This window comes from Girardinichthys multiradiatus, chromosome 21, assembly GCF_021462225.1.
Source record: "Girardinichthys multiradiatus isolate DD_20200921_A chromosome 21, DD_fGirMul_XY1, whole genome shotgun sequence".
Classification (NCBI taxonomy): Eukaryota; Metazoa; Chordata; class Actinopteri; order Cyprinodontiformes; family Goodeidae; genus Girardinichthys; species Girardinichthys multiradiatus.
Window position 1 is genome coordinate 31,158,106 of NC_061813.1, and position 144,179 is coordinate 31,302,284.

A 144,179-nucleotide genomic window follows, 5' to 3' on the forward strand; every position below is an offset into this window, starting at 1 on the left:
GTTTGCCAGAATCGCTTCGGGGCCAACCGGTAGTCCTTCTCCATGGCCTCACCGAACTCCTCCCAGGTCCGAGTTTTTGCCTCTGCCACCGCCCGGGCCGCGGCACGCTTGGCCCCACGGTACCCGTCAGCCGCCTCAGGAGTCCCACAAGCCAACCACAGCCGATAGGACTCCTTCTTCAGCTTGACAGCGTCCCTTACGGCCGGTGTCCATCGCCGGGTTCGGGGATTGCCGCCGTGACAGGCACCGCAGACCTTACAGCAGCAGCTACGGGTGGCAGCATCGACAATAGATGCGGAGAACATGGTCCACTCGAACTCTATGTCTCCAACATCCCTCGGAATCTGGTCAAAGCTCTCCCGGAGGTGAAAGTTGAATACATCCCTGGCCAAGGGGTCCGCCAGATGTTCCCAGCAGACCCTCACTATGCGCTTTGGCCTGCCAAGTCTGTCCGGCTTTCTCCTCCCCAAAGGATCCAACTCACCACCAGGTGGTGATCAGTGGACAGCTCAGCCCCTCTCTTCACCCGAGTGTCCAAAACATGCGGCCGAAGGTCTGATGATACGACAACAAAGTTGATCATCGACCTCCTGCCTAGGGTATCCTGGTGCCAAGTGCACTGATGGACACCCTTATGTTTGAACATAGTGTTCATTATGGAAAATCCGTGACTAGCACAGAAGTCCAATAACAAAACACCGCTCGGATTCAGATCGGGGAGGCCATTCCTCCCGATCACACCTCTCCAGGTGTCACTGTCATTTCCCACGTGGGTGTTGAAGTCCCCCAGCAGAATAATGGAGTCCCCGGGAGGGGCACTATCCAGCACCCCGACAGGAACGCCAAGAAGGCCGGGTACTCCACACTACCACTCGGCCCGTAGGCTGAAATGATAGCCAGAGACCTCTCCCCAACCCAAAGGTGCAGGGATGCGACCCTCTCATCCACTGGGGTAAACCCCAACACTAGACGGCTGAGCTGGGGGGCGACAAGCAAACCCACCCCAGTCCGCCGCCTCTCCCCATGGGCCACTCCAGAGTAGAAGAGAGTCCAGCCCCTCTTGAGGAGATGGGTTCCAGAGCCCACGCTGTGCGTGGAGGTGAGCCCGACTATTTCTAGTCGATATCTCTCGACCTCCCGCACAAGCTCAGGCTCCTTCCCCCCCAGCGAGGTGACATTCCACGTCCCTAGAGCCTTCCTAAGCATCCGGGGATCGGGCCGCCGAGGTCTCCACCTTCGTCCGCCACCCAATTCTCTTTGCACCGGTCCCTCACGGTTCCCCCTGCAGGTGGTGGGCCCACTGGGGGATGGTCTTGCGTCTCTCGTTCGGGCTTGGCCCGGCCGGGTCCCGCGAGGAGCAACCCGGCCACCATGCGCTCTCCGACGAGTCCCAACCCCAGGCCTGGCTCCAGGGTGGGACCCCGGCTTCGCCGTACCGGGTGACGTCACGTGCCTCGATTTTGTAGTCGTCACGAGGGGTAAAAAAAGGTAAAAAACGAGTTTGGAACTCTTTTTCGATAAAAATTTGACTTTGACTAATAAATGTACTTTTAAAGTCAAAATTATTAAAAAAAAAACAATTAATACTACATTGAAAGTTTAGGCCCTATAATTACACAATGTTGGATTTTATTTATTTAAAGTGGCAAGAATTAGCTTCCATATGTGTTGGTGTTATTTAAATCAATTTTACAAGGGCGTTATCTTTGTATCTGAAGTCCGTTAGTTTTTTCTCCTAAGTCATGCCACGTTTGACAATACTGATGGGCTGAACAAACCCTCCTTCTTCTCCCGCTGCTCTCTCTCTCTCTCTGTTGCAGCTGTTCGACGCGCTCAGAGGGTAGACGGAAAACTTCCCGAAGTTGCCTTCTCCTTGTTGAATTTCAGCAGTGGCCCCCATCCCTCCCCTCCCACTACCACGGTCTGCAGTCGACCCCCGCAGCAGCAGCCTCGGCATGAAGGACTTTAACGCCTGAAAGGGCGTGATGGCATCGGCCGTGTTTGAAGGGACGTCCCTGGTCAACATGTTTGTCCGGGACTGCTGGGTTAACGGGATCCGGAGGCTCATCATCAGCCAGCGCGGGGAGGAGGAGGAGTTCTTCGAGATCAGGACCGAGTGGTCCGACAGGAACGTCCTCTACTTGCACCGGAGTTATTCCGACCTGGGGCGACTTTTCAAGAGACTGCTGGAGTCCTTTCCTGAGGACAGAAAGGACCTGTCTAAATCTCCGCTGATAGAAGGTTGGTATGATGGGAGAACCAGCATGAGACACACAGGAAATGATGACAGATCGGGTTTTATTAGAGCTGAATATTTAGGCAGAGGCATAGCAGGTTATACAAAGAGGAGCGCCTTTTACAAAAAAATTTGAACTTTTACAAATATTATCTATCTATCTATCTATCTATCTATCTATCTATCTATCTATCTATCTATCTATCTATCTATCTATCTATCTATCTATCTATCTATCTATCTATCTATCTATCTATCTATCTATCTATCTATCTATCTATCTATCTATCTATCTATCCAAGGTTACCCCAATTTTAAAAAGTATGGTTTTATATATATTTAATTGAAAATGTAATTTTAAAAGTATCTATACCCTTCTCAGTAATCAATAGAAAAATCCCTAAAGGTAGGTGAGAGGGAATTCTACAGCAAACAATCCATTCTTAAAATTGCCGACCGTTTTTTCGCATGTTTCCAGTGGTTTTTTGACAATTTTTCTTTGGTGGTGAGCTCCAAGTCTTTGAAGTTGGAATGCCTCCTTGCCATCACCCTAATCTTTAGCTACTTTCACAGATTCTGTAGGTCGGGGCACTTCGGAACATTAATATTCAGTGAGAAGAAGAATGTTGGTTAAATATTGCTATAACATTAATCTGCCAGGGGTGTGCATAATTATGAGCTTAACTGCGTCTATATATCATACAAAAATAAAGCAAGATTAATTAAATTCCAATTTCATACATTTTAATCCTTACATTTTCCTGTATGTCATGAAAAATCATCTACTTATGCCATATAAACCCCTTTTAGAATAGACTAAAATAAAAACAACTTTCAGATACAGCAATAAAGTTTTATTAACTTTTACTGATTTCCAGTTGACACTAGACTTTATACAGGGATATAGATTATAGCCTTTTTGCCTACTTTTAGTTGTAACTTTTACTGTCATCCCAATAAGTAGTTAAAAATATTGTGATTAAAAGTTCAAGTATGCATAGACAGTCCCAATATTAAATGTAAATTGTTTGGTTGAGCTTGGTGGCTTTTTAAAAGAAGAAAAAACAACTCTAAATCAACATTAAAAGGCGATTCCGAAGTCTAGTAGTTGCACTATTTTCATAATAATGAAGTGTTCTCTTTGTACATGGAAGCTAGATTTTCCAAGATCCCAGAAACACAAGAGTCGGAATTCTGACTAGGAAAGTCAAAGCTCACCGGGCAACCTTTTGTACTCAATATGGCTGCCAAACATTTAAAATGTCAGGAAAGTGCTGAAGCAGTGGCACACACAGTGTTGCAAAATATGCAGCCTAAGTTTCTTTAGTGCTTTAACTCATAAAATGATAAGAAATACAATATTATTGGCTTGTGTTGATAATAACAGTTATCCACCACAAGACTGATTAGATCCTGCTTTTTTCTGAGTTGAAAATAAATTTGCAAGGTTCAAGTTTCTTATTCATTAATTATGTAAAATAGACCCACTAGTGAAGTGAGCTAAGAAGAAATTGTCATCTAACTGGACAGTATAATCCTCTGGATATTCATGTTTCTACCTCAGATTGTACAACAGCTGTTGTTTTGAATTTTTTCAGCATTTTCTTTTCCTTTAGAACCCAGAACAGCTGTGAAAATCATTTCAAAACAGGGTTTTTTCAGCATTAACACAGTCCTGCCTACATTGACTTGCAAAAATAATTCACACCTCTTAAAGTTTGTCACATTTTATTTGGTCACAGCCTCAAACTTTAATGCGTTTAATGGGATTTTAATGTGGTGGACCAATGCAAGGTAGAGCATAATTGTGTAGTGGATGAAAAAGTGGTTGAGAGGCCAATGGGAACTCTGGAAGAACTGCAGAGATCTACAGCTCATGTGGATGAATCAGTCAAGAGGACAACTATTAGTTGTTCACTCAACATATCTGCATTTTATAGAGATACAAGACATAAGAAGTCCCATTTAAAGTTTGCTACAAGCCATATAGGGGACAAGTCAAACATGTGGATGAAGATTCTCTTGTGAGGTTGAGACCAACATTAAACTTTTTGCCCTACAAACACAATGCTCTGTGGGGTTGAACACTAACACTGCACATCTCCACGAACACACATCATGCTGCGGGTATGCATTTCTTTAACAGGCAGTTGGTTGGAAGATGGATGGATCCAAATACAGGACCATCCTGGAAGAAAACCTTCTAACGGTTGCAAAAGACTTGAGATTGGGGCAGGACAACTTCCAGCAACAACAACCCTAAACATATGGCCAGCTACAATAGAATAGTTTAGATCAAAGCATATTCATATGTTTTGATGGCCTAATCAAAGTCCAGACTGATAATCCAATTGTGACTTTCCAGCTAGATTGAAAAACTATACATTCTCAGATGCTCTCCACCAAATATGACTGTGTTTTAGCGGTATTTCAAAGAACAATGGGCAGAAAATCTCTGTACAGACATACCTTATAAGAGTTGCTGTGGCAACTGGAGCGTATGGTGGTTCTAGAAAGTATTGACTCAGGGGGTCTGAATTCACAAACTCATTATGCTTTTTTAGATATAACATAAAGCATTTTAAAACCCATGTATCATTTTCCTTCCTCTTCACAATTATACACTACTTTGTGTTGGTCTATCAGATAAAGCCCTAATAAAATACAATTATGTTTGTGGTTGTGATGTGACAAAAGGTAGAAAGGAGCATGAATACTTTTTTAAGGCCCTGCATCTAGATTCCGTTGGGAATATTATAGAAACACAAAAGCATGATAATATATTTATTAGCCAGCATAGTCATTAAGGTTTTGGGGTTACTCTGAACTGGTCACATTTACATCTGCCTGTTTGAACAAGTTAATGAACAAATTAATGATTAACAAGATCTACTCTTTGTAGCAGCCCTATTGCACAGTGAACTACATGGAGCAGATGGCAAGTTTCTGTAATATTTGACCATATTCAAAGCCTGATGTGTTAAGTTGTGACTGTGCTGATGTTTTTTTAGATGATGCTGAATTACATAAAAGAAAAGTCAGAGCAGCTTATAACAACAGCAAACTGGTTGAATTAAAATGTGCATTTATGCAATCTAGTTCGATCAAGTTAATCCCTGTTTTCAAAGTCATAAGAAAACACCTAAACCTATTGCATTTAAGCATCACTTAGAATAGGTAAAAACTATGATATCCTAAACTGGACAAGTACTGAGGAGCAATTTGCTACCCAATTTCCAGCTTCCTTTGGGGCTGATCCTGATTTTGACTGATTTCAAATTTCTTTTCTAGGCACAAAAATGCCCAAAAATGAAAAAAATGCTGCAAGGTCTTTAATAAGACTAGTACATTGAGGCACGTGACGTCGCCCGGTACGGCGGAGCCGGGGTCCCACCCTGGAGCCAGGCCTGGGGTCGGGACTCGACGGAGAGCGCCTGGTGGCCGGGTTGCTCCTCGCAGGACCCGAATGAGAGACGCGAGGCCATCCCCCAGTGGGCCCACCACCTGCAGGGGGAACCGTGAGGGACTGGTGCAAAGAGGATTGGGTGGCGGACGAAGGTGGAGACTTCAGCGGCCAGATCCCCAGATGCTTAGGCTGCCTTTAGGGACGTGGAATGTCACCTCACTGGGGGGGAAGGAGCAGGAGCTTGTGCAGGAGGTCGAGAGATATCGACTAGAAATAGTCGGGCTCACCTCCACGCACAGCGTGGGCTCTGGAACCCATCTCCTCGAGAGGGGCTGCACTCTCTTCTACTCTGGAGTGGCCCACGGGGAGAGGCGGCGGGCCGGGGTGGGTTTGCTTGTTGCCCCGCAGCTCAGCCGTCACGTGTGGATGAGAGGGTCGCATCCCTGCGCCTTCGGGTTGGGGACAGGTCTCTGACTGTCATTTCGGCCTACGGGCCGAGTGTTAGTGCGGAGTACCCGGCCTTCTTGGTGTCCCTGTTGGGGGTGCTGGATAGTGCCCCTCCCAGGGACTCCATTATTCTGCTGGGGGACTTCAACGCCCACGTGGGAAACAACAGTGACACCTGGAGAGGCGTGATCGGGAGGAATGGCCTTCCCAATCTCAATCAGAGTGGTGCTTTGTTATTGGACTTCTGTGCTAGTCACGGATTATCCATAATGAACATCATGTTCAAACATAAGGGTGTCCATCAGTGCACTTGGCACCAGGACACCCTAGGCAGGATGTCGATGATCGACTTTGTTGTTGTATCATCAGACCTTCGGCCGCAGGTTTTGGACACTCGGGTGAAGAGAGGAGCTGAGCTGTCCACTGATCACCACCTGGTGGTGAGTTGGATCCGCTGGAGGAGGAGAAAGCCGGACAGACTTGGTAGGCCCAAGCGCATAGTGAGGGTCTGCTGGGAACGTCTGGCGGAGCCCTCGGCCAGGGATGTATTCATGTCCCACCTCCGGGAGAGCTTCGACCAGATCCCGGGGGATGTGGGAGACATAGAGTCCGAGTGGACCATGTTCTCCGCATCTATTGTCGATGCTGCTGCCCGTAGCTGTGGCCGTAAGGTCTGCGGAGCCTGTCGCGGTGGCAATCCCAGGACCCGGTGGTGGACACCGGCAGTATGGGATGCTGTCAAGCTGAAGAAGGAGTCCTATCGGCTGTGGCTGGCTTGTGGGACTCCTGAGGCGGCTGACGGGTACCGTGAGGCCAAGCGTGCCGCAGCCCGGGCTGCGGCAGAATCAAAAACTTGGGCCTGGGAGGAGTTCAGTGAGGCCATGGAGAAGGACTACCGGTTGGCCTCCAAGCGATTCAGGCAAACCGTCCGGCGCCTCAAGAGGGAGAAGCAGTGCTTCGCCAACAATATTTATAGTGGGGGTGGGAGGCTGCTGACCTCGACTGAGGACATTATCGGGCGGTGGAAGGTGTACTTCGAGGATATCCTTAATCCTGCCATCACGCATTCCCTGGTGGAAACAGAGGCTGGGGACACGGGGTTGGACTATTTCAGCACCCGGGCTGAAGTCACCGAGGTGGTTAAAATGCTCCGCGGTTGCAGGGCTTCGGGGGTGGATGAGATCCACCCTGAGTACCTCAAGTCTTTGGATGTTGTGGGGCTGTCATGGTTGACACGCCTCTTCAACATTGCGTGGCGGACGGGGACAGTGCCTTTGGATTGGAAACTGGGGTGGTGGTCCCCCTACATAAGAACGTCTGGGTGTCTCTGCTGAGTCTGCTGCCCCCGCAACCCGGTCCCGGATAAGCGGAAAACGAGTACGAGTCTTTAATAGGGCTAGTAGTTCAGAATACGACAGAAACTGGAGGAATTACAAGTTCATCTCTCTTTATGCATCAAAGTGTCTGTCTCCAACCTTTAACTAACTAATTTTTACTAAATTCAAACATTTCATCACAGGACAGGCTGTTGACTGCTGTGTTTATAGAAACAATATGGTTCTTAGTTTTGATTCATTAATTTGGATTTTGACTTGATGATGACAGATTAGAGATTAGAGATCAAATATAAACACAGTTCGATTTCGCTCTAAGGCGTGCAGAAAAGTTTTTCTTTTTCAGAATGCAAGAAAAATTGTCATACCCCACCCCCAAAAAACCCCCAACAAATTAATATTTTGTACTAAAAATGCCACCAAGGATCAGTTTAAAGGGAAAAAAGAAACAGATTGCTTTTGGAAGAAAACGAAAACATCAGGATTGTCAAACGGAAGTTGAACTTCTAGAAATAAGTTTGATCAAACCCGAAAGATATGGCACGTGTTGCTGTTTATACAGGAAAAATAACTTGCCATGAGCAAATCTGGTTAATAAAATATAGAACATGAAACATAGGATCTGTTTAATAGTTTTTATGCTTTAAAAACTTCAACTTTAAACTTCATCTTTATATGCAGATTATTTGTATGTACCATAAAGCAGGATTGGAAGTCGTCCATTTAACGACATCTGTATGCTGGACCTTTAGCCCTAAATGTGTTCAGCTTTGAGCTGTTGTATGTATCCATTTGCCACAGATTTGTCAGAGCTTCCGATTTATTTTTTGTTTGGGTTTACTCTGCACTTCCCTTTTGTCTCTATACCCACTGAGACGATGCAAGTATTTCGGAAACATCCCTTTAGTGGTGGCTGGAAAGCTCAGCTTCCTGCCCGGGCCCTGAAAGAGCTGACAGAGAGTTGTTGACAGCTTGTAGCCTTCCCTCTGCCTCATATTGTGTGATGTATTTTGGGAAGAGGCATTCTGGATCACATGACTGACATTTTGCGTTTTTTCCTATCTGTCACACACTTTATCCAGATCAAAGTTGGAAAGTTAATGGCAGGTTCCAATGTAGTCTAGGAAAGTCTGGAAAGGCATTAAATTTGATTTCAATTTTCCAGGACTGGTAAAGTATGGAACATGAAAACTGAGGATTCAGAATGTCTAAATGTTCTTATCTTCTTTCCTCCCTCCGTCATGTCCTTCATTTCTTCCTTGTGCCCCCGCCTCTTTCTCACCTTTCCTTTTTATTGCTTCTGTCATATCAGCTTTGTGTTCTACATCCCTTCTCTCTGGCATTCTTTGTTTGGTTTTGTCCTACTTCGCACCTCCCTTCCTATTCTTCCTTCTTTATTTCCTACCTCGTGTCCCTCCTTTCTTTTCCATTGTCCTTCTGCCAATCATTCCATGTTTTCTTACTTCTTTTTTCATTGTGACCTTCCTTACTCCCTTCCCTGTGCCCTACCTCTCTTCCATTCCTTTGTTCTTCCTTTTTTTTCCTTGTGTCCTTTGTCCCTTATTTGCTTCCCTGTGTCCTACCTCCCTTCCTTCCTCATGTTTTTCCTTCTTTTTTCCTTATAGCCTGTCTTTCTTCTTTCCTATTTCTTGTTTTTCCAGACTCCATATTTAAAGTTTGTCCACTTTAAAAATAACACATTGAACTTTAGTTTGAAATGACTGTAAAGGACTGAGAAGTCGGGAAAAGTCTGTTTTTTTTTTTTCCTGAAATGTGTGTAGGAACATTGGATATTGAGGATGCCTGCGGCAGAAGTTAAGTTCAGTCAATCAGGCCGGTTTCATCAAGTCATCAGTGTTCCATACAACACCGATTTAATTGCATTCTTTCACATTCAATATTTTATTTGCATCCCATCAGCCTTGTTTAGATTGACAGATCTTTCCAATCGACTTTCACGCTGCAGTCATGTTTTCTTGTTACTGAGCAGCACCCAGGCAACAAAGAAGGCGTGTAGGGCTTTTCAGACTGATGTCATGATGAGAAAGAGAGTCAGTGAGTGACTGAGAGGGGAGGGCGACTGGCCATATTTAGCACAGCTGGCCTGCCTTCATTTAGCTTACATGTGACCTCATTGTGAGAAGACCTTATGCTTAAAGTCCACGTGAAATGGATATCATTAAAAATACAGACTCAGACTGCTTTTCAGAATGTTTCATTGATCAAAGACTGTAACTAAAATAGTTTAGGACTGATCGACAGTAACATTCTTGCTGGTTTTGAACAATTTAGTAAACTATTGAGTTACTCTATATGGCTTTGACCACCTACTGTTCTCCAAAGAGACTGTGGCCCTGCCCACTCCAAATATCCACTATAAAGAGTGATGTTTTACTGACAAACCAATCTGCTCTTATTTTGTTCTGTTTATATAAAGTCACCTGGAAATATATTGGACTGTCTTATGAAACATTACAAATTATGAAGGTTAACCCCTTTCTTTTCTTTAATTAGAACAATCTATAATTATTCATAATCAGATTCAATGATGAATGTCAAAATTCTAAGAGTGAAGCTGACTTTATCCTATAAAATGTTTTTAAAATACCTTAAATGTGCAAAGTACTCTTCTTTGACCTTTGGGCCCCTTAGTACCAACTGAGCAATGTTTGAACACCCCAGCCTTTTGCTGCTGACCATATCAATCCCTTCATGACGATCTTCTGAGATCTTTTCAGACTGGTTTTCTGAACAGGACAATGAAGCTTTTTCCCAAAAATGCCCATCATAACCCACAAAGATGAGCCCCTGTCTCAGCTACTTCTGGTTGTTCATATCACAAATCACATTGTGGGAGCTTTCAAAAACCATGTTGGCATCGCGGAACCAAAGCAGGTCTATGGTAGAGCCCAGCAGGGTTAATATAGTGCGTCACACATTAAAAGAACTCCTAAAAGGTTAAACAAATGTTTGGCTCGAAGTGACTGTTTTGTGTGTCGAACATGCACCACACAGAGGTGGGCTCTGTGTGTTTTTGCCTAAAAACTCCTTGATCAGCTAGCTTCACTGGCCTGTAATCACGTTTTGCGAAATGAGTTTGAGTTCACTGCTTGGGATATAGTTGGAACAGGAGATTCCCATCATGGAAGTGCAGCTTACAAATCTTCAGCAAGTGTGATGCAAGTGTGTCAATATGGACCAAAATCTCTGAGGAAATTTTCAGACACCATGATGAATCTGTCATGAATAATTTACATCATGAAGAATACAGGTGTACCTAATAAAGTGGCCTGTGAGTGTGTATAGCAACAGACATTGTTTGGGCTTTAATAGCTGCCTGTCAAATTCTCTCCACGGATAAATATGTTTTCTGACAATGGTGGTATCAGTTTTGTCTCGTTGTGTGATGACGGCGATATTGAGAAATAACATGCTGACCAAACTGCTGCGTCTTAGCGGTTGAGTGATTATGTGTTAAACTGCTGACATATGCTGACATATCATCTGATCCTCACAGATGATAGTTGTGGCTCTTGCAACATTTTCTGACTATTTAAAACTCTGTGCTCAAAGAAGACATGCACACTTCTGCGCGTAAATTGTCATTGTCATAACTGTTATGTGTATAATAATAGTAATAATGTTGCATATTTACTGTTGAAATTCTAAGAAACAAAACAGTCTCTTGATTCTATTAGAAAACAAAGATGCCCAAACGTTTCTTGCAGCTAAAAGGGAACAGCTCTAAACTCTTCTTATTTGACAGCTTTTAGGCCGACAAATCTAACTGAATAATCTTGGAGAGTGTTGCATTATGAGTTATAACATCAGGAGGAAGTCCACACAGGAAATAGACATTTAAACAGGAAGTTGAAGGAAATGGTCCCAGGCATTTAGTTGGAGAAACAAGATAGATTTGTTCTAGCCTTTTTTTCTGAAGACAACAAGGAAAATTAAGAATATATGGAACACAAGTCATATTTGATTTCCTCTCCTTGCAGGAGAGTTACTGCACACTGATGTGTTTTTCCCTAAATGTGTTTAGTGGTGTTGTTCCACCTTCATGGTGCTTTAGCTTTATTTTGTTCATATGTTGTTATAATGTTTCTGTGTTCTCCACCTTTGATGCCTGGACAAATCTGGCCCATCAGCTAGGGTGTGTGACACACTTTGACTAAATATTGATGCATAGTTTAACATCCACAGGGCCCTCTTCTAAATATGCGTATGGTTAGCAAACTAATAGCTTAATAAGAGTGATAGATGGCACTCCTTCAGTTTCCTCACAATGACTGTCCATGATTTTTGTTACCTTAGAACCGAAAAAGTGCTGGAGCTTTCTTTCAGGCAGCTGATCAGCCGAACAGAAGTTGGGGAATGGATGATACTGTACTACCCCTTCTATAGAGCCATATAACTGGGGAAATTGCAGACTTTTCAGCACTATCTACAACATCGGTTTGCAGTTGGATCCAAGTGAAGGCAACATGGAGACAGAGGGGTGAATTGAAACAATAAGCACTTACAAACGGAACAAGGAACTCGAATGGAGAACAGGGCAGAACATGGACCGGGTGGCAGAGGAACAGATCATTGGCATGGATCAGTGTGACGGAAGAAACCAGCAAGGAACAACGACTAGACAGCCTAAATACAGGAAGGGAGTGAGGAGAAGGCATGGCAAGCAGGTGAGAACAATCAGGTGGAAATAAGGAACAGCTGAGACCAATGAAGAAAGGAGCTGAGGGAGAACAATTAACACAGAAGGAATGGAAGGATATAACAAAGAAATTTAAATGAACAAGGTTGATGAACTAAGTTGGCAAACACTAAGAGAATATGAACAACAGCTAAACCAAGAGAAACAGACAAGAAACTCAAACGCCTAACACCTAAGGATCATGATAATATGCCGGAAAATTTTTGCGGTTTGCTCGAAGCTTTTAAAAACGTATGCATTGCTACTGTTAACCATTCCATGTTTAATTCAGATAAACAAATTTTGAAGATTCCCTGTCAAGAAAAAGCTCTAGAAAGTAAGATTCGCTAAGTCTTTTGGGGATTTAACCACCCAATCATTCCTCACACCACTGAGAAATATACAATCCCTTTAAAAAGATGAGGCTGTGGTCCACATAGCAACAGTTCTTCTATGCAACAGTGCCTGTTGTTTATGAGACATCGCCTCGTCAGTATGACCGCAGTATTTGTTCTTCATACTTCTCACGGCATCCCTTTCTTTGTCAGCATGGCAGTAAATGACGCCTTCCTGACTGCCTGCTCGGAGGTGCAGCAGCCTCATATCACCAAACAAGATGATATTTAACCACCCACCACCTTCTAAATATGTATTTCTTCTGTTGTTCAGGACGAAAATGATCACAGACTTTGGTATGCAACATCTATTATTACTTATCTCTGTTATTATGTGCTGTTAAACAAATGCCAGTGGCTTCACAGTAATTGTACAGCAACAGTTTATACTGTCTTGTGTTCCTGCTGCATGGACAGGTACCACACATCATTGTTATGGAAAAGGTTACTACAATAAAAGCTCTGTCGCTGTTTTTTTGCATCTAGATTGACCTTTCTTTAAAAAAATCTAACTTCTCAGACTTTTATGCCTTGACTTTATGGTTAGATAACACTCAGTTGCAGTAAAGGTCACTGCAACAGCCCCGATTAATTGTCATAGCACAGAAATAGTTACGCTTGGCGTAACTTGTTTCTTTGTACATTAAAGGTTTCTGTAGATTGCATTACTGAGAGGTGGATGGATCAGTGTAAAAACTGACTCCACAATGAACTTGGTTTAGATTCTGATCTTATACAATATACTGAGAGTCTGCAGCCATGCTTCTGAATTTGTGAATCTCATATAAAACACACTTCTAAAGAAAAACATGTGCTGCAACGGTCTTATCAATCTAGTGTTTCTACCATAATAGTAGGTATCATTAAAGCTCATGGTCATAGTTCACCATTTTCATGCATTGAACTAACAAAATTCCAAATTATTTTTCAGTGTTTTTGGCCTTGATTTTGCAGAGCTGTTTATTTATATTATTTACATACAGAATCTAATTTTCACATAAATTTCCCAAGATGACAAGAAAAACAAATCCTGCTATCAAGAGACAAGAATCATTAGACATATTTGTTACCCCTGTGTCCGTGTTCAGGACCAGTTAAGCCTTGTTTGCCGTTCTACAGAGCTTTTATTGGCAGCTAGCTCTTGACAGGGAGTGATTTTTCATTTTTGTACATCTCAAGATCTGCACAGTTCCTACTACATTAGCTTAAAAATCATTCACGTGTTCAGCCCTTTTCACAAAACACCTGTGGGACGAAGACACCTTCTTGGCCATCACTGTGTGTTTTTGTGTTGCGCCCGCGAGGTCCAGTATCAGCTGACTTGTAAAAGGCGAAACCGAAACTGTGACTGTTACAGACTCTAGAGTCCTTGTGGTCAGTTGGTTGGGGGATTTAAGGTGTAAATACAGAGATCCCACATCTGTTTTTTCTAGATTAGATTGACAAACGTTTTTCTTTATACCTTGGGTATTCCGTGAGACTGGTAACTGGTCCATGCGGTTACCATGCTGGGGCTCAGGTGGCTTAGGTGGCAGGGGTTCGTCCTGTAACTGGTTGGTTGCCAGTATGAACCTCAGCTCCATCCATCTCAATCGTTGTGCACTTGAGCCCTTGGGCAGTTCACCTTCCATGCCTGCTGATGGAAGGTGCCGATTGTATGGCAGCCTCACTTCTGTCAGTCTGCCCCTGGGCAGTTGTGGCTACAATGTAGCTCACCACTGTCAGTGTGTAAATGGGTGGATGACTGATTGTAGTGTAAAGCGCTTTGGAGTACTTTGACTTGATAAAACGCTGTACAAGGACAGGCCACTTACCATGCAAATCTGGGGTCTATACAGGTGTTGTGATTATGAATCTGAGATTATTTAATATTAATATTTTATCAAATAACATTTCGGTCTGTTAAGGGTTGTCCTGTGAATACCAGCCCAGTAAGGCGATGGTATTAGGACAAAATAGAAAGGTGTGAGATGAGCTCTGACATCATTGAACAGCATAAACTCTGCACACACATAGAATGAATTCACACAATTTCTTAAAATACAAGAATTTATTAGCAAAAATAAGTCAACTCAAAGTCAAACATATTTCAATCAACAAACTCTTTACTATGCTAAAACAATCCAACTAAACTACCAAGCAGAATTAAAGAATAACGAAGACTAATGGGCTATGTACAATATAAACAAGTCGATTAAAGATGATTGAAAACCATGCCGGAAAGAGTGATGCAACATTACCATGCAATATTTATGTTTGAGAACCAAGGATTATCTTGAAGAATCTGGAAGTGAAGTTAAGTTAGTCTTGGAACCAACTTAGGCAATAATCATCAACGTTTAGACAACCATTCACAATGCAAGATTGGATAAAATATTATTTTAATAAAATAATGTTTTAAAGAATGATCCGCTGAATAAAACCAACCTTCTGGATGACCATTTCTCAATGGTGTCTAATTAGCTGCCTTTATTTATTAAGATAATATTTAAAGAAATATTAAGCAAATGGTAAAATATTTAAGGAAATATTTTGTAAAAGAGCAAAATCTTTCTGGAGAAATGGGGCTTAATGGTGTTTACTTAGTCATCAAATCTAGTAAAATAATGTTTAGGGACTATTATTTACTAGCTTGAAAACTAACGACCTTTCTGGGTAAATATTCTTTAGCAGGCAAGTATGTTTCCTTACCTGTTAGCAGTTGAAGCTAACAAAGAAGCTGATAGGTTAGCACCAGCATCAAACACACACCTTTAAAAATAACGTCAATAAAAGGGTTAAAATGCATAAGCGTGGACGGTGCGTTATGGCCGATCTTCTGTGTTTAAAATCACCCTTTAAATAAAGTTTGTCTTAACTTTAAAAACACACAAAACACAGAACACAAACACAAACAGATAGCCTGCTAGCACCAAGATAGCTGAGGTCAACACAAACAAAACCAAACTTCATAAAATGAAAAATGTTTAGTTCATTTCAATCTAACTCCTTCTCTCTGCCCAAAACCTAACCTCATGAACCGTGCTTAGGAGTTGTCTGGGCGACGACGAAGTTTGAAGAAAGCTCTGTGAACAAAGGGTTAGCTTCCGGAGCAGTGGCAGTGGCCCGTTCTGTCCGCTGACCACACTGCACATTACCACAGGATGAGGCTCCTGTTGTCGTCCTTTCAGACCGCGGAAAACCACTCCACCCTTTGTAGAGACAGTGTCTCTATTGGGGACTTCTCTGGAACACAGTTTGCTTCTGCAGGCCTCAGAGAGAAAGTCAAGCAATGCTTATACCTTATTTTCCCCTTTTTATGAATGAATACTGGATTCTTTCAACAGTAATTAATCAGTACTTAACTTGTGCATATGATCGCATGATCTTATGACATCCTTGGATCCAGTTTGAAGAGTTTATGTCTTTTTGTCCCCCCCCAGTTGCTGGAAGTCGGTTAAATGCAATTTATGTTGAAAGTTCCAGAAAAGTTTGTACCGGAGTTTTAAAGTTGTCTCCATGGCTGTGGGTCCCAACACAGGTTAGAGGGCCATTCTGCTATGTAGTGATGCTTCCTGATGTTTCTCTTAATAATCAAAGTTCAACTAAATTGAATTTGAGGATTTTAACTGAACTTTCAGTGAGATTTGTTTGTGTTAATAATTAACCCTAAAAAAATATTTTTATCTCCTCATCGGTATATTCCTTTTTATTGCAGGTCTGGTAAAAATCAAAGATGCACATGACATCGAGGAGAAGTTGAATGAGGTGGAAAGACTTCTAAAGAATGCCATCAACATGCCGTGCAAGGTCAGTAATTTAATCAAACCTGCATTAAGGAATTCATATACTGGTAATTTAACAAATAAAAATAAAAACACTAAATGTTTATTCATAGGCACCTAACTATGCCCCATAAAGCATAGGGAGCAGGGTCATAAAGATACCCAAGCTTAATAATTACAACTAGCCCCTTTACCCAAATTCCATTAAGCAAATAAATAAAACACAGATGTAAATAGAGGATTATTATTGTTTTTTTTAGGTTAATATACTAACATACTTATACATCTCTGGAAGGGTCCTTGAAAACTACAAATTTAATCCTTGTGCTGTTGTTTAGCTCCGTTAGATAAGGTATCCATTAAAGCGAGATCATTTTTGCCAGTCTTATACTATTGCAAGTTTAAAGCTAATTTTAACTTAGAAATAGTATAATGGGAGGCTGGAACATGGGCCCGTTTCTCTAGATTTCCTCATGACTGTACAGTATGTGACTCATAAATGTTCTTTACAATTACCAGACTTTTAATAAAGCTAGTTTACTAAGTCACAGTAAACCAACTGAAATTTGGGACCACAATTTAGCAATTAATCCAAATACTGAATTTTTAATTGTGGGTAAAAAAAGTAAAATGATAATAGAAATGAATAGATATGAATAAAAACTTTAATGACTCTGGTTAAATAGGAAGTAATAAGATATTGCTAGTCAAAAAATGGCAGAGCAAAGTATTTACTGCTCAATTTTCAAAAATAGTTCTAGTTGCTCCACTGTCAGTACCAGTTTGCACCAAATCTTTCCTTCCTGCAGCAAAATAAACTATAATGCCCAATAAATTGTAGCTATATTTCGCTGATAGTTCATGTGAAATGTTGAAGTGAAAAGCTACACCTCTTAAAATGGCTTCAGATCAAAATCAGTAAAGAAAATCTTTTAAAAGTGGCGTTTCGAGAGGTAGAATTTAAAAACAAAATCAGTTAGAACCCCTTAGGAGGATTTAACAAGGAATTCAATATTTTAACTAAAAAAGGCCACTAGTATTCATCATCAGTATTCATCAACATTTAAACTCTGGGCTTGACAAAATATTGGTAAAACATAACTAGAAAAAACAAAGAAAAAAAAAAAAAACATCACAAGCTAGTGAATTGTGGCAAGGCAACCACTGACTCATAACCTTTTCTTGCAGTTGATCATGCTTGTATTTATCTAGCAAGTCATGTTAGAGGACATACTAGAACCTCTTGTCTGTGATCTTTTAATTTTATATCCATACAACTGAAGTCCCAGACGCCATGTCTAACAATCCCCCTGCAGTTTTCCAGGTCAGAGGTGATGTTGACCTTCTTTGAGCGTTCTCCGCTGGACCAGGTGTTAAGGAATGACAAAATCCACAGAATCCAGCCGTGCTTTCAGAGTCCAATCAACATATCAGGTACATGTGGAACAAACTGATCCCCCCAGGCCTTGATAAGTTCATATATGACGCAAGACTGCACTCTGTACCTTTCAGAAATCATGCGGTCAAATGGATTCTGTCTGGCCAACACAGAAACTATTGTGTTTGATGATAGTATACCAGAAGAAAAAGAAAGACCTTCATCCACAGACTCTGTAGAACACATGTGAGTATTGAGCAATAAGTTACTCAGTTTTGAATTGCATAAAAAACCCTTAGATCTTATCTGCATTCTTGTAAATAGATACAGTATTTTAACAAAGATTGTATCTATTTGCAATCAAGTTTTTTTTTTACCAATCTGCCTATTTTTCCACATATTCTGCTATTTCAATGTTTGCTTCTGAGTTGTTGAGTAAAGAGGTCTTTTAATGTGACCGTCCACCCCCTTCGTACATGACAGGAAGTTTGTCTGTACACCTCTTCCTTCCTTCTTTGTGTAGGAAGCAAAAGAGGAACACATTCCTTTTGGTACTTCCCACAAAGCAGCCTTTTTAAAAATAAGAACTGGGTTAAAATGTCTGAATTTATTGCGGACAGTCAAAGTTACACCTATTTGTTCAAATATATACATACATATGCACCCCCACTCATATAAGGTTAAATGTCATTTGCAAGTTACACCTTGCCCATGCTTTTTGTAGCCAACAAGCTTCTGGGATATAACTGGTGGTCGGTTTAAATTAATTAGACTCTGCTTTTCGGCTGTAGTCCACAAGTTTTCAGTGTTGAATGTAATACAAGATCTTATATTCCTTTATTCATCCATTCCAAAGTCAGTTTTGGTGTATGTTTACTATTCAGGTTCAGGTGTCAACATTCAGATCAACTTTATGCCTTTAAACTCAACTCAAATGCCAACATAGAGGAGCCAGCGCCTTCTGAAGAAAGGTTTTATCCTCAAACGAGACAAAAATTAATAAACCATCCATCTGATTCTGGTTTGGTGGACCAGGGAAATATCTAAAACATGCAGGACCTTCGCTGTTGAGTACCAGAGTTTAGAGCCCTTACACTATTGGTCACAAAGACAAGACGTAGGTTTGGATTGGTTAGGTTTTCAACCCGAAAAAGACTGTATCAGCTGTCATCCATGGTGGTGGCAGCATCATGCTGTGGGGCCCTTTTACTGCCACTGATATTGGTGCATTGTACAAAGTGGATGGAATAATGAAGAAGGACCATTCAAATTATTTAACTTCACCTCAAATCAAAAGAATGAATTCTAACAGGCAAATCCCGAACACACATCAAAACTGGTTTCCAAACAGACAAAGCAGGCTGACATTAAGCTCACAAAAAGTTCTTAAAAACTCTGTCAAAAACCAGAATTATTCCAGAAGATTGTTGGCAGCATGTTATTACCCTGCAAATTACCTGGGGTGTATAAATCTATTTGAGCTTACAGGTCCTTCTCAAAATATTAGCATATTGTGATAAAGTTCATTATTTTCCATAATGTAATGATGAAAATTTAACATTCATATATTTTAGATTCATTGCACACTAACTGAAATATTTCAGGTCTTTTATTGTCTTAATACGGATGATTTTGGCATACAGCTCATGAAAACCCAAAATTCCTATCTCACAAAATTAGCATATCATTAAAAGGGTCTCTAAACGAGCTATGAACCTAATCATCTGAATCAACGAGTTAACTCTAAACACCTGCAAAAGATTCCTGAGGCCTTTAAAACTCCCAGCCTGGTTCATCACTCAAAACCCCAATCATGGGTAAGACTGCCGACCTGACTGCTGTCCAGAAGGCCACTATTGACACCCTCAAGCAAGAGTGTAAGACACAGAAAGAAATTTCTGAACGAATAGGCTGTTCCCAGAGTGCTGTATCAAGGCACCTCAGTGGGAAGTCTGTGGGAAGGAAAAAGTGTGGCAGAAAACGCTGCACAACGAGAAGAGGTGACCGGACCCTGAGGAAGATTGTGGAGAAGGGCCGATTCCAGACCTTGGGGGACCTGCGGAAGCAGTGGACTGAGTCTGGAGTAGAAACATCCAGAGCCACCGTGCACAGGCGTGTGCAGGAAATGGGCTACAGGTGCCGCATTCCCCAGGTCAAGCCACTTTTGAACCAGAAACAGTGGCAGAAGCGCCTGACCTGGGCTACAGAGAAGCAGCACTGGACTGTTGCTCAGTGGTCCAAAGTACTTTTTTCGGATGAAAGCAAATTCTGCATGTCATTCAGAAATCAAGGTGCCAGAGTCTGGAGGAAGACTGGGGAGAAGGAAATGCCAAAATGCCAGAAGTCCAGTGTCAAGTACCCACAGTCAGTGATGGTCTGGGGTGCCGTGTCAGCTGCTGGTGTTGGTCCACTGTGTTTTATCAAGGGCAGGGTCAATGCAGCTAGCTATCAGGAGATTTTGGAGCACTTCATGCTTCCATCTGCTGAAAAGCTTTATGGAGATGAAGATTTCATTTTTCAACATGACCTGGCACCTGCTCACAGTGCCAAAACCACTGGTAAATGGTTTACTGACCATGGTATCACTGTGCTCAATTGGCCTGCCAACTCTCCTGACCTGAACCCCATAGAGAATTTGTGGGATATTGTGAAGAGAACGTTGAGAGACTCAAGACCCAACACTCTGGATGAGCTAAAGGCCGCTATCGAAGCATCCTGGGCCTCCATAAGACCTCAGCAGTGCCACAGGCTGATTGCCTCCATGCCACGCCGCATTGAAGCAGTCATTTCTGCCAAAGGATTCCCGACCAAGTATTGAGTGCATAACTGTACATGATTATTTGAAGGTTGACGTTTTTTGTATTAAAAACACTTTTCTTTTATTGGTCGGATTAAATATGCTAATTTTGTGAGATAGGAATTTTGGGTTTTCATGAGCTGTATGCCAAAATCATCCGTATTAAGACAATAAAAGACCTGAAATATTTCAGTTAGTGTGCAATGAATCTAAAATATATGAATGTTAAATTTTCATCATGACATTCTGGAAAATAATGAACTTTATCACAATATGCTAATATTTTGAGAAGGACCTGTATATCTAGAATTTTGAACTTCCGTGGATAAAGAAAATTCAAAATAAATCGTAATGTGTGCACCTAGTTTTTGTTCTTCTAAATAATTTGTCAAGTTGTCAATTTAATCTAGAAAAAACAACTGCTCGGAAAACTATTAAAATCCCACCATAAATATGACATTCATGCTAATGTTGAATCTAAACTCTTGACCGGACCTGTTTTTTTTTTTTTTATCCCCAAGGTATGAAGACGGAACAGAATCTCTGCCTATGGAAGCAGACATTTGCGATGAGGAGACGGAAGCATATGTCACCAACCTCTCCTACTACCATCTGGTCCCATTTGAAACGGACATCCTGGAATGATTGCTAGTGGATGGATATTTCTCCCGCAGCTGAACCGCACAGTGTAACGCTGCACATAGCTGCTCCTGTTCAGTGCTGCTGGTTCTGCTTCTGATGGCAGTAGCTTTCGGAGTTGGTGACCCACCCCTTCATACCCTTCATGGGACATCACCAGTGTGCCTCATTTGGAGTCTTAACTCCTGCATCATAAGTGTTAAGGATGTGATGGTTTCGTAGCTTGGACATGGCGCTAGACTGAGACACTTTCTAAATATGCTGCTCAACCACTTTAATGCGACTAAAATACAGTATATAAGCACTTGTAGTTTGGAGTCTGACAGAGACCATCAGGATGGGGAACCACACATTAGTTCAAGTTTCAGTGCAGCTGTAATTAATTGGACCATTCAGTGTTAAGTAATTGAACAGCAATCCTTTTAACTGACTTGGCTGTTTTATTTCTTCTGGGGTGCACTTTTAAACCACTGACCTGCTTCACTAAGATATTCGTGATGCATCCCTGAAGTTTATTGTCTTCTTCATTGAACTGCTCTTGAAAGTGCAACCCCCGTCCCCCACTGACTTAGAGAAAAGCAGTCATGATTGTGCTTTTTTCACCTGTTTTCATTGTAAAATCTGTGATTGCACAAAAGCTTCTCTTGTCTAACCCAAACTAAATTTGTGCTGATCCACTAAACCTTGTGAAAGAAAATATCCACTTCTGAAACAAACCTTTGCCCTAAAGTAGGGATGTCACGATCACAATTTTTGGCCCTTATACTGACCCGAGTTAAGATTAGGCATTTGCTGGTACCATGTTCCAGTCTGATACTACATTACATTAAAATCAGTGCCATCATTATTACAGTCTACGTTAGTATTGTGACTGTGTCCGACTTAACTCTCATGCACCAATGATCTTCAGGATTGTGCAGTTTTCAGTTTTCCAAAACTGCAACAAATATTGTATCCCCGTTAGTTTCTGCAAGTCAGCCTTAGCCCCTAGTACAGTCCACCCAATTACAGACCCATTCAATAGATTAGAATATTATTTAACAAATTCATTTATTTCAGTAACTCAATTTATTAAATTAAAACATATTATATAGATTAATGGTTTTCTGCTTACAGCTAATGAAAACATAATGTTTAAGATCAGAATATGACATCAGACCAATAATAAAAATATTTTTAATACAGAAGTATGGGCTTAATGAAAAGTATTTTTAATACCTGCGAAAAGGTTATTATTTTCAAAAGGTACAGAAGGTAAAATTTTACTCTTGGCTTTTAAATGTTTACATGGTCTGGCACCTCCTTATCTTCCTGAGCTCCTGCATGCAGTGCTTATCATCCTGATAGAGCTCTAAGATCTGGAGATCTAATGCTTTTAGTGGTTCCAAGGACTTCCAAGGAAGTCTTTTCAGCCGCATCTTCTAAACTCTGGAATGCTCTTCCTCTTTGTGTGAGGTCTGCCAGAACTCTTAATGAATTTAAATCTCCGTCAAAAACTCATCCTTTTAATACTGGCTTTTAACTCAAAAGAACATGATCAGTAGGCCTGCCGTTGCACTGTCTTTTGCCTTTTATTGTTTATTTTATTGTGTTGTATTTTGTTTACTGCTTTTATTGTTATGATTTTAACTCGTATTTTTTATTCTGCTGTGTAGCACTTTGGTTACCTTATGGTATGTGAAGATCTCTATAAATAAAGTTTTTTGATTTATGTGACAAACGAGCCTCATCGGAAAGCAAATTCTTATTTACTGAATATGACTGTAGAGCTCTGTTTAATAAACTCGTGGTGATCTGCGCTCAGTTTAAGTTCATCAGGTAAAAGACAACATTGTTAAGTCCAAAGTCCTCCAAAACTTTTAACGTCATTTGAACACATTTGCACACGACACAGATAGGCTATAACACAGCCATATACATGAAAATAGGATTAAAAAATCTAAATATGTGCGGTGCGACGTCCAGGCTGACTTAGCATCAAACAGTATAACAACAGCAGGTAATAGGAGTTGAGTTTAGTCAAAGAATTTGATACAGAACATTTAAAGCAGTTTTAATTGATACTCTTATCCTCTACTCGGGATCTGATCGAGACATCCCTACTACAAAGCTTTAACACCACTCCTTTGAACAATTTGGGGTTGTTAAAAGGGTCTTTTTTACATTTCTTATACAAAGAAAACACAAGTCTAAAGGATCATTTTCTTTCTAAAGTCAGAACATGTTGCTGCCTTGAATTTTTACTTTTGTCTTAGTGATAAAATCTAAGTATGTTGTTGTGTTTGTCTGATGTAACAAATAATCTAATGAATGTGAGCCCTAACCATGAAAGCTAAACCACCTCTTTGCTGTTGTTGCTGTAATGGAGCGATAATACAGGGCAATGAAAGCTTTGTTTTCCGGCCCTGCTGAAGTCATTTTTGTCCCGCCCTGTGACATGCCATGAGTGGGCTCAGTCAGCTTTATTTGAGTGTGGGAGTCTACAGCTTGGTGTGGGATGGCTAAACAATACTTTTCTTTATCTGAAGAAGACAAATCACTGTGGTTGTCTGACTGTTGTATGGAAAAAGGAAAATTCCTTATTGGTCCTGCCACTATAAAGAAGACACTTACAGTTCTGAAAGCTTGGAGCTCAAAGGAGCATTGTATTTAGGTTGTTTTAGATGTTTTCATTGCTATGTAAGCTAGTAGTTTGTGCCCAGGTTTCTGCTCCTGCAAATACAGAGGCATTCAAGCCTCACAGACTTGGCACATGAGCCGGGAGCATGAGTCTTGATCTCTATTCACCCCCGTGAGAAAGTAAAGCTTTTTTAAGGGTGCCACTCAACAACAGCTTCATGCTCAATAAGTCATAAAGGTATTTATTCCCTTGGTTTCTTAGTTGTAGCAGCACATTTACCGGCTTTTTTGTTTTGCAAAGGCTGTTTGAAACCATTTCGAGACCAAAAAGGTTTATTTTTAAAACTTTTTTAATAGCAAGTCTTTGTAATTTAGGATGCTTTTGCAAGCTCCATGCATGAAGTTGTGACTGTAGTTGTACTAAACAAGTGCAATGCAGCAAAGGAAATGAGGAACAAAATGCTGGTACTTCAGTTTCTGCAGACTTTTGACACATATCAATATGCCTAATGTGCCAGTGTGGGGTTTAGGAGTGATAAAAGCAAGATGATATAAAATATAGCAAGAATACCTAGAATACTGCTTTATAATGTAATGTTCAGCCACTTTCTGTGAAGCAAACAGTTCTCTGTTATGTTAGTTTTTTTTTTGTTTTTATTATGTCTAATGTGAGGAGATAAATTGCCGTGTAAATATGTTTAAATGGAGGTAACCCCAAATATGAAGTTGTTTGATAATCTTGAAACTGTTCAGTATTAGACACAGATTATCACTCGGAGATTGTCTCAGACAAATAAATATGTTTTCAATAAAACAGGTGTTGATTGTGTGTGTTGTGTACATGAGTATGATGGAATAATAATGGATATAGGGTCAATTTGTACCTATAAAGAATCTAGAAAACCACCTTTAAATAATTTCTCCAATCAAGCGCACTTGTAATATTATTTGGTTATCAGTTTACTGGAGCTGTTTGTTATGAATATGGACACAAATCATAAAGGACATACAGTAATCTCATAAATTATTACATTCCGGGGTTGGGTAGAGTTGCAAAAAAGTAAGAGTAGCACTACTTCAATATATTTTTACCCAAGTAGATTCAAAAAGTAGTCATCCAAACAATTACGGTTCATACAATTTGAAGACATTTTGCAAACAGACAGACCGATGGACAGACAAACCAATGCAGACAAAAATATAACCTCCTTGGTTGAAGTAAAAATAAATAATAAATAAATAAAATAACAAAAAACATTTTTAGTTAAAACCCACTTGGTCATCATTCAGAAAAGTAACTACAGGTGGGCAGAGTGGCCAGAAATTATACTCAAATAAGAGAACTTCATAATAAGTAACTCAAGTAAAAATAAAAACTATACTGCAGTAAATCTACTAAAAAATAAATATTTTTCAATAAGCTACTCAAGTAAATGAAGTAAATGTAACGTCTTACAACCCGCCTCTGATCTTGAAGGGACACCTTGTGGTCAATATCTGTAGTGACTTTCACTACTATTTGTGATTTTTCAAAAATATTTTAAGGAGAGCTTGCATTAAATAACTACGGTGACTAAATCGAGCCACAGTGACATTCATGTTTACCATTGTTTGTATCAGTATACATATGAAAAAGGTAAAAAATAAACATGTAGGTAATAAAAATAAATAATGATTGCTGTTTTCACAATATAGCTACCATTTCCTATCTTAATATTTGATCATATTTAAGAAAATTAACCAAAGTTGGAAAGTAAAAAGATCCATAAACACGATAAAAGACATGCAAAAAATACAATTAAATAGAGCTTAAATAAATAAATAAATATGGGACTAATGATATCCCTGCTAATCCAAAATGAAATTTAAACTGATTAAAAATGAAATGTTTGCCACTACCACTACAAACTACAAACAGATCAAAATACCATATCGAACATTATAGATGAAGAAACAAACAAATTAGTAAATAAAAAATAAGAAACAAACAAACAAACAAAAAAATAGACATCATCCTGCATGGATGATAGCAAAATTCTTAATAACGTTACAATTTTCATATTATTATATTAAGTTGACTATTATGGTGAGATAGTTTAAAATTATATAAACAAGGAAAATGAAAACACTGTAGGACTCAAGCACAAAAAAATATTATTATAAAAAAAAATAGATAAACAAATTGGTCACAGTACTCAATATAGTATTACTATTACCATTTTGTTTTTTATTAATGAATTATAGGGTGTCTTAATTGAGTTAACCAACTTCAAACTGGATTAAAATAATATTTCAAAAGTGATAAAAAAACAAACAAACAAACAAACAAACAAACAAACAAACAAACAAACAAACAAACAAACAAACAAACAGACAAACAGACAAACAAACAGACAAATAAAGTGTTAAACTAGTGACAGTGTCCATTTTACTCTTCCGGTTTTGAATTTGCAATAGAAATCAGTCACTGTTAGACAATAAAAAAGCAAAACAAAAAACAAGACAACACAAAAAGGTAAAAAATAAAATTAAGTCTCAGAGTAACAGAAAAGCTGAATTAAATCAAGTCAAAATAATACATCACAAATGATAAACAAACAAACAAAAATACATAAATACACATGGTACCAACATTTATAACGCTGATAATGTTGTAGTAGTAGTATTATTTATACTGTCAATGTTTTTATATTGATATATGAAAAAAATTATAAATATGTAGAAATCTGAACTTAAATATTTTTACTGTTTATTTTTGTGGACTTATCTAGTAAGGCAAGCAGAGACTTAAATAACTAAAAACGCCATGTAATGTCATTAAACATCAGAAAAAAAATGCATAAATGTATTTAAAATTAAATCTGTAGGTTGCACAGATTTTGAATTTCCTTTTGCAGTGAATACTATGATACACAGATAACATTTCCTGTGTTATTCTAATGTTTTATTTAGTGTGAGCTGTAGTAGTTTTTCAACTCCAAAGAGTGATAAAATAATAATCTTTCTAAACGGCTGCGTAAATCTGCGCATGCGTGGAGAGCAAAACGTTAGCAGCAGCATTTCCTGCTTGCTCTTTCCACTAGAAGCAATGGCAGAAGTGAAAGCTTCCGTGATATGTGGAGGTACGTTCACTCTCCCTCGGCGCCACCAACACTTTAACACAAACGTTTGCATGGCCGTGGTTTAAAACCTCGTCTGTTATACAGCGGCTGTTGTATAAACTGTGGCCCAGACTCAGGCACAGTTAGCCGGGAGGGGGGCGACAGTAGCTTTAGCCGGTGATGCTTCAGTCATCAGGGGTTCAGTGCTGGAGGTAAAAGCTGGAGGTTTTCTGCTTCACGCTGGTTTAAACATGCCTGTTTTGTTTCTGTGTCTTATTGTTGCAGTCCTGGCTGCTTTCTTGAGCTCAGCGGTGCTTGCTTTTGTTGAAGATCTTGATGAAACGTAAGTGATGCTTTTCTGATTGCAGTTTCCTGCCATAATGTCTCTTTGAAACTTGAGCATGTAATAACGCAGCTTCCTGTATTTACAAACATATATTTTATGGATGCATAGTGGCATCAGTGATCGCTTCTGCTCTGTTTCAATGTTAAGGTGCTAAACCTGAGAATGTGATACTTGTTAATGTCATTCACAGCTTTTGTGGGCATTTTGGAGTGTTTGTGGAACAAAACAAGACATTTCAAGATTTTTGCTGAATCCTGAAATCACACATAAACGTTTTTCTCTCCATATTTTTCTTGTCAATCAAGAAAACAGAAACAATATTTCATCTCCACGTTTGATTTAAGATTTAATTCCTGTATTCTTTGGTGTAGACATGGGCCAGTTTCTGGTATCACGATTTACCAAAGTTTTAAAAATGGTACGATTGCAAAAATATTCGTTAATACCGCTCCTGACGCTTCTGAAAGAAGGCCACTACACGATTCTGTTGCTTAAGAAAGACAAATTTGACTGGGAATATTTCAGCTTAAAAAAAAAGACTCAAAAAGTAAAATATGAAAACTAAAGACACCCCCTTCACTCATATTAAGGTAGCAATACAGAGCGGAGGAAAATTGTCTGCACTGTAAGCCTATTTTACTTGTAAAATGCCAAAATTAGCATGTGTTTAATTCGTTATTGATGCTCATCTATTCTGTCAGATTAAAATAATAAAAAAACAAACAAACAAACATTAGAATTGTAACCGTCCTCCATTTCTGCTACCTGTATGACCCCTTCTTTTTTCCAATGGTTATAATCAGTCTGACAGAGGGAGGTATCCCAATCATTGTGGTTTTTAGTATAACAATGACCATGAGTGGGACCCTTTGTGGGGTGCCTTGAGACGACATTGTTGTAAATAAGCGCCGTTTAACTAAATAATCTGAACTGAAACTATCTGTGTAGTTATGCTGCTATAGGCTTAGGCTGCTGGAGGACATAACGACCACTTTCCCCTTCTTCGCTACATTCTCACACTACTCTCCAATTTTGCATTGTTTGCTGTTATTTCAGCTTTTAACCTTGTTCTCTCTTTTCTCTTCCTAGAAGCTACACCTGGCCTGACTCTGTGTCTACCTGTGACACCTTTCTGGAGAAGGGAATGTTCCAAGCTTCTGCTGGCAACAACTTAATGCTCACCCTCTACCGATGATCCACATAGCCCTGTCTTTTAGTGTTTAACTCTTTCTCTCTCCTAGACATAGCTACTGACTGAGCTTTTACTGTGACTAACTCTATGTGCTCTCTTTCAGACTCTAACCTTGAAAACTGGCTCACAGTTTATCTGTTCTTTCTTTCTAGGTGAAACGACTAAAGGAGCTACATCCATTAACATTTACTTTTCCTTCCCATAGAAAGTACTCCTGGATCAGTGCTTCTGTGTTCTTTTTGTGTCTCTGCTCTGAAACCCCCAGTCGGTCGTGGCAGATGGCCGCTCACACTGAGCCTGGTTCTGGTTCTGCTGGAGGTTTCTTCCTGTTAAAAGGGAGTTTTTCCTCTCCACTGTCGCTACATGCATGCTCAGTATGAGGGATTGCTGCAAAGTCAACGCCAACTGTCTCTACATGCTCATCCAGGAGGAGTGAATGCTGCAAGTCACTGACTCGATGCAATCTGCTGGGTTTCCTTAGACAGAAAAACCTTTTATCCAATATGAATAAAAAGCTAACTCCGACTGCACTGTTCAATTGTTAGGATTAATAGGAATGTATGAACCTGACTGTTGTGAAGTGCCTTGAGACAACATGTGTTGTGAGTTGGCGCTATATAAATAAAACTGAATTGAATTGAATTAATAATTCATGTTATGTTGTTTTAGCAGCAGTAAGATAAATTGTAGCTTTCAAGATTTAAATAAAGACCAGTAGATCACAATTATAAATGTTTTTTAAATGCTTGTCTCAACACAATGGAACTGTTAGTGTTTGCTAGTGACTTTCAAGGAAAATCCTTTTAATGTCTTTCAATATCTTCTAAATGAGGGCAACTGTAACAGAATTGTTGTCTGTTTCTTCTTTGGTAGGTTTAAAGATACCAGGGAAAATGACGTCTGGCTGGTTGATGTGAGTCTGATATTTCACACACATACAAACACAAAGTGATTCTTGAAGTCCATTGAACTATGGTTTACTTTGGATCCTGCGCGCCGCTGCCCGGATCATCGCTTGCGGAAGTGGCAGTCGCTGGGGAGGGCGTGTGTGGACCGTCCTCTGTGTTGGTGATTAGCTGATAAGAAGTCAAGCATGCGAAGAAAAGCCCGGGGGATTGAAGAGGTTTAACGCAGTAGTGTTTGAGTTTGGGCCAGATAAGTGACAATGTTGCTTTACCAGCTAGTTGGGGCACCAGGAATGACTTCTTATGTTAGCGTTGTTGGAATGTAAAGGTTTGCATAATTTGTTACAACGTGGCAAATATAAAAACCAATACGTTTGACCAGATAACCTCAGAATAATGGAGGAATTTTATATTTTTAAGAATGTATCCATCAGTTTTGAGTCCAGTTTCTAGAGATTTGCCAGTTTCAAATTTTGTGCCTAATTCCCAAGCTCCTGTTTTCGTAAAGCTTTGAGTTTGCAATACCAATTTTAAGCCAATCATCATTTATCTTTAAGAAGTCTAATATAAGGTAATATAGGAGCAGCATTCAAAATATTGATTGTTTATGTTAGGAGCAGAGGTGATGTCAGGCCACTGTATAAGAGAGAGGAGGAGTCACTGTAAAACAAACTAAAACAGTTAAATTGTGGATGTTTTAAACTAGCTTTAACATGTAGCATTTTAAATCATTAGAATTGTTAGTGTGGCTAAAAAGGACTTTAAAGGATAAACAATAGCAAATTTGCATCTGGCTTTCAAATTTTCTGTGGAAAATCTTGCTCTGTCTTGCTGTTTTGCAGCCTGGATTAACAGCAGACTTTTTAAATGGCTTCTTTACATCTCTGTGCTAACACAGAGTCTCTGTCCCTAATTGACAGATTCCACACTATAGATTGTCTTTGTCATCAGAACCTGACACTCATTTGTGTCCGAACATGATTCTTTACAAGAAACTGTTTGGCAGAAGCTTTGAGGACAACATCTTGAGTTGGAGAGGGATCGATATTTGTCACATATGTCAGAGGTCATTTTATTTTGCCTGCAACAAATACGTCCTTAACTGATTGATTGAGTTAATGAGAAATTCTAGCATACACAAACATGAATGAGCTACTTTTCCGCTCTTAAAATAATCTCTCCTTTAAGTTTCTGTTTTTTTCTTTTCCTCAGGAAGAGCGTGTGTCATTTGTGCTTTGTCAGAAAGTTTTCTTGTTACTTAACCAAAACACTGATAAATGGAAAGGCTTTTTTTCTCTGCTGTTTTCTACAAGACTATTATAGTGGGACTGCCATAAAGTTAGCAGCAAATAATACAATGCTGTGAGAACATATGTGCCCCCTTACAGTTTTCTTCTGATTTTGCCACACTCAAATGTTTCAGATCATCAAACTAAAAAAAGCTATTCAAACCAACCTGGTTCTCTGTCAAAAACGGTCCCCAACACACACACACACACACTTATTATACCATGAATTAACCATGTTTACTTCGAAAGCTGAGTTAAAGAATCAATAAATCACTTAAACAACACCTGTCTGATATTTCAACACATCATTAACCAGTCTAAAGAAATTCAGGAACAAATGAGAAAGTTTCTGGAAATTCTTACAAACTTCAACAAAGCACAATGACAGGCATTACCCACGGTATTAGAAAACAAGGAACAGTGGTCAACCTTTCCAGGAGTGGGTGGCCTACCAAAATGGCTCCAAGAGGGCATCTAGGACTTATCCAGGAGGCCACAACAGTAGCCAAAACAATGTCTAGCCCTGCAGGCCTTACTTGCTTCATTTAAGGTCATTGTGCATGATTTAACACTAAGATAGAGACTGGACAAAAATGTCATCTGTGAGGCAGTTTAAAGGTGAAAACCACTGCTGAGAAAAAAAACCCCCACAAAGGGCCGTCCCACATTTTCCAAAAATATCTTGATGATCCACAAGAATTTTCTGTGAAGACAAAAATGGAAGTTTTTGGAAGGTGTGTGTCACAATTCATCTGTGTGAAACCAACACAGCATTTCAGAAAAATAACACCATACCTTTGGTCAAACATGGTCGAGGGAGTGTGATGGTCTGGGGCTGCTTTGGAGGACTTGCTGTAATCTATGAAACCATGAATTCTGCTCTCTACTAGAAAATCCTCAAGGAAAATGTCCGACCATCAAATCGTGACCTTAAGCTCAATCTCATCGGGGAAGCATACCAGCAAGGCCACATCTAAATGGCTCAACAAAAAAAAGAAACAAGTTTTTGGAGTGGTCTAGTCAAAGGTCGTACTTAAATCCGATAGAGATGGCAGATGGCATGACCTTAAACTGGCTATTCATGCTCAACAACTCTCCAATATTGCTGAATAAAAATAATTCTGCATAAAGGAGACGGTCAGATATCATCTACAGCAATGTAGCAAAACAGTTGCTGCTGCTAAAGGTTGATGCAACCATTTGTTTAGGCTTAAGTGGCATTGGAGGGCCAGGTTGGTTTGGCTAACATTTCTCTCTCAAATGAGATCCTTATTTGAAAACAGATTTGTTTTGTCTTTACTTGTATCATTGTATAATATTAAAATGTGTTTGATCTGAAACATTTACTCTAAGGGTGATTTAAAAAAAAAAAGCCAAAACAGAAGAAGTCTGAAAGCATCATGTTTCGGGTTTCTGGAATCACACCAAGAATCTCAATTGCAAAGACCTTATGCTATGTCTAAACTGCAACAATTTTGCCCGTATGACTTCAGTAACACTTGACTCAATAAATGGTCCAGTAGTGCCACAAAATACTTACACACACTGGGTGTTTTTCAATCATTAAAAAGGGTGTTTTAGAATTTTCTGTTGTATCTACAAGTTGCAGCGTGAAGAGTTTTCTTTTTTCCTAAAGGTAACTCTTCCCTCTGTGATCTCTTTTAGTTCTACGCTCCGTGGTGCGGTTATTGTAAAAAGCTGGAGCCGGTGTGGTACGAAGTGGGAGCAGAGCTGAAGAGCTCGGGGTCGCCGGTGCGTGTTGGGAAGATGGATGCAACTGCTTACTCAGGTGAGTAAATTATGAGCCAATTTAATATGTTCCCTCAGAGCTTTTGTGTGTGTCCAGGTGATTTGTTTTTTTTCATGAGCTTCGACATACTTCTGCCTTTTTACAAACCTTTATTGTTCAAAGAACCCTTTAGTTCTTCAGATAAATATTCCAGATTTAACAGCAAGACTGCATTAGACGGCTACCTGATGATCTAAAAAGACAGCAGTGTAAATATTGTTTTTGATCTGATGTGGGGATTATTTTTGTGAATTGCAGGAATGGCATCAGAATTTGGTGTTCGAGGTTACCCCACGATAAAGCTGTAAGTGTTTAACTTTTGTTTTCTATGGCTAAGGAGGCTGGTTTGGTGGATTTAAGGACTTGATTTTCTAGAAAATACTTACATGGCTACTAGGGATGGGCGAAAATACCATTTGAAAAAGTACTATCATTTATTTATTTTGTTTTGTAAAACTTTGCACGCCTCACTCATACAGTGCTGATTAAAAGATGTTGCCACAGTGGCCCTGAAGGGCAAATCCCATCAACAAATCACTAAACACCACTACAAATAAAACACAATAACAGCTTACAAAACTTCAAAGTAACTTCAGAATAATAAGCTGATATTTGCTGGTTAATTTGTTGCTTCTTTGTGGCTCTCTGTGTTTTTTGGGACCTAAAGTATTTACAGCCAAAATTGTCTGTCCTATAAGCACTGAAAACATGTAGTTGGCTACTTTCAGCCAGCTGACTGGCCGTACGCAGCAACAGGTGGGGAAGAGGCAACACTGAACTACTCTGTGCTTTGTACAAGCAGAGAAAACTCCAATCACTCGGGTACTTTCTCTGGCATCTCATTAAAATGGCTTTAACTCATGGTAAGAATCGTAACCGGTCAATTTTACTTTCCTCGGCTCTGTCTGATTGGCAGCTCAAATACCAAAACTCTCATTTCATTATTGGCAATTGAAAGTCTTTACATGTTGAACATGATGTAGCTATAATAATTTTCTCCTCCTTTTTGTTCCTTAGCCTTGATTTGTTTAGTCAATCCTGTGTTGCCTTTGTTTGTGTCTCGTCTCCCGAGGTGCCACCTGTGGGGATGCCCGAAGATAACTAACTGTATTCAGGAGGGAACAAGATGTTGTTGTGTTTTCCTAAAGGCATAACTATCTGACGGTCTCTGTTCACACGTTTTGAACTTCAATTTGATTAGGTTTGGCTCAGTCAGATGCTGTCAGTCATATATTTCTATGGGGAGAAACTGTGTAAAATGTTTCCCAATAAACTGAATATTTAGTGCTCGGTTATAATTTCCAGCATTATTTACAGATCTGTTCCAAAGTCCTTTATTTTCTTCAACATAATCAGGCCGATTCCCTGTTGGCACCATTTTCTCTGATACCGTCTATTGTAAAGAATGATTTCTTGAATGAAAAGTGACATTTTTCCCCGTTAAATCTCTGGCTTTATGTAGACACCAGCTGCGTAAAGGCAGAACGCATGTTGACATGAGAATAAATGAGCAGGGTCTCCTCTTCGTGTTTGAATCTGGACCATTTATCAGCAAGCCTGCCATAATGGGCTTCCCATTTGGTTCCATCAGGTTCATTTGGGAAACTCCCACAGGATCATGGGGGGCTCATGACATTAAACCTAGCGAGTGATGAAACGGCCATAGAAGAGCACGAGATGCCTACCTTTTAATGAGAGAAAGAGATGTGATTTAGAGGTTGTTTGCCCCTGAGCTCATTATGCCCTGTGGGGTGATGAAACCTTGGTGATCCTTAATGCGTTCTGCTTCTTGGAGAAATGTGACATGACCTCGTTCTTTTAGGAGAACTTAATTAGGAAAGGTTATTTGGTTTTATTTTCTTTGGTGGTGCAACAATTTAGACTAAGCTGACTTTTGTAATACATTTTTTTTCTGATTGTAAACATTTCATCTAAATACAGGGGTTGGCCAATGAAACTGAAACACCTGGTTTTAGACCACAATAATTTATTAGTATGATGTAGGGCCTCCTTTTGCGGCCAATACAGCGTCAATTCGTCTTGGGAATGACATATACAAGTCCTGCACAGTGGTCAGAGGGATTTTAAGCCATTCTTCTTGCAGGATAGTGGCCAGGTCACTACGTGATACTGGTGGAGGAAAACGTTTCCTGACTCGCTCATCCAAAACACCCCAAAGTGGCTCAATAATATTTAGATCTGGTGACTGTGCAGGCCATGGGAGATGTTCAACTTCACTTTCATGTTCATCAAACCAATCTTTCACCAGTCTTGCTGTGTGTATTGGTGCATTGTCATCCTGATACACGGCACCGCCTTCAGGATACAATGTTTGAACCATTGGATGCACATGGTCCTCAAGAATGGTTCGGTAGTCCTTGGCAGTGACGCGCCCATCTAGCACAAGTATTGGGCCAGGGGAATGCCATGATATGGCAGCCCAAACCATCACTGATCCACCCCCATGCTTCACTCTGGGCATGCAACAGTCTGGGTGGTACGCTTCTTTGGGGCTTCTCCACACCGTACCTCTCCCGGATGTGGGGAAAACAGTAAAGGTGGACTCATCAGAGAACAATACTTTTGAACTCTGGTATGTCACCCATAATGTTGTGTGCATTTCAATATTTTGAGCAAAACTGTGCTCTTACCCTGCTAATTGAACCTACACACTCTGCTCTTACTGGTGCAATGTGCAATCAATGAAGACTGGCTACCAGGCTGGTCCAATTTAGCCATGAAACTTCCCACACTAAAATGACAGGTGTTTCAGTTTCATTGTCCAACCCCTGTATGTTGATGCTGTTGGACCACCTGTAGTGTTAAAGCTAGTGTTTACCTTCATTTCTTATTGATTAGAGCCTTGTGATATGAGCAATAACAAAATCACAAAATGTTTCCCGTATTGAATTTTATTATTGATCTAAAATCAACAATCCAGTTCCTAACATGGCATCTTTTCAGTAGGAACTGGAAAAATAAGTTATAATATACATGTATTAATAACTAATGATCCTAAACTAAAAACACTGTTTTCTTCAGATTACAATTAAACGAGTAAAAGTATTATCTTCCTCAATTAAAATCTATTTGCAGTACTTTTTAAGAGTGCAAGTATGTGTGTATGAAGTGTAACATGATGTGAATAATGTTTACACTATTAGTTGTAATTAGTTGCCTTCTCCATCTTAAATAATTAATAATAATTAACCTGATAGACTACATGTATTTTCTGTCCTTTTGACTAAAAGCTTACCTTTTATCATTGTTATTGTGATTTTCTGTTCCTCTGTAAAATATTGTGATCATGTTATTGCCCAACAATCCTTATTACTTGGAGAACTTTCCCAACAAAATTCAGAGTCTACAGTGTTTCCAGGACTAGACCAGTTCTAGTGCCAGAGATTAAAACAGGCAAGAATCTGTCTGGCTTTCTAAAGCCAATTATGACACAAGGGCCACAGCTACACTGCTCCAGGTACATTTTATTTTATTAATATTATTTCCTCTGTTTTAAACAAAAATGGCATCTAGTCGGCAGGATTCCGATCAGAACTGCTGTAGTCCCTATGCTGTGCCAGCAGATGGCCACACCAGTGTTAGCTGAATTGAAACCACATTAACATTTGTTGCCATCCTCTTGAAACATCCAGGCCACACGTATACGCTTGGGCTGAAACTTAACTGGATTGATTGTGATTAATCACTTATTGAAATACAGGTCCTTCTCAAAATATTAGCATATTGTGATAAAGTTCATTATTTTCCATAATGTAATGATGAAAATTTCACATTCATATATTTTAGATTCATTGCACACTAACTGAAATATTTCAGGTCTTTTATTGTCTTAATATGGATGATTGTGGCATACAGCTCATGAAAACCCAAAATTCCTATCTCACAAAATTAGCATATCATTAAAAGGGTCTCTAAACGAGCTATGAACCTAATCATCTGAATCAACGAGTTAAGTCTAAACACCTGCAAAAGATTCCTGAGGCCTTTAAAACTCCCAGCCTGGTTCATCACTCAAAACCCCAATCATGGGTAAGACTGCCGACCTGACTGCTGTCCAGAAGGCCACTATTGACACCCTCAAGCAAGAGGGTAAGACACAGAAAGAAATTTCTGAACGAATAGACTGTTCCCAGAGTGCTGTATCAAGGCACCTCAGTGGGAAGTCTGTGGGAAGGAAAAAGTGTGGCAGAAAACGCTGCACAACGAGAAGAGGTGACCGGACCCTGAGGAAGATTGTGGAGAAGGGCCGATTCCAGACCTTGGGGGACCTGTGGAAGCAGTGGACTGAGTCTGGAGTAGAAACATCCAGAGCCACCGTGCACAGGCGTGTGCAGGAAATGGGCTACAGGTGCCGCATTCCCCAGGTCAAGCCACTTTTGAACCAGAAACAGCGGCAGAAGTGCCTGACCTGGGCTACAGAGAAGCAGCACTGGACTGTTGCTCAGTGGTCCAAAGTACTTTTTTCGGATGAAAGCAAATTCTGCATGTCATTCGGAAATCAAGGTGCCAGAGTCTGGAGGAAGACTGGGGAGGAGGAAATGCCAAAATGCCAGAAGTCCAGTGTCAAGTACCCACAGTCAGTGATGGTCTGGGGTGCCGTGTCAGCTGCTTGTGTTGGTCCACTGTGTTTTATCAAGGGCAGGGTCAATGCAGCTAGCTATCAGGAGATTTTGGAGCATTTCATGCTTCCATCTGCTGAAAAGCTTTATGGAGATGAAGATTTCATTTTTCAGCACGACCTGGCACCTGCTCACAGTGCCAAAACCACTGGTAAATGGTTTACTGACCATGGTATCACTGTGCTCAATTGGCCCGCCAACTCTCCTGACCTGAACCCCATAGAGAATCTGTGGGATATTGTAAAGAGAACGTTGAGAGACTCAAGACCCAACAATCTGGATGAGCTAAAGGCCGCTATCGAAGCATCCTGGGCCTCCATAAGACCTCAGCAGTGCCACAGGCTGATTGCCTCCATGCCACGCCGCATTGAAGCAGTCATTTCTGCCAAAGGATTCCCGACCAAGTATTGAGTGCATAATTGTACATGATTATTTGAAGGTTGACGTTTTTTGTATTAAAAACACTTTTCTTTTTTTGGTCGGATGAAATATGCTAATTTTGTGAGATAGGAATTTTGGGTTTTCATGAGCTGTATGCCAAAATCATCCGTATTAGGACAATAAAAGACCTGAAATATTTCAGTTAGTGTGCAATGAATCTAAAATATATGAATGTTAAATTTTCATCATTACATTATGGAAAATAATGAACTTTATCACAATATGCTAATATTTTGAGAAGGACCTGTAATTCTCAACTGGAGTATACAGAATATGCTATTTGCTGAATGAACAATCCACTCAGAGCAGCAGTTAGTCCAAAATTGTGCAAAAGATATATACATTTTGCATTTAAGATGAGAAGCCTTCATTGTCTGTAAATATGCTCTATCCAGAACTCCTCAAGTGGCATAGCTTTAGCTTCACCTGGTTTAAATTCTGTAAAACAAAATCTCCTATTGAGCACCTTTTGCTATCCGATGATTAATTGAATAATTGAAAAACTTCTGGCAAGGTAAAACCATTTTATTGCTGCAGTGCTTCTGCAGAGTAAATTTAAAGAACTAATACAAAACACAGATTTTTTGTTAGTGAAAAAAGTCCCAAAAAGAACATGCCTTTTAGAATTGGCTCGCTGTATATTTAAAAGTTACATTCTGAAATGAGCTTATTGATTTAAATTAAATTGTTTTTGCTCTAATATGTAGCTACAGAATCTGGTTGTACAGCAGGACTCCATGGAACTGCTGTGCCCTCTGCCCATGAGTCATAGCATTGATGTTAACTGGGTGTGAAGAGGTGGGGTGTGCTTTTCTGGCACATATTTAAGCCCCAAATACCAGCTGAGCTTTACTGAAATGCCGCGGCATGTCAGAGTACCGATGCGGTCTCTGTGCATGCCCTAATGGCTGCTACCAGCAGGAGACGTTGGCATCATCGCGCCAACATGTTAATGAGTTCATCGGGTTCCAGTTGCTTCTCGGTGCCTCACTGAACCTTTGGGATCCGTCTGAAAGCGAGAGTCTGCAACATTAACGGGCAGCTGACGAATCTGCAGCAAGAGTTATACGAATGTGGGAGGAATGTGTCAGGTTTTTTCCTCTTTGTTGAATCTCGCACAGAAAGTATTAGGGCTGCTTCATAAGCACACTTTGTAAGACTGTAAGTGTTGATTTAAAGCCTGAAATGCCATCTAAATGCATTGTTTTAAGTCTTAATTCAAAGGGCAACATTGAATATATCTATTGATGTGCAGAACAACATCTTATTTGCAAATTATCAGTTCATAACCAAATCAAATCAGTTAACTGTCATTTCATTGCATACATAACACCAGACAGCATTATTTGTTTATCACAGCAACAAGACAGTACAAAGTGCTTTACATGATGAAAAACATAAGAAAGGAAAAGACATAAAAAAGTACATTACAGTGGCTTAATGCAGGAAGTTAAAGAAAGGTTGTACTACAGACTGAGACTAATGATGTTTCAGTTAATCGTTTTAGTAGAACAGGCAAAGGCAATTCTAAAAAAATGGATTTCAATCTTGATTTAAAGGAACTTAGCTGTTTTTGCAGTTTCCAAGATTTTTGTTCCAGATTAGTGGAGCAAAAGAACTGAATGCTGCTTCTTCATGTTTGGTTCTGATTCTGGGGATGCATTGTAGACTTGAACCAGAGGACCTGAGTGGTCCGGGTTAGTATTGTCAGTACAATGACCCGTTCAATAAATGAGAATATCAGTTCATTTATGTCAGTAACTCAATTCATTGAGTGAAACACATTATATAGACTAATTACACACAAAATGATGACATTTTAGAATATCACATCAGATCCATAAAAAACATTTTAATACAGAAATGTAGGGTTAATGAACAGTATGTTCAATACCTACTTAAAGGGTGTTCTGAAACTTGAGCCTCATCAGAACACATTTCCTAATTTATTGAAAATGACTAAGGGTGTATTCACACCAGGAAAGTCCTTTGGTCCGCTTGTTTGGTCCGGACCAAAAGCGAACTTTATTTTTTTGATTTGGTGCGGTTTGTTTTCACATTGTACTTTTTGCAAGTGAACTATTACTTGTAAACAAAGCCACGCGGGTGACGATCATTGTTCCCATTGGACAGAAATGAGCACAGACCCGGAAATGTAGGAAAACATCTGTAGACGTGCTGCATGCAGCACCTCTGTTCTGCATATTTATGCCATTATTACAGCTTCAATATTATTGTGAGGGTGAAGAGCAGCTCATTCAACACAGACTTTGAGACGTTCCATTTGTAATGTTGGAACCCCGTCGGAGAATGCGTGCTGAACGCCGACGTTCTCTACGTGCCTTGTCCCACAACAAGCCGGTAGCGTTGCTAAGCAACACACAGCTTATCAGGTATGATTACCTTACAACACACACCTTTGCTAGCGGCTACGGTGGCTTTTTATGTCCAAAGAGACGTACGCTTTTTGTAGTTGGTTCGGATCGGGGCCAGTTTGTATTCAGACCATAAGCGAACTGTATTCAGAGTCCGTTTCGAAGCGGACCGAGACCACCTCAAAAAGTGGGTCTCGGTCCGGTTGTTTGGTCCGGACCAGAGTTCGCTTGAGTGTATTCACACCTGCACAAAAGGTCCGGACCAAGGGGGGAAACAAACTCTGGTCCCTTTAAAGCGGACCAAAAGTGGCAAGTGTGAATACACCCTAAGTTACGTGTTTAAAATGAACCCACAGGAAGATGAAAAAGCTATTTCAAGGCATTTTCAATCATTTTCTACCTTGTGCCCTTTCTTTTACCCATCCTTTTTTATCTTCCTTTGTTTTTTCCCACTTTTCTTTTTGTTTCCCTGTGTCCTTCAATCTTCCCTTACTTCCTTGTGTCTTACCTTCATTCCTTCTTTTTTGTCCTTTTTTCTTTGATTCCTTGTGTCATTTCTTCCATCCCTCTTTGTATCCTTCAATGCTTCTTTCCATCCAGTTTCTATTTTTTTGCTGGTAGCAAGTGTAAATACTTCCTGCAGTTGAAATATCTGCTGTAGAAATGAAAGTTATAGTCAATGTTTGTATTTTAATATTTTATACGATCATAAATCACTGAGATGTCTGGGAAGATGACTCTGGGCATGAAAATGTGTGTGAAATCTGATGTTAATGTGGTTTAGATTACAGCTGAAACCACTTTATCAGGATCAACGTGTGAAAGTATGACTTTGAATACGTTTCCATTACTTTTTAACAGTGAATGGCTTTTAATTTCCTTTTTGTTTTTCTCTGTTGTCCAGGTTAAAGGGCGACCTTGCCTACAGCTACAAGGGACCCAGAACAAAAGACGATATTGTGGAGTTTGCCAACAGGGTGGCGGGGTGAGTCCCGGATCGAAACAATATGACACGAAGCTAAGAACTTAGTGAAACTTCCCTTTTATTTTCAAAGGGCCGCATGCTGCGCCAATGAAAGCCGTCCAGACCTGCTTATCAACACAGAACACACTTGTTTCACAGCTCAGTGGATTTCTGCCTCTGATGCTCCACTTTAAACCACTGCATAAAGCGGGCCGGCCAGATTTTCTCCTCCTTCAGGGGAAATCAGGCTCAATCCATGACAGAGGGGATGATCAAAAGCTTGGCCCCTACTTGAGTGGGAAGCAGTTTTTTTGATTTAGAAAACCTCCACTAGATGGTGCCATCAGTATAGAAATCAACAAATCTACTTCTAAGTGCAGATTTTCTCTGTCTCCATTTGATTTAAACACCCATCAAAATGAATTATTCTCTATTGGTTTAATTTCTTCAGACCAGCCGTTCGGGCTCTTCCCAGCAAGCACATGTTTGAACACATGTTGAAGCGACACGATGTTCTTTTTGTGTACGTCGGCGCGGAGTCTCCTCTTAAAGTAAGCACCACCCATGAAATGAGACCTTGTTTTTGTTCCCAGCTCTCTCAGAACAGACACGGTGCTGAAAATGTGTGCAGAAATTGAACAAATAAAAATCACATGCAGGCTGTACCTTTTATAACAGTTAAAAACTATGAAAAGCTGTGAGTTGAACCTTCAAAAAGCTCATTTCTTTTTTTAATGTTTGCAGGAGAAGTACAATGATGCAGCGTCTGAACTTATTGTCTATACTTACTTCTTCTCGGCTTCAGAGGAAGCTTTGCCTGAGGTAAACCTTTAAAAGTCCATCATTTGTTTTTCCTTTTTCCACAGTAATTTATGTTACTGCATTCTTAGTAAACCTATGCCCATTAGAAAGCTGTGAAATATATGAGTTCTTTCCAGAAGTATTCATACCTCTTATACATTTTCTTATGTTGCCACATTACAACCACAGGCTGTTTTATTAGGTTTTTATGTGATCAATCAACCATAAGTAGTGCAAAATTGTAAAAAAGAAAATGATTAATGGCTTTTTTTGTTTGTTTTGGTGGCACTAGTGGCCTTTATTTTTGTTATTTTCTAAAGTAGGCAGAGAGGAAGTGGGGTGGAGAGAGGGGGAACACATGCAGCAGAGGTCTCTGGATTCGGGACTCGAGCCCGGGACAGCTGCGTCAACGTATATGAGTCGCGCTTTCTACCGCTATGCCACTTGACCTTTGGTGCCCTTTTGAACATTTTTTACTAGGAGTATGTTTTACTTCAGCAGGGAGGAGGAACGGGTCTTAGTTCTGAAAGAAACCCAGTCAGAAGCTGCAAAAGACTAGAGACTGGGCTGAACTCTCATGTCCAGTCAAAGTCCAGACCTAAATCATAGTGAGAATCTTTGGCACTTGAAAGGTGGTGTTTCTAAGTATTGGCTCAGGTGCGCTGAATAAAAGTACACGTCACACTTTTAACTGTCTATCATAATACTCTACTTTCTTTTGGCTTAAAACATAAAATCCTAATTAAATACATTAACGTTTGTGGTTGTCACCTGACAAAATGTGAAAAAGTTTCAGGGGTATGAATACTTTTTCAAGAATTTATATCAACTGCACCTTTTCACATAACCAAGCCTCAGATATTCTGAACTATTCCTTGAAACATACTGTCAAAAGGCAGGGTCCATTGCAAAATTTAACACAATGAGAGATGATGTAAGTCTTACACATTATTCTATGCTTTTAGTTTAAAAGCATAATCTATGATATATATATATATATATATATATATATTTTACAGTTTCCTATTTTCAGCTGCAGAAAGCTGTTATAACCTCTTTTTGTTACCGGCTATGAGGGTGGAAAAACTTGCAGTAAAATCAGCTTCAGTAGTTCTTTTCAGATAAAACTGAACTAATCCTGGCCTGTATATGTGTTCAACAGTCACTGTCTTTACCAGAGCTGCCTGCCGTTGTGGTCTTCAAGGATGGATCCCATTTTACTTATGATGGTGGGTATCTTGTTACTCTGCTCTTTGTGTAACACCTTCCCCCATGTCCTTTGCTTTTCTTTCCCGCTGTTCTATCATTTCCCTCACCGCACCGACTTATGGTGTGGCCAACTCATCATAAACCAGTCCGGGCTCTGCCCTCTATTATAGCCGCGTGGTTAGGCCCGGGATGTTGCGGTGGTTTGTCTCTGGGCGGACGTGCAGAGCAGGCCTCGGTGCTCAGCCTGTTCTGAGTGGGCGTTGGAGACCACAGTTTCAGAAAAAGAAACCAGCACAGCGTTTGTTCGGTGTCTAGAGTTAAACAAAGATGAGAACTGAACTGTCACTGAAGCAATGGCCGAGTCTGAGCTGAATGGTCTGATTTCCCTCAGACAGGCTTCTTATGTAGTCTGGAAGTTTCTTGGAAAGTGTGGATTTTGATCCCATGTGTGGATATGTTTGAAAAGAGAGAGTGGAAAAATATGTGTATGCACAGACTTTATATTCCATCCATCTTCCATCTAGTTAAACTGGTTACAAGTAATCAGTAGTTATATTCAACATTAAGTGCTTTAACTTGTATTCTAATGCTTAATTAAACAAACAGAAAAAAAACACAAAAGTGGGTGGTTAAAGTTTGTAAGAAACTCGTAGGCATCTGTTGTTCATCTGAAGACTGCCTTATTAAAAGATTCCTAAACACCTTACTGTGATCCAGGTCTAGTCTCGTACCAGACTGGGTCTCTTGACCTGCAGTTCTCGCCGTCCCGTTTCTCAGCACAGCCTACGGGGAATCTCAGCACACAGCTGTTGTTCGACCTGCCGGTCGTTCTGTGTTTGAAGGAAGCAGCGGCTGGCTCGTGTGGCCCAGATCATTGGATGGTTTCTCACTTTGGATTTCTCCCAAGCAGGAATGGAGAAGAAGATATAAACAAACTCTCTTAAAAAAGTCAGGGTAATTGTGAGCATGTTGAGACTTGGAGGAAAAGCAAAAAAAACTTTTTTTTTTTGTAAATTCGGGAAGTTTACAAAAATTAGACTATAGAAAGGAGATGTAGAATAAAAAAGTCATAAAAACGTCCTCCTTGATTCTGTGTTTCTCTGTTGGACTCTTTCTTTCTCTGAGTCAGCATTGAAGCCATGTTGCTGGAAGGATCAGCCAACCAGGGATGGAAATTATGAGCTTGTGGCAGGTTGCATTACTCAGAGAGAGGAAATATGTTAACAAGCCGTCTGCGTTGATATAAACAATCGCCTCCTACAGCTGCTTCTCCCAATCAGGCTTTCAGACATGTAGTCATTTTAAGAAATTACATGCTTACATCTAACACATGCAAAATCAGTATTTAATGTGAGAACCCATCATAAATAACACATTTCCAACTTAGTAAAATGAAATCATTCAGATAAATACTTTGACATTTAAAACATTCAAACACTTCCATTCTGTGAACATATTAACTGAGCATGGTCATGAATGTATGTTTACACAGTTCCACTTGATCAAGCCAAATAATTTCCATGAATTACATTTCAGAGTATTCAGACATGTTGAATATCCCCGATTTGAGGTCGGAGCTCCCGACGTTCTTCCGAGCAGAATAGATCACTCTTAACACACCACACACATTATCTCATAAGATTATCGTAAGAACCATAACGATAATTGGGGGGTGTTGGAAGGGGAGGATCGGGGCAAAAATCAGCATAAAAATCTTGCCGTGTGAATCAGGCATAAGGATGCACAGCTCCACTGCTTTTTATGGATTTTTTGTTAAAATGTTGGAAGATTTAAAAAAAATGGCATTTTCAATGCATTTCAATGGGACATTTTTTTGTCCTTAGGAACAAATGTGTTGGCTGGTGTAGCTAAGCTAAAAGGGATACATATATACTGTATAATGCTGCCAAATGTGAGCTATTCAACAAACCCAAACTGGCTTGAAAATAAAGAAACAAATGGTACAAAATGTCGGTAGGATCTCTTCAGATTTAAGCTTCTCATCGCAGCAGTGTGAGTTTACCATGTTGCTTCATGATGCGCTGAACATCGACACCACATTCAGCCTGAGCTGGGAGTCGGAAGCGAAAGTGAAGAGCGTCGAGGCACAGCGCCAAAACGAAGGGCCCCCAGTAGTGGCTGCTGGGAAGGTTGGGTACACGACGCACAACCCGTAGAACAAAATCCATCCTCATCGACGTCTTGAAGCTCACGCCCATCTGCTCCACCTGAACGCTACGGAAGGCGGGCTTCGTGCTCCAGAACCGTAGCAGCAGAGGTTCGCCGCAGTAGACGTTGACGACAAAAACTCCACACTCAACAGAGTCCTCCAGGACCCTGATGCAGAGGATGTGAGTCTCTGGCATCGCCATGGATACGGTGGATTAAACCTGTCAAAGATGGCGCAGAAACTCCTCCACAACTCAAGTCCTTGCTGTTATTTCCTTTTCCTTAGATCCTCAATATCTTTTTCTGTCTGCTTTACGTTATTTCTCAGACTTGTCTACCTTAAATTCCTCTTACCTGATGCTGTATAAGAGAACACATGATCCTAAATCACCTGATGTGGTTTTGTGCTTCCCTCACTTTGCATGACGTTCTGTCAGAAAGCTTTTTATCAAATGTTATTTGGCTGGGTGTCCGTAACACATTTGCATGGCCGTCCAGTTTTTTTTCAGGCCGCAACATTTTCAGGGGATGGATGTTATACGGCTAAAGTTTTCACACCCCTGGGACTTTCACATTTTTGCCATCTTCCAGTCACAGAATCAGCTTTATTCACTAATTTTGTTGCACACAAACAAGGCATTTGACTTGCTTGTTCTCAGTGAAGAATTTTATTTCCAGAAATACACTCACCGGCCGCTTTATTAGGTACACCTGTCCAACTGCTCATTAATGCAAATTTCTAATCAGCCAATCACATGGCAGCAACTCAATGCATTTAGACATGTAGACATGGTCAAGTTGATCTGCTGCAGTTCAAACCGAGTATCAGAATGGGGAAGAAAGGTGATTTAAGTGACTTTGAACGTGGCATGGTTGTTGGTGCCAGACGGGCTGGTCTGAGTTTCAGAAACTGCTGATTTACTGGGATTTTCACGCACAACCATCACTACGGTTTACACAGAATGGTGCGAAAAAGAGAAAATATCCAGTGAGCGGCGGTTCTGTGGGCGCAAATGCCTTGTTGATGCCAGAGTTCAGAGGAGAATGGCCAGACTGGTTCGAGCTGATAGAAAGGCAACAGTAACTTAAATAACCACTCATTACAACCAGATATGCAGAAGAGCATCTCTGAACGCACAACACGTTGAACCTTGAGGCGGATGGGCTACAGCAGCAGAAGACCACCTCGGGTGCCACTCCTGTCAGCTAAGAACGAGGAAACTGAGGCTACAATTCACACAGGCTCACCAAAATTGGACAATAAAAGATTGGAAAAACGTTGCCTGGTCTGATAAGTCTCGATTTCTGCTGCGACATTCGGATGGTAGGGTCAGAATTTGGCATCAACAACATGAAAACATGGATCCATCCTGCCTTGTATGAACAGTTCAGGCTGGTGGTGGTGGTGTAATGGTGTGGGGGATATTTTCTTGGCACACTTTGGGCCTCTTAGTACCAATTAAGCATCCTGTCAACGCCACAGCCTACCTGAGTATTGTTGCTGACCATGTCCATCCCTTTATGACCACAGTGTACTCATCTTCTGATGGTTCCTTCCAGCAGAATAACGCGTCATGTCATAAAGCACAAATCATCTCAGACTGGTTTCTTGAACATGACAATAAGTTCACTGGACTCAAATGGCCTCCACAGTCACCAGATCTCAACCCCATAGAGCACCTTTGGGATGTGGTGGAACGGGAGATTCACATCATGGATGTGCAGCCGACAAATCTGCAGCATCTGTGTGATGCTATCATGTCAATATGGACCAAACTCTCTGAGGAATGTTTCCAGTATCTTGTTGAATCTATGCCACGAAGGATTAAGGCAGTTCTAAAGGCAAAAGAGGGTCCAACCCGGTACTAGCAAGGTGTACCTAATACAGTGGCCGGTGAGTGTATAAGAGGAATATAAAAATCTTTTTGTAAATATGTATATATGTAGTGTCTTTACAAAACAGAAAGATATGACGGAATTAGTGCAAATGTGCATGTAATCGTGTTCGTCAGTGTGACAACCTGGGGAAAGAAACTCTCTGTGGTGGCTCGTTTTTGTAAAAGCGCTCTGTAGCGTCGACCTGAAGGTTGAGAAAATAACAATTCTTTCACAAGGAAAATTCTATTCAGCCCTCTTTATTCATTGACCCCTAAATAAAATGCACTTACTCCAGTTGCCTTCAGAAGTCAGCTACTTAGGAAGAAAAAATATCAACATCTTTGAAGATCTCATGGAGCACTGTCATCTGAAACGGCAGAGTATGGCAAACCTGATAAAACTGAGAGGCTGGACAAGGACAGCATTGATCAGAGAAGCAATCAAGATGCTTACTGTAACTCTGGATGAGCTGCAGAGATCCATAGCTCAGGTCGTAGGATCTGTCAAACGGAACAGCTTTCCAGTTCAAAACTATGAAAATAAAATATTTTTACAGCAGATGTTAGACATATTGTATCCTTAGGTGGGAGGAAGCCAGAGTACCTGTTGAGAACCCACGTATGCATGGGGAGAACATGCATACCCCATGCAACATGCAGCTTTTCACCAGTCTTGCCTTTATGGTAGGCTTGCAAGAAGAAAGCTGTTGTTTAAAGAAAGCCATAAGAAGATTACTTTCCTTAACCACCCCTGACATTTGACTTTTAGCTTAATCAGAATCAGCTTTTTTGCCAAGTTCATACATACAAACAAGGAATTTGACTCCGGTACACTTTGCTCTTTGGTTTTGTTTTTGTATTACAGAATATACATATTTACAATGTACAATATACACATATATAATCCTATACTATAACCCTATACTACTGAACTTCAGCAGTTTTACAAAGAATGGACAAAGATTTGTTGGTCTATAAGACAGACCTGGGTTGGACCTTAATAAACGACACAAGATGAAAAGAGGGATACGAAGCCTTTTGCAAGGTGCTATACTGCATGGCTTTCATGTTCATTTTTTTATGACCTGCATTGTTTTGTATGTGCTGGCTTTAGAGGCTGGCTCTTCCCAGAATATGCAAACAGTGTCCCGGCATTGATATTTTCTTAGTTTGTCAGTTAGTTCAGATTCAAAATGCTTATTAGGTATTCACTGCTGCACCCTCGCTGATCTTACTGTGCAGGGCTGTGTTGTTTTAAAGAAGAGTTCCCACTGAGCAGAGACACACTTTCCAAAAACCAGCCCTCACTTTGTGTAACGTGATATTTGACACAGTATTGTTTTAGCTTTGATTGCCCATGCAGCGCATTTCCCAAAACAGCAGCGTCCCGCTTTTGAAGAACGCCATTAAAATATAGTCCGGCACAGAGCCTCATGCATATTTAACAAGTAAAATCCTCAGTGCTGTGCTGGTCTAAGCTGTTACTGTACTTCAGGCTCTCAGTGGTGTGGATCCTCATGTGTGTGTGGATGAAGACACTGACCGACATGGTCTTTTTGTAGGAAGGCAGAAGACTTTTTTGTCCCTTCTTCTTTCCCCAACATGACATATATTCCCAGGTTTCCTACAAAGTCTGGATCAGTTTGGAAAATTATTTCAGTGCTTTCCAGGTTAGAATTAGTGTTCTAAAAGAAATAAGTATGGAAGAAATGTTTGTATTTCCTTTATTTCCTATATTTCCTATTCCATTGTCTAAATGTTTTGTCCATCTTTCTTATTCTGTGTTTTTTCTATCCCTCCTCCCTTCCCTTCGTAAGTCCCTCTCACAGCAAGTCTTTCATTCCTTCCTTTGTTCCTCTCTTGTGTTCTACCTCCTGTTCTTCTTTTACTACCTCATGTCTGTCCTTCCTTCTTTCCTTCCTTGTGTATTTACTTCATTTGCTTTTTCCTTCAATTTGCCTGTCTGCCCTAGTTTCTCCAGCTTCTATATGTGAAGCCTGCCAATTGTAAAAATATCTACAATACATTTATAATACACATTAAGGACTGAAAACTCTGGAAAAAGTCTGGAATTTTTACATTGAAATTGTGTTTTCAGTCCTTATTATTTACCCATTTTACTACTCCCACCTCCATCTGAGGTTTTCTGTTAATCTGCATCATTGGTTAATGGTTTGACTGTGTTGCACCTTTTAGGCAAATGTTCATAAATGCCCCTGCTATGAGGCAGAACTTGTTTGCATCTGTTGATTGGGTTCATTCAAAGTCGAGGCTGAATAACAAGTCATAAAAGCTCCTAAATAAGTGATAACAAAATGACGCTCTTTAGATAAACCACAAATAGGGAGTGTTTACCTCTCTGATAATTTGAATAGAGCCAACATGCTGAAGTATAAGCTAAACACAGGTGACATTCTTACCTTTGCTTCAGTTTCTGTAGTTCAAATTTAGTTAGGATAGGATTTTGGATTGCAAGGTACCTTTGCAAGGTAATACAAAGAACAGACAGCAGCAAGTGGTCACAGAGGATGTGAACTGAACAGACATTGTTTCATCCTCCAATGTCTGTGAGCAGAATCTGTTGCAGATAATATGCAGAGGTTGGAACAACACAACTTGCCTTCTGTTTAATGCGCCCTGGAGGACATCAACAGAGACATGCTGCAGGTTGCAAACCCCTCATTTTGTTCTGGGGGGGGGATGCTCTAAAAGCATATGCTTTATAGAGTTGAAATATTATTCAAAGATTGTCAATTATTCATTCTTTAATATGAAGAAAAAAGGTAACATAATGATTTCATAACAGAAAAGTTACTCACAAAGTTTTAACACAGTACAATACTGTGAATTCCACACGGTTGATCCCAGTATACAAACACTATTCACAACAGGAGCGAGTCAAAAGTGATACATTCTATAAAGATGAGACAGGACTTGATGTTTCAGAAAATCACCTACATTTCCTCACGTTGTTACTCATGTCACTCATTTTTAAAAACTACAGCATACATGACAAAATGGAAAACAGTGTGACATCAGCTTTAGGTTCAGTGGATTTATGTAACATTTGTTTAGAAAAGAAAGTACACCCCCTTAAACTCTTTTTTTGGGAGGGGTACCCAACAATTTTTCCATTTTGACTTCATGTTTGCTTAAGATATAATCTCAGAGTGTAGTCAGTTGGATGTGGGTTTCTACACTGGTTAAGAGCAGATAATTTAATCAAACCTATAACTAACAGAGCGTGTTACAATTTATTATGACTGTAGGATGAAAGAACCTTTCTTAGGAAGTTATGACAGTTTATGACATCTATGGCACTAACTTGAAACCCCATGGTGATCCCATTAATAGTGAGTGTCACGTTTTAGTCTCAAAGAGTCTCAAGAGTTCGATTCTTGAGTATCTGATCTCCTGCTCTCGTTGTAATGTGTCTTCATGCTTTGTGGATGCTTGTCAGATCTTTTTTAGTTTTCCTCTGTAAAGTAAGAAATTAGGATATGCACTTTTTTCGTTTTACAACCTTCTTACACTTTATGTTCAACTGTCTTTCTTTTTATCCTCATTAACCTTCTGTCTCTGTTTAAGTTCTCTTTGATGAAGCTACCTTCCCTCCTCTGCTGTTCTCCCCTGTCATTCTGTTTCCTTCTATTTGCATAGACTTCCAGGTTTTTTTCTGCTGTTAACCTTCATCCTTGAAATGTGTCAGAGCTCCCTCCTACCTTGGCTCCAAACTCTGACACCAGATCACCCCCTCTCCACCCACTGTCAGTTTTTATTCCCATTCCTGCCCCTCATCTCTCCATGTTGTCTCCCCACTGTGTGAACTCTTGGCTGACGGGCTCCTGCAGGGCAGCATGATATTTCTAAGGCTCCCACCCCGAGAAGAGAGCGCCTCTAATTTGATTCAAGGTGAAGCAAGTTGAGTCGGTGTACAATAGCTTCATCAGACGGTACAACCTCAAAACGAAAGCCCAACCACACACCTTTCTTCCCAATTCACTCTCGCTCTGTTGCTTCTGGGGAAATGTTGGGCAGCTGCACGCTGTCTATAAAGCCAAAGCATCTGTGGGAAGAAGGCTTTGGAATGTCTACCAGATATACTGACTCAGCAGGCTTTTACAGCAAGGCTCTGTTGCCTTCGCATAGCAGTAAGGCTTTGGGAAAAATACATTCTAATGCAACAGTAAGGCACGACCTTGCAGATTTAAAAGCGTGTTCGAGGGTTTTAAGTTGTCATGTTCGGAATTGTGCTCCTGGCTCTTTTGAGGCCCTGGAGCACGAGAATCGTGTTAAGTCATCATTATTCCTGTAATTACTTAAATGTTAGCTTAAAGGTTAGGATAACTTATTAACATGTCATAATAAGGGTCCCGGCTAATTTGACAGTAATTATGAGCATCCTGTAGCTTTTCTCAGCTTTTTTAGTTTCAAAGAAGCCTCACAGAGCCTGTTGTATAACCCTCATGCTGCCTCCAAATGTTTGTCTCGAAAATATATTAAGGATTTATTCTTTTTGTTTTTTGTTGCATGGCATGCATAACATATAGTGCCTTGAAAAAGTATTTTATTCATTGATCATATACTCCTTGAACATGACATTTTGTCTGGTCACAAGCACAAACCTTACTGTATTTTATTGAGATTTTATTTGATAGACCATTACCAATGGCACATAGTTGTGAGGTGAATAAAAAGCAGTGATGCAAGGTTTTTACATTTTTACAGTGAATCTTAAAAGTGAGGCCTCCATATGTATTCACCACTTCTGAGTCAGTATTTTTCAGAACCATCTCTTACTGCAATTACATCTGCAATTACATTTTTTTATTTTTTTATTTATTCTAGGATTGCGCCGCTCAAGGTGGCAGCAGGTTGGAGTAGCTCTGTTACTTTTGATTCTGATTTATTCTATTTTGGGAACTATTCCTCTTGTGGTGGATACAGTTGATTTTTTTTTGGATGACTGTCCACTCCAGTGTCGGATGCTGTGCAGCTTGGAGGATTTTTCTTAATACTTTCTATTTTTGGACATTTGTTATGATGCATTGCCATGGCAACGGGTTGTTTCTTACAACCGGGAGCAGCTGATTAATATCTCAAAAGCTCAAATAATACTTCAGCTACAACCCCAAATCCCTGATGAGTTGAAAAGGAAACGCCGTGGATGCAGAGCAGGAGCTAAGAGAAGAGAGAGAAGGAGGAAGTTCAAACCATCTCTTCCATCGATTTTGATGGGCAATGTGAGATTGTTGGGAAACAAGTTGGACGAACTCCAAGCCCTACAAAGGACCCAGCCAGAGTACCGGGCATGCAGTATCATGTGTTTTACTGAGACATGGCTGCAGGATCATATCCCCGACTCCAGCGTCTCTCTGCCGGGCTTTTTAACCATACGAGCAGACAGAGATTTAAAGAGGAGCGGCAAATGTAAAGGAGGTGGACTGGCAGTACTTGTGAACAACAGATGGTGTAATCCAGGACATGTTACTGTGAAGTGTCATCTCTGCAGTCCAGATATTGAACTGTTGGCTGTAAGTTTTCGTCCATATTATTTACCCAGAGAGTTCACCAGTGTTATTTTGGCAACAGTTTACGTTACACCTTCCGCTGTTGCTGACACTGCATGTGATGCTATCAGCTCAGTTGTTGCTAAGCTACAGACACAAAACCCCAATGCTTTTGTGGCAATTTCTGGTGATTTCAACTTCCAACGTTTCAACAATTTGTCAGCTGCTCTACCAGAGAAAACAAAACATTGGATTTGTTTTATGCAAATGTCAAGGACTCATACATCTCTACAGCAAGACCTCCTCTAGGCAAATCACATCACAATCTTGTTTTTCTCTGCTCGAAATATAAGCCCCTTGTTCAGAGGCAACCTGTAATAAAGAGGACTGTGAGAAAATGGTCACAGGAAGCTGAAGAAGCTCTGCAAGGTTGCTTTGAGGCTACAGACTGGGACGCACTGTGCCAGCCACATGGAGAGGACATCAATGCCATGACTGAGTGTGTAACCGACTATATAAACGTCTGTGTGGATAACATCATCCCCACCAGAACCGTGAGATGCTTCCCCAATAACAAACCTTGGATCACCAGTGACCTGAAGGACCTGCTTAGAAAAAAAGAGACTTCAGAGAGGGAGACAGAGAATGATTAAGGAGCTTACAGAAGCAACTTAAAGTCAAGATAAGAGACAGCAAGGAGGTGTACAAGAAGAAGCTGGAGAGCAAGCTCCAGCAAAACAATATCAGAGATGTGTGGACAGGGATGAAGAAGATCACAGGCTTCAAGCAGAAGGATGATCAGACCGATGGAGGTCTGGACAGAGCCAATAAACTGAACACATTCTTCAATAGGTTCAGTTCAGAAACCAGCTTCGCATCCTCCTCTTCTGCTCACAGCCAAACAGACATTCCATCTTCCTTTGACCCACAGGACCCACAGCTGTCCAGTAACACCTCACATTTTTTATCTTCCACCTCAGCTCTAGAACCTTCTGCTTCTACATGTTTGCCTTCAACCATATCAGAAGATGCTGATGCTTCCTTTGCTTCCCCCTTCCACCTGTGTGTCTCAAGAAGTCAGGTGAAGAGACAACTGGAGAGACTGAATAGGAATAAGGCTGCAGGTCCAGATCATGTCAGCCCTAGAGTCCTGAAGGGCTGTGCAGAGCAGCTCTGTGGGATTCTGCAGCACATCTTCAACCTTAGCCTGGCCCAGAAGAAGGTTCCAGTGTTGTGGAAGACCTCCTGTCTTGTTCCGGTACCAAAGAAAACTCACCCATCAGTCCTCAATGACTATAGACCTGTTGCCCTGACATCTCACATCATGAGGGTCATAGAGAGACTCCTGTTGGCCCACCTGAGTAAGCAAACAGTAAACCATCAGGACCCCCTTCAGTTTGCTTATCGCTGTGGAGTTGGAGTTGAAGATGCCATCATACACCTGCTTCAACAAACCCACTGTCATCTGGACAAAGCCAGCAGCACTGTGAGGATCATGTTCTTTGATTTCTCCAGTGCATTTAATACAATCCAACTTGATTTGCTTTGTCTGAAACTCCAGAAGACTCAGGTGGAGGCCTCAACAATCTCCTGGATCAAAGACTACCTGACAAACAGACCACAGTTTGTGAGACTGAAGGGTTATGAGTCTAACCAGGTAGTCAGCAGCACAGGAGCACCACAAGGGACTGTACTCTCACCATTCCTTTTCACTCTGTACACCTCAGACTTCCAGTACAAGACATACTCCTGTCATCTGCAGAAATACTCGGATGATTCTGCAGTCGTGGGGTGGATCAGAGATGGACAAGAAGCTGAGTACAGGAAGGTGGTGGACCGCTTTGTGGCATGGTGTGGAAACAATCATCTCATTTTGAACGTGACTAAAACAAAGGAGATTATTGTAGATTTTAAGAGAAACAGGAATAAGTCCAACACTATTTCTATCATGGAAGAAGAAGTGGAGGAGTATAAATACCTTGGTGTTCACCTGGACAACAGATTAGAGTGGAGATGCAACTGTGAAGCCATCTACAAGAAGGGACAGAGCAGACTGTACTTCTTGAGGAAGCTTAGGTCCTTTGGTGTTTGTAGCAAGATGCTGCATATCTTCTATAAGTCTGTTGTGAAAAGCGTGATCTCTTCTGCCATCATCTGCTGGGGAAGCAGCATCAGAGCCAGGGACTTAAAAAAGCTCAACAAGCTGATAAAAAAGGCTGCCTCTGTTCTGGGGACTCCTCTGGAACTTCTGGAAATCATTGTGGAAAGACGGATTCTTCATAAAATGAAGAATATTATGGAGAACCCTGAGCATCCTCTTCCTCTTCATGAGACTGTCCTACAACAACAGAGTGAATTCAGTCAGAGGCTTCTTCAGATCTGCTGTAAGACGGAGCGCTACAGGAGATCCTTCCTGCCCACAGCCATCAGCATCTACAACGGCTCTTTGAGGAAACCTTCATAATATGAGCTATAACAACATTTAATTTCCCTTTGGGATTAATAAAGTATTTTTGAATTGAATTGAATTGAAGTCTTTGGCATATGCCACTATTTTCTAATTATTAGATAGAAAATACATTTTGAGTTTGTTGGTGTTATATGATAAATATAGGGGTGTGTATACTTTTGGAGGGCAATGTACAGGTCCTTCTCAAAATATTAGCATATTGTGATAAAGTTCATTATTTTCCATAATGTAATGATGAAAATTTAACATTCATATATTTTAGATTCATTGCACACTAACTGAAATATTTCAGGTCTTTTATTGTCTTAATACGGATGATTTTGGCATACAGCTCATGAAAACCCAAAATTCCTATCTCACAAAATTAGCATATTTCATCCGACCAATAAAAGAAAAGTGTTTTTAATACAAAAAACGTCAACCTTCAAATAATCATGTACAGTTATGCACTCAATACTTGGTCGGGAATCCTTTGGCAGAAATGACTGCTTCAATGCGGCGTGGCATGGAGGCAATCAGCCTGTGGCACTGCTGAGGTCTTATGGAGGCCCAGGTTGCTTCGATAGCGGCCTTTAGCTCATCCAGAGTGTTGGGTCTTGAGTCTCTCAACGGTCAGTAAACCATTTACCAGTGGTTTTGGCACTGTGAGCAGGTGCCAGGTCGTGCTGAAAAATGAAATCTTCATCTCCATAAAGCTTTTCAGCAGATGGAAGCATGAAGTGCTCCAAAATCTCCTGATAGCTAGCTGCATTGACCCTGCCCTTGATAAAACACAGTGGACCAACACCAGCAGCTGACACGGCACCCCAGACCATCACTGACTGTGGGTACTTGACACTGGACTTCTGGCATTTTGGCATTTCCTTCTCCCCAGTCTTCCTCCAGACTCTGGCACCTTGATTTCCGAATGACATGCAGAATTTGCTTTCATCCGAAAAAAGTACTTTGGACCACTGAGCAACAGTCCAGTGCTGCTTCTCTGTAGCCCAGGTCAGGCGCTTCTGCCGCTGTTTCTGGTTCAAAAGTGGCTTGACCAGGGGAATGCGGCACCTGTAGCCCATTTCCTGCGCACGCCTGTGCACGGTGGCTCTGGATGTTTCTACTCCAGAATCAGTCCACTGCTTCCGCAGGTCCCCCAAGGTCTGGAATCGGCCCTTCTCCACAATCTTCCTCAGGGTCCGGTCACCTCTTCTCGTTGTGCAGCGTTTTCTGCCACACTTTTTCCTTCCCACAGACTTCCCACTGAGGTGCCTTGATACAGCACTCTGGGAACAGCCTATTCGTTCAGAAATTTTTTTCTGTGTCTTACCCTCTTGCTTGAGGGTGTCAATAGTGGCCTTCTGGACAGCAGTCAGGTCGGCAGTCTTACCCATGATTGGGGTTTTGAGTGATGAACCAGGCTGGGAGTTTTAAAGGCCTCAGGAATCTTTTGCAGGTGTTTAGAGTTAACTCGTTGATTCAGATGATTAGGTTCATAGCTCGTTTAGAGACCCTTTTAATGATATGCTAATTTTGTGAGATAGGAATTTTGGGTTTTCATGAACTGTATGCCACAATCATCCGTATTAAGACAATAAAAGACCTGAAATATTTCAGTTAGTGTGCAATGAATCTAAAATATATGAATGTTAAATTTTCATCATGACATTATGGAAAATAATGAACTTTATCACAATATGCTAATATTTTGAGAAGGACCTGTATGTACAAAGAAATAGCATGAAATTGTTTTTCCTAGCCTACTTTTTATGATGGATGGGCACTGATGTGAGAATCAAGACAAAAGGGAAAATAATAATCATGAATAGATAATTTATTATTTTTGACAAGCATTTATTTGATAAATAAAACATCTTTTGTTCATTCTGCATAACAGCCAACAGTCCAGCCTGAATAAAAGATTCTCAACTCTTTTATTTTGTTTATTTATCTGTACACTGATCATCTACCTGTCCATCGAGCTGTTTGTGACCCAGACCACTTCAGACTCCTCTGATCTTTGTTTAGGTTCCTCGTGTCTGTGCACGCTCAGCCCGTGTCTCGCTCTTTACCCCCTGAAGAGCTTACATGCGGTAAACATTGTGATCTTCTGACAGTCCAGCCATCAATAGGCTGCTATGCTTTGCTTTTGATATTGACAGGTTGTGTGGTGAATCTCAATAAGCTGCTCTGTCCCCGTGTTTCTGAAAGATTCACTCTGTGTGTTTGCAGAGTACGAGGACGGCAGCCTGTCGTCGTGGGTGAACAAGGAGCGCTTCCAAGGATACCTTCAGATTGATGGTTTTACGTTGTATGAGCTTGGAGAAACAGGTGGCAGTTCCCACTTTCATACAGAATGTTATTTCATTTTCATGTTTTTCTTGTGTTTGTATTTATCTAAATGAATATTATTTAGCAACAAAACGTATGAAGCAGTAACTATTATTCTCTCCTTAACTTTCCAGGAGAAACCTTTCCAGCATAACACCCAAATCTTTGATTTTACTGTCATACAAAGAAATGCAGCATTTAAATAGTTAAATTTTAGACGTACAGTACAGGTCACATGTTTACATACACTTATGAGCATTTGTCTTATTGTATAATTTTGTTTTTACTTTTTTGACATTTAATTAGTATTTTTCCAGTTTTCAAAGAGTATATAACATAGAATTTTTACAACATTTGAATTAATAGTTTTTCTATAGTAAACAAAAAAGTGCGTAATCACTTTAAACAGTTGTATATTCAAGATTCTTCAAAATAGCCACCCTTTGCTTTGATTACTGCTTTGCATCCTTAGCATTGTCTGGATGAGCTTCATGAGGTGGTCACCGGAAATGGTTTTCCAAAGAGTCTTGAAAGAACTTCCAAGAGGTGCAATCAAAGACAGCCAAAGGTTAATATTTCAGTCATCACAGCAAAGGGCGGCTACTTCAAAGGTGACCTATTATACTTCCTTTTAAACATTTGGGATAGGTCGGTGGGCTATACAAAACATGTTAATTACATTTTTCGTACCAAATTATTCTCAGATAATGAGATTTCACCTCTTCAGCTCCCCCTTTTTGAGCTCCTTTCAGAATGAGCTGTTTTAGGGCTCTGTCACTTTTATACAAATTAGCCGTAAAAATAAGATGAAGCCATAAATCTCAGTTATCCGACAGCAGGAGAATGTGCATGGACACATGTGAGTCTTGGCAGCTCACAACAGAACATCTGCCTTTGAGGGTAGCATGTAAAGTAAAACCAGCCGGCGAGACGTGAGGCTCTACTGAAAATCAAGTGGGTGGAGCTCCGCTTCAGTTGGTTCAGCTAGTCAGGGGCGGGACTCAGGAAAAGTTGCTAGGTGCTAGTGTAATTGTGACGTCACATACATTCATTGATAGCCAAAGACTGTTTGGACTGTTTGTAGAAGCATTAGACACCCAAACAGAAGTATAAAAATGATCAAAAAGTGAATTTTGCGTAATAAGTCCCCTTTAAGGACTGAATCTAAAATGAAAAATATCATAAAGTTCTTTTACAATTTTTTTTTTGTTACATAATTCCATATGTGTTCATTCACAGTTTTGATGGCCTCTGTGAGAATCTGCATACAATGTAAATACTCATTAACATAAAGAAAACCATCAAACGAGAAAGTGGCTCTAAAACTTTTGCCCGGTCTCCTAATGCTAATCCAAAGCTTGGTCACACACTGCTGTGGGGTAGGCACCAGCAGCACACAGCCAAGCGTATCACAGACGTATTGGGTTAAATGTCCTTCAGCAAAAATCCGAGGTAGTCCTCCATCTACATCTTCAGATTCACCTTGTGGAGTGCATCAGTAACTGGCATTGAAACAGCCAGGCCACTTAATACTACCACCACCATGCTTGACAATTGTTGCCGGCCTGTTTGGTTTGAAAGCCTCAGATTGATTTCTCCAAACATTCTTCTTGTCATTGTGGCCAAACAGCCACTATCAATCAACCACAATCAACCATTTTCTCGTCTGACCATAAATCTTTCCTCAGAATACATTGTGATCAGGGTGATATTAAACTGTCTCCACTGTGAATGGTAACACTGGTGTTCCAGCAATTTCCAAATCAAGGCAGGATTGAGCCATCTTGGTTTTTTTTTTGAACATCCTAACAAATTTCCTTTCACCTGATAGTGACAGATTGGGTCATATGGTTGAAACTTGGACAGAACGGTATGTTCTACCAGGGCAATGATCCCGAATATTCATCAATGCTGTGATTGGAAGGGATAAAGCAGGTTTGTGGAAAAGTTTCTGGAAAGTCCCAGACCTAAACCCCTATGTAAAATATATGGACTCTGCGTAAAAGCCAGGTGGCTCCACCATTTAGGATAAAATAATTGGTGAAATATTTAGTCCAAATTATGCCAGAAACTTCTTGATGGTTTTTAAAGTAATTTAAGGTTTTTTATGTTTCATTTCACCCTGAAAAAGAGCACTCTGCTTGGAGCTGTAGATTTATTATATTTTTCCTAATAGTTTATTGCCAGACGGATCGGAGTTCAGGTACATTTTGGAGGCTCATTTAAATACATGTCTGCTTTATATTTTGAGCCATAGCTGAGGTTTTTCTTGCATATAGCTCCTCTTTACAACCAAAGATGCTGGTAAGCATTTTCAAACTTCACATTAAAACACAAGCATAAATCATTTGAAGCTTGTCAGGAAGGCGTTGTATAACAGACGCCCTAATAATGTTTAGCAGCCCCACCCTCAAACATGTAGTTTGCCACAGGGCAGCTTTGAAATTGAAAGTCAAGTATCTTGGAGCTGCTGTTATCAGGAGCTTGTTCAGCTTCAGGAGTACTGTTGCAGCTATTTCTGCTCTAAGAGAGGAAGAGTCTCTTTTCCCTCCAGAAAAAGCCATTGTTGTTCTTGTTCAATAACTCTTTTCCTTGTAGAGGTAATTTAGGCTCAAAACTGAAATACAAACTGCTTCTTAAACAGCAGTAAATTGATGCTCAGTGCAGAAAAGCGGTAGTTCTCTAATATTAGGAAAAGTATTTTCTTCCTTTATGGACCTTTTACTACAACATTATAGCAGCTGTTACTTACCGGATAAAGTGGCTGGATTCTAACAAGGTGTGCAGTTTGATGCCTAGCTTTTCTATGTGTTCAAATTTCTTAAGGCAAGAAGGTTAACCCTGATGTTTCCTGTGAAATACTTACCGATGTCCAATTGTAGAGGAAAAACAACACAATACTGTGTAAACTTCCTTTATTTCTTCATATTTTGCTTTTTCTGACCTTGGACAGTCTTTTTTTCAAGAAAAATATTGTAACGGTAAGCGTATTCATACCTAAAATTTCTAGTATAAAATATCTGGTTCCAAACAGTGGGCAATGCAACATCTGTAGCGCACCTTTAGAAAGTGGTACCAAAACAAAACAGAGATGACTCCCAGCTATCTCTAAACTCAGATACGTTAAACATTATGGTTTGTTATTCAGCTACAGTGGAGAAAGAAATGTGGACCGAACAAAAATCGTGTGTCAGTGTTTTCAACAGCAAAATGGCTACCTGCATCATCCAATCAGTCCAAACTCCATGTATGTATAAAATACATGTCGGAGGAATCTCTGTTGATGAGGGGGGGTTTTCCCAGCAGAGAAGTGATGCATCTAAAGTTGCAGGAGAGTAGCCCTTGAGGATTGTACTTGGACTCCCCTGGTGGAGGAGACATTGTCAGTGAAACGTGTCAAAGCATGAACTAGTTCCTTACCTGCTTGAAAATCAGTTCCTTAAACAGGGTTCCACAACTAAAATAGCAGGAGATCCATTACCTCCATCATCCAAACACTTTGAGGTCCGACCATTTTAAATTAACTGACAAAAATGTTTTCTTTCATTTTTATTTAACATTTAATTAACACTAGAGTTTTTGTTTTTTAACTACTGATCAATTATTCATATGCCCATGAAATCATCTGCTGAACAGAAAAGTGCAATCTATTTTAAGTACCAGTATTAAACTCACTTTGAATGGAACAGTCGAGCTGGGTCTGTACATCTTGGTATAACAGTTCTGATCTCCTTGTTGTGCTTTTGGCAGACATGGCAATTTGCTTAACTTTTTTCTTAAGTTGTCCTTCTTTTCCATGTAAAAGTGTTTCTCCCACAGCTTCCATGCACTCTTCGATAATTTCCCAGTCATTGAAAGGCTTTTTGAGTTTTCCTAAAATCCACTGTACTAGCTGTGAAGACATATGCTCGCTGTTGGTCTGTAAGAGACAGCACAACAGTGTGTAGCTCGCTCATACTGTCCCCTCAGTTCATTTATTCTCCTTGTCCTACAGTCAGACCCAGGGTTTGGTTGAAGTTCTTATGTTTGGTTTCATGTCTCTTTAGATTTTCACTCTTTATTAGTACAATTGATTCAGAACATATAAGGGCTTGGGGACGCCTTTGCTAAAATAAATGCAGAGAATGTCCAGCTTAAAATAGTTACCATATCTGGGGCCTGTAATAGTAGCCTAGCCTTGCTTACAAGACAAAGTCACTTGCTAAAACCACTTGAATATTTGGGAGACAGACTTCATTTTGATTAGAAATATTGTGGCATTTTAATTTAGCCGGACCTCACAGCACAAGATCTCATCACAGATTACAGAAAATTACTTTAAATCTTTTGTTGTCAAAAGAGTTATGAAGCATCCTGAATTGTATGAACTGATTCACAAATGTTATGAAATGTCAAAGGCCGGAGGACTCCTTTGTACCTCCAGAAGTTTGGTATGACATGACCAAAGCTATAAACGTGTGAAATTTTGAGTTGGTGAAATGACCAGAAATCCCAACAAGTTATGAACCAAATCCTTGTGTATGTATAACTCATCTCTCAGGTCTCTATTTGGATTTTTGCTGGATTTGTTCTTATTTTTAAATCAGATTCTGTTATGGTCCTGTCTATGATTGATTATATTCTTTTGAATTTAAATGCCAGATATTTTCCTACGGTTGGGTAAAAGAACTAAATATAAAATAAACAAAAAAACAAAACCTTAAGCCCAAGACAAATTATGATGGAGCTACAAAAAACCTGAAGAAATATCTCTTTTGGAAGCCCAGGGTAAACAGGTTAGGCGTGCACAGTATTTTATAAACTTCACATAAAATGCAAGGAAATTTGTGTTTGGGCAGTTATTTATTTCTTATAAAACGCTTCTTGGTAATAATTGTTATATCTTTGGAAAGCCTGTTAATTTCCTTTTAAACTGTGCCTCAATTGTAAGGAAAATGCAATTGTGGGTTAAGAAAGCAGAGCTGGGTGTGTTTTTTACACATAGAAGCCTTGACAAATCTTCTTTCAATCGAAACAGCCTACTGGCCTTTCATTGGATTGGATGACTGAGCTTTGAAGAAACGGTACAGATGACCAATTTAACTATTTATTTATTCAGCAAACACAGGCCTCGGCTGCGGGTGGGAGAACCGTACACAGTCACTTCAGAACTGGCTTCTCCTAATGCTGGTCACAAGATCGGTCACACACTGTTGTGGGCTGGTCACTCTGGCACCAACAGAATTCTTGAGGTAGTTTTTGATAAACCTTGCTCTTTGGGGTGAGTATTGATATCTTGGAGGATAGAGTTCAGTCTCTAAGACTTGAGACCTGGTATTGGCACTGGTTGCAGAATCTCATCTCCGTATCTTTCTGCATTTATATCCGCTCCAGTGTCGAAATTCATTGGTTTTCCAGCAACAAAGATATGCTACTCAAACACCATCCCACTGCCTCCATTAAAAGCTGTTTTGTATTGGAAAAGAGGATTTGGTGAGTTATTCATGGGTGCAGCCCATATACTCATCTCCGCTACTCAACCCACAAATGCATTTTCCTCACAAACGTGGTATCATTTTTAAGGGGAAACAAAGAAGCTTTCCAATTGTAAAAAGAATAGAATAGAATAGAAATAGTCTCTATTGTTACACAGCGGGGACATTCAGGTGTACCAACAGAGAAGTGATAGGCAAATGGAAGCATGTACACAAAGCCAAAAAATCTAAACATCAAAAGTAAAAATATGTCAGTGTTATTTTTGCTAGAGTCCGTCTGTCTCCCACCACCTGCACTGGATCGAGGGGGCATCCTGGCCAGCTCTGCCTTTTTGTTAGCAAGAAGCATTGTTACAACAAAAAACATCAGTATAAAACAAATGTTCTTACTTTTTTGTGCCATATATGTAATAAGTATGTATGCTCTCTGTGTGAATGAGAAACATATATATACAAATATATATATATATATATATATATATATATATATATATACAGGGGTTGGACAATGAAACTGAAACACCTGGTTTTAGACCACAATAATTTATTAGTATGGTGTAGGGCCTCCTTTTGTGGCCAATACAGCGTCAATTCATCTTGGGAATGACATATACAAGTCCTGCACAGTGGTCAGAGGGATTTTAAGCCATTCTTCTTGCAGGATAGTGGCCAGGTCACTACGTGATACTGGTGGAGGAAAACGTTTCCTGACTCGCTCCTCCAAAACACCCCAAAGTGGATCAATAATATTTAGATCTGGTGACTGTGCAGGCCATGGGAGATGTTCAACTTCACTTTCATGTTCATCAAACCAATCTTTCACCAGTCCTGCTGTGTGTATTGGTGCTTTCTCATCCTGATACACCGCACCACCTTCAGGATACAATGTTTGAACGATTGGATGCACATGGTCCTCAAGAATGGTTCGGTAGTCCTTGGCAGTCACAAGTATTGGGCCAAGGGAATGCCATGATATGGCAGCCCAAACCATCACTGATCCACCCCCATGCTTCACTCTGGGCATGCAACAGTCTGGGTGGTACGCTTCTTTGGGGCTTCTCCACACCGTAACTCTCCCGGATGTGGGGAAAACAGTAAAGATGGACTCATCAGAGAACAATACATGTTTCACATTGTCCACAGCCCAAGATTTGCGCTCCTTGCACCATTGAAACCGACGTTTGGCATTGGCATGAGTGACCAAAGGTTTGGCTATAGCAGCACGGCCATGTATATTGACCCTGTGGAGCTCCCGACGGACAGTTGTGGTGGAAACAGGAGAGTTGAGGTGCATATTTAATTCTGCCGTGATTTGGGCAGCCGTGGTTTTATGTTTTTTGGATACAATCTGGGTTAGCACCCAAACATCCCTTTCAGACAGCTTCCTCTTGCGTCCACAGTTAATCCTGTTGGATGTGGTTCGTCCTTCTTGGTGGTATGCTGACATTACCCTGGATACCGTGGCTCTTGATACATCACAAAGACTTGCTGTCTTGGTCACAGATGCGTCAGCAAGACGTGCACCAACAATTTATCCTCTTTTGAACTCTGGTATGTCACCCATAATGTTGTGTGCATTTCAATATTTTGAGCAAAACTGTGCTCTTACCCTGCTAGGCTTATGATTATTGATTAATTGCTATTCATCAAGAATTATAATTTAAAATCATAATTTAAAAAAAATTAATTTCTTAACCAAAAAATCATTACTTACAAATAGAAATCAGAGATGTCCTCTGGTGTTAGGATTATGGGCTCAAAGCTCTTTAATAATTACAAATTATTAACCAAAAGCACAAACTGTCACTGTTTATTCAACCAATTCACCGAAGGTGGAGGATTTTCGACCTTGTTTTGACAAATAAATCACTCTTGCACGAAATAAACACAAACGCTTCTCTTAATTATATATTTGAAGATTTATTGAAGCAGAATAATCCTGATATACCATTATTCTGGCCCAAAAGGGACTAAAATGACTACCTAACAATAATAATAAAAGAAAAACATATATGGGCATTTAGTGTCTATGAAGATCAAACCAGTAGTTTTATGGACAAAATGTGTAATTTGGGTTAAATGGAAAGAGAAGTCCTCCTGGTGCTGATGTCTCGATTGCAGCGATCAGCTGATAAAACGGTGGGGCCACGCCCCTTTAGCCACTAACAGCTGAACGCCCCAAATCTTGAACAAAGAGTCATAAAACTCTGAGGAGGGAACTCAGTGGAAAAACTCCAGCAATAAAACTGGAACAAAGAGTGGTCAAACCACGAGGTACAGACCACAGTTGCTTTGAATGGAAAACTTTTAAAAGTCCAACTTCTAACTCATGGCTGATTTGAGATCAGCTGGACAAAACATGAACCACGCACAATTCAGCAGCGCTTACGCAGCAAATCAAAACACAGCTCAGCATAACATAATTCAATCAGTATTGCATGCAACAAGTTAATATCTTAGATTAACTACTGGTGATCCTACATCACCTTAACTGCCTCATCCTGCCCAGACCTCTAAATGTACCTACCCGGTTTAATATGAAAAGAACGAAATTACTTTGATGTTGATATCTGCTCTCCACCGGTTGAGGATGGGATCAGGTCTGAAGAAAGAGTAGGGGAGGGGAGACCACACGTCCGTGATCAAATTAAAGAATAAAAACGGTAATTTCTCATCCGTCCAGGAGGGGGAAAGATGAACCGTTAGTCCCACCTGCGCCGGGTGTGGCGTGGTCTTCGATCGGTAAATAAATCTCCTGATCTTCTCCTATCAGACAGATTTCCAGCTTTCAAGCTCTTCTGGGAATGGCCTTGTGGAGCAAAGGTTCGCCTGCGAGCTTTTGTCTCTCCAGATATGCGCCTCCGTTGCGTCGTCCCGTGAGACACGCGGGAAATGGCAACGAAACTCTGCATCTCAGCCGGTTTATGCTCCCAGTGACGTCAGAGCTGCGACGTCTGTTGAGCTGCGCATGCCAAAATGTGCGACCAAAATGGAGGGCCCCAACAAAGTGCTTACAATTTGATGCTTTTCAGGCCATTTAAAGTTGCTTTCTTTCACCTTTAAGCCAGACGTCCTGCTTTTTAAACCTTTGCTATAACACCTTAATTGGATAAACATTGTTAGGCTGTTTAAGAATTTGCGGTTTTGATTCATGGGAATGTCTGAAGGAAGTTTAAAAAAGAAAAAGATGGCAGGAGCCCTGTTGCTAGTCTTTTCAACCGAGCATCACATTTCATGGGCTGCAGCTCAGTGGAGCTGCTGGGATGACATTTTATGCTTGAAATCCCCCCCCCCCCACACACACACACACACCACACACACACATCATAAGTCTTCCTGACACAGAACTCGGTACCCACATCTAAATACTGGCGTGACCCAAAAAATCAATGAAGAGCCTGAAAGTGTAATTTAGGTTTCTTTGAGTGCTAGGATTTAAAGGACATAGAGGCAGACAGGGGGATGAATTGGTTGCATACTGAAAGCAAAATATGTTTGGTAATATTAAAAAGCACTTTATGGTGCCGTGCACTGGAATATTGGAAGGTTATTTATCAGAAGCACAGACAAGCACAATAACAAAACAGAAGAATCAGAAAATGTGTATCCTTTGGCACGTATCAATTTTCATTTCCTCTCATGTTCCTACATTTGTCACATGAATCTCACATTTGCTGCATATTAATTCTGGATTTAAGTTCCAAACTGTTAATCATCAGCTGGGTAAATAATACAGTCACTAAACCAGTGATTTAAAAAGTGAGCTGGCTATAGTTTCTGAAGATGCTTTGGCAGATTTCGGGAGAAGAAAATGTGAGGTCTCTGATGGATGAATTAAATTAGATTACATCACCGAACGGGTCTTTAAGCTTGCAGCAGACGATCTTTTAACTTGATGGACTTGGGCGTTTACAAGTTCTTCAGAAATCCTCTCTGTTGCATTAAAACATGAAGCATGATCTCATTCTCATCCAGAACTTTTGATGTGAGAGATGATCAGAGCTTGGGCATTAAGAATCCAAAACATCTTGACCCGGGTGAAAATTAATTCATTCATAATGATGGAGGAGGTTGAATTGATTCTCAGTTTTCAAGATGGACCTGGAAAAAAAACAACCCTATGCTTTGTATTTGAGTGTTTGCTCTCCATCTCTGGGTCACAAATAACACCAAATATCATCCAGGGAGACTTGATAGCGGAGAGTACAGGACTGAAAAAGTGGTGAATATTAATAAATCTCTAAATGATATTGCAGAGGCATATTACACATTAACACTACAGAATGTCCTATGTAGAATTTATTTTTGATAAAAAATAAAACTTAAAAAGCAACAAAAAAAAAAACATCTTGACTTTCCATTACTGAGACGGTTGAAGATAAAGATGAAATGGCTCCATTAAGCTTTGTTCAACTGGGAGTGTGATGCAGGCTAAATGGTCTCTGAGTATCAAATTCTCAAATCTGGGATGGTCAAATAAAATTCGGGCCTATAAGTGATGTATTTCTTACCCCTTATAGACACTTAGGCTCAAAATTTGTCATACCCCTGGCCGATTTGGATTTGAAGAAGTTTTTTTTTCTGATATGACTATAATCACTAATCTGATATGACATGGAGTTCTCCCAAAGGGTACGAGGACAAAAGAACAAAGGGTATAATTGTTTGTGAAATGTTTGGTTCAACAAACAAATACAATCAATTTTACCATTTAAAAGAAGCAGCAATAAATTCATAAATAGATTGTCAACAATTGAAATAAAGTTGACAACTCAAAGCACAAAGTTCTTCTATAATATTAATGTCTAACTACATATTTTTTATTAAAATTTTCCATATGAGTAATTTTTCATTACAGCTGGAGATTTTATATTCATGCTAAGAAGCCTTCAGTGAGGACCGTAATAATCATGTTGCAGAGCTGCTTTATTTGTAACTATAATTGTGGTCTCTGAAGTGAAAAGTGAGACGCTTTATGATTTTGTCAACATTTGTACCTGTATTTTGCTGTGAAAACCTGCGATTGCTTAATGAGCTGCAAGCATTTCTAAGGACGTAGTTATCACACACAGAACTTTATAAACCAGGAGTAGATGTGTGAACACATGAGTGATTTAGATAATGAATATTGGGGTGTTTAGGTGATTTACTGTAGGAAGCGTTAGAAAAATAATGCATTTAAATCACTGAATAATATTTAAAACCTCTATATAAATAATTCATGAAAAAAGAATAGGTTGTTCCTTAACCTTAGAGAAAGTGTTTTCCGGATTAAAAGAAAGACCTTGATGTTTCAAAATCTCAGAACTCCTTCAAACAATCCACTGATGAATCATGTTTCTATGTTGATTATTCTAGGTCTGCAGAAAATTTAGCTGCAGCACCAGTGGATCCTGTTTACCTTGTTACGTTCTCAAAGACTGGTTACAGTTAATTATTCACATTCCCACTTGTGAAACTCCCATGAAGACAGGCGTACTGCTGGAGAAAAACACACACAAACTCAGCCATAAAGAATACTTTTTCTCTGCAAGTATTTATTACTTATTCCAGACTGTCCACTTTCTCTACACAACCTTTCTGCATCAGTGACCAGCAGGGGGCAGGCTGCCTCTCTCATCTCAATGCCAAGGGGCTTCCTGCCTCAAACCATAGCAGCTTAAATTAAATAGGAGACCTTTTTAAGTTGTGTAAGAGTTTAGTTTTTTCCTATGTGTCATGTCATGCGTCCCCACATCTATCTGTCTGTCCATACACTCACCCAGCAACGCCTTTCACCTGCACGTCCAACAACACGTTCATCCATAAAGTCTGAAATATCTGCTGTAAATCCTCTGTGAAGTATTCCAACCATACTTATATTAAATATTGTCTGTAAAAAAAATTATTTAAGAGAAGAAAGTAATTTTTGACAAAAACGTTGTGTAGGAACCCTCCTGCCAGAGAGTGTCTAACTGGTTTCTAATGGTCTTCTGTGATTTTTATTTTGTTTTATTTATTGTTGCTTTCCTCCCGCAGGCAAACTGGTGGCAATCGCGGTCATCGACGAGAAGGACCCCAAGGAGGAGAGCGGCAGGTAAAGAGGACACCGAAATTTAAAAGCACTGGCCTGTATAAACAAATGGTGCCCCACATTCTCCGCAATAGCTGCAATTGGGTGCGTGGCTTTCAAATAAAGATAAGACTGGCTGTTATTGTTTGGAGCTTCCCACAAATTGCAGCCAGCGGCTATAAATAAATAAAAAATAAAAGAAGGGATGGGCTCTGACTTATGTGGGTTTTCACTCTCTTCTCATTTGCTTTTAGATTAAAGACCTTGACGCAGCGGGTGGCGATGGAATACAGAGAACAGTTTAACAGGTGAAGCACAAAGTGACGACGAGGTCAGAGATGAAAATCCAATTTCTACGTTTATTTCAGGACGGTGTAGTCACTGGGGAGATGCTGCCAGTCTATTCACAAGCTAGTTTATGCTGTTGTCAGGGCATGTCTGTTTTTCTTTTCTTTTCTCTTTTTTTTTTTTTTTGTAGCAGTTCAGTAGAAAGGTAATTATGTGAAATGTCAGCTTCCAAATATAGGTGTTCTTTTCAGCTGTCAGTCACAGGCGCAGCTCAGCCTTTATTAATGCATAATTTTCTGTTTTTCCGCACAATAACAACTCTGTACCGGGCTGTTTATGTTGCGTGCTGCGCTGCTCGACCTGTTCTCATGCTGGAGCGGTACTCTGTAACAAGGCAAATAAAAACAAAGCGATGTATAATTTCAGAACAAGCTATTTTTGCTCCGAGTTGAGGGGAGAAGAGGCAGATTTTTAACAAAGGGCTGTCAAATGAAGGTGTTTTTTTTTATTTTTATTGAATGTGCACTGTGGGCTAATTTAAAGCACAGCTGGTGGGTCATCCTTTAGCTGAAGGATTCTGGTTAAAGCAGGAATGTACTGAATAAAGTACATTAAAGATATCCTCTTCAAACCGCCGTGATCAAAGCATTTCTGCCTCTCCAGGCATTCCCATTAGGACTGATTGAATTACTCAGATCCCTATCATCAATTATACCACTATCTGCCACACTACCTTGTGCTGTTTTTTTTTTTTTCCTCAAAGACATCTGAGTTTGAGTTTCCCCCCACTGAGATCAGAGGCGCCTGCAGGGTTCTGACATACCTAAACGGAGCTTGTAATTACAAGTCGCTTGTTGCGGTGTCGCCCCCGGTGGTAGGTGGAGGCAGTACCTGTTGATCACAGGAGGAGGCTGACATTTGAATGAGCCGATGCTGTTTGATGCAGTGTTGAGGTATTCAGCTCACCCACTATTTGTGGCGTTCGTTGCGCATGAGCAAACGGGACTCTGCTTCTCGTCAGTTGGTGGGCATGCATGTGTTGTAACGAATTACAGCACATGTTGCTTTGTCTTGGCTTTGATCTGCCAGCTGCTGCTAAAATTAAAAGCTTTATCGCAAAGTCACACAAACTAAGATCTCTGAGCCATAATTTCTATTTATAAAAGACGTTGGAAACCCCAAATTCCCAGTTTAAAGGCCATGAGACCCCTGGCAAACGCATTTCTTAAACCAGTACATTGTTTACAATTTTATGATGTTCAGATTATCCAAGAATATGTTTTTTTAGGATCTCTATTACATTGTTTTGCTTTCAGGCCCCATAACTACACAATGCTGGTTTTCCAATTTACTCTAACTGCTCTCATTTAGCTGTTTATGGTAGAAAAAATGGTTTTAAAGCTCAGTTCAAAACAGCAAAATAAATCAACTGAAAGCAGGATGCTTTTGGTATACAGGGAATGTGTTTTTGTGGAGTAAATGAGGGATGGATGGATGGATGGAGGGAGGTAGGGATGGGTGGATTGACTGGTTCTTGGATTAATGGTTTTACAAATTAATACATGGTTTGGATGGATAAATGGCAAGACAAATGGATAGATAGATAGATAGATAGATAGATAGATAGATAGATAGATAGATAGATAGATAGATAGATAGATAGATAGATAGATAGATAGATAGATATCTTGACATATAAGATATGTATTTTTTTTTTGTTGTTCCATATTTATCCAGACCTGGATAAAACATCAAATTGTATGCTTTTCCAGACTGTTTAGCAATCCTGGCTATATCGGAATCCTAAAGATGTTTATAAGTTGAAAAAACTTGCACACAGCTTCATAGCTTACCATTCAATTTTTTAATCACTAATCTGAATTAGCAACATTAATACAAACGATTTTAAGGATAGTAATTATATACTCATAAAGTAAAAGCTGAATAAACTTTTCTGACCTTTGGCCTATAAATTTGACAAAGTTTAGTAGCTTACGTGGCAGCAACCACAAAGCAAGTTTTTTACGATTAGCTTTATAGTCATTGGCTGTAAATGTTCATTTAAATGGTCCTTACTCATACAATAATTGTTTACATTGATGAGAGCTTTAATTCTCAAACATATTGTTTCACCTTAAATGATCATTTCTGGTAAATTGTAAGAGTATCTGCGTGCTTGTGCCTGAGATCTATTTTGAGCACATTAAAAACAAAGATTACCCAAAAAAGGATTTTTATTGAATTTATAAGCCCCCTTCCAACCAATGCCGTGCTCCCTCAGTTCGCCTTTGTTTTATTCACACTGTGCAATAGCGAAGCAGTGAAGCGAGCGTGTCCTTTCAAATATCTGTCCAGCATAAAAGAATCAGCGGCATGACATGTAACATGACAGCCTCTGTTTTTCAGCGTGGATTGTTCCACCATGCTGCCTCTCTACACATTTGTTGATTTGGTTCAGTAACACAGGTGGAACAATGTAACCTCCACCGAACACCTGAGTATTCTAGTTTAGAAAGTCAGCATATTCTGTTGAAGACACAACAAAATAAACGTTCCAGTAATTGTCTTACAGTTAGGAACACAGCTTATATTTTTTACTGTGGTACTTAGCTGGCAGTCACCAACTGTCAGCTGGTTCATCTCCAAGGGTTTTATTTTTTTCCATGGCTAATTAAGTCTAATACTAAGTGTTTTTACTTCAGTCATGCACACTGCTAGGTCTACTGTGTTCAAGTATATCTCAGAAAATTAGAAAAGGTTCACCATTTTTCAATTGAATAGACAAAGGTTCCTGATTGTAGTCAGCCTGGTTACAAGTTTCAACTTCTGAGGTAGTTGGAATACAGACTTACAGGTACATCTAAAAAAAGGTTGACTATTGTGAAAATGTTCAGAATGTGAAACTCATATCTTATATAGATTTATTACACATAGAGTGAAACAATCCTTGTAATTTTCACAATTACGGGTTACAGATAACGAAAACCCAAAATTTGGTCTCTCAGAAAATTGAAATATTAGGTGGCAAGCTTCTATTAAAGAAGTAAAAATGAAAGGTTATTTCCTTTCCATGTCATTGTTGCATTTCCTCACTTCTGTCGCTCTTGAGATGTAGATAATTTTCCAGCTCATTCGGATCCATATCTCATTTTCCAGAGCAGGCTTTTATTTTATGACGAGTTTTATTCCCAGTCTGGTTTGCTATTGTCAGTATGATTACCTCAAACATTGACTGAGGGCTTTTTTTTCCCTTTTTTTGCCTCCACAAAATGTATTATATTGTTCAGTCTAATAATCATGCCATTCGTAGAAGCAGATGTGGTATTGTTTAGCACCCAGGAGATGATCGTCCTATATGTAGCAATGATTCAAAATGAATAGAATGTATGTGTGTAGGCCGTCGTAATCAGTCATTCGGCCGAAGTCACCGGCTTCTCTTTTCCTGTGCAGCTCTCCCCAACCATTCCCTGGTCTGCTCACAATGTGCTCTTCTCAGACATAGTGCAGTACAATGAGGTACAAATTGAATTCCTCCTCCTTCCTTATCATTTAGATAAATAACCCAAGTCTTTTCTGTGGCGAAGGAGATGAGGAGAAGCAGGGGGACGGCACAGAATGGAGCTTTGGGGATGTTTTCTTTTTTTTCTTCCCTCCCATAGTGCCAAAGCGTTCTTATGTTTTCAGCAGCGGGAACATGATGGTACTTTTAACGAAGTTTTCTATTTGTGTGATATTGTGCATTGAAAATACTGTCCTGGTTTGTGCTAATAATATACAGCCCACAGAGACAGGAGATAGAGTTCATTTTACCCCCTTTTATTTATTTATTTATTTTTTGCTCATAACAATTTTTTTTTTTCATGCCTCTGATTGTTCTTGCATCTCCAGAGACTTCCAGTTTGGCCACATGGATGGAAACGACTACATTAACAGCCTCATCATGGGGTGAGTGTCGCACTTCCATCTTCCTTCTCTCTTTTTCCTGTCACCGTCCTCTCTTTCAGCCTCATGTTACCTTCTGTCAGCCACTTTCCTACGTCTGCAGCGGCTTGGAATGCCGGTCTTTGCCATTAAGAATGCTCTCTGTTGAGGATAAGTCAATTGCACAGAAATGCTGTCGTTTTTGCTACCACAGCTTTTTAGGCATCTTGAACCATCTGTCATCCGTCCCTGGTGCTCAAAAAAACATAAAAGATGCACACGGTGCTGTAGATATGCATGTGACAGGCCCATGTAGTGGGAAGATCTATTTAAGGAATTGAAGCAAAAGCTTCCAAATTACACCTGGTTTTTTTTTTTTGTGATGTGCATTTGCATTTAGCCCCCTTCACTATGGTATCCCTAAATAAAATTCAGTGCAACAAATTTAATCTCAGTATAAATACAGCTGTTCTGTGAAGGCCTCAGAGGTTTGTGAGAGAACACTAGTAGTAGCTCTTCTTTTCATTATATGTCATATACAACAAAATGACAAGTTCTATGTCCTTATTGCACAACAATTAAGAAAAAAGTAATAAAAAAATACATAAGTAATGAGTAATGATGATAAAACAGAAACGAAACAAAACAACCTTAAAAACACAGTATTGCATAATATCTTTTATAATTTTATTCAAGATTCGAGATTCTTTATTGTCATTATGTCACCATAATGAAATTTTGCTGAGACCCAGCTCCAAACATACACATATATATACTTATTGTCGGTCAAACGTTTTAGCCTTTCTTTTTTAATGGTTTTCTTTCTGTTTATGACTATTTACATTTTACTGAGATTCTCACTGAAGGCATCAAAAATGTGAATGAACACATATGGAATTATGTAGAACTTTATTATGTTTTTATTTTTTATTTTAGATTCCTTAAAGTAGCCGCCCTTTCAGGACTCTTTGGAAAACTATTTCAGGTGACCACCTCATGAAGCTCATGGAGAGAATACCAAAAGAGCAAAACAGTAATCAAAGCAAAGGGTGGCTATTTTGAAGAATCTAAAATATAAAAATGTTTAGAGTGATTACACACTTCTTGTTTACTGCATAATTCCATGTGTGTTCAGTCACAGTTTTGTTTCCGTTGGTGAGAATTTACAATGTAAATAGTCGTGAAAATAAAGACACCCATTAAGTGAGAAAGTGTAGCTAAAACGTTTGACCGGACTGGCTGGGTAAGGAGAGGATTAATGAGAGAAGCAGCCAAATTGCTTATGGTGACTCTGGAGGAGCTGCAGACATCAACATCTTAGGTGGAATAATATGTCAACAGGACAATTATTAGTTGTGCGATCCGCAAATCTGGCCTTTATGGAAAATAAGAAGCCTGCTGTTAGAAGTTAAAAGTGCCATCTGGTAGAGACATTTCCCCAAAGACACGCAGCTATAATTGCTGTGAAAGGTGATGACGTTCTCCTCGCATAGCCTGTCAGTTTTTAGGAATGTCAGAGTAAAGAGGCCTGAATACAAATAGACCCCACACTTCTTTCTCCTACTCAAAAATATGCACTATTGTATAACATCCACATAAACTACATTGAAGTGTGTGGTTGTAATACCAGGCACTGTATCAGTAGATTAAATCTATGGTGGTCTTACATTTCATATTTTTGCCACACAGCAGCGGTAGTAATGAATAGCAGCTTTTTACCCAATCTGGGTCCGTCTGTTAGGGTGTCATGATCTGAGAGACCCTCCATCTGACATGCCACACTTTTTAATTAGACTCAGCCCTACAAGTGTTACAGACCAGCAGGGCTGCAGCGATCGCTTGTCTGTTTTGTGTCAAGTAACTTCTAGTGCCTTGTTATGTGTGTCTGTTTAATTTAGTGTAAGAGCTTGCATGCGTAATGGGTCCGCTGCAGGATGTTATTTTAATTTGAGCATGTTATTGTTTGTAGGAGAGAGATTATAGCAGCCGTGCTCTCCTAAGTCCTGTGTAATTAAGTCAGCGATTCAGCGAACATTGTAGACTGTAGATTCAAAATGTGCCCAAATCCAACCGACACAGTCCCGGCACTCCTAAAATTAAACAGGAAGTAAGTATATTTAGGGATAAAAGGGATGATTAGTGTTTCTAGTTTTGAATGGGAACATGCAGCATGCACAATACAGGGTTTCATGACATGGAATATGGCTGCTGCAGCGCAGGATTAATTCCCCTCTTTTGAGGAATGAAATCCTGGCCTGTCCACCAATCCTTTCCCTTAGGAGGATCATGGAAATAAATCTGACGGCTTTTTATCTCTCTTTCTGTCATTGCTGTGATCACTGTCTGGCAGCAGTCTGTCTCTCACTAAAGGCGACCCCAGCTTTCATTAGGGGCACATAAACACCCACGGATACACACATATATACAACAAGCACCACTTGAAGTCTCGAGGGCATCTTTGGGTTTGTTTTAATATAGGATTATTGCTAACACCTTAGATTGAAAAAGTAAAGTAAAATAAAAAGTAAAGACATGAGAGCTTCTATGTGGTAGTTGGACTTTTTATCAGAGATTTGAATCATTGGAGTGGGTGCAAAAACTTAAAACCAGCCAGTATAAAAGAAGAACTTCTGCTTGAATGTGATTATTTATTGCTGCTGTTAGGTTTGGGCTGGTTTCATCAACAACCTTGTTACTTGTACATCTCCAATTTTGTAAAATTCACACGCAAAGTGGAAGTGGTGGTCACCAAACAGGAAGAGAGGTCAGATCTCAAAGCACGCCTGTTTCTGCAAGCATATTCACAGTTGAATATGTATAATATAAATATAATGAATAAATAAAATAAAAAACATGCAAAAACTTGTTTGTATAAATGCACACATTTCCACTAGCTTATTGAAGCAGCCTCTGTTTTAGTTCCAGCATTGTCTTCTTGAGCTCATGCCTACCATTAGTTATATTGAATCTGCATGACCTGGGGTTTTACTGATCTTTCCATGTTTGTATCTTTTAGCTAAAGCCGGAGTTTGCACAAAGGCTACAAAGATCAGATGTTCTTACTTTAAAAAAAAGTATCAGTCAGGAGAGGGATGTAAAAAGTTCCACAGCATAATTTTATATACCACGGCACAGGGAGGACAACCTGCCATAACTGAAGAAATTATAGGACAGCAGTGAAATTAAAAAAACTGGACTTATCTCCCAAAATATTAGAAACTGGTCAAAATACTGACAGTAACACTGAAGAGATGCAGGAATTTCCAACTTCTTGTGCCCCAAGCAATCTCGTGTTTTCTCCATATGTTTAAGCCTCGGAGAAGAGGTTGCAAGGCAGGAACCTTTTCCTCCAAAGAAAAGATTCAGATGTGACTAAAATGTCCCAAAACCTTGTGTGTTTGGCAGAAAAGCAACATTGATGCTCTGGGGTTACTTTTCTTCAGATAGAGCCTATTTTTTTTGTCGAGGTGGATGAAATTCTGAATCTTTTTCAAACACCAATCAGTTTTGCCCGTAAAGTTTCAGTTGTCCTCTAAAAAAGCTAAAGTGGACGTGGGATTTTATTTTTCAGCATTATAATTCAATTCAGTTTTATATATACAGGTCCTTCTCAAAATATTAGCATATTGTGATAAAGTTCATTATTTTCCATAATGTCATGATGAAAATTTAACATTCATATATTTTAGATTCATTGCACACTAACTGAAATATTTCAGGTCTTTTATTGTCTTAATACAGATGATTGTGGCATACAGCTCATGAAAACCCAAAATTCCTATCTCACAAAATTAGCATATTTCATCCGACCAATAAAAGAAAAGTGTTTTTAATATAAAAAACGTCAACCTTCAAATAATCATGTACAGTTATGCACTCAATACTTGGTCGGGAATCCTTTGGCAGAAATGACTGCTTCAATGCGGCGTGGCATGGAGGCAATCAGCCTGTGGCACTGCCGAGGTCTTATGGAGGCCCAGTATGCTTCGATAGCGGCCTTTAGCTCATCCAGAGTGTTGGGTCTTGAGTCTCTCAACGTTCTCTTCACAATATCCCACAGATTCTCTATGGGGTTCAGGTCAGGAGAGTTGGCAGCCCAATTGAGCACAGTGATACCATGGTCAGTAAACCATTTGCCAGTGGTTTTGGCACTGTGAGCAGGTGCCAGGTCGTGCTGAAAAATGAAATCTTCATCCCCATAAAGCTTTTCAGCAGATGGAAGCATGAAGTGCTCCAAAATCTCCTGATAGCTAGCTGCATTGACCCTGCCCTTGATAAAACACCGTGGACCAACACCAGCAGCTGACACGGCACCCCAGACCATCACTGGACTTCTGGCATTTTGGCATTTCCTTCTCCCCAGTCTTCCTCCAGACTCTGGCACCTTAATTTCCGAATGACATGCAGAATTTGCTTTCATCCGAAAAAAGTACTTTGGACCACTGAGCAACAGTCCAGTGCTGCTTCTCTGTAGCCCAGGTCAGGCGCTTCTGCCGCTGTTTCTGGTTCAAAAGTGGCTTGACCTGGGGAATGCGGCACCTGTAGCCCATTTCCTGCACACGCCTGTGCACGGTGGCTCTGGATGTTTCTACTCCAGACTCAGTCCACTGCTTCCGCAGGTCCCCCAAGGTCTGGAATCGGCCCTTCTCCACAATCTTCCTCAGGGTCCGGTCACCTCTTCTCGTTGTGCAGCGTTTTCTGCCACACTTTTTCCTTCCCACAGACTTCCCACTGAGGTGCCTTGATACAGCACTCTGGGAACAGCCTATTCGTTCAGAAATGTCTTTCTGTGTCTTACCCTCTTGCTTGAGGGTGTCAATAGTGGCCTTCTGGACAGCAGTCAGGTCGGCAGTCTTACCCATGATTGGGGTTTTGAGTGATGAACCAGGCTGGGAGTTTTAAAGGCCTCAGGAATCTTTTGCAGGTGTTTAGAGTTAACTCGTTGATTCAGATGATTAGGTTCATAGCTCGTTTAGAGACCCTTTTAATGATATGCTAATTTTGTGAGATAGGAATTTTGGGTTTTCATGAGCTGTATGCCAAAATCATCCGTATTAAGACAATAAAAGACCTGAAATATTTCAGTTAGTGTGCAATGAATCTAAAATATATGAATGTTAAATTTTCATCATTACATTATGGAAAATAATGAACTTTATCACAATATGCTAATATTTTGAGAAGGACCTGTATAGCGCCAATTCACAACACATGTTGTCTCAAAGCACTTCACAACAGTCAGGTTCATACATTCCAATTAATACTAACCATTGAACAGTGCAGTCGGAGTTAGCTTTTTATTCAAATTGGATAAAGGCCAGGTGTAGCTTCTAGAAAGAGAAAAGAGAGAACAAAGTTAAAAGCTGAAATAACAGCAAATAATGAAAAATTGGAGAGTAGTGTGAGAATGTAGCGAAGAGGGTGAAAGTGGTCATTATGTACTCCAGCAGCCTAAGCCTATAGCAGCATAACTACACAGATAGTTTCAGTTCAGATTATTTAGTTAAACGGCGCTTATTTACAACAATGTCGTCTCAAGGAACCCCACAAAGGGTCCCACTGATGGTCATTGTTATACTAAAAACCACAAGGATTGGGATACCTCCCTCTGTCAGACTGATTATAACCATTGGAAAAGAGAAAGGGTCATACAGGTAGCAGAAATGGAGGGTGTGTTTGCACCTCAACCATAACTGAGCCGCTTTAGGCTAAACCTGACTCCCCCTTACTCCAACTAACAGGGAGGGAACCTTCCTCCCTCCCTGATAAACTAAGCCACTCTAACTATAAGCTTTATCAAAAAGGAGTTTTAAGCCTAGCCTTAAAAGTAGACAGGGTGTCTGCCTCACTTACTAAAACTGGAAGCTGGTTCCACAGGAGAGGAGCCTGATAACTAAAGGATCTGCCTCCCATTCTACTTCTAGAGATTCTAGGAACCACCAGTAAACCTGCAGTCTGACAACGAAGTGCTCTGTTAGGAACGTATGGAACAATCAGATCTCTGATGTATGATGGAGCTAAATCATTAAGGGCTTTATATGTGAGGAGGAGAATTTTAAATTCTATTCTGGATTTAACAGGGAGCCAATGAAGGGAAGCTAAAGTAGGGGAAATATGATCTCTCTTTTTAATTTTCATCAGAACTCTTGCTGCAGCATTTTGAATCAGCTGAAGGCTTTTAACTGCATTTTGTGGACATCCTGATGGTAAAGAATTACAATAGTCCAGCCTTGACGTAACAAATGCATGGACTAGTTTTTCAGCGTCACTCCTGGATAGGATATTTCTAATTTTGGCAATGTTCCAGAGATGAAAGAAGGAAATCCTAGAAACTTGTTTAATATGGGATTTAAATTACATGTCCTGGTCAAAAATAACACCAAGGTTTTTTACTTTATTACCGGAGGTCAATTTAATGCCATCCAGGTTAAGTGATTGACTAAGCAGTTTCTTTTTTAAAGACTCCGGTCGAAAGACGACAACTTCTGTCTTGTCTGAATTTAGAAGCAAATAATTTAAAGTAATCCAAGTTTTTATATCTTCAAGACATGCTTGTAGTCTATCTAACTGGTTGGGTTCATCAGGATTTATGGATAAGTAAAGCTGAGTATCATCAGCGTAACAGTGAAAATTTATTCTATGTTGCCTGATAATTTGACCTATTGGAAGCATGTATATAGTAAAGAGAAGTGGCCCAAGTACTGAACCCTGTGGTACTCCACAATTAACCCTGGAGTTTAAAGATGATTTATCATTTACATGAACAAACTGGAATCTGTCAGACAAATAAGATTTAAACCAGCCTAGCGCTGTTCCCCTGATCCCTACAGCATATTCCAGCCTTTTTAAGAGAATATTGTGATTGACTGTATCAAATGCAGCACTGAGATCTAACAGAACCAGAACAGACACAAGTCCATTATCTGAGGCCATACGAATATCATTAGTGACTTTCAGCAGAGCTGTTTCAGTGCTATGATGAGCTCTGAAACCTGACTGAAACTCTTCAAACAGGTCATTGCTGTATAAATGCTCACACATTTGATTAGCAACTATTTTCTCAAGAATTTTAGATAAGAATGGAAGATTGGATATAGGTCTGTAATTTTTCAAGTCATCTCGATCAAGCGAAGGTTTCTTAAGTAAAGGTTTAATTACAGCTACATTTAAAAGCTTGTGGTTCTGATCCATTTACTAAGGATAAATTAATCATATCTAAAATGGGGCTGGTAATCAGAGGGAACACTTCCTTAAATAATTTGGTTGGGATTGGGTCTAACATACAAGTTGAAGGTTTAGATGAAGCTAATATTTCTGATAACTCAGGAAGCTTCACAGGATCAAAACAGTCCAAACACAACTCAGGTTCTGCAGTTATTTCCAATGTTGTCTCACTTGCTGAGGATGAAGTAATCATCTTCAGGAGTATGTCAAATATTTTCTTTTTAATACAATCAATTTTATTTAAGAATAATCCCATAAAGTCATGACTGCTAAGAGCTAAGGGAATGGATGGCTCAACAGAGCTATGACTCTGTGTAAGTTTAGCAACTGTACTAAAGAGAAACCTAGGATTATTCTTGTTCTCTTCTATTAATGATGAGAAATAAGCTGTTCTAGCTTGGTGAAGTGTCTTTTTATACAACAGTAGGCTATTTTTCCAGATTAAGTAGGAATCCTCTAGGTGTGTAGAGTGCCATTTTCTCTCCAATTTTCTAACATTGTGTTTTAAAGTATGCAGCTCTGAATTAAACCAAGGAGCTAGCTTCCTATGAATAATTACCTTCTTTTTCAAGGGGACTGCATTGTCTAATGCACCACGCAATGATGAAGTAACACTATGAACAAGATAATCAATTTATGAAGGGGAAGAAACAGAATTCATTATAATGAATCCAATGTATCCAAATCAACAGTAGAAGGATTACATGAGAGGAAAATTACAATCTTAGTAGCACCTAGCAAGAGTCCAAAACTATTTTTTTCAGAACATCTCTGTCATTCAGTTTATTTGCTTCTAATAGATTTTCCAGATGAATTGTTGAGGATAAATGCGGAAAAAGTTGAGAAATGACTTACAATAGTAGACTTTTAAGGGCTGCCGTAGTATGAAGCAGCCATTTTGGAAAAGGAGTGACTTCTGTTACTAGGCATGTCCCTTCATCATCACTGCGAACCCCCTGTAGTCCCACTTAGAGGCATAAAGGCTAATCCATGTTTAGTTTAAATGAAGGCCATCTGTTGGAGTAGGGTGTATGTTCAGTGAAAATATGCATTCATTATGTCTGTGTGTTTGTGTGGTTGCAGCTCTCAGTTGGACAGAGTAGTGAAGTGTTCATGACTCCACCACATGGGCATGTGTGTTTGCGCTCTGGATCTCAGCTGGGTGGTGGATTGGGACATTGATGGATATGTGTGAGCATGCGTGCAATTTGTTGTTGGGTTGATTACCACCGCAGGGATGTGAGGTGGCAGCACAGTGATGGACTGTTTGTGTGTGTGTGTGTGTGTGTGTGTGTGTGTGTGTGCATCTAAGCACCAGCATACCTTATCTAACCTGGGCTTTGGTGCTCCACAAGATGTGTGGTAAAGGGATTAGTTGCTTTATGACCTTATTCCTTATCTCACAAGGATTTATAATGCCTCTGCCGATTTGTGGAGATTAGGCAGCTCAGGGGTGTAAAGTGAAGGTTACTGTTTAGTCCTCAGCTAAACTAAAGATGAGTGGACCACGGGGTCTCAGGATAGGCAGAGGGGCTTCCCTTGTGGATGCCCTGTGATTTACTGGAAGGGTTTTTTAAATCAATCGCGTTCCAGTGCTAGACCAGGGCTGGTGTAGGAGCCAGGACCAAAGTGGTTCTGTAAAAGTGCAGGTTAGAACTAGTTAGCTACCTCACTGTAGAAACCTAACACCAAGCCCCCTTATTGTCACTAGAAACATGATAATGTTAATTTGACTTGTTGAAGCATAGTATTATTTTTCTTTCTATTCTAAACTATATTGATTAAATGAAACAAAAAAAGAAACTAACTTAAGATATTTAATCTTGGTCCTAGTTGCTTGGTAGTCACATGAATTTGAAAACTGGATATGCACTCTAAGGGATAACAAGCGGGAATACTCCCCCGAGATTTTGTTTTAAGGAAATACAATTTAGATAAATGCTGCAATGAAATATCTGCAGTAAATTCATAGTGGTGCTGTTTTTAACTTCACAAATCGCCAAATGAACTGAGAACTCTTAAAAACTGAATCTTGAGAAATGCTGATTTAACATGAAATGTGTGTTTCATGTTAGAGAGTAAACCCTCTTTCAGTTCTACGGATTAACATATCAGGATATGATATAAAAACCTTTCATAGCTGTTTTATTCCAGGTCTTTTTATATTTATTTAAAAAAAGATGAACTACAGTAGCAGTGTGTTTATAAAACAAGGTTTCACATTTCCTTATGTTTTTAGCTGTGACTAACAGATACAGCCCCTGAGTTTCCCACTTTTTGCTTTAAATACAGAAGAAACAACAGGATTGCTTTTGTTGTTGGATGTTTTCTCTTTGAAAGAAACCCTGTGGGAAAACTTGGGTTGCTCTCAGTACAAAGGATTTGTTTATCACACCTCTGTATTATCTGTATTTCAATTTGTTCTATAAGATAACTGCATTATGTTCCCATCTAACCATTCACGTTGATAACGGCACCCTGTGGAGCAGAGGTTAAGAAGATTAAATGCCTTGTTCTTTTGGTTTTTTTCTCAGGGAAGTGACAGTGCCCTCTGTTATCATCCTCAACACATCCAACGAGCAGTACTTCCTACCCAGCGAGCCGATTGAGAGCATGGAGCAACTGGTCCAATTCATCAGCAGCGTTCTGAATGGTTCCGCACAGGTTAAAACCCTCGGCTCCTCTCTGGTCTCCCTCCCTTGCTTTCTGTTTATGCTTTCAGCTCAGAATAGCTCATTCACCCTATTCCCCTTGTGTTGTACCATTGTAATTACCTCAGAGGTTCTCATTAATCAGGCATGTTGTCCTGCATTGTAAATCCTAAGAACATATGCACAACAAAATAAATTGCAATCTCCTTTCGCATGTTTAGATTCCACGTTTCTGTCCCCTTTGGACAGATTAAGTACAAGTCTTTTAAATCAAACAGGCAGATTACTACATGGATCTGTAATAATAACATTGAAAAGAAATTCCATGTTTCTTTCCTGCTCTACACTGAAGCTGCCAGATGTATGAAACCATAAACCAAACATTCAGAGGCTCTCGCCTTTTTTTCTGGGCTATTTTTTGTTTTTTAAAACAAACCACCTCCCACCAAACAGGCAGCAGCAGAAAACTCCAGTTTTTTGCCCTCCGGTTTCGGGCAAAGCCTGGACGGTTTCAGACTTTCCTCATCATGACCTTAATGTCTGCCACGAACCTCTCTCTCATGTGGACACATGCAGAATAATAATGGTTGGAAAGTACGTTGCTGTGGGTTTCCAGAGAATTTTTGAAGAATGGGAAATTTTTTTTCTCCTCATGAATGAATACAATCTGTGAACACTGGAATACAGATAGTAAGTTTTGCTTTAGACATAAAAAGACAAGTATGGTGGTCTGTTCCAACTTTCCACTGTGGTTTTTTGTAGAAGATTTTGAGCTTCCCGGTATTGTGGTACATGAACAGCTTTCTACGGAAGCAAATCGTTACCATATTTCAATGAAAAAGCATTTTCAGGAATGCTTTTTCATTTTAAGAATGCGGCTGCATTATTTGACCCATAAATAAAATTAGTAATCAATCATCCTATTTGCATTTGCATTTTCTTCTTCATGACTGCACATTTTATGCCATAATCAAAAAGAAAACAAAGCAGACATTGCTTTCTCGTTTTCGTGGTCTGCTCGCAAAGTACTGCCCAGAACTCGAAAACGAAAAAGTATAACGAGCTGCGGGCGCAGCAGAGTGATGTGAGCAGCCGCTCTTCCTCAGCTCCCTGCTGACCGAGCTACCCATCTTGTTCGGTAGAGGGCACTGTGCACGTCGGCAGTGCATTACATTGCAAACGTGCCGAGAAATTGATTGAATTGCAGCTGGGCCGAGCTCAATTTGTGGCAGTGGCAGGCAGAACTGGTAGTTCCGGTGGCGGGCTGTGGCACCCTCATGGCAGCCTTATGGCCTGGGACATCCAGCGTGTTTTTAAGCATTTATTTATAATTTTCTCTGAGTGAAAATTCAGAATAGCCGCTCGTGCTCTATAATAAACCGGCTGTTTGTGCAATAAATCTTCGTCATCCTTTCAACACGTCACACATACACATAGTGCTATTTATTTTCCATGTCAAGTAAATACAATCACCTTATGTTATGGGTCTAAAGCTGTTTATTAAATAATAATCAATAATGAAATCATTATTTAAAGGTAACAGGCTATAACAACAATGACTTCCTGTTTGCCGATAATCAGCATCAGCTTCCACAAAAACAGCGTTGGCAAGCTTTTACGGCCGGTCTAGCACCTTCTGGCATCCTCGCGGAATCCCCTGCCACCCTGCGGCAGGCTGTGACAGTTCCGGTGGCAGGCTGTGGCGGAACTGCCACAGCCTGCCACCAAAACTGCCAGTTCTGCCAGGCAGTGCCACAAATCGAGCTAGTCCCTGCTGCAATTCAATCAATTTCTCGGCACGTTTACTCTATACTTCTCCCTTTCCAGTAAGGGAAAGAAATGCTCAAGCTACATGCTATAAAAAAGCATTGTGAAAACTTCTGCATGCATGATCCTGCAGCACAAGCTCAGTGTGAAACAGCTGCTACCTAAAAATTAGCCTCATGCCCTCTTCCAGCAAATTTTCCAAGGTCCTGTTTGGGCAGAGCTAATTAACTGGACATCCTGATGAATTAACATCAGCCCACATCACTCATTGGAAGCCCAGATGCTTTTACAGACAAAATGAGGTCAGATGGAGCCAAGCTGAAACAACAGGACACAAACTAGAGATGGGCACATAAAATAATTCTTTGGAAAAACACAAATCCCTATTAAAGAAATGTGAAACAACTCACTTTTTTTAAGTGATGTACAGGATCTACAGTATTGATGAGTGGTTCAAAAAGCTACTGATTCTTGGGAGGAGACACGCTGTTCCTACATTTAGTTTTTAATTTGTGAATAGATAGTGCAATATGTTATATCCATTATCTAAAACCCTACTTAGGCCCAGTTAATGTTTCTTTTTCCAATTTAAGTCTGTAGAAGCTCTTCTGTCCTCATTTCACTCTTTTTTGTGCAGGCATATGGGGGTGATGGCTTTATTCAGCGGGTCAAACGTGTGGCCTTTGATGCCAGGTCCACTATCATGGTAAGTTGTCAAGATTTCTGTACCGGAGGCTGCATGAGGACAGTCAGAGATTATTTCCAAAGCACAGAGCAGCTGTTGTTTTAATTGCTTCTAGTAAGAAAAAAATAAATTCAGAAGTTGTGGACTGACATTAACCAATTTGGGTGAAAGAATGAAAATAGTAAAAATATTTGTACATGCTTATGTCTCTAAAAGGCATTTTACATCATGTCAGACTCTTTCTTTATTGCTTTATGACATTAGAATAACTATTTGTAAGATAATTTTAAATAAAGCTGCAGATCACAGGTATTGGTGTAAGACTGGGTGTGCTAATAAACCAACTATCTGACATTCTCTGTTTCTTAACCTGTTTTGATTTAAGGTGTCTCCTGTTTGATCCAGATAGACCTTAAGTCAAAACGGGTTTCTACCTAAAGAACAACTCTTATCCTGAAACTCTACCTTCTGCACTTGCCCTTTTCTGTGTTTATGAATGCAGTGTAAATACTATGCAGAGAGAATAGAGAGCAGGTGAAAAAAAAACACACTATGTGTCCAAGAAGACATGCAGCAAAACAGTTAGACTTGGAGTGGGAGGAGAAGAGAGGCACAGGAGGCTGGACTTGCTTCTCCTCCCACATTTGCCCTAAGTAGCTTTTTTTGGGAGAGCGAGTGTTTACTCTACCAAGGGCGTGAGGGGAATATATATACAGCTGTGTTGTAATGCTTCACAGTCGACACACTTTGGGTAAAACGTTTTACTGCTCTCAAAAGTGTCCTTAAAGGTGGGACTTGTTACTAAAGCAGTCAATAACATAAAGAACACATTTGCAAGTTAAAATATGTAGCCAAAACTGAACCATGACACTTTGGTCAGTGTTGTCTGGGTTACAAAACCCTTAATAATTCTGGTTTAGAGTGAAATACATTAGCATTCTTATGCTTAATCTTAGAACCTCTATCCATCAGTAATTGAAAAGCTTTGCCTGTATTACAGCCGCAGATGTGCAGGGAGATAACTTTTTTCATGGGTCTGTGGGCAGTTTTATAAATAATATAATATATTATCATTAATATAATATTGGATATGGGCAACAATGGTCTCATTTTTTGTGGTGATACTCTACTGATTCAGAGACAATTTATAAAACATCTTACATGGCCCAAGGAGAAAAAGGACTGGACTGTTGCTCAAGTAAATTTTGAATTTCAATTGGAAAACAAAGAACCACAAGCGTGCCGCCTCCACGCCATGCCAGTAATCCAGAATATTATGCAAAAAAATGCCTGACCTGGTACTGATAGCATCTACTGTATACAACAGTGATGGACTGATTATTATTCAACCCTCTAAAAAGCCTGTTGCAGACATTGGGTGCTCAAAGAATCAAGCGTGTAAGGATATTTCTTTGCAATAAAAATAGTTACTTAAACTCATGAAGCACAATGTCGGTTTATTTTTAGAAATACACCGCCTGACCAAAACAAAAGTCGCCTCCCAAAAAAAAAAAGGTCACACACCTTGGACCGCCTTTAGCTTTGATTACGGCTCACATTCGCTGTGGCATTGTTTCAATAAGCTTCTGCAATGTCACAAGATTTATTTTCACCCAGTCTTGCATTAATTTTTCACCAAGATCTTGCATTGATGATCGTAGAGTCTGACCGCTGCTCAAAGCCTTCACCAGCACATCCCAAAGATTCTCAATGGGGTTAAGGTCTGGACTCTGTGGTGGCCGATCCATGTGTGAGAATGATCTCTCATGCTCTCTGAACCACTCTGTCACAATTCAAGCCCGATGAATCCTGGCATTGTCATCTTGGAATATGCCCGTGCCATCAGGGAAGAAAAACTCCATTGATGGAATAACCTGTTTATTTTAGTATACTCAGGTAGTCAGCTGACCTCATTCTTTGAACACATACTGTTGCTGAACCCAGACCTGACCAACTGCAGCAATCCAGATCATAGCACTGCCCCTACAGGCTTCTACAGTAGGCACTAGGCATGATGGGAGCATCACTTCACCTGTCTCTCTTCTTACCCTGATGCACCCATCACTCTGGAACAGGGTAAATCTGGACTCATCAGACCATATGACCTTCTTCTATTGCTCTAGAGTCCAATATTTATGCTCCCTAGCAAATGTAATCCTTTTTTTCTGGTTAGCCTCACTGATTAGTGGTTTTCTTAAGGCTACACAGCTGTTCAGTCCCAATCCGTTGAGTTTCCATCGCATTGTGCGTGTGGAAATGCTCTTACTTATTAAACATAGCTTGGCGTTCTGTTGTTTTTCTTCAATTTGATTTCACCAAACGTTTAAGTGATCGCCGATCACAATCATTCAGGGTTTTTTTCCAGCCACATTTCTTCCTCGAAACTATCTTTCCAGTTTTTAATAATGCATTGGACAGTTCTTAACCCAATTTTGATAGTTTCTGCAATCTCCTTAGATCTTTTCTCTGCTTGATACATACCAATGATTTGACCCTTCTGAAACAGACTGACATCTTTTCCACGACCACAGAACGTGTTTTTCGACATGGTTGTTTCAGAAATGAGAAGCAACTCATTGCACCAGTTGGGGTTAAGTCACTTGTTGCCAGCTGAAACATAATCGCTCATGCAGTAATTATCCAATGGGAGACTCGTACCTATTTGCTTAGTAAAATCCAAGTGGCGACTTTTTTTGGACAGGCAGTGTGTGTTCATTAAAGGTTTATTAACTAGACTGATTTATCAAGTTTGATTAGCTTAAATTGCAGTAGAACTGGGGGTCTGCAACTTCATGAGCTTCAAGTAGGTCCCAGGACCTTCCAGAGTGGCTCCTGATAACCGTGGCCAAAAACTGTAAAGAACCCTACGTTTTTCAATATTGAATTAATGGAGATGGTAGTTTTAGCAGTTTTTCAGTGTTTTCATTCAATATTTGCATAAACATTCTGCTACAGAATAAGACCGATGGTGCATGCAATATTTTAATAAATTTTTGGTTATTAAGTTGCAAACTATTTGCCTTTTTGACATCATTTTTCATAAATCTAGATTTTTAATACAAGAAAACGTTTCCATCTTCTTTCTTTAAGATTGATGTTTTCTTTATTTTGAAACGAGTACGAGTATTATTACGTAAGTTTGGACTTTTTATGGATCATGATGTGCAAGAATTTTGTTTGGCTGCACCTATAAGCTGCGCTGAAGTAATATTTGTAAAAGACTTGAGTAAAAAAAAAAATGAAATGAAACTCAACCTACAACTCAACAGCTCACTTATGTTTCCCAAAATAAGTGAGCTGTGAGCATCAGAATGACCAGAATAGAACAAAAATGGTTAAAAGACATCATACTGATGCCGAAGAGCTTATCTAAATGGATCTCTGACTGGATCATGTGGGAGCAACAACATTAAGCCTAGTGAGTCATATCCAGACGAGTTAGTACAGTGTAACTACTCCTTACCTCATCTACTGTCTCATTGCTCTGCCATTTACCATCACTTTTCCAGAGGCAATAACCAGAGGTAACCTGAATAATTTTCCTGTCCAATTCTCAGTAGCAGTCACCATCTATGACCAAATGTTCCCGCCTAGACATTTTATATTCTATCTGTGATATTGTCGTCAAATGACACATTTTTCACAAAAAACTAAAACTCTCCTCTGCTGACCTCTGCATTGCTGTTTAAAGTGGAGATGAGGGACTGCATATTTTACCGCAGTGGGATGGAAATTGGAAAAATGTATTAAAGGGAAGAAAGTGAAGTGAAAATTAATATAAATGCCTTAAGTAGGGGCGAGGGAAAGATATCTACTTTTGCAGAGTTCTGTGTGGGTCTCAGACGGTTATGAAACAAATTATTGTTATAGATTATAATGTGCAGGGTGTTCTAATTAGGAAAAAATGAGTGTACAGTTTCACTTACTGAGGGAAGTATGCTGGTGTTCTCCTGAGGACATAAAAGCCTGCACACAGTTAAGCCCAAAATTATTCATATCCCTTGCAGATTTAGATAAAAAAAAAAATATATACATATATATATACATATATATATATATATATATATATATATATATATACACACATTGCTCAAAAAAATAAAGGGAACACTCAAATAACATCCTAGATCTGAATGAATGAAATATTCTCATTGAATACTTTGTTCTGTACAAAGTTGAATGTGCTGACAACAAAATCACACAAAAATCATCAGTGGAAATCAAATTTATTAACCAATGGAGGCCTGGATTTGGAGTCACACACAAACTTAAAGTGGAAAAACACACTACAGGCTGATCCAACTTTGATGTAATGTCCTTAAAACAAGTCAAAATGAGGCTCAGTATTGTGTGTGGCCTCCATGTGTCTGTATGACCTCCCTACAACGCCTGGGCTCCTGATGAGACGGCGGATGGTCTCCTGAGGGATCTCCTCCCAGACCTGGACTAAAGCATCCGCCAACTCCTGGACAGTCTGTGGTGCAACGTGACGTTGGTGGATGGAGCGAGACATGATGTCCCAGATGTGCTCAATCAGATTCAGGTCTGGGGAACAGGTGGGCCAGTCCATAGCTTAAATGTCTTCATCTTGCAGGAACTGCTGACACACTCCAGCCACATGAGGTCTAGCATTGTCCTGCATTAGGAGGAACCCAGGGCCAACCGCACCAGCATATGGTCTCACAAGGGGTCTGAGGATCTCATCTTGGTACCTAATGACAGTCAGGCTACCTCTGGTGAGCACATGGAGGGCCGTGCAGCCCTCCAAAGAAATGCCACCCCACACCATTACTGACCCACTGCCAAACCGGTCATGCTGAAGGATGTTGCAGGCAGCAGATCACTCTCCACGGTGTCTCCAGACTCTGTCACGTCTGTCACATGTGCTCAGTGTGAACCTGCTTTCATCTGTGAAGAGCACAGGGCGCCAGTGGCAAATTTGCCAATCCTGGTGTTCTCTGGCAAATGCCAAGCGTCCTGCACGGTGTTGGGCTGTGAGCACAACCTCCATTTGTGGACGTCGGGCCCTCATACCATCTTCATGGAGTCGGTTTCTAACCGTTTGTGCAGACACATGCACATTTGTGGCCTGCTGGAGGTCATTTGGGCTCTAGCAGTGCTCCTCCTGTTCCTCCTTGCACAAAGGTGGAGGTAGCGGTCCTGCTGCTGGGTTGTTGCCCTCCTACAGCCTCCTCCACGTCTCCTGGTGTACTGGCCTGTCTCCTGGTAGCGCCTCCAGGCTCTGGACACTACGCTGTCAGACACAGCAAACCTTCTTGCCACAGCTCGCATTGATGTGCCATCCTGGATGAGCTGCACTACCTGAGCCACTTGTGTGGGTTGTAGAGTCCGTCTCATGCTACCACGAGTGTGAAAGCACCACCAACATTCAAAAGTGACCAAAACATCATCCAGAAAGTATAGGTACTGAGAAGTGGTCTGTGGTCCCCACCTGCAGAACCACTCCTTTATTGAGTGTCTTGCTAATCGCCAAATATTTCCCCCTGTTGTCTTTTCCATTTGCACAACAGCTGTGAAATTTATTGTCATTCAGTGTTGCTTCCTAAGTGAACATTTTGATTTCACAGAAGTTTGATTTACTTGGAGTAATATTGTGTTGTTTTAGTGTTCCCTTTTTTTGAGCATCCGATACAGATGCCACCTCAACTGACTCCTCTAAATGTGGAGGAGCAGCGTCTCTGCTCCGAGCTCTTCCTGGATGGCCGAGCTCCTCACCCTTTCTCTAAGGGAGTGTCTGCCCCCCTGCGGAGGAAGCTCAAGTTTTGGCACAAACAAATATCAAAACTTTTAAACAGGCGTTGATTCGTAGTTCTCCAAACTTTATGAAAATAATTTTCTTTAGACTTTGGCTGCTTTTTTTATTTATTTTTCATCCAGTTCTTACACATTACCATGACAGCATATTTTCTCAGTACTAAGAAGAAGGGGGAAGTGGACAAATCAATGATAAAGAAGTCATCACAGGTCTAAAAAGAAACTACACTCTCAAGGCACATTAGTAGGGTTACCTATTTAATTGCTTGCAAATGCGAATAGGAAAATAACCAATAAATGCATGTAGGTCTCAAGACGTGGAGAAGACGATTTGCTGATATTTTTGGAAAAAAGCTGATTCGAAGTGACTTTGAACGTGGCTTGGTTGTTGGCACCAAACAGGTTGGTCTGCTGGGATATTCACATACAATCATCTTTTTGGTTGTTCCCGAAAAAGACAAAATATCAGCCCCACTGTCAAACTGTGTTATCTTTGCTGTGTTTTATAAATTTAACAAAAGAAATGGGAATAACTTGTATCTTTGGGCCAGGATGCTACTAAAGATCCAAAGGAAAATCGGTTCCTTAATTGAGTTCTCTGTTATGTGTTGATACAACACTGATTCATCTCCTGAGTTTAGTAAGCTTTGTATGCTTGAATGTTTTGTAGTTTACAGTTAGATTGGTTTAACAAACAGAAAAAAAAAAAGTATGGGTCAAAGAGTGAAAAAACAGCCTATTTCGAAAGGCCTAAGTCGAAAATTGTCAAAAGACTTTCAGAAAGTTGGACAAAATATTGATTGGTGCCACTTTGAAAGATTAAAAGAACTGGAGTCTTAAAAGTAAAACAAAGACATGAATAATGAAGTATTTGTGATGTTTTCCATTAATTCCCGTTTTCTAAAGAAACGTTTATTTTACTGGTATAATTTAGGACTTTCATTAGCGTATAATTTTGGTAAGGAGACTGTATAAGGGCTGTATCTTACGATACGCTTAAAATCTATTAACCTTGGGTCCAACTGTACACTGAAAACCTGTCAGAAACCTGAAGAAAGGCTAAAAAAAAAAAACAATCGTACTCCATTGACATCAGTTAAAAACAAAACAAGAATCACAGTAAAACAGCCAAATTTCTATCTCCAGTAGCAAACATCTAAAATAATATGACAAAACTAATTAAGGTTGAAATGTTGAAGCCTGTGTTAGTTTCTGCAAATCATCTGTAATCTGCTTAATAAACACACCAGACCTAGTGGTGCGTTGCAAATGAATAAATACATCACGGTGTGTTTCATCTGAAGCCTAAAAGCATTTTTTCTGCTCATATATTCTGATCTGTAAATAGCATCTATTGAGAGAGGTTTGATGGTTCTATTAAACACTGACTTACCCCAGAACAGCTCAAAAACACCAAACAGATAAAATATTAGTTTCTGCTTTTTATCTGTCAGAGGGTGTTGAGAAATAAGGGCAGAGCTTGATTGTTTCATAAGGAGATGAAACTAAGCTGAGGGGCCCCTTTGACCCCTGTTTCCTCTGATGTGTGCCTGCATTGTGCTTCCTCTTAAATGCCTATCACGGACAATGCACATGTGAAACTTCTTGGCAGCTTCTTTATGTCTCACCCAGAAGCCAAGCGATCAGGCAGCATTCTTGGTACCACTGGGATGGGATACACACAAAATCGAATTCAAGGCTTCTACGCAAGTTCAGTTTGGTGTGTATTTTTCGCTTGTTCACACCAGGTTAAAATTGTACTTTCTGGCTCAGATATATACATACACATGGCACCAATATTTTGTTTAGTTGGACTTCTACCAAATACGTCTGCTAGCCATCAGAAGCTTCTGGCATATTCCTGACTGGTGCTTGACCACTTTTCTCAGCACAATTGGTACATTTAATTTAAAATGGTTGAATTCCGAGTATAGAGCCTACATTATAGCTCAATGTCAGCTGGCTTTATTCCTTATAGAACCAATTTGGATATTTGTTGGGGATCATTGTCCTGTTGGAGCACCAACTTGAGATCAGACCCATATTGATAAACCCAGATAAAAAGACATTTGAGTTCAGGAACAACCCAAAGAACCACCAAAGCTCGAGCCTACCATGAACTGAGACTGCCGGAACAAACATTTTCTATATTATCGATCATTCAGAAGCCATATTTTCCATTTAACCTGACCAAACATGGTGATTACAAAATTGTTGCAAAATTTTAAGACTTATTCTGTCTACACTGAAGCCAGTTTTACATCGCCATGGCGTGAGTGGTGCCAACCAAGACCCAAGCTCCTGCTCCACTCACATTTTCTGAAGTAAAGATGAGATGGTCAGATGAAACAACTAATTAGCTAGTTGGCCACAGTGGCAAGAAGAATGTTTGGAGGAGTCAAGGTGAAGCTTTCAAAACTAATAATACTGTAGTGACTCTCAAGCATGGTGGTAAGTTCATATGGATGGTCTGTAAGGGAGTGCCTGGACCCCTGTGGAGGGAACTCATTTCAGCCACTTCTATCTGGGATCTCGTTCTTTCGGTCATGACCCAAAGTTCATGCCCATAGGCGAGGGTAGGAACATAGACCGACTGGTAAATCGAGAGCCGATCCGTCTTGTCAATCTCCCGCTCCATTCTCCTCTCACTTCTGAACAAGACCTCCTCCACTTGAAGCAGGAGCTCCCCTCCAACATGGAGAGGGCAAGCCACCGTTTTCCGGTTGAGAACCATTGCCTTAGAATTTGAGGAGCTGATTCTCATTCCAGCCGCTTTACAATTGGCTGCGAACCGCCCGAGTGGATGCTGTGGGTCTTAGCTAGAGTGGGCCAGCAGGACCACATCATCTGTGAAAAGGAGAGATAAAATCCACTGGTCCCCAAACCATACCCCCTCCAGCCCTTGGCTGCACCTAGAATTCTTGTCTGTGAAAGTTATAAACAGGACCGGTGACAAAGGGCGTCCCTGTTGGAATCCAACATGCACCGGGAACAGGTCCGACTTAATGCCAGCAATGTTTGTACAGACTGGCACCATCTGTGAATGTATTTTAAGACAACACATTAACCACACTGCTTCTTTGTGCAACATCATTGAAAAGTCAGGTGGAATCAGTGAAGATTTTAGTACTTAGGCAAAATGTCCAGATGCTTTATGGTGCCACATTCATCTGTTCAAACAGCTAAATTCAATTATAAACCCTATGGGAATATCATCATACCGTTCATGGAGGAGGTTGGTCCTTTTCCAGAGATGAACGTGTTTTGATGCGAAATGGTTGTATCAACCCCAGAACAAAAGGAAGATACCTTGTAAAGTTGCAGGGTGAAGTTGGTAGGAGAGTCATTGTCTCCAGTGAAACAAATCCTGCCCCAACATTGGCTGAAAGGCCTCTCATTGAGGAGGTCATTACATTTGTAGTAGTGAAGAATACAAATATGAGGGTACCTACTGTAATAACAATAGTGGCTCTTTTTTAATTAAGGAATTATGCAGAGAATAATTAGAAAAGCAAAAATGTTGATCTCTCACGTGGTTTGAAGTTAAATCTTGCTAAAGATGGAGATGGGCAGTATGGATAAATTAAGATAATTTTTAGTTTGGAGTGGTTCTTTGCAGATTAGAAAGATAACCTGTTACTTATGGGGCCAAGAACGTAGTGCTGAGTTTGTGCTTTTTCAAAGTTTTAAAGTTTTGGTGATTTCAGACAATTGTATTTTCTATAGCACAGACTATGTATTAATTATCATAGCATATCTAAATTAACAAGGAAAAGGAAGCAAAACATATTTTTTTTACACAATCACTGCTAACTCACTTGAGCTTCTTATTAAGGTAGTCTGAGAGTGTAAATTATCATCAAAGGGGCCATTAAAAAGCATTTTGCTGTAAACTGAATCCACTCTGAGATCTTGGACCCCACAGGAGACCCTTTTGCTTTGCCTGGGTAATCCAGACTTAATTAAGACAAGGAATGAAGTTTAACGAAGGGAATCTTGGCAAATGTTAATTTATGCAGATGATTAATGGCTTTTACTGCTGGTAAGTGTGTGCATATTTAAATAGGATGCCAGAGTTTCAAGATATTAATCTAACTTCCTTTTCTTGTTGTTTTTCGCCATGTCTTTCCCTACCTCTTTCCCCATCTTTTCCTCTTTTTGTTCTTCGGCTGCTTTTTTTCACCGGCATCAGTCTGTGTTTCGCAGCTCTCCTCTGCTGGGCTGCTTCCTGTTTGGCCTCCCGCTTGGCGTAATCAGCCTGATGTGCTACGGCATCTGCACAGCCGAGTCGGATGATGGCTCGGATGAAAAAAGGGAGGGGCTCACTGACGAGGAGGAAGAAGAGGAAGAGGAGGAGGAGGAGGAGCAGCGTCAAGCTGCTGAGCTGGAAGGCCCCGAAAATGAGGAGGATGTTGGAGAAAAGAATCCCGAAGAGAAGAAAACAGATTAATGCAGGGGCACACGCCGGATGGAAGATGATTGGCTTAGTCAGCTGCAGTGACATGAAACTCGAAGACATATGTGTGTGACGCTACTTTGCTCCTTTGTTTTTCATCTCACTTCCACTCAAAGCCCCTCCAGCACCAACTCGTTTTCTACCTTTGAGTTCTGTGTATTGGTGTGTTGGATTGGCGGCCTGTCGAAGTCTCCGAGTTAAAAATAACAGTGTATTCAGTCACAGAGCGTCAACAAAATTTACGAGAAGAAGGGATGGCTGTGAACATACCACCTTATTTATTGATATCCAACCATGTGATGAGTTTCACTCAGCCTCATATTGTTACATCATTCAAAACCACTAAAAGACATTTCCTTTAATATCCTGAAGTGTTTCATTTTTTACCTGCTTTCATCCTTACGATATTTAAAATGAAACATTTTGCCTTTGAAATCTATTAGAAAACATTTACACTGAGGTGTTTGTTTGCCTCTGTCCATCTGCCTACAGTGCTTTGCTGGGGTATTTGTACCCCTTGAAATCTTTCATATTTGTCATAAAAAACAACCAAAAAAATCGTTGTATGAGGATTTTTGTGATAGATCAGTACAAGTTTTGACTTCATTTTACAGTGGAACGAAAATGATACATGGTTTGTTGCAAGTCTTTCAGGGTCTCTACCAGCTTTGCACATCTAAAGAGCACATTTTTGTTCATTGATTGTTTTTGCAAAACAGCTCAGGCTTAATCAGAATGCATTTAGAGCATCCGTAAAGATCCATTTTTGAACCTTTCCAAAAATTCTCTGGCATGGCTAATAGTTGTCCTGACAACAGATTCTCCCACCTAAGCTGTGGATCTCTGCAGCTCCCCCAGAGTAACCATGGAATTCTTGTCTGGTTCTCTAATGAATACTCTCTAGGTGGGTGGCCGTGTCTTTGCTGCAGCTTTACTCTTTCCATAAATCTTCATTATGTGTTGAAAGCTTAGGATGTTGTTTTAGGGCACAAGTCGTCTAGACTTTATTTACTTATAGGATGACCTCTGAAAGCAGTTGGCATTATTTTAGTTCAGAGTAAATGTTCGTCTTTCACAGAAAATCCCCCAGAATACACAGAATTCTGTTGTAAGGCATCAGAATGTGAAAAAGTTCAAGGTGTATTAATACTTTTGGAAGGGCATGTAAATGGGAGTTCTTGTTAATGTTTGTAGAGAGAAAAAGAAGTGCCCAAGAAGGAGGATCTGCCATAAATGTACTGTATGACATTGCCTGAAAACATTTTTCCTTGTTCTTGAATGGGTGCAAAGTGCCGAGACAGTCTTGCATTTTAGCCTATTTTTCTGTCAGCTACCTATCCATTTAGGCTGCAACATGACGAGAAGCGCTTGAATGGTAATTTGTATCACTCTCCATGATGCCAGAAATGTGTATTTCCTTTTAAAAAAAAAAAGAAAAAAATCTATTTCCAACCCAAAAGTGACCAACCTACTGAAAACATCTTGTATAGATGGGTTCTACCTGTCAAGCAAAAGCCATAACATGCATCAATGGCTCCTGTGGCTCTCCTAACAAGTCTTATTCCTCAAATAGAGAGGAGCTGTATGTTGGCACGTTTCATTCTGTCCTCCATCACTGGTTCCTTTATGAAATTTCCTGGCAGGAGAAAGTTTACATCCCAGTGATGTGACATGCACACTGAGCATAATAAATATGAGGACCTTTTTTGTTGCATCCTATTGTCAAATGGCCTCAAGGCTAACTTTATCTTTTTTCATTCCTCTGACAAATATTTGTGAATTGGATTAAGTCCTTAACGGGTTATGGCTTCATCTTTTAAACATCACTTACTATAAATGATATGCTGTTTATTTTATGACCATTGCACAAAATGGTATAGATTGGTTGGACTTTGAGATTAAATTTATTGCTTTGAAAACATGCTGGTGCTCATAAAATAATTTCCCTTTTTATTGTTTTTATTTTTATTTTTTAGAAATACCAGACAATTTTTCCAGCACTGATTTGTCTGCCTAATTCAGAATATTATGGAAAATGCATCTCATGTCCCTTTTGAAATTTGAATATAGAACTTTAAATGTGTGAAAACCGGGAGGGCAGTTACAGTATGCTGGCGCTGCTAATAGATGAAATATGCTCACCAGCAGCTAATTAAGTAACATAAACCAGAAGAATTTCAGGTGCTGTTTAAACTCACACTATTGATTTAGACTTCACTGCAGAAGTAGGCCTAAATTTATTTTTAACAAATGGAGGTCATCCCAATTATCTACTGTGAAACTGAGCTTCCCATGCCTTGCCATTTGGTCTTTGTAGTTGCCTACTGTTCTTTAGCAAACTTCCTCTTTTAGTTTGAACTAAGATGTGGAACTTTATTACAAGTTTAAAATATTTAAATAAAGATTTCCCCCTTTTTTGTGGTTGGTGTCTGTTTTTTCTGTTGTGTACTCCAAGGATCTATTTTAGGCCCCATTCTATTCTCTATTATAAATGATTTGGGACAGGAACAAAATGCTGCCAAAGTACATTTATATGCTGATGACAGTCATTTATAAAGCAATACCCTAAAATCAAGCTGTAGAACTTTTCCTGAAAGCCTTTTAACCATCTTTTAGTGTGGCTAAAAATGATATCAAACCAATTGATTATATAGGGCCCATTTTAGTTGGCCCTATAGAATAACCTTTCTGACAGACCAGCTGCAATAACTAACAGTGTTCCCTACGGATTTATTATATCCCCCTTGTGTTTTACATCTTTATAAGTTAATTAGGATTGGGACAAATATTTGCCAAAATACATCTATATGCTGATGACAATCACTTATGTAACTGTACCATAAGATCAAGTGAAGGAGTTTTTCAAAAACATTTTTTCAGTCACTTCATTATTTTTTAAAACTAAAGTTGGATATTAACTCAAAGACTAAGTTTATTTAACTCATGCTTGTGTTGAAACAGGTCTTTCTTCCATTCTTACAGTAGATGTTAAAGAAAAGAAAAGTTTGTTTATAAACGTTTTGAATCAGATCCTGATGTACAAAAACAAGAAAACCTTTTGTCTGACATTAAAGCAGACTATAAAATATCCTGACTTATGCAGATATTTATCATATCCTGGAAAAAAAGTATTTCACCCACACCTGAAACCTGTGGGGCAGTGGCACTCAAAGGCACATTAGAATAAAACAGCTTTAAACTCAACCATCTGGAAAGTTCAGCAAGAAAACTGCTTTGAAATCAGTTGAAAAACAACGTCTCCGAAGATAGTAGGTAAAATATTATTTCTTTTGTTGTCAAGGACAAATTTGAAACATGTTATCCATGGAGCCAGCACCTAAAACTGTAGCTGTCAGTGTTGGATTATAACTGATTGTAGCACTTATGTTTTGGCTGCTTTGCTTGGACAGCTGGACAAACCTGGCTGTGTTAATCCAGTTGTTATAAGGAGATAAATAATGAATTGGTACACAGTCTGGAAAGCCTTGCAAAGTATTAAAAACTAAAGAGTATAGAAAAGGATCAGTATTTTTGTCCTTCATTCTGGCCTTCTGTCCGTCCTGCCTGCCTGCAAGCACTCTGTCCTTCCTCCTATTTTATCCCCATGTTCTTCTTCCTTTCTTCTGTCCGCTCTTACTTTGCCTTGGGACTGTCCTGCTTTTCTTGTTTCCTTCCTTCCTTCCTTTTCTTTTTACTTCTCTGCCCTAACGTGTCCTTTCCTCATTCCCTCCATGTGTGTTTTATTCCATCCTTCCTTCTTTGTGCACTTCCTTCCTGGATAATGTCCTTGTGTCCTTCCTTTTCTTGTGTCGCCCATCTCCCCTTCCTTCCTTAGATCCTTTTTTTCCCCCCCTTCATTCGCTGTGTCCTTCCTTCCTTTCTTACCTTCCAATTTCATTTTTTTTTACGTTCCATATTTAAAGCCTTCTTGCTCTAGAAATATCTGCCATATATTTAGGGTGAAGTTTAGTCTGATACATTTAAAATGGATGTAAAGGACTGCCAACTTTATAAAGTTGGGGCTGGAATTCTGAAATTTTAGATGAAAAATATCTAAGCACTGTGTCTAGAGGAAGGTCCTGATTGTGAAAATTTTAAGACTGGAGTCATATAATATTCCCTATCATTTTCTTCATTGTTTTCTTTGTTTGAATTGGTTTTTAATTGTTTTCAAGTCAGTTTTCTATGACTGACGGGACTGGTGTAACAGCACCATCCGTCCATTGATCTCCCGCTCCATTTTCCCTCATTTGTGAGCAAGACCCAAAGATACTTAAAGTCCTCCACTTGAGGCAGGACCTCCCTCCCGACCCGGAGAAGGCACTCTACCCTTTTCCGGCTCAAGACCATGGCCTTGGACTTGAAGGCACTGATTCTCATCCCGGCCGCTTCACACTCGGCTGCGAACTGCTCCAGCGAGAGTTGCAGATCAAGAGCTGATGAAGCCAATAGGACCACATCGTCCGCAAAAAGCAGAGACACAATCATAAGGCCACCAAAATGGATCCCCTCAACACCTTGGCTGCACCTAGGAATTCTGTCTGTAAAAGTTATGAACAGAATCGGTGACAAAGGGCAACCTTGGCGGAGTCCAACTCTCACTGGAAACAAGTCCGACTTACTGCTGGCAATGTGGACCAATCTCTAACACCTTACAGGGAGCTAACAGCCCATATCAAAGGGCCTTGTACCCCATACTCCCGGAGTACCCCCCACAGGATTCCCCGAGGGATACGGTCCAATGCCTCTCCAAGTCCACAAAGCACATGTAGACTGGTTGGGCGAACTCCCATGCACCCTCCAGGACCCTGCTGAGGGTGTAGAGCTGGTCCAGTGTTCCACGACAGGACGAAAGCCACACTGCTCTTCCTAAATCCGAGGTTCGACTATCCGACAGACCCTCCTCTCCAGAACCCCCGAATAGACCTTACCAGGGAGGCTTAGGAGTGTGACTCCCCTATAGTTGGAACACTCTCTACGGTTCCCCTTTTTGAATAGGGGGACCACCACCCCGGAACTGCCCCCGATTTCCACGCGATGCTGTTGTAGGGTTGTGTTAGCCAACACAACCCTACAACATCCAGAGCCTTAAGGAACTCTGGGCAAATCTCATCCACCCCCAGGGCCTTACCACCGAGAAGGTTTTTAATCACCTCGGTGACCTCAACACCAGAGATTGGAGAGCCTGCACGAAGGTCCCCAGGCTCCGCTTCCTCAGTGGAAGACGTGCCAGTGGGATTGAGGAGGACTTTCAAGTACTCCTCCCACCGAACGGCAACGTCCCGAGTTGAGGTCAACAGCACACACTCTCCAATGCAAACAGTGTTGGTGGTGTACCAACACCCCTGAGACGCTGGATGGTAGACCAGAATTGCCTCGAAGTCGTACCGAAGTCGTTTTCCATGGCCTCCTCCCACGCCTGAGTTTTGCCTCAGCCCTGGTGATCCACGTCTGGGCAAGGGAACACTGTCCATTTTTGGCAATCATCAAAAGGGGTCTGTGGGCTGCGCTTTGTCTCATCCCTCACCTAGGACTTGTTTGGCTTGGGTGACCCTACCAGGGACGTAAAGCCCCTGACAACATAGCTCCTAAGATCATTGGGACACTTAAACCCCTCCACCACATTAAGGTGGCAGCCCAGGGAGGGCAAATAATTTTCCTCTAAATCTAATTAACTGGTTGTGTTACCATTGTTGATAAAGGCTACCATTAACCGTTTGTGATAACGAGCCTTTTACTTTCCTGTTGATGGATTTTGGCCCACTTTTCTTTGAAAGTTTGTTTTATTTTCACCACATTGGAAGGTTTTCCAGCATGAATAGCCTGTTTAGGTCACAGAAGAACATCCTGATTTAAGTATAGGCTCTGACTAGGCCACTCCAAAATCTCCGTCTATTGGTTCAAATGTTTTTACCAGGCGTTGTGTGGACCAGCCTTGCTGTAATGATGGTAAGCGCCTGTTGAAGATGAGGACTAATCCTTAATAGTTCTTCATTATTAAATTTAAATTGACAGTTTAAAGTTTGACATGTGCAGACATTTATTAAAAGTCAGAAACCACAAATGCTCAAAAAAGTGGTTGATTTATAAAACAAATCAAGCTAAATATCAGAATAAAATTTGCTTTTTAAAAGATCTGATTTTATCAAGTTACTCTACAGCATTCACCTAAATCTGTCTGCTCTATTCTTGTTGACTCAGCACTGATGAAATAAAAAACAAACTTGAAACTTAAATTCTCTAAAATAAATTAAATATTGTCCAGTATTGTTGTGACATTCATGCCCAGGATTTATCGCTTGAAACTTACAAGCCTGTAACTCTTTTTACTGTTTTTGCCTGTCCTTTCTCCATCCAGAAAGCTATTTCTCCAGCAAACTTTAATTATCATCCATAAATGTGTTTTTTCTTCTGCAGTGTAATCCAACATAGATCCGTGTGCTCAATTATTGCAGATACAATCATATTTTGGGGGGAAAAGGTTTAACCACAGCTGATTGCATTACTTGATGGGGAACTCATTTATTTCTTCTCTTTAGGGAATCACAGCAATCACAAGTCAAACTGGGAGACGTGACTTTACATAATGAATCAGAAGCCTATCACCTGCACAGGCAGAGAAACAGAAAAATGCTAAATAAAACCCCCCCGCTGTCTTAAAGTTTGTTTGGATTTTTTCAGGTTTGGTGGAAAAGCGGAGGTGATAATTTTTTCAGCTGCATGTCATTCCAGGATAAATTGAAACAAAAAAAAGAGGGGGGATAATATATTACTACCTCAATCAGTGTCACTGAGTGGTACTGGTGCACAAAGTAATTCATCGCTCAATTACCTCGACATATACTTTGAGAAAGAATTTCATCGCGAGGCAAATGATAGGGGCCTGCTGTCTCTTTTCTTTTCAGAATGCTAACAATCTTCCATGCCAGACAAGGACAATTATGCCTCTCTGAGCTGCTCGCTCTGACGTCTGCCTCCTGTTGAAATGGTAAATTATGGGAGGTGGTAATCATCTAATTTCTGGATGGCATGGGAGGAGTTCAATGCTTGAGGTTGACGTGCTGGAGGTCAAGGTACAGAAAGAGGCTGTTATTCCAGTTAATGCTTCAACCCTGCATTTCGAGGGGGATTCGGAGCTCTGTCTGTGTCACTCAACCAGATGAGAAAGGGCTGATTAGCTTGGCTTGCCATGGAAACCAGCCCACACTTGTTTCCTGTGAGTCTTTGCAGATCCTGTCGGTAAAGCCAGCACTTTTTACATTAGGGTTGATAAATTGGTGCAGCTGCTGAGGTCCATCTGTTTACTGGCATTTTAAGAAAAATACCTAAATGCCCAGTTATGCAGACAATGTTAGTATATCTGCTCTTTTAAGATTTTGCATTATTTGCTGTTATTACTACATGAAGTTATCATGTTCTCTCTGTTTTTTTTCTTTTCCTAGAAAAGAAAAAAAAGACTGCTGCCAACAACCTAATGCTCCCTGTTTTTCAGTGTTTAGCCCTGTCTCTCTCATAGATGTTGCTATTGGCTGAGCTTTTATTATGTGTTCTCTTTCAAACTCTAGACTTGAAAACTGGCTCAGAGTTTATCTGCTCAACAATTTTTCTCTCCTAGATGAAGCCACTAAAGGAGTTACTACTGCCTTTAACATTTTACATTTCTTTCACATAGAAAGTACTCCTGGATCAGTGCTTCTGTGTTCCTTTTGTGTCTCTGCTCTGTTCTCAAACCCCCAGTCGGTCGTGGCAGATGGCTGCTCACACTGAGCCTGGTTCTGCTGGAGGTTTCTTCCTGTTAAAAGGGAGATTTCCTCTCCACTGTCGCTACATGCATGCTCAGTATGAGGGATTGATGCAAAGTCAACAGCACAATGCTAGCGCCTGCCCACTGTTCGCGACATGCTGATCCAGGAGATGTGAATGCTGCAAGTCACTGACTATGCAATCTGCTGGGTTTCATAGATTGAACACTATTTAAACAATGTGAATAATAAACTGAATTTGACTGCATTGTTTGATAACTAGGATCAATTGGATTGTATGTGGCTTACTTGGAATCTGTATGTTTCGACTGAATCAACTTTGTAAATTGCCTTGAGACAACATGTTGTGAATTGGCACCATGTACATAAACTGAATTGAATTGAGTCTATTTACAGGTCCTTCTCAAAATATTAGCATATTGTGATAAAGTTCATTATTTTCCATAATGTAATGATGAAAATTTAACATTCATATATTTTAGATTCATTGCACACTAACTGAAATATTTCAGGTCTTTCATTGTCTTAATACGGATGATTTTGGCATACAGCTCATGAAAACCCAAAATTCCTATCTCACAAAATTAGCATATCATTAAAGGGTCTCTAAACGAGCTATGAACCTAATCATTTGAATCAACGAGTTAACTCTAAACACCTGCAAAAGATTCCTGAGGCCTTTAAAACTCCCAGCCTGGTTCATCACTCAAAACCCCAATCATGGGTAAGACTGCCGACCTGACTGCTGTCCAGAAGGCCACTATTGACACCCTCAAGAAAGAGGGTAAGACACAGAAAGACATTTCTGAACGAATAGGCTGTTCCCAGAGTGCTGTATCAAGGCGCCTCAGTGGGAAGTCTGTGGGAAGGAAAAAGTGTGGCAGAAAACGCTGCACAACGAGAAGAGGTGACCGGACCCTGAGGAAGATTGTGGAGAAGGGCCGATTCCAGACCTTGGGGGACCTGCGGAAGCAGTGGACTGAGTCTGGAGTAGAAACATCCAGAGCCACCGTGCACAGGCGTGTGCAGGAAATGGGCTACAGGTCCGCATTCCCCAGGTCAAGCCACTTTTGAACCAGAAACAGCGGCAGAAGCGCCTGACCAAGTCTACAGAGAAGCAGCACTGGACTGTTGCTCAGTGGTCCAAAGTACTTTTTCGGATGAAAGCAAATTCTGCATGTCATTCGGAAATCAAGGTGCCAGAGTCTGGAGGAAGACTGGGGAGAAGGAAATGCCAAAATGCCAGAAGTCCAGTGTCAAGTACCCACAGTCAGTGATGGTCTGGGGTGCCATGTCAGCTGCTGGTGTTGGTCCACTGTGTTTTATCAAGGGCAGGGTCAATGCAGCTAGCTATCAGGAGATTTTGGAGCACTTCATGCTTCCATCTGCTGAAAAGCTTTATGGAGATGAAGATTTCATTTTTCAGCACGACCTGGCACCTGCTCACAGTGCCAAAACCACTGGTAAATGGTTTACTGACCATGGTATCACTGTGCTCAATTGGCCTACCAACTCTCCTGACCTGAACCCCATAGAGAATCTGTGGGATATTGTGAAGAGAACGTTGAGAGACTCAAGACCTAACACTCTGGATGAGCTAAAGGCCGCTATCGAAGCATCCTGGGCCTCCATAAGACCTCAGCAGTGCCACAGGCTGATTGCCTCCATGCCACGCCGCATTGAAGCAGTCATTTCTGCCAAAGGATTCCCGACCAAGTATTGAGTGCATAACTGTACATGATTATTTGAAGGTTGACGTTTTTTTGTATTAAAAACACTTTTCTTTTATTGGTCGGATGAAATATACTAATTTTGTGAGATAGGAATTTTGGGTTTTCATGAGCTGTATGCCAAAATCATCCGTATTAAGACAATAAAAGACCTGAAATATTTCAGTTAGTGTGCAATGAATCTAAAATATATGAATGTTAAATTTTCATCATGACATTATGGAAAATAATGAACTTTATCACAATATGCTAATATTTTGAGAAGGACCTGTATATAGCGCCAGTTCACAACACATGTCGTATCTAGGCACTTCACAAAGGGTCTGGAATGGTGCAGGGTTGTTGGGGAGGTTAGATTAAACTACTGAGTGTTAGAGTTTGGCCATATTAGAATGGGCTATGTGTAGAAAGTAAAATAATACACTGATAAAGTGTGTCCATGTAGAGCCCACTGGTGGCCATTGTTACACTAAAAACCACAAGGATTGGGGGTACCTCTCTGTCAGACTGATTATAACCATTGGAAAAGAGAAGGGGTCGCATAGGTAGCAGAAAATTGAACTGAAGTTATGTCAGCCAACTTTTTCTTATATTCACCTGGGGCGTCAAAGTCCAGTCATCAAGGGCTATTGTCCTACAACCTTTAGTAGTATCCCAGGTCCAACACACCTGAATCAAATTTACCTCATCCCCATAAGTTCTGCAGATTCCTGTTAATGACCTGATTAAGTAATTAATGTGTGTTGAAGCAAATGCACATCTAAAAGTTTGACACCTGTTGAACAAACCTTTTTGGTAAACTCCATAGTTCATTAGTAAATCATGGTAAGTATTTTACCTGTAATTAAATAGCTTTCTTTGCTAGAAATAAAAAAATAGATTAGACATCAATATGTGAACATTTATTTTAAAAGAGCTTAATATTTAATGGGCAGTCCTAATTTTAAGTCATCTTAACCCTGTCTTGATGTTTTTATCATAGCAAATTCCAGTAAAATAAAATTTTGACTCAGCGTAATAGCTGCCTGTCAGCATGTCAGCAGATAGATGGTGCCTGATGTTGTTTTTCCTCTTAGCAGCCTGGCATTTTGACAATCCTTTCATATAGGCAGTGTGAAAATGACAAAACTGCAAACATGATTTCTATCTATCGGCCCTGATATATCACTTTTTTCATCAAAAATGAGTCATTCACACTCTAGAAGTCAGTAATAGGAATCAGATAAAAAAGATACAGATCTTAGCCAATACTCAAACTGTTAAAAAACTCTTAACGGTTAAAAAAAAGTTTGACAAAAAATGGAAAAATGTTTGGTTTTCCTGACTTTTTTTTACTAAAGCTATTTTCTTTTTTCTTTTAAGATATTTTTTTGGCACCAGTGGTCTTTATTTTTATTTTTTGACAGTAGGCAGACAGGAAAGAGGGGTAGAAAGAGGGGGAGACATTCGGTAAATGTCGCCAGGTCCGGGACTTGAACCCGGGACTGCTGCCTTGAGGACTGTAGCCGCCGTATATGGTCGCGCGCTCAACCCCTACACCGTCAGCGCCGTGACCCTAAAGGTATTTTCTAAAGAGCAAAATACTATTAAAATTTTTACTGTGCTGTAAATATATTTGCCTCCTTACAGATTTCTTCTATTTTTGCTTTTTTGTTACACTTAAATGTTTTGGATCATCAAACAAATTTTAATATCAGACCAATTTGGGACTCCAGCGAACAACAGTGAGAGCGATTATCCAGACATGGAGAAATCATGAAACAGCGGTGAAGCTTCCCAGGAAGGTCCAGCCTACCAAAACTACTTCAAGATTGATCGACAACTCATCTAGGAGGTCACAAAAGTACCTAACAAGACAGAATTGTGCCTCCCAATATACGGTATGTGGGATAAACAGTTGGGTTATGCAGCAGGATACCAGCAAGTCCACATCTGAATGGCTGAAAAATACACTGCTCAAAAAAATAAAGGGAACACTCAAATAACACATCCTAGATCTGAATGAATGAAATATTCTCATTGAATATTTTGTTCTGTACAAAGTTGAATGTGCTGACAACAAAATCACACAAAAACCATCGATGGAAATCAAATTTATTAACCAATGGAGTCCTGGATTTGGAGTCACACACACAATTAAAGTGGAAAAACACACTACAGGTTGATCCAACTTTGATGTAATGTCCTTAAAACAAGTCAAAATGAGGCTCAGTATTGTGTGTGGCCTCCACGTGTCTGTATGACCTCCCTACAACGCCTGGACATGCTCCTGATGAGACGGTGGATGGTCTCAGAACTTTGATTTACTTAGAGTTATATTGTGTTGTTTAAGTGTTCCCTTTATTTTTTTGAGCAGTGTAAATACATAAATTAGTAAAAACCCTTTGCAGTGGCCTAGTGAAAGTCTGAACTTTAATTGAAATATTCTCGCATGATCTGAAATATAGTGTTATTGCTTGCTTGAAATCCCTAAGGCTAACAAAGGAAATTCTGCAAAGAAGAGTTGGCCAAAATTCCTCTTGTGAGCCTAATGGCAGTTGTTGTTGCCAATGCTGAATCACCCAGTTGTTAGGTCTAGCCAGCTATTATCTGTCAACTGTTGTACAAGTACCAATTTGAGAAACGTGGAAATGAACCGTTTCAGTACATTGTAGCTCTGGGTGTATGTTTGCTGTCCTTGTCCAGCTGGAAAGTGAACCTCGACTCCAGTATCAAGTCTTTTGTACTTTTATTTATATTTAGCTCCATCCATGTTGCCATCAATTCTGACCAGTTTTCCCTGTCCGTGCTGAAGAAACGTATCCCCAAAGAACGATACTACCACCACCATGTGTAACTAAAGGGATGTTGTGTGTAGGACAAAAACGTACATTTTGGTCTGATTAGAACACCTTCTTCTACATATTGGCTGTTTCTTGTACATGGAGTGTACCTCACTATAAACTTCAGATATTTTAACGTGATTTCAAAAATCCCTTTCTTCTTGCCCCTCTTCATATCATTAGTTCTGTGTTTTTCTGTGTCTCTTTCCTGCCTTCACAACACCCAGCTGATTGAGGCAGATGGTCCCTCATGCTGAACCTGAGTTACCTGGTAAAAGGAAGTCATTCCTCTCCACTGTCACCATGCACTTAGGATAAGAGAGAACATTGGAGTTTTAACTGAGTCTGTTTTTCTTAGCCCAGTTTTTACCAATCAGAGTTGCATATGACTCTATTGTATTATAAATGAATGGCATTGGACTGTAGAGTAATAGATATGAACCTGAATCTGACTGCATTGGATTGAATTGGATGGAACCAAATATATATCTTTTTACAAAGTTTTTGGAGATTGGTATTGTAATAAAACTCAATTGGGATCAAACTGATTTAGTTTTTCTGACAGAAACATTGAGGTGGCGGTAGAGCAATCCCAGATGTCTTCAAGAGGAATGGAGCTCATTTTCAAACGTCTAACTGCAACCATCTCAACCTGAAATATCAAACAGATTGCTGACTATCGGTATGCACTAGTCTGCTAGTTTTAAAAGTGTCACGATAAAAATATGCCCAAACATAATTACCCTTCCTTTGATGAATGTGTGTCAAAATGCTTTTCCTTCTTCCTCACTGACTCTTTTAATCTTTAACAGCTTGTTAAAGGTCCTTCTCATGAGCTGAATCACACCCAAGATGCTGTACTGTGCTTTAGTCACATATACTGAAAAATATGCATTGCAACTCCTTCTTGCTACTTGCTTTTCAGCTTTAAAATTAGTGTCCTTGATGTACACAGTTGTTCCTGCTTGTGCTCCTAAATTATCGTTTACATTCTACACATTGCTTTAACATCCTTTATGAGATGTATTTAGGATGGGATTCCTCAACCTTAATGCCATGTTGCATCAGCTAATTGTGATCTTTTTATCCCATCCTTCTTGGCTGCTTTGGATCAACGTGAACCTGTCTTCAGACACTATTCCTGGCAGACTCCTCAAAGAGTTTTTGGTGTGTTTGGGCCAAGAAATTCAACAGCAGGCTTCTGGTGTAGCTGGTCTGGTTTCAGGATGTCTTAAATATTCAGCTCATAAAACTTTGACCATGTAAATTCAGATTCAGGGTGCCAGGTGTATATAAGGATGCATGTTAGTGCAGTTAACGCTGTTGCATTGCAGCAAGAAATTGCTGAGTTCAAATCTACATTATCCCTGTGCATGTGTGGGTTCTCTCTAGGTACTCCGGCTTCCTTCGAACAATGTTCATCTTAGGTTAATTGCTCTCTCTAAATTGCCCTTAGGTATTAGGGCATGCATGGTTGTACTGTGTGTCTCTATGGGTTGTTGTAATGGACTATGTGTACTCTGCCTCTTGCCCAATGATTGCTGGAAACAGACACTGGACTCTGCAATGAATGTGTTGATGAGTTGAGCTCATTTTTTGGAGAACTTTGAACTGAACTGTGCTGTTTTTTTACACAACATAATTGAAATAAGCACAGCTCATCCTCACATCATTTACACACCTTTATTCTGGAATAAACTAGAGTTTTACCTTCCAACTTCCAGCAGAACCAGCTCAGTGTCAGCGCCCAGCTGTGGTTGAGAGGAGATGAAGGAAACACAGGAGTGCTTTCTATAGGAAAGAAACACAGAGACAGCACACAAGGTTTATAGGAAACAATAGCTTTATTAGCTCTATCCCTCTCTTTGACAAATTATGTTTGCCATATCAGTGGTAGTTTTGAGCTAAGTCACATAAATCTACATAAATCTATGTAGCTCACAATATTTTAGCCAGTTCATTCCAGTTTATTCCACCGCAAAACTGTATTCCTGTAACCTTTTGTGATCCTGCTGAGGGCTAGTTATAGGTGAACAATGTCTGTCTGAAGGAACTGTCTGTGAGAAATCAGCAAATAGCAGGTAAACACTCTCCTATTCTGATTTCATGCTCGGACATGTGACAAATTTGTATTTATAGCTGAAATGGACAAATGATGCACAGCTCTGCCTGGGATAACAAGTGAACACATTCTCCCTGGAAGTGCACAGTAAGCACGTCCCAGCAGAGTGATTGTTCTTATCATGCTGCCATGGAGCCGTTGCCACACAGCAGTGGCCTAATGATGTTACCTGGGTCGTGATCATTCACTGAAGGGATCTGTCCCTTCAGGGAGGTGTGGGTGGCTCGGATTAACCTGAAATGCAACTGTCTCAGGAGTAGATGACGTGTTCTCACCTATAACTGCTGATGCTGTTATTCCCATGATTCCTTTGAGTTTTTATTAATTCATTCAAGCAGATTATCCGAAAGCTCTGAAATCAGCTTTCGAGGTCATGGAATAAAACAGGTTCATCAACACATGGCTGTGTGCGCATCAAATCTGCTGTGTTTTCTGTATAATCTCAACATTAGGGACATGAATTGCCTATTTGCTGCAGTGACACAACCAACACCACATATGTGAACTCACAAATTAAATTTGCTCACACATGCTTGATGCAAGCTCCTTTTGCTGCTTAGGCAACAAACTGTAAAAACGTCAGGAAATTTCCAGACATCTCAGGAAATACTACTGAGACACAAGGAGCTGAGCTCTGTGTTTGTGGATGGAAGAGGGATTTATTCGAGCTAGCTGCTTCTGCACCTTAATCCTGTCACAGACATGTCTAAAACATGCTGAAAGAAGCAGTGGAGTATTACAGAAATTTTTTAATAGTCTTATCTGTATTCAGTAACTGGGTTGACCTCAATTTTTTATATTGATGCCTCAAAGATTTGAAATAACACCATATGTAACTAGTTTGCACCTAAACCTCAATTTTCAAGTCTTGCCACGGGTTTTCAATGACTGGACTTTGACTGGGCCATTCTAACTTAAGAACATTCTTTACTCTAAAAATTTTCATTCTACCTCCGGCTATATGTTTAGGGTTGTTGTCCTGCCGGTAGGTTTGCAGTTGTGCCACACTATTTCCATATGTCAGATTGAACACTGTTTTGTAACAAGGTTCATTCTGCATTTATTAATTTTTGCTAATTTAAACTTGTGACAGCCGCATCAAAGACCATGGCCTCTGTACATTGGTTGTGGCCTCCTGCGCCACTGCCTCACCCGGATTTTAGAATCAGAATCAGAATCAGAAAAGCTTTATTGCCAAGTACGTTTTTGGACATACAAGGAATTTGTTTTGGCGTAGTCGGTGCAATACAGTACAAATTAAACAGTATAAACATATCTACAATATAATATAAATATATGTGCACAGTTTTAAGTGAGTGAGAGTAAATATAGAGCAGTATAAGATGCAAGATTTAAAGGAATCAGAATAAAGGGCTGTACCAACCAATGACATTATAACCTTGTCAGGAATTTGCTAGTTTTTTTTTTTTTACATTATTAGGTAACATAAAAAATCCATTGCAATGTAATAAAAGTACACAATAATGTGATCATACATTCATAATACTGCATTTCTTAAAAACAAAGTTTTATTTTTATTTTTTGAGCAGTTTGTTCAGCAGAACAGATGTGGTGAATGGCACAGTCATCATTTATTCAAGGACACAGACTATCCAGCACTCTCTCCTTAATTATGGTTGACAGTACTTTGTTGTACCAAATCTTTATTTAGAAATTGAATGGATAAATATTACTCTTTTTAATAATGCACTGTGAAGAGCATTTGATAGATCACTGAGTGCAATGTGCTACAATTCAGGAAGAGAGCAATGGTCATGTGACCTACATGTGTTGCACAGCTATGACTGAATGTTATTTTGCTATTGGCTCCAAAAAAGGTTACATTGTTGATTAAATTATGTTTGAAATGGTTTAAATTATTTTGTTGTTGGCCGTTATTACATTATTGGTATGTAAGGGGCTTAAAAAACAAATGGAAGCAATACTTTTCACAGTTTTTTTCGTAGAAAAATCTGAAGACCATGTGTTGTTTTCCATTCAGTTTATAGTTTTGCACTTTGTCTTGGTCTGTCACTTACAAGAGAGTCTTTGCTGGTCGTCTGGTGTCTGCACCAGTTGAAATAGATTTATTCATCAGCGTGGAATTGTGTTGGACCCACGCTCAAGTTGTTGAGGTGCATGTTAGGCAACAAATGTTTTATGTCATGTTACTAATAGCACAATATGAAATATTTTAAATCTTGGTAGGTATAATAAGGCACGTCCCTGTTCATTATGTGTTTCTCTAACCAGACTTTGCTGTATGCTTTACTGTATTTTATTTTCAAGGCTAAATTAATTTGGAGTGTAAGAAATGGCACTTTATATTATAAAGGTTGAAGACCCCTGTTCAAGTGTGAAATAACCACCACACCCACAGAGACACTCAGAGAAAAGTAAGGCATTTAAAATTTACTAGATGGCTTTTACAGTTCATGTGCACAATGACAAGTCAAGTAGAGCAACCATTCCTTATGTGGTATTCTGTGGAGCAGCAGCACAAAGTGCAGTTAGTGGTCATCCCCGAGTCCACTTCAGCATCCAGCACCTCGGATGGAATAACAACACGACGCCTACAGAGAGCTGTAACGTCTTAGTACCCCCGTGGCTACGTTTGGCTCAGGCCAGTGGTTAACTTTACAATCTAATAGGAAATGTTTCCTTTTCAGGGCCCCTGATAGCTTTTTAATTGCTTCCAGTGACACTGCCACCCCTCTCTGTCAATTGCCTGGGGACCGTGTTGTATTAGGCATGGCGAGAGAGCTGGGTAATGTAATCATGAAATCATCGTAATTAGGAAAACATAATTGTGAGCAGTTATTTGGTTGAAAATGACCCAGGGGCGCAAAGTAATATCTTAAAATACATCCTTGTTGACAGTAGATGGCAGAGGAACACATTTAAAAACAAGCATAATGAGAGTTGGGGATTATTGTAAGAGCCACAACAGAGCAACAACTAACAGACGCTTGCCGGCGGTAATAACACCCAGGCTATTCTGCCTGTTGCCTTGAATTATCATCACTTCACGAAGCTATTAACTGCCTTTATTATTTGCTGACAAGTACAGGTCAAGAGCTTAAATATATGAGTCACATTTATGTTTTTCAGTTTAATACAGGTGAATATAACAGCTGAAGCAGCTTTATTTAGTGTAGTCATCTGGTTGTTTCTTCTAAACCGGTCTTTTTCATATAAAATGCGGCTCCAGAAGCAACAAATGAAACATGTAAAAAACCATAGCAATTTTTGAAATATTAATGAAATCATGTCCGAAAAGACTTTCAAATACACTGTCAACATGTGCAGCCTTTTTATACATAGAACAACACACTCAAATCTTAGATTGAGACATTGGATCCTTCTTTTGTACAAACCAGTTCTCTGAAAAGGTAGGTGTACAATGCCCAGGGGTTAGGGAATGTCGGGATTTAAGTATCTTCCAGGTCTGAATAACTATGCAAAAAGAGGAAAATAAGATGAAAAAATATGTTCTGTTTAAGACGCCTGTCCATGAAATAGAATATCATCTTTAAGATAATATATGTCAGTATTTCAATTTTTTGTGTTTATTTCCATTAATATTAATGAACATGGCTGACAGATGATGGAAAGTTAACATTTAATTTCCTCAAAATTAGAACATTACATTAGATCAATTAATGGTTTCAAATACAGAAATCCTGTGTAGCCTAAATAATAAAGAGGGACTGCTGACTTGATGGTGGTCCAGCAGATAGTCATTCACACCATCCACAAGGAGGATAAGCTACAAAAGGTCATTATTGTCTTTTATCCATTCATGTAAATGAAAAGTTGAGTGGAAGGAAAAATGTGTGGTAAAAAAACTTCATTCAGGACATGGATTAACTGCTAACTGTTGCATTCCTTGTGCTTAGCCACTCCTAAACCCGAGACAATGTCAGAAACATCTTCAGATAGAGACACACCGTGTTTTTTGTTTTTTTGCTAATTGTTTATTTGTTTTTTCTAATTTCCACTCGATTCCCAATTGGGAAAAGTGTGCACCAGTCTGTGTTTGTTGGGGAGTCTGAATGGCCAGTTAGCACACAAATCTGTTAGTGTGTGAGGGGTTAAAGACAAAAGTCTCCAATTAGGTGAGGGGAGGAGACCCGGAACTAATCTCAGTTAATCAAAATGCTTGATTGTTTTGGAGAATATTCTGGATGCAGATTGAGTCTTTTCATCTGTTAAATTTAACATTTATCCAAGCATGAAAATGTTGACTGTCATTATTAATTCTTCTCCAATGAGGAGTAACAAATATCCTTATGGCTGTTCTAGAACATATAAGGATCTCGATGGTTCTAGTGTTAAACTGTCGCCCTCACCACAGTTTGAGTGAGAAACTGAAATGTTCAGCTGGCTTCAGCTGGTCTGACAAATCATGTATTCTTTGATTCCTCAGCTTTCACAGTTGTTAAATGTGTGGTTCTCACTTTTTCAGTCATTATACAAAAATCTGCTAGTGTGAACTCCAAAGTGTTCCATTAAGACTGTGAACATTGTGTAGCTTTACCTGAGCGTAGGAGAAAGAAAAGACTGGACTGTTACTCAGATTTAAATAAATTTCACATTTCCTTTAGAAAACAAGCTCCAAGACTGATGGAAGAATAGACAGGTACAGAATCCAAGCTGCTTTAAGGCCCATTGTGGAGTTTCCACAGTTCTCTCCTGGTGTGGGTCCATTGTGTTTTATCCAAAGTCCAAAATTAGAACAACCATCTAACAGAACATTTTTAGAGCACTTCATTCTTCCCTCTGCTGACAAGCTTTGTGGAGGGAAGTTAAAATATTTATATGTCTCCACAGTGAGACCTTCTCTCCTTTATTTGTCTCTTTTAGCTCAGACACTGAGAGAAAACAATCCAGCTACAACTTATTATCACTAAGAGAAAGCAAATTTTTTTTATTAAACTTCTTTTCACAAACAACCTCAAGTTTGAGGAGCTCCTTCTCTTAAATTCATTTCTGTTATTATTAATCCTGTGGCAGAAAAGCGTTTCTATTGGTTATTGATGAAAAACCCGTCCTCCCTGCCTGTCATTATTATCATGCAGCTGACCCATATTTCCTGCATAGATGATCTGTAACATTATTTTCTGTGTCACCAATAATTATCCAGACATCCATTCAACATATTTCTGTTAACAATTGGTTTCATGTCTATAGCTGTGATGGAGCCATCGTCTCTATCCATGTATGGTTGTGCCTTCCTGTTTTGGTGCAAATAGCTTTAAAGGTTCTTAAAAGCAGATTGTGATTTATTTATATTTCGTACTTTCAGGATTTGGTGGTTTGCTGTCTCTAAAATACAATTTAATTAAATAAATGAGATGAAGTGTCCTGTTCAGAGCTTCTAGCAACATTACCTACTGGCTAAAGACAGAATAGGTGCCCCTTAATTACAACAAAGTGCGATGGCTTGTTCAGCGCAGCTTACATCCTAAATTACAATCTATATTTGACATGAGTGGCCTTATCTCATCTTGGTGAACTTGCCACACTTTTTCCAGATTTGAAGTGCCTCAGCAAGTTCGACCAGATTGACCAAGACATGACGTTGAGATCAGGGCGCTGTTGGGACCCTACCATCTGCTGCAGATTTTCATATTGAGCCCAGTGATAGCTCTTTAAGAGCCTGGCTGTATGTTAGAAGTTGTTGGCCTGTCACGCATGACGTAGGTGAGCAGATGCCCCCTTTTAAACACAGCTGATATCATATAGATTTCATTTCAGTTACCATATGGATTGAACTGTTATTACTGTGTCCCTTACAATTATATCCTGTCACCGTATGTCACTGTTTGTATTAATCTACGATTTTGAAAAGATTTCTTCTGGAAAACCCACAACTTGGCAGAGCTCAAACTGTATTTTCATTACACTGTTCCAAAATGAGATATTGACCAGATTAAACAACCTTGCCATGTCATTGTCAATAGCTTTCCTTTTAAAGCATTGTCACTGGCTCTCTTTGGGGACACGAGCAGCCTGGGAAGTGGTGCAGAAGTTGTCAACTATCCAGATAAATCGTCTTAGTGCTCTGTGCTGCTCAGCCCACCCAGGAGGATGGAGCCCAGAGGAGGTGCGTCATGGACAGCCAGAGGCAGATCCAGAACTGGCCCTCAGCCCTTTTTTTTTCTCTCTGCTAAAGTTGGTTTTCATCTGCGGTTTTAGCTCCTCGCATCTGTCTCCCTCTCCATGTTGAACATGTAGTGGAGCTGCAATTAGGGTAGAGATTGTCTGTCAACCTCTTCTGCCTTTGTGGAGTTGAATTAAACAGAGTGAAAGAATTCATAGTGGGCCAAAGTGCTGTGCTTAGGCCACAGATGACACAGTGGCTGAAGAGGGGATAATTAAATAAAGAAAGGAAAACTTTACATGCAACATAAGAGATCCTGAATCTTGTCGCAGCCCATCAGATGCCACATTCGTCAAGTGTGCCAAACAAAACGCAGGCAGCCGCAAGTACCTGAGCTGCCACAGAATATTTATGCTATCAATCATCTTTTCCAGACAGCGACATGAAACAGAAACAGATGCCAACTGTCCTTGCTGGTAGAAAATGAAAACGTGACATCAGCAGATATAAGGAAGAGGGGTAGTTTATAACCATCTGTCATACCAGGAATCTCTTTGCTAAGCTATTTCTGTCAGATTCAGAGATCTGACTGCATCTAAATATTGTAAATCAGTTCCTGTACTGATGCTTTTGAAAGCACTTTTGAAAGCACATCGATTATGACTCTACCATAGCTGGCCTCATCACAGGTGTGGACGACTCAGAGTACAGACAGAGGACACAGGACTTTGTGGACTGTTGCCAGCGGAACCACCTCCTGATCAATGTGGTGAAAACCAAGAAGCTGGTGGTGGATTTCTACCTGGGTCCCTGGGAGTTTTCCTGAACAATAAACTGGTCACAACATTGATGCACTTCCCAGAAAGGGTCAGAGTAGACTCTACCTGCTCAGGAGGCTGAGATCTTTTGGAGTGCAGGGGGTGCTCCTGAAGACATTCTTGACTCTGTGGTGGCATCAGCCATCTTCCATGTTTGTTGGAGAAGCAGCTTTTCCACATGTGAGAAGAAGCAGTTGAATAAACTCATTAGGAAGGCCAGTTCTGTCCTAAGATGCCCTCTGGACCCAGTGCAGGTGGTGGGAGACAGCAGACTAACAAAAATAACATCACTGTTCAACAATGTCTCCCACTCCATGCTTGAACTAAAGTTAATATGTTAAATTAGGTTTGGGAACAGTGCCATACCAGGAATCTTTGGTACCACACATCTAAATACCCTGCAGTATACTTATACCCAGTTCACCCATACATCACAGTCTGTCATGTTCTTTCAACCCCACCCGCTCTCCCTTACCCTTAACCCCTTCTTATCTTAGCCCTCTTCATCCCCTTCATCCCATCACCCTCATCCCTCTACCTTCCCTTCATCCCATCACCCTCATCCCTCTACCTTCCCTTCATCCCATCACCTTCATACCTCTACCTTCACTTCATCCCATCACCCTGATCCTCATTATTTATTCTCTTCTTTTCATTGCAGGTCCCATCTGGGGGGTCTTAGGTGGGTTTGGAAAAAAGGTCCTTGCTAGTGAAGCTGTTGCAAAACTGGAGAGCTCCTTTAGGGACAGACTGCTGCGTCAAAGGATCTGTGATCCTTTGTGCACCTAAGATGCAGCATGTTGAACTTTATAACCATCACTGCTCCCAACAAACCCAATAAGTGTTTACATTCCTGCTGTTACTTGCACAGTTTTTTAACTTTTATTGTCTGTTGTTGCTATTTATGCATACATTTACATGCAGTTTTTTTTTTAAGTCGCCCTACTCAGTTGCACATTTAATTTAGTCTGAGTATGCTATTTTTATGTACTGTATTTTTTTCTTATGTTGTAAATTGTCATCTACTGTACAGTCTGTTATTCTTATTTCTTTGGTTTTATACATTTACCCTTTTCTGTATCAGCCTGCTTCCATTTGCCTTTCACTTTGCTGCTGGTAACCTGAATTGTCCCCCCTATAAAGGCTATTTGTATTCTATTCTATCACAGTTTCATAAAAAACGTTTTACAATTTAAAATCTGCTAATTATTTTGTAGCCGCTCCTCAAAATGGTAGCTAAATACTATGGGGCCCTGTGAAAAACAGTGCTAGAATTTTAATAGAGTGAGAAAGCATCAATTTTACATCTGTAATGACTTTAAGGTTCTGTGAATCTGTCCTGATACTCCATGATTCTCTCAGAAAAAGGCATAACAATTTCCACAGTTGTACACATCTCTATGCTGCTGTGGAATAAAGTAGAACACAATGTAGTGGACAGTTTTCCAGACTGATAAATGCTGTTTCTCTTTTGCTGGATCCATTTATCTTTCTTTGTAAACACCTCTAAACAGCCTATTCAATGGAATCCAGCCTACAAAGTGCTTTTCTTTCCCAGCTCTGTATTTCTGTATTTAGACTGTGATTAACCCTGTCAACTATTATTTAGCTTTCTTTCTTTCTTTCTTATGTCCCATTGTGATACATTATCCCTTCTGCCAGGGTGTCCTGGTCAATATTAGCTGCAAATATTCATAGGTTTATGCAAAGCTAAGTCACAATTAAGTAATCAATTACAACAGAGCAAAATAAATATGAGGGATGCATTGTTGCAGTTTTCTGGCCAATCACAGATTGCCGATCTTCAAAAAGCCTGACCTGCTGATTCCGATTTTGGCCGATACAGATTTTTTATTTATTTATATCTGACAGGTATTATAAGGTCACAATACACCTTCAATGTTCCAATCTTATTTTATTGAAAACATTTAACAATACCTGTGAAACAGTATAAACCTGTTTTTGTCAGGGTGCGACATTTTGGACTTTGTTTGTGGCTTTGTGTTTGTTTACTTTTTGCTTAGATGTTTCTATTTTGGTTTTTGTATCATGTTTGTTTAGTTCTCTTGCTCCCTTTACTGCCTCCTAGTGTGTTGTTTCTTTCCCCTCGCTCCTAGTCTCCTTTAGAGGTTGCTTTTCTTGTGATTATGATTATTATTATATTTGTTGTTATTTTAGTCCCCTTGTCTTCCTTGTATTCTCTAGTTTAATTTCTCATTTAGTATCTTTGTGTTTATTTACGGTTTGGTATTTGTTTACTAGTTTATGTTCTCTGTTCCCCCTCGTCTTGGCTACCTTTCTGTGTTTTATTATATTCTGTGTTAGTTCCTTTATTCTGTTCTTTCTAGCTTAGTTCCTTATGTTTAGCTTCTATAGTTCTAGTTCTCCCTCCTGTTAAGTCAGCTTTAGTTATTGTTTACATCTTAGTTTGTGTTTATTTTAGTCTTCTCTTCATCTGCTTCATTTCCTGTTTGGTTCAGTCAGTGTTTAGTTTTGTTTATGTTTGTACTTAGGGTTTCTCTATGGTTTCTTTGGAAAGATCTTAGGTTATGTTGTGATTATTGATCTGAGAATATTATTTCATATTTAATATTAATATTTTATCAAATAATATTTCGGTCTGTTAAGGGTTGTTCTGTGAATACCAGCCCAGTAAGGCGATGGTATTAGGACAAAATAGAAAGGTGTGAGACTAGCTCTGACATTATTGAACAGCATAAACTCTGCACACATGGAATGAATTCACACAATTTCTTAAAATACAAGAATTTATTAACAAACATAAGTCAACTCAAAGTCAAACATATTTCAATCAACAAACTCTTTACTATGCTTTGAATTAAAGAATAACGAAGACTAATGGGCTATGTACAATATAAACAAGTTGATTAAAGATGATTGAAAACCTTGACCAAAAGAGTGATGCAACATTACCATGCAATGTTCATGTTTGAGAACCAAGGATTATCTTGAAGAATATGGAAATAAAGTTAAGTTAGTCTTGGAACCAACTTAGGCAATAATCTGCATACCTTTAGACAACCCTTCACAATGCAACATCAGATAAAATATTATTTTAATGAAATAATATTTTAAAGAATGATTTGCTGAATAAAACCAACCTTCTGGATGACTAATTCTCAACAGTGTCTAATTAGCTGCCTTCATTTATTCAAATAATATTTGAAGAAATATTATTAAGGGAATATTTTGGAAACGAGCCAAATCTTTCTGGAGAAATGGGGCTTAATGGTGTTTACTTAGTTATCAAATCTAGTAAATGATGTTTAGGGACTATTATTCACTAGCTTGAAAACTAACAACCTTCCTGTTAGATACTCTTTAGTAGCAAGCACGTGTTCTTACCGGTTAGCGTTGAGCTAACAAAAGAAGCTGATAGCTTAGCACCAGAATCAACACATACCTTTAAAATACCAGGGTTAATATAAGGGTTAAAATGCATAAGCGCGATATGATCAATGTTCTGTTTAAAAATCACCCTTTAAATAAAGTTTATTTTAACCTTAAAACATACAAAGAACACAAACCGGCACGTGTGCTGCAGATAGCCTGCTAGCACTAAGATAGCTGAGTTTCACAAAAACAAAACCAAACTTCATAAATGAAAACGTTCAGATCATTTCATCCTAACTGATAATCTGCCCAAACCTAACCTCTGACCATGGTGAGGAAATGTTGTCCATGGGTCAATTAAGTTTGAAGAAGGTATCCACAGTGAACAAAGGGTTAGCTTCCCGCTGCTTCTCACGATCAGAAGGTGCGTTCATTCTGTGAACAAAAGGGCTAGCTCTGGAGCTGTAGCTGGGCGGCCCGTGCTGTCCGCTGCGGTCTCTGTAGTCTTCCTTCTAGACTGGGAGACCGCGTCTTTGCAGGGGCTTCTCTCGAACACGTTTGCATTTGCGGGGGCTCGGAGAGACAGTCAAGCAATGCTTGTACCTTAATTACCCCCGTTCATGAATGAAACGCGCGCTGATGTCTCTTTGCCAGCAAAGAGACATCAGCACGCTTTCCTCCCCTATCCGGTCTCTTTCGAAGGCCGTGTGGAAGAGAGCGGATGTAGCAACAGCTGTGCTTTTATTTGGGTAGTGGCGTCATAGGAAGTCCGCAGATATCACGTTTCCTGGCTGTGCCGGAAGAAGGTTAATGCACTTTATTTTGAAAGTTCAGAAAAGTCCGTACCGGAGTTTAATGTTGAAATCCATGACTGTGGGTCCCAACAGTTATGTTGTTCTTTTGTTCCCTCTAGTTTCTCTGTTTACTTTAGTTAATCATTATTCTAGGTTCTTATGTTTCTTTGGTTTTTTATCTTTGTCCTTAGCTTCCTTTAGTTCTGGTTCCCTGATTCTTGTTTATGCAGTGCTTACTTATAGTTTTGTTTTTATAGTAATTTCCTTTTAGGTTATGTCTTAGTCCAGTTCCTCCCATGTCCCCTTTGTTTTCTAGTTAGGTCTCCTTAGCAACTATCCATACTCCCTCAGTTCTCTGCAGCCTGGTTCACACCTGTTTTCTATTCTCCTCTGATTTCCTGCCTCTGTGTCTCATTGGTTCATACCTCACTCCCCTCTGCTTATAAGCTCTCTAGTTCTCTTTGTTCTTTGCTGGTTCCTTCCATCTTGTCATCCTTGTTCTTGTCCGTCTACTATTATGCTTATGCCTAAGTTTTGTGCTACGTTCCTGGAGTGACTTCATGTAAGTAACTGGGCTGATCGGTTGGCTGGCCGATCAATCAGTGCACCCCTAATAAAAACTCAAATAAAAGCCACATTAAACTGTGACACTGTTCTGCTAAAACCTTCTTTGAAATTTGTTTAAAATTACCAAGTGAAGGTAATTAAATTAAAGTTAAGTAAGTTTTGGAAGTAAAATCTGCCAGATGATATTTATTTTATATGTTTTTAGAATTGTCTTTGTTTCTTTGAAGCTGCAGTGTGCACTTTTGAGAAAACCATGGACTTAGCCTGAAAGTTTGAACAAGCACATGCTACATCCCTCCTTCTACAGCGGAGCTTCTGTGAATGCACAGGCTAGTAAGCAGGGCTGCCGATGACGGTGGATAAACAGCTATGGCACATTCACTGGTGGGGACGAAACATCAACGATATTCTTTACTTTGACTATGACCTGCCCACACCATTAGCATAGCTGAAGCAATTCAATCCAATTCAGCACAAAAACAATCCTGAGCTTGAACATTGGTATGCGCTGTGCGGGAAAGGGGTGTGAGCAGCAAGTACATGAGGGTGACTGACTCTGCCAAAACATTTCTCCTGGCTCTGATTGGCTGTTTCTGACTGGGAGCTGTGTATTTCTGCAAATGGCAAAGGGATCACTAGAAGGACCAAGAGGAGCTTGATTTTTTTCACAGATCATCTGTCTCATATTCTACTGTTGGGACATAATGACATTTTTAACAAATATGTAAAGAGTACATTTTAACAAAAGTTACCTAAGTTATCAGCTTTAAATTACCCTAAAATGTCTTGGCTAAACAAAAACCAACACACTTGTTCCTAAGGACAATGAAAGTCAATTTAAAAAACGACATGTTTGATCCCACATTTATCATAACATGAACTAATACAGTCCTTTAAGATTTCTTTTTAGCTATGCCCTTGGGAATCTCCAGTGTAAATTTTGTTTTATTTGACATTGTACAGTGACTTGTAAAAGTATTCATACCCCTTGGAATTTTATGTGAAAGACCAACACAAAGGGGTATACAATTGTAAAGTGGAAAGAAAATTATACATGATTTGCCTTTTTTTTTTTTTTTTTTTACAAACAAAAAACTGAAAAGGACATTTTGCAAAAGTATTCAGTCCCCCTGAGTAAATACTTTGTGGAACCACCTTTTGCTGCAATTACAGCTGCAAGTCTTTTAGGGTATGTCTCTACCAGCTTTGCACATGTACTGACTGAAATTTTTGCCATTCTTCTTTGCAAAACAGCTCACACTCAGTCAGATTAGATGGAGAGCTTTTGTGACCAGCAGTTTTCAAATCTTGCCACAGATTCTCGATTGGGTTTAGGTCTGGACTTTGACTGGGCCATTCTAACACATGAATATGATTGTTTTTAAACCATTCCATAGTAGCCCTGGCATTACGTTTAGGGTGGTTGTCCTGCTGGAACGTGAACCTCTGCTCCAGTCTCAAGTCTTTTGCAGACTCCAACAGGTTTTTTCCCCAGATTGCCCTGTATTTGGCTCCATCCATCTTCCCATCAACTCTGACCACCTTCCCTGTCCCTGATGAAGAGAAGGATCCCCAGAGAATGATGCTGCCACCACCATATTTGACAGTGGGGATGGTTTGTTCAGAGTGATGTGCAGTGTTAGTTCTCTGCCACACATTGCATTTTGCATTTTGGACAAAAAGTTCAATTTCGGTCTCATCTAACCAAAGCACCTTCTTCCACATATTTGCTGTGTCCCCAACATGGCTTCTGGCAAACTGGAAATTGAACTTCTTATGGATTTCTTTTAACAATGCCTTTCTTCTTGCCATTCTTCCATAAAGACCACATTTGTGCAAAGCACGACTAATAGTTGTCCTGTGAACAGATTCCTCCACCTGAGCTGTGGATCTCTGCAGTTCATCCAGAGTCCCCATGGGCCTCTTGGCTGCATCTCTGATCAGTCCTCTCCTTGTTCGGCCTGTAAGTTTAGGTGGACGGGCTTGTCTTGGTAGGTTTACAGTTGTGACATACTGTTTCCATTTCAGGATGACCGATTGAACAGTGCTACGTGAGACGTTCAAAGCTTGGGAAATCTTTTTATAGCCTAAACCTGCTTTAAACTTCTCCACAACTTTATCCCTGACCTGTCTGGTGTTTTCCTTGATGTTGTTTGCTCCCAAATATTCTCTTAACCAACCTCTGAGGCCATCACAGAGCAGCTGTATTTGTACTGAGATTAAATTACACACAGGTGGACTCTATTTAGTCATTGGCAATCATCTGGCAACTTCTGAAGGCAATTGGTTGCACTCTTTTCAGTTTTATATTTTAAATCATGTATAATTTTCTTTCCACTTCACAATTGTATACCACTTTGTGTTGTTTTTTCACATAAAATTCCAATAAAACATGTTTATGTTTGAGGTTGTAATGTGACAATATGTGGAAAAGTGCAAAGGTTCTGAATACTTTTACAAGCCACTGTATGCATGTAATAATGATTTAATGCTGCTGTCAATCATCTATCAATCTTATGGCCTAATAATAAGAATCATAATCAAATAATGTATTATTATTATTATTATTGTTTTTTTCTTTTTATTATTAAATGACTTCTTATTCAAAAGAAACTATGAGCTATGTACAAATGCTGCCATTTAAAGGGTAAAATCCCCCCAAATTTGTTACTTAATTTTTAAATGAGAAAAAAAAAATATATATGATATTTTTTAGTAATTCTTGTGACTCATTTTTGACCTTAGGATCTCAGGTGTGAGTTTTTTTTATTCGATATTGTGAAAAATATACTGATGCAACACAATCAATGCTTCTGTCAATCATTGACCTATCTCAGGACCTAATGATTATAATAATAAAATATCCCTTAAAATATATTTTATGAAAATTACACTAGATATTTTTTTCTAAAGAACCATAGAGGTAAGGAAGTGTACTGCCCTTTAAAGGGTTTTTTAAAACCTAAAATATAATAGCAGTGATACAAGGTAGTTTTATAAGACTGACATTGAAGACTAAGGTAAAAAAAATCCATTTATTTATAATAGTTTTCAACAGTGTTTGGAAAGCGGGCAATTATTTGTCCGGATTGACAAATGCGTAAGGATTTTAAAGGAACTCGTAAAGGTTAATTAACCAACAGAACATGCTTCTCGGTGTCTTCAGTGGAAACCCATTCAAAAGCCGTTGTCCTGTATTTCTGTCAGTTTTGATGGTTTACTTGCATTTAAGCTACATCATTATGTAACATCAATTGACAACAAATGACTACTATGATTGGAAAACTTTTGAAGTATTGATTTTTTGTTGGGAAGAAATTGCAAGGAATTATCTGCTCAATAACGTGGACATCATGCACCACTGGCTGTACTCTACCTGACATTTTTACCTATACAGGTGCCATAAAAATCTTAAACCGCAGTAGCTGCTTTGGCAGTAAAAAAAAACCTATTTTTTTATGATGACGGAATTGTGGTCCATGACATAGAAATACCTAGAGGTAGGGTAGTGAAGAGTGAAAGTCGCAGGGTCTATGAATGTTACTTAGAAAAGGAAGAATTTTGACATACTAGATGTAGCATTGATTGAGCTGAGGATGCCGAGGGACATAGGGATGCTGAAGTAGCTAACAATACAGAAAATGAGAGTTGAAAGTCAAAAATAAGTAAAAAAATCTGACACTGAAAGTTCCAAAAGTAGCTTTTTTAGTGTGGTTGGTTTGTGTTCTGTACCACTGAGTTCACAGAGAACTCCTATTTCCTTTTTATTTGAGGCTACAAGCAAAATTTTTGTTGTTTATATAGAAATGATCGTTGTTAAAGTATCTATTTTGACAGAGGTGTGTCTTACGAATCAATAGGAAGAACTGAATAAGAGATGAAGCGTGCAGAACAAGGTTAAATATTTATTTATTAAATTTAATGATTTCAGAAAATAATAAAACATGCAGCTCCTTTGTTGATGCTGCAACATTTCTATTTTATTTTGCAGTTTTTACGCAATATGTAGTATAATTGAAGTGTCACATAGATATTCAAAGCTGGAAGTTTAAACAAAATGAATGTAATTTTTTTATACTGCCTAAGGGTCATTGAAAACCCTGAGGTTAGCATAATTCATGCATGCAAGAGTAAAGGAGCTCTGAAAAGAAACATTCTAGTAAGTAGATTTTAGTGTTTGAATCATGGTATAAACTAAACAAACGTTTAGTTGGTTAAAAGCATACACTGCTGTGAGAAGTAGTTCCCTCCCTTACAGATTTCTTTTGTTTTTGCTCTTTCACACTGAAATGTTTCATATTATTTAACAAATTTAAATGTTGGACAAAGATAACCTGAGTAAAATAAGGGGACAAAACATAGCCAAACTTTAGTGTGAAAATATAGTCGCACCTAAACCCATTAACTGGTTGTGCCACGCTTCTCTTCAACAACTATTGTGGAGGAACCTTGACCCACTCTCTTGTTCACAATAGTTTTAATTCAACCAAAGTGGAGAGTTTTCAAACATGGATTGCCTGTTTAAGTACATGCCACAGCAATCTGATTCCCACTTCAATGCATTAATTTTGTTTTTCTGAGCCTTTTAGAGGTCAACTTTCTTGTGTGCTTTGGATCACTGTTTCACTGCATAACTCAATATAACTTTAGCTTAAGGTCATAAACACATTTGTGTTTTGCTCAACTGTTCCACATTTTCTCCATTTTTGGATAATGTCTCTCTGGGGTTTGATAGAGTCCCAAAGCCTTAGAAATGGCTCTGTAAACCCCATCCACACCACTAGATGTTAATGACCCTGTTCCTTTGATGAGCTGAAACATTTAAGGGTAACAACAAGAAGAAATCTCTTTTTCACAGCACTGTATCTTTGCCCTCTAGGTCATAAATTATATAAAAAGAGCTTAAGAGGATCAACATAGAACATACAGTTTTATACTATTTTAGTAGATTTAGCAAAATTTGGTTAAAACACATCAGGAGTTGTAAAGACTAAGGACAATCTTATTGCTTAATAGTATGTACACTTAACACACCACCAAAGTGTAAAGTCTCAGGAATGAACTCAGAGGACCGGTTGTTGCTGCCAGGCAATGTGGGAACGATTATCTGAGCCCCGCCATTTAGCAATTAAAAAGGTTTCTCACAAGGGGAAAACAAAACAGTTCCCAGTCTTCCCAAGAACTGATATTGCAACAAGTTTACCCTAAGTTCAGACTGTGTAAACTGCATAAAACCCCAAGACCTTTACCTCAGAGTCCACAGGCCCCAGTTTATTATGTTCAAGGTAATGGGAGATCTATTCAAAATAGACCAAACCAGTATGGATTGTCTTGAAAAGCTGCCAAATAAAAAAAGTATATTTTTTCCAAAAAGAACTTGGCATCATTACTTAAAAAAATATTTTAAAAATGTACATCTAAATAAACCCAAGACCACTGGAACAATATCCGTTGTACATATCAAACAAAAGTGGAGATGTTTAGCCATCCTGGTTGGCAAATCAGTACAAACACCTTCTACCAGCGGTGTCCAAAGTCGGTCCTCAAGGGCTGGTGTCCTGCGTGTTTTAGATGTTTTTCTGCTTCACTTCAACACACCTGATTGAGGTGATTACAGTTCAGCAAAAGCTTGTTAATCAGCCAACAATGGAAATCAAGTGTGCTGCAGCATAAAATAACTAAAACATGCAGGATGCTGGCCCTCGAGGGCACCCCTGCCTTATACCAACCTGTCAAGCATGGTGGTGGAGAGGTAATGATCTGGGTTTTGTTTGGTATTCACAGGACCATGGTACCTTATAGTCATTAAGGCAACCCTAAAACTATTAACATATTCAAATGGAAAATAATTGGAAAATGGTCTATCTAACTTTGCTGCCGTCACTGCTATTACCGACTATTTATTGACTAAAACACTCTTCTTTGATGCCTAAACAGAGGTAAAGAATGATGATGCAGTTACTGGTCTGAAAGGCAAATTTAAATGTAAATCAAACGACAGCCGGGTTATTAAGAAAGTCATGGGTATGAAGTTCAACTAATGTAAACTGATGTCAAAGCTGGCAGGTGTTCAACAATGCTGTTATCTTTTGAGCTGTACTACTAATTATACCAACATAAAAAGCAGTCAGTCAGTTTGTCGTATGGTCCAGTTCTAGAAAGGCTACAAATGAATGAGGGCTACATTACCATTAGCCTAAAGGTAACAGGTCTGTGTATCTGCATTTGAGCTCTGTCCACAAGGGAGACTACATTTTGTATGTGATTGTAAGAATCATGCACTACAGGAAAGTGGCCTGAGCTTAAGATAGTGAATTATTTATATGAATCATTGAATGTGGTAAATCAACACGATTTATAAACTTTTACTTCCAGTAGATGCCATATGTACATCCCCCTTCCTGCTTATTGGCCCCCGTGGTAAAGATGTGTAAAAATCCTTAAAATAAATTACTATTTTATTAGAGTATTTTAGTCTTGCTCCAAAAATTAGAGTACCTGTTTTTGTAAAAAAAAACAAAACCTTAATTCCAAGATAATTATTTGTCAGAATTATTGGCACCCCTGCCTTTAAAGATTTGCACATTCGACCCAAAATCGAGGCTCCGGTCACATGCTCTCTGCTCTTTGGGCCAGCCCACAGGTTTTTTGAGGCATTTAGGTTGAAGAAGGTTCGTTTTGTGTCTAATTGACCATTTCTGTGTTGATTTGGATATATTTATCCAGGTGAATGACCCAATGATGATCCATTTCCAGTTTTTGGTTCTCAAGATCAATGTTTCAAATGTCAAGGATATTCAAACAGTTCATGATGCAATGCACTCTAACAAGGGTTCCATGGCTTTGGAAGAGAAGCAGGCCCACAGCATCACAGATCCTGTACCATACTTTTTTTGCATGTGCTGTTTTCCCACATTAAACGTTTGAGTTTTGACTGTTTATTCTAAAGTCCCCAGAGTTCCATTTGACTCACTGTGAAATATCTGCTGAAAATAAAATATCCAAAAAAAGACTTTAAATTTAAACACAAAAACTGTTTTATGAACACTGAAATGCTCATTCACTTGATCATAATGATCAGTTAGAGGCAATTATTGAAAAGATTTATTAATTTCATGCATTAAGACAGTATAACGTCAGCCATACAGCCTTCATACATTAATAATTCACAGGGATGTAGCTTCCTTTGAGGGGGTTGTTGTTCTTTGGCATGATATTTACTGTAATAGATGATCTCTTGCCCCCAAAGTACATTCATCTGCCTTCAAGGCTTTCTATAAATGTTTTCATTAGATTCCTGGTATCAAAATCTCAGACATGACCATGAGATTTAAAGATATAAACTTTATTATTTGAAAAACAGGGAGACTACACCTAAGGAGAAAAAACGGCCCCCAAAGATCTTAATCTTCAACTACAGGTGGTTCTGTGCAAATCACAGTAGTATGATAACGTAAATAAATGTGAAGACTCTGAACTGCCAAAACCAATTTTAGTCCACTGAAATTTTCTTTTAAGTACTGTAATTAAACAGCTTTTTTTCAGATTTCCTGTTGTTAGCAGCCATTAATTATTTATATGTGCAGAGGCAACATCCTGCTGTGTGTGATAGAGAGTAATTGGTGTGTAAAACAGAACTTTACAGTTGTAGAAGAAAGCCAAAATTGTGTACAGTAGACCTTTATTCAAATTCTTATGCCAGTAATTAGCAAGATTAGCGCAATTAGCATTGGTAACTATAAACAACAGCCAGCATGCGTGTTCCCCAGAGAATGTAGAGGGTTGCCAACATTTACATTCAAAATCGTTGGACAGACAGACAGACGTTGGAAGCTAATAAAACAGCAACTTTAGGCTCATTTCAGCTATGAAACCCAGAACATTTTTGTCCTGAAACTTGCTGGTTATTGAGTGATTCCACTGTGAAGTCCAAATCTGGACCTGGGTACATCTGTTTGCTATTTTTGTTTATGTAAAAAACACTTAAGCAATGGGATACAATGTTTGTCACTTAAGTTTGCCTCCATTTAAGTGGATAAACAACAGTGGAGTACTCTAATATCAGGATGGATATTGAAACCTTATGGGTTTTATTAATATTTATTTATTTAAAATATATAACATTTATGAAGTGCTTGATTTATAACAGTTAAAATTATGTTGAGGTGTAGATTTTGGCCTTTTTGGAAAGAATATAGGTAGATTTTGTAATTTATACCTGGGTTGGTAACTTTATTTAAAAACATTATAAAAGGCCAGTCAGTCTGTCATTTTCTACCGCTTATTCCATAGTGGGTCGCAGGGGAGCTGGTGCCTATCTCCAGCAGTCTATGGGTGAGAGGCAGGGTACACCCTGGACAGGTCGCCAGTCCATCGCAGGGCAACACACAACCATGCACACACTCATTCATACACCTAAGGGCAATTTAGAGTGACCAATTAACCTAACTGGCATGTCTTTGGACTGTGGGAGGAAGCCGGAGTACCCGGTGAGAACCCACACATGCACGGGGAGAACATGCAAACTCCATGCAGAAAGACCCCTGGCCGGGAATCAAACCCAGGACCTTCTTGATGCAAGGCAACAGTGCTACCAACTGCGCCACCGTGCAGCCCAAATAATATTTAGAATATTAGTTATTATTGAGTGTTATATACAGTATATTGCTAAAAGTATTAGCTCACTGCATTTACAACCAATGTAAAGTTGATTGACATCTCATTCTTAATCCATGGTGCTTAATATAGTGGCTCATTTTTTGCAACTCTCTGCTTTAAGTCATGCAGGGAGGTTTTCCAAAAGGTTAAGGACCATTTTTCCAGTAGTATTACCAAACCAAACAATAACGTTTCTTGTTTCTTTAGGTGTATTATTCTCACCAGAATGTGCTACTCAAAATCAATATATAAATAACGAGTGTGTATATTTGCACGGCCAAACCTTAAAAATCTTTATTTGTAAAAAAACAAATCTGTAACACATGTAAGGTTTTCTTTACACTTAAAAGCACTGGATTTCTTTGTGTTGATCTTACACATGAAAACCCTGACAAAGCCCTTTAAAGTTTGTGGCTTGACAAAATATGGAAAAAGGTTAACAGATATGAATACTTTAGCATCTTACAAATATGGTTTTGCTAGCTGAATATTGTATAAACATTTGAACCTTGATGACATATTACCAGAGTTGTGATTATTGGCGGTAGTTGGAAGGACTACAAATCAAATTCTCTCTGGGGCCCCAAACAGCCAAGGACTGGCCCTGTCCCCTGTGAATTCCAAGTTTGTCAACTTATAAAAAGCTTGTTAGCAAGTCTACACACACACACACACACACACACTCTTGTTTTGCTATATGTAGTGAGGACCATGTGTTGACTCCCATTGACTTCCATTGATTTTCAGTCATTTTCAACCCTTTCTATGCCCTAACCCTGACAATAACCCTAAACTTAACCATTACCAGTTCATGCCTAACCCTAACCTTAACCTAAAGTCAATTCATACCTTAGTCCTAAACCTAACCGTAAGCAAAATAGGTCGTGAGGACCAGCAAAATGTCCTCACTTTGGTACAAACGGTCCTCAATTTGATGGTGAAATCGGGAAAATGGTTCTCACTGTGATGCCAAGACAGGAACACACACACACACACACACACACACAGACACACACTTTTGTTTTGCTATATGTAGTGACGACCATGTGTTGACTCTCAGTGACTTCCATTGATTTTCAGTCATTTTCAACCCTTTCTATGTCTAACCCTGACAATAACCGTTAACCTAACCATTACCAGTGCATGCCTAACCCTAACCTTAACCTAAAGTCAATTCATACCTTAGTCCTAAACCTAACCGTTAGCAAAATAGGTCGTGAGGACCAGCAAAATGTCCTCACTTTGGTACAAACGGTCCTCAATTTGATGGTGAAATCGGGAAAATGGTTCTCACTGTGATGCCAAGACAGGAACACACACACACACACACACGCATACACACACGCACGCACACATATATATATACTCACGCACACACACACACAACCTGCTCTTTGTCCTTATAATTTATTCGTTCTTTGTCTCGTTTGCGTCTGTCAACAGTGGCTGGAATCAAATCCAATCTAAAAAGTTGCCTTCGTTTCCAATTAGCATGCAGCAGAGACACCATCCTCTTGCATGTGAACAAAAGAATCTGAGAGGATCAAAAATTAAACAACCTTGTATACTGACAGCTTCTGACAGTATTTTAAAATACACCAACACACATTTGAATAAGTCTGCTGTTAACTTTAGCCTTCTGACTGAGGTTCTATTGGCAGTATTTAAAATAGGCAGAAAATATTGAAAACTCTAGCTGGATTTCCTCAGTTTTAGTTGCGAGTGCAAATTAGAGATGATTCACCTGGTAATGCATGTTTTATAATGTACTGAAGTGTGAAGGATCTATACCTGATAAAACATTAATAAAGACATTAAAACAAATTACACCAATCTGTTTTTGATGAGTTCACAGTGGATCTCCTGAGGGACAGTTCTTGCTTGAAAAGCTGCAAACAAAAGAGCAACTGAAGCAGAAGGAGCTGCAGCGGTGGTGTTAATTCAGGTAAAACAAATGAAAAATATGAGTAGGAACTGGATAGAGAGCTCACAGAACATTGTGTAAGTGTCAAACAACTTGTTATTAGGTAATCAGTTTCTTACTGTTTGGAAAAAAAGTGGGATCAAGCTTTAGTTCTTCTAATCAGGCAGCAAAAGCACCCTTATAGTGCTGTGATGAAGTAGTTGCCCCTTTACAGATTTCCACTTTCAAACAAATGTTGATAACAGATGAAGAACCGTTTTCAAAAAACAGCAATTTACAGTAAACTGATCTGGTGTCTTTTTAACCCAGTAGTTTTAGTGTACACCTGCATTTCTCTTAATCATTCAAGTTAAAACACAAGTGTGTAGTATGCTCAATATTACAGACACAGCAAAGTGATATTGTCTGCTTGGGAATATTGTTATATAACCTGTATATCAAGAAAAATCCTGTTGGTTTTTGATTTGTCCTTGTGTAGCTCAAACCATCTGTCCAAGACTCTTTTTAAAAAAGAAGACAGAAACTGTTGAAGGGCATTCCCCAAGCAGCAAATCTGGTAAACTACCCAACACTACATTTTATCAAACACAAAGTGATCTCCCCACCAAAAATGGCTGTTGGCCTGAATACACATGTTCATACTGGAGATAACAAAGTGTTTCTGTCTTGGATAACAAGCGCGCTTTAAGCGCTGCCATTGTCATGTGCTCTTGGGTCTCACAGTGAAATCTTTAATAGCGTGCAATCATGAGACTCCCCATGTCAGCCTATTATGTGAATAATAGCTCATTGCACCATGACACCTCTGTAATCATAACAGGATTTGACACTCTCCCTCCGTTCTCTGGTTTTTGGTCTCACATACACACTCACTAAAAAAATATGCACAGTCTCAGACAGTGCATTACTTTTGGCGTTACTTCTGTATCTATTTTATCTGCCGCACTAATGCCACACTATGTGCCTCAGCGGGTATTTTATTGGCACTACTCGGCAAATACCATCGCATTATTCAGACGTCCAAATGAATCCATGGTCTGTGAAATCATTCAAGGGGTGTAATGATGAGCCATCAAAGATCTGCTCTGGCTTTAACCGCAATAAAACACGCTGATAGAGTAAGGGCATCAAATATGCTGACGTGCTGAAATATGAAAAGCTGCCATTGCAAAGTTAGGACGCAATGCACTACTTTTACAACCCCCCCCCCCCCCCCCAGCCTTCTCATTTTTTCAAAAGTATATTTTTGTTTTAAGGACATAAAATTGTACTGCACAGGCTGTAATGAGCAGCGAATGTTTATTGTTCTTTTATACCGAATCTGATAAATGTTTTGCTCTGCACCCTGCTGAATAGGCAGATATATAGAAAGAGTTAAGTTTCTATTACAGAAAAGAGCTAATTATGTGTATCACTAGTTTTCATTAATGTGCATTATGGGTAACTCATTAGACATTCATGAGATGAACAACTAATACGGAAAAGTTGATGTTAGTTAGTTAAGTAGAATGAAAATAATTATATATGTCTTTGCTTTAAGGTTCAGTCGCTTGTAAAACTGTATGAACTTTTTCACATTTTTCTCCTTTACACCCACAGACTGTACTGTATTTTATTGGGATTTTATGTGACAGACCAACAAAAAAGTGAAGTTGAAACGGTGGATGGAAAATGACATTTGATTTTCAAACCTTTTGCTCACAAATAAAATCTAAAAAAGTGTGGCATGCATTTTCTATTTAGCCTCTTTACTCTTATAACCCTAAATATAATCCAATGCAAATACCTGCCCTGAGAACTAACCTAACCCATAAACAGAGTGTAATTTAGTCCAATTATACCTCCAGCTGTTCTGTGAAGGCCTCAGAGGCTTTTAAGAGAACATCAGTGAACAAACAGGATCTTAAAGACCAAGCAACACAGCAGGCAGGTCAGGTAGAAAGTTGTGGAAAGGCTTAAAGCAGAGTTGGGTTTTAAAACTTTATCCCAACCTTTAAACATCAAAATGAACACTTTTTAATGGATCATGGAAAGAATATGGCACAACTATAAACCTACCAAGACATGGGTGTCCACCTAAACTTACAGGCCAGGAAAGAAGAGCATTAATCAAAAGGAGCATCCAATGGGATCATAGTAAGTCTTGAGGAGCTGCAGAGATCCCCAGCTTTGGTGGGAGCACTCCCCACATATGTGCTTTGTGGAAAACTGGTAGGAAGAAAGGTTTTGATTAAAGAAGCCACAAGAAGAGACACACCACCTACACAAAACAACAAAAGTGTTGAAAAAACAAAATGTTTTGGCCTACATGCAAAACTCTACGAATGGTGTATAACTTATACTGCACATGACTCTTAAAACACCACCCACAAGCTGTAGGAAGATGGATAGTGTTAAAAACAGACTGATTCTAGAGGAATACCTCTTCTCAAGAACCTGAGTGGTTCCAATAATGGGATCAGAGCATAATCCTGTGTTATGGTCCTGTGTTATGGTCCTGTAAAAGTCCAGACCTAACTCCAACTGAGAATGTACTTTAAAATTTAAGCTCACAGATGCTTTAAACACAAACTGACTAAGCTTGATACAGCAGGGTTGATAAGGGAATGAAGTCGATTGTTGAATTCTTCCTTGCTTTAGGCTTACTGCCATTAGTCTTTTCAGTCCAAGATGCTAAGTGAGCCTGTTAACGTTGGCATTTTAATGTATTATGTTTCCCAGACCTCTTTTCACATAATTCTGAATGTTTAACCTTGCTACCATGTGGTAGAACTGTTGAATTGAGTCATTTTAGCTCAATGTTCGGTGTAAATAATGTTGACATCCTTCAAGGTTATGTAGATTTCAGTATGATCAATGTGTCCACGGCATAGCTGACGGGGAAGGCATCTAGCTGCTGAAAAGACAGTGATTAATTAAAACAACTTCCACTGCCTTCACTCTGCATGTCCTTGTTAATTATATGCACAGGCTTTGAATCTGGGAATACAAAGCAGGTACATATAGATACCAGTAATTAGCATGGATGCAAAACTTTGCATAAGATTTCTCCCTCCTGGGTATTGTAGTTCTGTGGCTTGGCTGAAGTACAAAGATAATATTGCATACAATGTAGAAGACATGGAATGACTGTATTACTTTATTAGATGAAGCCAATATAGTCATCTTTTTATAGTCAATGTTACTGAAAAAAACAAAAACAACATGCATTCACAATTGTTACCTTATTGCAGTTTTGAGCTGGTTACTGATGAAATTGTCGCATTGCAAATTTCATGAACACTGGTGATCTTTGGAGATTTTGTAAACAGTGGCTGTAGAACTGGAGAGGACCAAAGTGACTTTGTTCGAGTTTGTTGGACAGAAGCCAGGTGAAAAATGCTAAATTGTTTGTGCAAGTAGTCCATTAGCTGACTTTGTCAACAGGGCAACTCTAAAACCGCTTCATATCTGACTTCTGCATGAATTTCATTTTCAGATACAACAAGGTATAAACTTTAAACACCCATGTTCGATGCATTGATTATTTTTGGCTGCAGGATTCTAAAAATGTATATTTTCAACAGCTAGCGCACTGGCTTTGCTTGAGTTAAAAAGGGTAAGCGAGTTAAACTGATACAGACATAGCCAAACAGATGTGAATGATTCCAAAGACAGATGATGTGGGGCAACGGTTACAAGGCCTACGGCTTGTGCTACAAAGAGAGAGGAACCAACAATGAACTCAAAAACCAAGAATTAAACAGATCGATCTTTCTAAATGGGTTTTATTTCTTCTAAAATGGATGAATAAGAAAAAAAGACCGAAAAATTGTATAAACACTTTAAAATACTTATCTAATTTTAAATTCATTAGGATTTTAGTTGTCTTCCTTCAAATATGTCTACATGTTCTTATGCATTTATATTTGTTTGGTGTTGAGGAAGGTGACAAGCTACAGTACATGCTGACAGCAACTAATTAGAGCTTCATAAGAGAGACTTCACTTGTTGTGATACACTAGAATGTTTAAATATTGGAAGATTTAATCCAGCAACATCCCATCACAACCCTAGAGATAACTGAACTTTTCATCTACCACCCATCCAAATATATGTATCTGTTGAGAAGGTCAAATAATTGATTATGCAGAGGAAGACTTTAAATTGAAGTAATTTTATGATAAAACTGGATAGAAGTCATTACAAAGCTTTGACATTTGAACAGTTTCATCTCTGATTTCTGAGAGGCTTTTCAGTGAAACAAAAGGCAGAATCTAATCAGAGCTGATGAGTGTATTTGAGGTCAAAACGGAAAATCTCATGTCGAGACACGTCTCTGCTGTTGCCAGGGTCCCCCAGAAACTGACTCGTGTCTACTCCCCCTTGTATGAATTGTAAGCCCGTTGCCTAGCACTGTATCTCCCCATCATTCTTTCACATATGCCTCCCTCGCCTTCTCTTCGCCCTTTGTAGGTGGCTCGCTGCCGTCACCACACACCATTTGTGGAGGATAGTGGATGCCTCACAGGTCTGCTGTATCTCAGCGCCCCATCTGTCATCGCCAGTCGCCCGGCTCCGTGCTGTGCCGAGGGAACATCAGGCGTGGGCCGCTCGCCCTGCCGCTTGGCTTCATGATTTTGGTGTGTTCGCACAGTTACAGAACAGCCCAGAGACATTGGATTTGTGTCAAGCCAAACAGCAGGTTTCAGCAGATATCAGCTGTAATCTTTGTGTGGCCCTCTGCTGAAGCTTTCCACGGCATCAGCAGTTATCATGTTGTGCATGACTGAATGTGTCCAAAGACATCCATTCACATATCGTAACTAAGTGAGATGCCTGACAGGATGACCACTGTAGAAAGATTTATCAAGGCAAAATGCCTGCCATTGCTTAAATAATCACTCAAATATTTTGCTTTGAGTAAATATTTTATATCTTAAACCACAATTTTTAAAATTTGATTACACTTGTCTGCTCAAATAACCGTGAACTCAGCAAACAGAATAAAACTAGACAGTCAGATACTCAATTCAATACTGTGAAAAAGGCTGATTTCTTCTGCCTTTTCTTTTTTGTCACACTTGCCATAAATCTTTCAGATCATTAAACAACATCAGACAAATATAATCTGAGTAAATACAAACTGCACTTTTGAAATGATGATTTTACAACTGACAATGGGTTTTTCACATTAATGTTGGAATTTCAGCCAACTCTTTAATGGAATAATTTTATTTCAGCAAACTCTTTAAAGTGTTTACAGTCATGGTACATAATTTCAATAGAATTAAAGTACAGACTTTATTTTTTTAGCTCTTCAGAGAGGGATGTGATGTTGTATTTTAGATCTTTGTCCTTCTGCTCAACCCAAATTATGTTCAAGCTTAATGTCATGATCTAATGGCTGGAGATTCTTCAGGATTGGGTGGTAGAGAGCAGGATTTATGGTTCAATTGATTAAGGTGAGTCGTACAGGTCTTGAAGCAGCAAAGCTATCCCAGATCATTGCAAAACCACCACCATATTTCGTGTGTCTGTATAATGCTACATTTTTTGAAACCCTGTGTTAGGAAACAGCCAATGTAACAGGATTAAAACCTTCCAAAGGGTTTGCTTTTGTCCTGTTTTTCCACTGAATATTTCCCCTAAATTCGTTGGAATCATCAAGTTGTTTCTTTTGGAAAATGTTGGACATGCCTTTGTTTTGTTTCAGCAGTGGTTCTGGCCTTGGAATAAGGCTCTGGCCATGGATGCAATTTCTGCTCAGTCTCTTTCTTAAGTTGAATCATAAATGCTGACCTTAAGTGAGGCAAGTGAGGCCTGCAGTGGTTCAGATAGAGTTCTGGACTCCCGGATTGGTTCTAGAAAGGTAAAAGGAGTAAATTTGGTAAATCAGCCACTCCTGGGAACATGAACTATTGTTACATATTTTCTCAATTCTTTGATATTGGCTTTCCCTATGGTTCACTTGTGTCCCAAAGTCTTAAAAATGTCTTTATAATCCTTTTGCACACTGATAGATATCAGTAACTAAGGTTTGTGATTTGTTTAACAGATTTATTGATTCCACAGGTCTTGAAGTTTTCAGAGTGAAACCAATAAAATGTAACCCCTTTCTAAAAAAATGTGGTTAATCAAAGTTAATTTATGACTTGACAAGGGGAGCGATCACTTTTTAATCACTAAGGGCCAGGATGGTTTGTGTCTCTTTTTATCTTAAGAAATAAAATCATAATTTAATAACTACATTTTGTATTTACTCAGGTCTGATAATCAAACCTTTTAAAGAGCTTAAACATTTAAGTGCAACAAAAAAAAACTGAAACAAAGGTAATTTTTTATGGGAAAATATTTTTTCCCAGCACTCTTCATACATGTCTTCAACATTTCTTACAAATTCCTGTGTATCCCAGGTGTTTCATGCAAGTGAAAAAACACTTCCTTGACACTGGAGATGAACCTGGATCTCTTTGACTTAATCCTGAATTATCCCTCTATACATTGAAAGCTGCTTTGACAGCTGGCATAAAGGAATAATGCATGTTTTTGATGGTGACAAAGTTGTGGCAAACTCTATTATGAATGTATTTACAGTCCCATTCAATAAATTAAACAAATTAGACTCATTTGTCAGATTAAAAGTACATTTTGAAAAACACTAACCTTTAAAACAGGTGTCAAACATACTTTTCTTTCAAACCACAGGAAATGTATATGGAGTGTTTTCATAACTTCATTTTTTAAATACACAAATTTTTATGAACAGAGACAGAAACAAACATAAAATGTACATTGTGAACAGTTTGAGAAAAGATATTGAAAAAAAAAGTATTCTTGTAGCTTATTTGGTCGCAATTCTACAGGCGTTTAAAAATAGATATGTAAATGGTAGCACCGGCGCTCCCGCCGGTCATAAAGAGTGAAAATGTTGAAAATATTTTTTGTGTTCATAGATCTAAAAATCTAACACTAAATAAAATACATTGATGACAAATACCATTTGTTTAATTCATTTGTAAAGCTTTAAACAACAAACACGAACATATTAACTTTAGGAACAAAGTTTAAATCAGTTTATTTGTAGAGCATAATAATAATAATTATTATTATTAGTATAATAAATAAACCAAACATTAATATTAGATTTCATCTGACTGAATTATATCTTTTTAACTTCCACCCATTGGGGAAACCCAGCGGGATTATGAAAACAATGTGCCGAGAGTCAGCTTTTCTCTCGGGGTTTATCGCACCTCAACCACCCGGTCAGCTGACAGCTGGCGAGGCGAGCAGCTGCTGGGGCAGAGGACGAATACATCGGAGCATTTGTTCAATTAAGCGATATCTTGGTAAACTGATCAGGTATTTTTGGTTTACACAACTACATTCTCGTCTAAAAACATTGTAAAAGTTCAGTTGCTTCACAGAATGCGCAATATATTAATATATTAACATAACAATATTTTCTCATAACCCTGTCCTGTTTGACAATTTTTTAATAACCTTTGAGTTTAATTTAATCGAGTACTCCACACCTGAAAGAAAATTTCATTATAGTAGATCATTATCAGACGATGCAGTAACAACATTTAAATAATCTGTTCCACTTTTGATTTCCTCATTATCACAGAAAAACACAGTGGAGGGCAATAATTTAGTTTCTTCCCCTTCACAAGTTGATTCTCTTGTTCATAGTGTTAATTCCTCATTGCGTGGTGCATTAGACAATGCAGCCCCCTTAAAAAAGAAGGTAATCATTAATAGGAGGCTAGCTCCCTGGTTTAATTCAGAGCTGCATACTTTAAAGCACAATGTTAGAAAATTGGAGAGGAAATGGCGCTCTACACACCTAGAGATTCCTACTTAATCCGGAAAAATAGCCTACTGTTGTATAAAAAGACACTTGGCCAAGCCAGAACAGCTTATTTTATGGGAAGAAACTTGTGCCATTGAAAATTCAGTTTCACTACTTTTACTTTCAGTTCTAAAATTCAATTTCAGTTGCATTCTTTGAAGGACGCATTTGTTGGCAGATTACGTCTTTGTGAGGCAATGAAGTCTACAGCTTCGCACGCTCCTCCAAAGAGGGCCGACAAATGCGTCCTTTTCCCCAGATATGAAGGATAGGTCCGGTGTATCCTTCGTGGGCCACCCTATCCCATGATTCATTGCGGGTCAAAGTAGATTGTGCTAACGAAGTAGCAAAGCCTGGAGGAGAGGGGAAAGCTGTGAACAACGTTGGATATATTGCGCTTTCTGTGAAACAAAATTAACTTGTTTTTAGACTAGAATGCAGCTGTGTAAACCTGAAATATCTGCTCGGTTTATCCGACGTGTTCGCTGCCCCGACACCGGGCTCACAGCCGGCTCGCCTCGCCAGCGCACAGCTGACCAGGGGGTTGAGGACCCTGAGAGAACAGCTGACTTCTGGCACGTTGTTTTCAAGCTCCTGGTGGGTTTCCCCAATGGATGGAAGTTAAACAGATATAATTCAGTCAGATGATATCTAATGTTGATGTTTGGTTCTTTTATTTTTATGCTCTACAAATAAACGTTGTTCCTACAGTTAATATGTTAGTGTTTAAATTGTTACATTTTTACAAATAGATTTACAAATAGATTTTTATATATATTTTTTTATCTATGAACACAATACTTAACAATTTAAATGGCTGAATAATGAACAAGATTATAAAACAAGAAAATAAGCCATTAGGGCTCCATTTGTTCGGCTTCACAGCTCTGTGCTTCACGCTATCACTGTTGCTAGGCAACATAAGTTACGCTGAGGTAAAGGCAGGGGAAATGCAGACCGACATAACACCGGCCGCACCATGCTGACCTGGCGTGTTTAGCTAATAGCTACAGGTAGCATAAGTGTTGCTGTTTGGCCATCATTTGTTTACATGACGTTTCTTATAGATGCTCGTTTGACTTTGTGATTGACATCCACTGAGCTCATGTATGCTGCACGGAGCAGTGGAGTAAAGGAAGTTTAACCTGATGTGAAACGTAAATCGATGAATCTGTGTTTGATTAATCTAAGACTATCCTCAAGGACCCGGATATGTGACACAAAAAACTGAATTTTAGAACTGAAAGTGAATTTTAGAATTGGAAGTGAAAGTAGGCAAACTGAATTTTCAAAACAACGAAATACATTTTCAAATGAATTCAGTTTCAAACCATTAAATTCAGTTTTCAAACCAATAAATTCAGTTTCAAACCATTAAATTCAGTTTCAAATCAATGCATTTAATTTCAAATTACACAATTACAGATTCAGTCTGAGAAATTCAAATTCAGTTTCTGATGGCACAAGTTTCTTCCCATATTATTTCTTATCATTAATAGAAGAGAACAAGAATAATTCTAGGTTTCTCTTTAGTACAGTTGCTAAACTTACACAGAGTCATAGCTCTGTTGAGCCATCCATTCCCTTAGCTCTTAGCAGTCATGACTTTATGGGATTCTTCCAAAATAAAATTGATTGTATTAAAAAGAAAATCTTTGACATACTCCTGAAGATGATTACTTCATCCTCAGCAAGTGAGACAACATTGGAAATAACTGCAGAACCTGATTTGTGTTTGGACTGTTTTGATCCTGTGGAGCTTCCTGAGTTATCAGAAATATTAGCTTCATCTAAACCTTCAACTCGTATGTTAGACCCAATCCCAACCAAATTATTTAAGGAAGTGTTCCCTCTGATTACCAGCCCCATTTTAGATATGATTAATTTATCCTTAGTAAATGTATTAAATGCTTTTAAGGTAGCTGTAATTAAACCTTTACTTAAGAAACCTTCGCTTGATCGAGATGACTTGAAAAATTACAGACCTATATCCAATCTTCCGTTCTTATCTAAAATTCTTGAGAAAATAGTTGCTAATCAAATGTGTGAGCATTTACACAGCAATGACCTGTTTGAAGAGTTTCAGTCAGGTTTCAGAGCTCATCATAGCACTGAAACAGCTCTGCTGAAAGTCACTAATTATATTCTTATGGCCTCAGATAATGGACTTGTGTCTGTACTTGTCCTGTTAGATCTCAGTGCTGCATTTGATACAGTCGACCATAATATTCTCTTAGAAAGGCTGGAATATGCTGTAGGGATCAGGGGAACAGCGCAAGGCTGGTTTAAATCTTATTTGTCTTACAGATTCCAGTGTGTTCATGTAAATGATAAATCATCTTTAAAGTCCAGGGTTAATTGTGGAGTACCACAGGGTTCAGTGCTTGGGCCAATTCTCTTTACTATATATATGTATATATATATGCTTCCAATAGGTAAAATTATCAGGCAACATAGAATACATTTTCACTGTTTCGCTGATGACACTCAGCTTTACTTATCCATAAATCCTGATGAACCCAACCAGTTAGATAGACTACAAGCATGTCTTGAAGATATAAAAACTTGGATGACTTAAAATTTCAGTCAGTCAGTCATTTTCTACTGCTTATTCCATAGTGGGTCATGGGGGAGCTGGTGCCTATGTCCAGCAGTCTATGGGCGAGAGGCAGGGTACACCCTGGACAGGTCGCCAGTCCATCGCAGGGCAACACACGAACAACCATGCACACACTTATTCATACACCTAAGGGCAATTTAGAGTGACCAATTAACCTAACAGGCATGTCTTTGGACTGTGGGAGGAAGCTGGAGTACCCGGTGAGAACCCACGCATGCACGGGGAGAACATGCAAACTCCATGCAGAAAGACCCCAGGCTGGGAATCAAACCCAGGACCTTCTTGCTGCAAGGCAACAGTGCTACCAACTGTGCCACTGTGCAGCCCGACTTTAAATTTTCTGCTTCTAAATTAAGACAAGACAGAAGTTGTTGTCTTTGGACTTAACCTGGATGGCATTAAGTTGAGCTCCGATAATAAAGTAAAAAACCTTGGTGTTATTTTTGACCAGGACATGTAATTTAAATCCCATATTAAACAGGTTTCTAGGATTTCCTTCTTTCATCTCCAGAACATTGCCAAAATTAGAAATATCCTATCCAGGAGTGACGCTGAAAAACTAGTCTATGCATTTGTTACTTCAAGGCTGGACTATTGTAATTCTTTACTATCAGGATGTCCACAAAATGCAGTTAAAAGCCTTCAGCTGATTCAAAATGCTGCTTCAAGAGTTCTGATGAAAATTAAAAAGAGAGATCATATTTCCCCTACTTTAGCTCCCTGTTAAATCCAGAATAGAATTTAAAATTCTCCTCCTCACATATAAAGCCCTTAATGATCTAGCTCCATCATACATCAGAGATCTGATTGTTCCATATGTTCCTAACAGAGCACTTTGTTGTCAGACTGCAGGTTTACTGGTGGTTCCTAGAGTAGAATGGGACGCAGATCCTTTAGTTATCAGACTCCTCTCCTGTGGAACCAGCTCCCAGTTGTAGACCATGAGGCAGACACCCTGTCTACTTCTAAGGCTAGGCTCAAAACTTTCCTTTTTGATAAAGCTTATAGTTAGAGTGGCTTAGATAGCTGAGCTATCTTCCTTATTTTTACCTCCGCCTTCCTCCCTCCCTGTTGGATGGAGTAAGGGGGAGTCAGGTTTAGCCTAAAGCGGCTCAGTTATGGTTGAGGTGCAAACACACCCTCCATTTCTGCTACCTTTATGACCCTTTCTCTTTTCCAATGGTTATAATCAGTCTGACAGAGGGAGGTATCCCAATCGTTGTGGTTTTTAGTATAACAATGACCATCAGTGGGCTCTAGATGGACAAACTGTCTACTTTTCAATTCAATTCAAATTCAAAAATACTTTATTAATCCCAAAGGGAAATTAAATGTTGTAGCTCGTTATGCAGGTGTCTTCAAAGAGCCGTTGTAGATGCTGATTGCTGTGGGCAGGAAGGATCTCCTGTAGCGCTTCGTCTTACAGCAGCTCTGAAGAAGCCTCTGACTGAATTCACTCTGTTGTTGTAGGACAGTCTCATGAAGAGGATGCTCAGGGTTCTCCATAATGTTCTTCATTTTATGAAGAATCCGTCTTTCCACAATGATCTCCAGAGGTTCCAGAGGAGTCCCCAGAACAGAGCCAGCCTTTTTTATCAGCTTGTTGAGCTTTTTTAAGTCCCTGGCTCTGATGCTGCTTCCCCAGCAGATGATGGCAGAAGAGATCACA

The 144,179-nt window shown here is 39.6% G+C and overlaps 2 protein-coding genes across 2 annotated transcripts; both read left to right on the forward strand.

Moving 5' to 3' along the window:
• The first annotated feature begins 1,648 nt into the window (after positions 1-1,648).
• Positions 1,649-24,543, forward strand: pxdc1b (PX domain containing 1b). Its single transcript, XM_047350426.1, has 5 exons — positions 1,649-2,241; positions 16,215-16,306; positions 17,598-17,715; positions 17,794-17,905; positions 20,978-24,543. The coding sequence occupies exons 1-5, from the start codon at positions 1,986-1,988 to the stop codon at positions 21,099-21,101; spliced, it is 702 nt and encodes a 233-aa protein (XP_047206382.1). The 5' UTR covers positions 1,649-1,985; the 3' UTR covers positions 21,102-24,543.
• Positions 24,544-26,741: 2,198 nt separating this feature from the next.
• On the forward strand, positions 26,742-97,810 carry tmx3b (thioredoxin related transmembrane protein 3b). The gene is made up of 16 exons (XM_047349943.1): positions 26,742-26,836; positions 27,101-27,158; positions 29,227-29,266; positions 32,213-32,336; positions 32,595-32,640; positions 40,697-40,777; positions 41,208-41,307; positions 41,501-41,578; positions 42,720-42,786; positions 57,004-57,102; positions 68,595-68,652; positions 68,883-68,936; positions 72,805-72,861; positions 82,596-82,725; positions 85,117-85,185; positions 95,132-97,810. Exons 1-16 carry the CDS (start codon positions 26,743-26,745, stop codon positions 95,387-95,389), a joined length of 1,413 nt encoding a protein of 470 aa, XP_047205899.1. The 5' UTR covers position 26,742; the 3' UTR covers positions 95,390-97,810.
• The last annotated feature ends 46,369 nt before the right edge of the window (positions 97,811-144,179 follow it).

Excerpts from the sequence above, each read along its gene's own strand:
- pxdc1b (XM_047350426.1), top strand. The coding sequence starts at position 1,986 with ATGGCATCGGCCGTGTTTGAAGGGACGTCCCTGGTCAACATGTTTGTC. Across the intron at positions 2,242-16,214 it reads TAAATCTCCGCTGATAGAAG|GTCTGGTAAAAATCAAAGAT; the intron begins GTTGGTATGATG and ends TTTTTATTGCAG. Across the intron at positions 17,716-17,793 it reads GAGTCCAATCAACATATCAG|AAATCATGCGGTCAAATGGA; the intron begins GTACATGTGGAA and ends TGTACCTTTCAG.
- tmx3b (XM_047349943.1), top strand. The coding sequence starts at position 26,743 with ATGCGTGGAGAGCAAAACGTTAGCAGCAGCATTTCCTGCTTGCTCTTT. Across the intron at positions 26,837-27,100 it reads AGCTTCCGTGATATGTGGAG|TCCTGGCTGCTTTCTTGAGC; the intron begins GTACGTTCACTC and ends TTATTGTTGCAG. Across the intron at positions 29,267-32,212 it reads ATGACGTCTGGCTGGTTGAT|TTCTACGCTCCGTGGTGCGG; the intron begins GTGAGTCTGATA and ends GATCTCTTTTAG.